Here is a 111,680-nt window from a genome sequence, read left to right on the forward strand (position 1 = left end):
CGACGACAAGCCAACGACACAGGGCGTTCCTGGCCATCCTTGTCCCGGCGCGCCAGGATGGCTCGCACGCCGTACGGCGACGCATCTGTGATAAGGACGACACGCTTGGTGGGATCGAGTGCACCAGCACTGCAGCCTTGGTGATTAGCTCCTCTCTACGCTGGAAGGTCCGGTCCTGTTACGTCTTCCAGACCCCTTGCTGACCATCTCGAAGCAGAAGATCGAGCGAGTTATATCATATTTCTAATCAGTACGCTATTCATCTCCATGATCGTTCACATAAGAAGGGTGGCGGCGTGTTGACGGCCATCAGTAAGACTATACCTTCTTTCCTTGTTGACACTGACACTGCTCTTGAGGTAATTTGAGTGGCTTTTCCTACATTATACGGGAAATTACTCACGGGCGCTTGTTATCGCCCACCTACTTATTACTGCCTATTCGTGTCAGATCTTCATAAAAGTATTTCTAGGCCCCTTGAACAGTTTCCTACTAACAAAATTTACCTAAGGGCGGATTTTATTTTCCCTTATAATAATTTGAGCCGCTTTCCTTCATCGAGCAATCATTCGGGTGATTTTATTCAGCTGTGTTTAGATTTCCATCTCACGCAGATTGTTTTGATCCCGCTTGCGGCACTAATATATTAGACCTTATTCTCACAACAGAGCCACATAGCATCAGTTCTGACGTGCTGCTTCGCGGCATTAGTGTTCATAACCTACTGCAGTTCTCAATAATATTCCACTGAAATTGGCTGGTGCTGAAAGTAAGGTTATCAGAGATAATAACTAGGCATATTACGAACAAATGAACAATGAACTTGAGGTGTTTTCCCAGAAGACGCTTCATCCGTCATTCGCAAACCATTCTGTTCAAGTAAATTCTAATTCATTTAGAAATATTATGTCACTTTTATTAGATAAATGTGTGCCACTAGTTACTATATTTATAAAAACTTAACCCATGGTTTAATGAATCGCTTACATCAGTCAGAAAAAAAATAAAATGTGATACGCTTCCGCTAAGCGGCTATCGTGTCCCTCGTCAAGCTCTAACGAGAAAGGTTGTTTAAAAATTCACTGTCTAGGAATATCTGAAGCGAAAACGAAGTATTTTTTGCCGATATGTCCTGAATTTTACACAATAACCCTAGAAGGTTTCGGAGAGCTATCTCTTCTGTTCCTAACAGTAATACTGTTACACTACATAACGCTGACAATGTTCCTGTCTCTGCATCTGATTGAGCATCAAATTTCAATTCGGTTTTATGCTCTGTGTTCATTAATGAAGACCGCTCCTCCAATCCGGGTGTCTGCAACTTTGATCATCACTTCATGTCCCCTATAAATATTAGTGTTGAAGGCATTGCGAAACGAATACGTGATGTAAATGTGTCTACATCGTGTGTATTGACAATACTATTTCTAAAATTGTAAAAAAAGCACCTCAACTATGTCAAGTCAGGTGTTTTGTATTCTTCAGCATGCTTTATCAACAGTACTTCTTCCTACTGAGTGGAAGATAGCCAAAGTTATTCCGATATTCCAAGAAGGAAACAGAGACTCACCTCGTAGCTAGCACCCCGTTTCGCTAACACGCATTTGTTGCAAGCTTCTCGAGCACATCATCGCCTCCCATATATCCAACCACCTTGACCCTAATAACCTTTTTTTCTTTCAAATTTAACATGTTTTCCGCAAAGGATTGTGTTGTGACACTAACGTATTCAAATTTACGTCAGATTTACATTAAAACATGAATTATAGCAAAATTATTCTTTACTTCTTACTCAACTATGCAAAATCCTTTGACAGAGTTGCACACTGTCGTCTAATAGCTTCATTAAATGCTTTTACGAGTGGCTCAATAACATTATCCTGGCTTCGCAATTTCTTAGTTAATCGGCAACAGTGCGTATCTGTGAATAATTTTAGCTCCTCCACATCTGTTGTAAAGACAGGTGTAACCAAGTGTGACGTATTGGGCCCTCTTCTTTTCCTAATTTTTATCAATAATTTGCCCAGCAATATTTCCTCCTGCATACAACTGATCACGGATGACTGCGTAATTTAAATATCGATTAAATGTCATGATGGCCATCTAACTTTACAAACTGACCTTCACCATGGTAATTAAATGTGCGACCACTGGCAAATGACACTTAACTCATCAAAGTGATGCCTCCTATCCTTAACTCATATGAAATCATATCCAAAGTGTCCTTGCAAAATTTGTTCGGCTGAAGTTCCTCGGGACTCTAGTTACAAATATCTTGGTGTTTATTTTTGTAATAATGTTGCCAAGAGCTCTCACATTGAGAAGATATGCGCCAAAGCTTACAGAACTTTAGGGTTCTTGCGTCCTCACCTGCACTTTCCCCATCTACCGTCCATCAACAGGCCTGCCGAACTTTTGTACGCCCTAAGCTGGAATATGTTTCATCGATCTGGCTTCCTCATCAACAATAACTAATAGATAATTTGGAATCCATCCTAAATAGTGCTGCCAACTTTATAACTTCTAATTATAGCCGTCAATCTTCTATTACCTAAATTAAAGGCGATGTTACCCTTCCTAAATTGTATTGCGGCCGCTATGTTGCCCTTCTACACATCTATCATAAATACTATATAAATCATCGTCCAGCCCTTTGTCGCTCGAAATTCCTTCTGCAATATCTACTCGACATGCCATTCGTCTCCGTTTAAGACGAATTTTCCTGCGCCCATTCATTCAACAACTCTGCATTACCGCAAGCCATCGTACTATGGTATAGCCTTCCAAATTATATTGTCTCATCAAAACATCCTGGCAAGTTTCATGAACGTTTGGAACTTCACATGTTCGCTTGACTAAGTTTTACGGCTTGTTATTGTATTCGCCTTCGTATCGTTTTTTCAACTTTGTTTTGTATTGCATTCCCTTTACTTTGTATACCTTTGTCAATATTTAGCAGTGTTCCTTTTTTGATATGTACACATTTGTTTGTTTCGCCTACTATGCGGTTTTGCCTTAATTATTGTCATTCTTTTGCAGCCCCGCTACGCTATTTTCTTTCGAGCCTGTAGGGTAAATTGAATAAATAAATAACAGTGATTCAGTCCCTTAGCCCCTTTATTGAACACTATCGAGAATGTGAAATAAAGATAAATCTCCGGCAAAAAATAATTTTTCTCCAATTACCGGAGAGAGCTGTCCACATGCCAGTTACAAGCACTCTGGTGAGGTACCCTTCGAAGCACCTCATTGCTAAAGCCCCTAGGCATTAATTCTAGCGACGCCATCAGAAGAGCGCAAGCAATGCATCGCGCTTGGCGATACAGCGCGCGTCTCCCGTGCACGCGCACACGGAAGCGCCCGATTCCCCTGTCCAATAAGAAGTCACGGCGTGGATCCTGGCCTTCGGGGTGTGAAAAGTGTGTTCGGCGTAGAGACGCGGTTCACTGCTTTGTAGGCAATGGACTGTAAGCTGATCGGTCTCTAATTATTCAAGTCCTTGGCGTCCCCTGTCTTGTGGATAAGGATTATGTTACCGTTCTTCGAAGATTCCGGTACGCTCGAAGTCATCAGGCATTGCGGATACAGGGTGGACAGGTTTTCTACAACAAACTGCGCACCATCCTTCAACAAATCTGCTTTACCTGATCCTACCCAGCTTCCTTCTTCCTTTCCATAGCTCCCAAGCCTTTTTTTACTTGTTCCGACATTTCTTGTGGGATTTCAAATTCCTCTATAGTATTCTCTATTCCATTATTGCCGTATGTGCCACTGGTATTGTACAAATCTCTATAGAACTCCTCAGCTACGTGAACGATCTCATCTATACTAGTTATGGTATTGGCGGCATTGTCCCCTAACGCATACATCTGATTCTTGCCGATAACTAGTTTATTCTTCACTGCTTTTAGGCTTCCTCCGTTCCTGAGAGCATGGTCAATTCTATCCATAGTATACTTCCTTATGTCAGATGTCTTACGCTTGTTGATTAACTTGGAAAGTTCTGCCAGTTCTATTCTAGCTGTAGGGTTAGAGGCTTTTATACATTGGTGTTTCTTGATCAGATCTTTTCTCTCCCGCATTAGTTTGTGGCATCATGTCTAATGGAATTACCACCAACTTATTCTGCACATTCCTTACTGATGCCCATAGGATTGTCGTTCATATCTTCAACACTATGGTCCTCTTCCTAAGTTAAGGCCGAATGCCTGTTCTGTAGCTTGGCCCGGAATTCCTCTATTTTCCCTCTTACCCCTCACTCTGATCGTCTTCTTATTTAGGAGTTTCTCCCATTCCCTCCTCAAGTCTAGGCAAATTCGAGTTCTTACCATCCTATGGATACTGCAACGCACCTTGCCGAGCGAGTTCACACACCTTGCCGAGCGAGTCCACAGCGCAGAGTATAAAGTCTATTTCATTTCTAGTCTCGCCATTCGGGCTCCTGCACGTCTACTTTGGGCTATCCCACTTGCAGATGAAGGTATTCACTGTCCGCATATTATTCTGTTCTGCAAACTCTACTATCTCTCCCCTGCTATTCCTAGAGCCTATGCGATATTCCCCCACTGACTTGCCTCCAGCCGGTTTCTTGCCTACCATGGTACTGAAGTCGCCCATCAGTATAGAGTATTTTGTTTTTACTTTACCCATCGGAGTTTCCACGCCTTCATAGAAGCTCTCGACTTCCTGGTCATCATGACTGGATGTGGGGGTGCATACCTGCGCAACCTTCGATTTGTACCTCTTATTAGGTTTCACAAAAAGACCGGGCACTCTCTCGTTAATGCTATAGAATTCCTGTATGTTACCGGCTATATCCTTACTATTCAGAAATGCGACCGCTAGTTATCGTCTCTCCGCTATGCCCCGGTAGCACAGGACGTACCCGCTTTTTTTCGTCCTCCTAACTTCGCTGTGCCCTATTATATCCCATTTACTGCACTCTAATTCCACCAATAGCACTGCTAGACTCGCGTCACTAGATAACGTTCTAGCTTGAAACGTTGCCAGGTCCAGATTCCAATGGCGACCTGTCCGGCCGCCATGGCCTTCTTCGATTTGACATAAGTCAGTGCTCGTGAGCTGAATGCTACCGCTCCTCGTTCTCTAGTTCGTTCGTTCACGAGAACGAAAAAACCACACCCATTAGAGTTGACATTGGCGGACACTGATGGTGGGAATTTTCGGTTGCACCTGGCTATGCATGAGCTTGACTCAACCACTTTCTTCTGATAGATAACCCTTGCGCGAGAAGTATCCCATGTCTAAACGGCATCCCTGTTTGAAAGGAATTTAATAGGCACCGTGGTGGCCGAACACTTCGGCGAAAAGTGTGCAGTATTGTTAAGGTGCCACAAGAAACGTTTCATACCTGTAACATCTTCTGGAGTTGAAGATTTGTGATAGGAGTGACCTTCACAGTGTCAAATGCGATTCCGATGGAGCTGATGACAACTACCAAGAACTTGACCGATGACGCCCGATATTAGCGTTTTACACATAGGTTGAAGGTCGCTTTTATATCGCGACGGATGCAGCGTCAATTATGTTCTTGACCTCAGCAACCTCACAAACTTTGCAGCCTGCTTCAAGGCTGCTCGCGGTGTTTCTTCTCTCTGTATCCTGAAGCTACCCGAACCCACAAGGCCGCCATTATTATGGTTTTTACGCCATGGCGGCGTCAGCATTCAAGAAGTCCGCCTGCGAGTTTCCGTTCTTCATATTTTACTCGGTTTTTGCGGCTTCGTACTGTGTAGCTTGACGAGCGTCAGTTTTGGGTTTCGACAAAGCTGGTAAAACGAGCGAGTATCATGCGAACCCGTAAAGAACTGCTCACGTATGAGAATTGGAAGTATTGCTGCTGACAATTATTTGCACTGTTTCGCTATATCTTGTAGTGGTTTGCGAAAGGCTGGCGGCGCTTCTCTGGCCATCTGCGTATGGCGCTGGACAGGTTGGACTTGTATATAGTCGACCGGATGCATGAAGTACTCCATGAGCGCCTTTTTGACTGCTTAGAAGGTGTAGCGGGCCTCGGTGTCCATTGCGAGGGAAGCTAGTATGACCCACGCTTGAGCATTCATGTAAAACGGGAGCGCGCAGACCACGGTATCTTCGTAAGCTGCGGTAAAGCCCAATCAAAACACCTTAGTCCTCCAATTGGCCTAGTCCAATTGACCTAGTCCTCTATCTTGGCCCTTTGAGAGTTATGGGCATAGGAGAGTGATATTTCTGCTTTGCGACTTAGTTAAGGTCAACTCGGTGCTCAATCCTCCGACACCATCCCACTTGTGACACAATGAATGGGCTTTGTATGCACAGGATGTGAGATCTGAGCTGGCCTGGAAAGAGCGACGGCACAACGTTATCGCTGTTAGTCGAAGTGTTTACTTTGGCTTTACTTTTCATCGCGCCGTACCTACAATCGCAGGCCGCCACCATCAGTTCATTTTCGCCATATAATTTGTGCCTTATAGAAGTATCCGATTGAAATAGGCTATCCTAATTAGCTTTGGGGAATATTCCACGTGGTTTCATTAACTGGGTCTTATAGCTGCGCAGCAAGTTTGTGCTTGTGTATTTAAGAATATTCATTTTCATTTGATTATAGCTATGTGGCAGACAGATTATGTTAAAAAGCTGCATTCGTTTGGGTACCTTGGTTCATTTAGGTACGCGTGTGCATGTCGATTGCTGCCTGGCTGTGCTACTTCGTCTGGTTCTAAATATCGAACAGTTAGAAAGCTGTGATAAATTAGAAGACCTTCCCATTACAAAAAAAAAAACCACAGAAATTGGGAGAATCGCCTGCTAAGGCGTCAGCATTCTTTGACTCGGCTGTGACTTTGTTTTTTCTTACTTTTGTTAACTTATTTTCCTCACATATGCACTTACTTTTGCTTATTTAGTTTTCCTCGCTCATTCGCTCCTACCGATGTCCTTTCAGGCGGTGGAGAATGCTTAATGTTTAGAAGAAAATCATCAGATTCCCTTGCTGCATCCGAACCCCTTCTATGCAAACATACCGATTGAGCTTGAACGTCGACTTCGAGCGCCGCGGTGGAGCAGACCGGTCGAAAGAAAACAAGAGACGCCGTGCAACGCATGAGGCGTTGCCTAAGGGGAGAGCACATTACCGCGATGCCACGTCGCCCCCTTTTTGCACTCGTAGGCTTGTGTTAAGTGCGTGTTCCTTGACCACACAAGCTCTCGAATGCTTACGAGCAAAAAAACAGTGCTAAACGACGGGGCGAGCGAAGGGACACGGACAACAGCGCTGTTGTCCGTTTCCCTCCGCTCGTCCTGTCGTTTAGCGCTGTTTTTTGCTCGTAATCACGAACCAACCAGCCCAAATGCGTACACTTTTGCAACTCTCGAAAGCGTTCGCACTCTTTCAGGCCTAATGAAACCGATTCAAGGGTGTCAACTTGCACGCATTCCCCCGAGGTGTTCACAATTCGAAGGCACTCAGCAACGCAATATTAAACATTGGACCAGGCGGCAATCTAAACTTGGCCTACAACCAAATTTCAAGTTGGCCCAACTCCAAATTCATGTAGGCTCACCCCAAATTTAAAGTTGTCCGTCAACAACATTGTGGTTTGACCATCTCCACATTTAAGCTGGTTCAATAACAAATTAAACTGGCCCTCTACAAATTTTCAACTTCCCCCAACCCCATATTAAAGTTCGCACACCCTAAATTTCAAATTGGCCCACTCCTATTATGAGCTTCATCATAAAATTTGTAAGGAGCGTTATGTATGTACATGGCTATTCTCCTTGCTTTATTGTTTTGCTTTAGAATGCTGCTCATGGCTTAAAATCTTCCAGTCGTCTACGTGTGAAGTATTAATACATTGTATTTCTGTAGCAAATAAACGCAATATCCAGGCTGATTTCTACCGCCGGCGTTACCGTGGCCGTTAGGTTCCGTATTAAATACAAGGTCAAATAAATCGTCGCAGCGCGCTATAAGTGAAAGCGTGCCATGCTGAACTTCGTACGCGTAGTGCTTTTGACATTTCGTGCACGATGATCAACACGATTGCTACTCCTGCCGTGATTCCACACTCCAGTTTTTCGACAGCGAGTTTCCGCGCTCACCGAGCGAGATATGTTTTTGTTTACCTGGGCGAGCACGACACCGCGGTTGTTAGGTTAGATAAAAAGCAATGGCGCGCTACTTGGTTTTAAATCATTTTTAATACGTGTGCGGGAGTGACCGAGGCCGTAGAAACAGACACAAGGACATCGCAGTCTCTGTGTGTCTGTTTCTTTCCACGTCTTCGTTCTGTCGCGCTCACTCTTTATATCATAGTTAGTTAGTAAGCAAATGTTTACCAGTGTATATGGCCGATACAACTACTATCTTTACTTCGTATCGCTATCTATTAATTTGCCATCACAATTAGGCCTTTCCCTTTCGCGCGAAACTGCGATGTTTATTTGCCTAGATACAAGGCCTTACAGCTTTCGCGTGCTATGGCTGGGGAGCTTGCGAAACAATGCTTGCGCATTAAGCTCTTCAAAATGCTGCCGCTAAATTGTTTGCAGAAGGAGGCGATGTACCAACACGCACAGGAATATTGTTCCTGCGTATGTCGTCCACTTAACGAGAATTTCGTTGACGTCAAGCGCATATTCTTGTTGTCTAAAGCATCTAGTGGAAATGCAGAATAGTGCATAAATGTATTTAACTTCCCTTAATACACAGCAGCAGATAACTTTTAAAAACAATATCTAGCATTAATTTCACCCTGGGAACATGTATCCTGAAAACGTCGTATTCTAATATATAGGATAAATGATTGGTGCTTTAAACTTAGTCTTGGGGAGACGCCGATCATTCTTGGATGAAGTACAGGAGCATTGGAATGTGTGAAATTCTGATGTTTTTATAGAGGAAACACAACATACAACCGTCCACAAAATATTACGGAGAACGAAATCTCACCAAAAGCATACCTCAGGAAGGTCACAACGCAGCCTGGTATTAGCATTTCGGACTTTGATTACGATATTCTTGCAACATTGTCGCATACATTGTCGCATACTGTCTTCTTGCATAGGTTGCTCGTTAATTGAAATTTTCTTTATATTCTGTGGTCTGTAATGACACATATGGAAGACGGAGGCTGTGCCTATAGAATAGGCTGTGCCTGATCAGCGAGGATCTACCAGAGAGAAAGGGTGTAGATCTCTACGGTACATAATAGGGACGCTATTTTAGTGAGCCATGTGTTCTACAACCAGGTACCTCACAGTACTGCGAAGGAAAAGGAAGGGAATCATTGTCCTTTAAGATACTCCTAGTGGCAGAGAATAGGGGACCCTGAACGCAGCTTCAACTGCGGGTGCAAGGACGAGAACACGGGTTGCTGACCTTTCGTAAAAGAAACGATGCAAAGATGCAAAGAGGCCAAGTGTGATGAACAATATTCTTGTTTTATTTATAGAAGAAGGAATTCTTTAAATTGAACCACCAGTTTGGCCAGCAAGACAGAATTCAAACTATTGATGAAGCAAAGAATTATTCAGAGGACGACAGTTGAAACCTATCCAACAGATTCAATTTTCCCCATAACCGAGAAAGGCAAATAGTACAGCCCTGAAAATTAGTGGCGCACCAATATTAGCAATGAAGTGTCTCTATTTTTTTACTACGTCTGCTATGGTTGTAATAACAAGATCGAATTTTACTTGCAATTCAGAGAACAACAAGGAAATAAAGGAATAGGTCAGAATAAAACTGAACCTCTGTCATTCTTGGGGCTGTTCGGCTTATGGCTTGATTTTTGTATATCGCAAGTAGCATCAGCTAGAACTTCACATTAGTTCTATATATTTACTGCTTGTGGATAAATATGGCAGTTGATATCTCATTCCACAAAAACCACAAATCAAGATTGTCATGAGATAGTCACAGCTCTAAACATTGTATTGGCAGTAATGAAAGCGATATTTGCTCTGTTTTAATGATTTTGTAGTTTTTCTATGTGGAACATTGTGTCTTATCAACGAATAGTGTGCTTGCTTACTTTGTCAAATAGAATAAAGAGCAGATGGTTACTCAAAATGAAATGCTATACTTTCTTGCCAATAATTTCTTCTACAAACGGCCAATGATAAGAAGCACCTGTAGCGTTAACTACTTTCTATCTTGATTTTCTAGCTTCAAATTTGCAGGCTGCACGATTCACAGCGGTAAATTGTCCCTTAGATCAGCACACTTAAAAAAAAAACAAAAAAACTTTTTTTTCTACAGAACGTGGACTTGTTGCGCGGAGCAAGATTACTTGACTACCTTGTAAACGTCGGCTTATGCCCATTACGTAAACCAAGCTGTTCTTGGTAGCTTCTCAGCCACGCTGCAAACTGCGTGTAACGCATGTGTAATTATCTGTTCTTTCATAATCATATATGTCATCCTATATCATTTTGACTTATTAACATACCATTTGAATATTCTTTCATTCAGAAGCGAATGTGGGAGCGCGTTATAAAAAGACGACAGCGCGTATGTTTTAAAACCTTCTATGGCTATCAAAATCGTAGACTTTCGCTATGCAGAATGCAATGGTATATGTTTAGTACGTTTACTAACTGCGAGCATGTGGCTCTTAGTAGATGCCCTGATGTTTGAGCCATCTCATAACCGTTGCCTTCTTCGTAGTTGGACTATATTTGCCAGTAACTATTCGAGGTACAAACAAGGAAACACGATGGTGACGCCCATAATAAATACTGCTGATTATGCAGTCGATTAGTTCAGATCTAAAAGAAAAGGTGAAATCGGACGTTTCTTTTATTTTATTCATATGGTGCTTTGAAGTCTATACATGTAGGCAATTTTTTTTCTTCCTGGAAGGTATATTTGTAGACAGTATTTGCGGCATGCCCAGTAATGCATGAGGCGTTGCATGAGGGGAGAGTGCATCACCACGATGCCACGTCAGCCCCGCTGTTGTTCGCAAAACCTGTGTCATGTGCGTGATCCCCTTGTCCACACAAGCATTCGAACGAGTTCGCACTGTGCCTTGGTAAGGCCCAATGACACCGCGTTAAGTGTGTCAACGTGCTCGCTTTCCCGCAAGGTGCTCATAACGCTAAGGACACTCAGCAACGTCAAATTAAACGCTTGGCCACCCCACATACTCAAGTTGGTCCACACTCAAATTTCATGTGGGCCCGCCTCCAAATCTTGTAGGTTCACTCTGAATATCAAGTTGGCCGATTCCCGTATTGAAGTTTGCCTAACACCACATTTAAGTTGGTCCCCTCACAAATTAAACTGGCCCCCTAAAAGAGTTCAACTTCGCCCATCCCCAAATTTAGGTTTGCGCAGAAGAAATTTCAAGTTGGCTGTCTCCTATTTAAAGGTGCGCCTTGAATTTTATAAGGAGCCTTATATATGTAAAGGAGGATTCTTTGCTTTATTTTTTGCTTCATATTGTTCCTTATGGCTTAAAATCTTCTCATCATCTATATGTACACTATCATAAGATTTTATTCCTGTATTTGGACAAACCAAGTTCACTTCTACCTGCACAGTTTCCGGCGCCGTTAGGTTCCGCATAAAGTCCAAGGGCGAATAAATCGTCACGGCGCGCTGCATGCTGTGTGTGCCGTTGAAAGCGTGCCAGGGTGAGTTTCGTATGCCCAGTGCTTTTGACATTTCATTCGCGTTGAAGCGAGAGATGCACAATGGTCAATTCGACTGCTAATCCTGCCGCGATTCCCCACTCCAGATTTCCGACAGCGAGTTTCCGCGCTCATAGTGCGAGATATGTATTTGTATACCTGAGCGCACGACACCGTGCTAATTATATTGAGATAAAAAGCATTGGCGGGCTAGTCGGTTTGAAACCATTCTCTACTACGTGCGCGCGACTGACTGAGGACGTAGAAACCGACACACAGAGACCGAGCTGTCACTGTGCGTCTCTCCCTTTCTACATCTTTCTTCAGCCGCGGTCACGTATTATGTGGCTGTTAGTTAGAAGGCAAATATTTGCCAGTGCATGTCGCCCATAAAACTACAATCCTTATTTCGTATAGCTATCAATTAATTTGCTATCACAATTAGTGCTTCGCCTATCGCGCGAAACTGCGAGGTTTATTTGCCTATATACAAGGCCTTACAACTTTCGCGTGCTAGGGCAGGGGAGCTTGTCAAAGGATGCTTACGCGATAAGCTCTTGAAAGTGCTGGTGCTGAATTCCTTGGAGTAGGAGGTGATGTACAAACATTCATCGAAATTTTGTCACTGCTGATGTCGTCCACGTGTGGTGAAATTCGTTGACATCGAGCGCACACTCTTGCTATCTAACGCATCTTCTTGAAAGGAAGAATAGTAAATAAATGTATTTGGCTGCGCTTCATAACCACCAGCAGATAACCTGCAAAAACAATATTCAATTTCACCCAGCGAGAATGTATCCTGAAAAAATATCGTAAGATAAAAGATATAATAAATGAATGATTGGGGCTTTGAACTCAGCCTTGGCGAGATGCAGAAAATTTTTCGATAAAGTACACGAGCAATGGAGTATGTCACGTACTGCCATTATTATCTAGGAAACAACATGCACCCGTCCAGAATATATTGCAGAACATGATATGTGATCGAAAGCTGAATATTTTAGCAGTGTCACAACGCAGCCTGGTATTTAGATTTCTTGCCTCTACTACAATATGTAACCGAATTTGTCGCGCACACATTTACTTGCTTCTTCCATAGGCTGCGCGTGAATTGAAAGTTTCCTGAGATCCCGTGGTGTGCAAACACCGAAATATAGCAGATCGACCACAGGAAGACATTATGTAATAATAAGGCTGTGCCAGAGCAGCGAGGATATACCAATGAGATAGGGCGTAGACCTCGACTGCGTGATTCAACGGCTTGTTATTTTATTCGCCTTTGTATCGTTTCTTCAACTTTGTTTTTTATTGCATTCCCTTTACTTTGTATACCTTTGTCAATATTTAGCAGTGTTCCTTTTTTGATATGTACACATTTGTTTGTTTGTCCTACTGTGCAGTTTTGCCTTAATTATTGTCATTCTTCTGCAGCCCCGCTACGAAATGTTCTGTGGGGCCTGCAGTGTAAATTGAATAAATAAATAACAGTGATTCATTCCTTTAGCCCCTTTATTCAACACTCTCGAGAATGGGAAATAAAGAATAAATTCTCCGACAAAAAAGATGTTTACTCCTATTGCCGCAGATAGCTATCCGCATGCCAATTACAAGCACTCCGGTGAGGTACCCTTCGAATCGGCTCATTGCTAAAGCCCCTAGGCATTACTCATAGCATCGCGATTAGAAGAGCGCAAGCAACGCCTCGCGCTTGGCGATACAGCGCGTGTCTCCCGTGCCCGCGCACACGGCAGCACCCGAGTATCCCGACCAATAAGAAGTCACGGCGTGGCTCCTGACATTCGAGGTACGTGAAAAGTGTGTTCGGCGTAGAGACGCGGTTCACTGCTACATAGGCTCCTGCTAACTCTTCTTATAATTTATGTGACTGCTTTAGTAGTGAGCTTGCGGGCACAAGTTCACCCACAATAAACCAGTTTGTTTAGTATGCTTTATACCCGCCGTGGTTGCTCAGTGGCTATGGTGTTGGGCTGCTGAGCACGAGGTCGCGGGATCGAATCCCGGCCACGGCGGCCGCATTTCGATGGGGGCGAAATGCGAAAACACCCGTGTGCTTAGATTTAGGTGCACGTTAAAGAACCCCAGGTGGTCAAAATTTCCGGAGTCCTCCACTACGGCGTGCCTCATAATCAGAAAGTGGTTTTGGCACGTAAAACCCCAAATATTATTATTAGTATGCTTTATTGAAGAGCGCTACAGTAATGAAATGACATAAGATAGAAATGATATTAATGGTAAATTTTTCGGTGCATTTTCGTTTCCGCCTTGATGCTGAAGAAACTCTTGATATTCTCATTGCGTTTCGGTATTCACCAAACTCTGTGACAACGCTGAATATTTTGCTGGCACAATGTAATCAAGGACACCTTTTATTGGCGTTCTCTGCAGGTTGTCTATCTGCAGCTCTGCTATTCATTAGTGAGCAAAAAGAAAAGAAATACGTGGACGTGCCCTCATTGCTTAGTGGCCATGGTATTCGGCTACTAAGCACGAGGTCGCGGGCTCGAATCCCCGCCACGGCGGCAGCATTTCAAAGAGTCAAAATGTGAAACAACCGAGGACTTAGATTTAGGTGGATGTTAAAGAAATTGGCCCTGGCACGTAAAACACCATAATTTATTTTTAAGAAAAACATCTCGTACAGCTATTTCATCCATGGGGGGATCCTGCATACCTTCTGTTAAGATATGTACCTATTTACCACAAACAGTGTGTATTTAGTGGGAGCAATATTACCAACAAAATATTTATTATAACGTATCCAGCAGTTTCACCAGTGTATAAAATATTTGTTTGTTTATCCTTTGTTTGGTGAGAAGATGCATTTCTACTTTCATGGCCTCAAATTTTATTTGCTGTACTATAGGCCTCACAAGAATATTTATTTGAACTGACCGGTAAAAATATTTTTAAATGAGGTTGACTTAGCGTAACGAAGCTCCACATTGAGCCTATTTTGAGCTTCTGTGAATTTCGCCTACGCTTCTGCACATCTTGACTGTAGGAATGTATTGAAAATCTTGCTCTTCCGATATACTTATATTACAGCGAAGCTGTTTACCAGACGAACATGTAATAATGAGCCGTATGCGTGGTTTCGTAGTGGGCTCGGCGCTGGCTAACGTCCGTAAAGTGAACAAAAATATAACGAAAAATCGTACGCGCGCAGAAGAATGAACAGGCACAGATTTCACGGCGTGCCGCACCTCCACAGAGCAGTAACGGCACTGTCCGTCGTTTCCGCCAGCTGCGTCGGCTGTCGTGTGTCGATAGTTGCTAATAACATGATGGGCAACCAAACAGCAAATTTACACACCCTAAACATGTCTTGAGAAGGCACGCTTGAAGATACAAACGAGAAATTCGTATTGAAAAATGCGGCTCTTTGCGGAATATGACGTAAATGGCTTGCTAGGCACAAGTGACGAGTGGTGACGCGAAAATGGCATGCGTGATTTTAAGCAGTATACAAGTCGACCCGAGACCCAAGTCTTCATGCAGCAAAGCTTAGTGCTGGAAGAAAAATCCAGGAATTTTGAAGCGGCCGTGTATAATTCAACGAAACTTCTTTACCAAAATGAGATATGTGCACGCGTTCCTGCGTTTTGTCGCATCTTGGTTTTGAAAGACGTATAGTCGATCTTATGTCCCTCCTCGTTGCCTATGGGTAACACAAGTACGAATTGCACATCAACTTCCTTTGAGCGACGGTAGCTTCTTGTTTGCCCTGCTATCCCGGCGGCTGTAGTGTCGGGTGCTGAGCTTGCGGTCGCGGATTCGTTAGCGGCCGCCCCAGTCAAGGCAATAGGCCTCGTGTGCCGTGCGTTCTGCGGCGCTATAACGTAAAACTATTCCAAACTTTTCTATTTAATTCTGCAATCAGCCAACCGCAATTGGTCAAAAACTTTTTTGGACCACCCCCACTTCCGCTGTCTGTCACGCGACGCAACGAAAACCGAGATAGCTCCCCATCTAATATCACGCGTACAAACTGATTGTGCACAATTTGACGGAACGAAACAAAATAGTTATTTCTGTTTCGACGCCTTTTTGCCATTAGCCCTCGGCTATTGGTCAAAAGTTTTCTGGCTGCATCCACTTCACCTGCCTCCCACGCGACGTCGCAAAACCGCAAGAACTTACCGCGTCAAAGTGACGTGAACGCGTTAAAAATGCATTATTATGCCGAACAAAACTGAATTTTCTTGTGAATGGCCGCAGGCTGCCCCGTTCTGAAAGGAATAGAAGATGGCAGCCGCCGATTGCTCCGGCACTGGCTACTCGCATGGGTTTATTTGCGTGTAATAAAACATTTTGCGTGGCCTTGTAACGTTTTCTAGCACTTTCGGCACGTTTACGTTCTCGTTCTACCAACGCTTCTTTATTGAGGATCCGTTGTAGTCTCATCCTGAAGCTTCCGTTACCTGCCGCCGTGATTTTCTACCAGCCACCGCAAACTAAGGGAGGGAAAGCGCACCAATTGCAGACGCCGGTACCTTTTTCATCCGGTTATTCATGATCAGTGCAGCGGCTCGGCCCTATCGAATCCCTCTTTTGTTGAGCATGCACCTTACCTCTTGTGAGCCGATTAGCTAAGACAAGTCGCTCAGTGCAGCCAATGTTATTCGTTTTTCAAGCAAACAATAGTGACCTGTTAGGAACAGGAGGAGCGTATGATTGGTTTGTTCAGACAACCCTGCAGGTGACCGCCAGATGCATGCCTCGGCGGCTACGTGAATTTGACGTCAGCAGATTGGAATAGGTTTACGGTATACGGCCCCTGCTCGCGGTAAAGAACCGATGGGAGCAAAATGAACCCGAAACCTCGCACTGCAGCGTGTTCTCATAATGAGAGCGTAATTTTCGCATACCAATATAGACATATGCCACCAGTGCGGACGTCTCGGACAAAGGGCCGATGTCTGCCCGAATCCAAACAGCAGGATATGCAGAGGCTGCGGAATGGAGAACCCGCCACAGGACCACGAGTGCGAAGTGAAGTGCCAGCTCTGCGGCAATGACCACCCTATGGCGGATCGCCGATATAATGCCAGATACAAGTTACCGTACTTGGTAAGGAGGCGCCGCTGGGAGCGAGTCAGGCGAGAGGAAGAAGAAGCGATGTACGACGAAAGGGAAGCTGAAAGACTGTACAGGGCAGGACTGGAAGACTGGAGACAGTGGTCGGAACATCGGACAAGGGACGGGTCTGCACTAGAAGATTTCCCCAAGCTCCAGGCAAGGGAAAGGGGCCGCTCGACGTCGAACAGAACCAGATCGAGATCGCGGTGCAGATCGAGATCCAGACCCAAGACCAGTCATACCGAATCTCCCAGAGCACAGGGGGGAGGAGGATCCCAAAGCCCAAAAGGAAAGAGCAACGTCAAAGGGGGAGGGGGGGCGCCGCGGGACCCTTGCAGGTGAGCTGGGCGGACGCGGCATCCGGGGCGCGTGCGGAGGCAGAGGCTGCTTTTCAAAATAGAGTTAAGACGCTAGAGAAAGAATTGGCGCAGATCAGGCAGAGCAATGTTGCGTTTATGGATGAAATTAAAACTCAGGGACGAGAACGACCGTTTGAATAGCGGAGAAGAGCCACGCAACGAGTAAACCTCGCGAGTCATAATGGAGGAAAAAGAGACAGCAAGAGGAAGACGTAGCCCTCGCCGCCATTAAACGTAAAACCGAGAACGCTCCGATTGAAACCGGAGTAATGAAACCCAAGCCAGCCACGAAGCTACAAGGAAGACAGGATGAATTTCAACAGAAAATCGAAACCAGCATCAAACAGAACGAAACCAAATTTGAAACTAAACTAGAACAACTGGAAGTGAAGCTTGAGGCAAAGATAGAGGCAAAGATGGAGGCGCTAGGAAAGGCGATGCTACAGCAAGTGCAACAAATGATGCTGACTTCGAAGTAAAACTAGCAATATGGGGACCGCAAACAAGTAGGGAGGGACCGGTTAAGACGGCCATTAAGCCGTACACTAGGCCCCCGGTGAACGTCGAGGGATTGTAGAACCTGTAACGCCGCCATGGACAGCCGAAACAGATACACGATTTGGAAATGGAATTGTAGAGGATACGATCGAAAACGATACATTTTGCAACAACACCTTAAAGACAAAGAAAACCCGGATATTATAATGATGGAGGAAACAAATGGGCTGGCAAAACTGTAGGGTTACAAGTGCTTTGGTACTGCCGAAGGGGAGACGAAGGCGCTAACGACGTTGTTAAAGCGAAATCACTCGGTCGTTCAACATGACACGGAAGTTAAGTCAATCGATCACATTATTTTAGAACTCATACCCATGCGGAAAACGAAGGACAGCCTCTTTGTATTAAATATTTTTAGCAGTCCAAAGTGCAGACACCATAAATTTCGATCGCTCTTTAAAAAACCCTAGCCATAGCAGACAACGGAGCGGTAGTGATCGGAGGCGATTTTAACGCCCAACACGCGGCATGTGGTTACAAAATCGAAGCTCAATAAGGCAGGAACCTATGGCTAGACGCGCAACAGGAAGGCTTGACCCTCGTGACCGACCCATCAGTTCCCACGAGAATAGGCACCAGTGTTTGCGCGGATACTACGCCAGATTTAACATCCACCAAGAACATACGGGACACGCAGTGGACAAATACGCAACACGGCTTTGGGAGCGATCACAGTATACTAGAAATAACGGTAAGGGCAGGACCGCGCAAGGCAAAGGGTAGACCACTTAAGATTGTCGACTGGGACAAATTCAGGAAAATAAGGGAGGAGGCCGACGACACGATACAAGGTATTGAGGAATGGACCGAAAAATTAAGGGAGATGTGGCGGCAGCTACAAAAACGGTCCCGACGGAGGCGCATTTAGAGAACGTAGACAGTAAGCTTCTACACATGTGGGAAGCTAAGGCAGGGTCGCAACAGAGATGGAAAAAACAAAAACACAACCGTACGCTTCGTAGAAATATAGCCAAATTGAACAGAGACATAGAACAATATGCCCAGCAGCTATGCAAACAACAGTGTGAGGAAAAATGCAACAACATGAACAGTCAGATAGGAATGATAAAAACGCGGAACATCCTTCGATATTTGTTAGACTTAGACAGGACAAAGTCGGCACATAGGCAAAATATAATCGGCTAATACAAACGTACCGAGCGACAGAGCAGGACTTCCTCAAGGAAATCGAGAAAAGATACATTTCTCAAGCGCTGCCCGTTATGCACCCTGACTACACAGGGCAGGTTAATGACGAATTAGACAGCAAAATCGCCGAGTCAGAGGTCAGGGCAGCCCTACAGAAACTCAATACCAAGTCGGCACCCGGACTAGACGGTGTAACGAATAAAACGCTAAGGAACTTGGACGATGAGTCTATAGCAAACTTAACCGAATATATTAACGAATGCTGAGACGCAGGGCAGATTCAGCAGCAATGGAAGATGGCACAAATCGCATTAATACCTAAACCGGGCAAGCGACTGCAAATTAAGAACTTGAGACCCATATCTCTCACTTCTTGCATGGGGAAACTAATGGAGCACGTGGTCCTAGCGAGGATAACCACCTACCTCGAAGGCTGCGACGCGCTCCCGCCCACGATGATAGGATTCAGGAGAAACCTCTCAGCGCAAGACCCTCTGTTACAACTAAAACATCAGATCATAGACGATTCGGGCAGATCGACAAAGGCAATTCTCTGGTTTGACCTAAAAAAGGCCTTCCATAACGTAACACATTCAACGATACTAGATACAGTAGGCGAACTAGGACTGGGACTGGGACGCACGATTATGTACGCAATTTTCTAACGGGCAGAAAGGCAAAGATCACGATAGCGGAACTAGATTCGGAGGAGATCGAGATAGGTCACAGATGCTAGATAGATCTAGATGATAGATCTATCTATGATAGATCACCGATGCTATTCAATCTGGCGCTAATCGGGCTGCCAGCCAAGCTACAAGAAATCGAGGGTCTAAATCATACCTTATACGTTGACGATATCACCCTATGGGTGAGAAACGTAAGTGACGGGCAGATAGAACAAATGCTTCAAACAGCGGTCGATACAATCGAAAAATATCTAGAGGGGACAGGGTTAACGTGCTCGGCAGAGAAATCGGAGTTGTTGTTGTACAGACCGACTCGTAGAGGTCGCAAACCAGGCAACTACAAGGAAGATCTCACCCATAGAGAGGAGATACAGTTAAAGACGGCCGATGGGAAACGCATACCCAAGGTCGATAGGATCAGGGTATTGGGGCTCCTCATTGAAGCCAAGGGCAACAACGGATAAACCCTCGGAAAACTGAAGAGAACTGTAGCGCAAATCATGAGGCTAATCAGAAGGATAACAAATAAACATAACGCGATGAAAGAGAAAAATACGATCAGGTTAATACAGGCCTCCGTAATAAGTAGAATAGTATACGTAGCGCCGTACTTAAAATGCCAGGTCGCGGAAAAGATCAAACTAGAAAGCCTCATTCGGAAAATATACAAACTAGCCATAGGGCTACCGATCAGCACCAGCACGGACAAGTTGCTGCAATTAGGCCTACACAACACGATAGACGAGCTCATTGAAGCGCAAAGTACGGCACAATATGATCGCCTCTCTAAGACTAGAGCAGGCAGACACATCCAAGAGAGAATAAACATAGGTTACCACACACAGCACGGTGTCAAGGTGGACATACCGAGAGAGACGAAGGAAAGATTGGTAATACCTCCCATACCAAAGAACATGCTCCCAGAACACAATAAGGACAGAAGAGAGAACAGAGCGAAGCAAATACAGAAGAAATTCGGCAGCGACAAGGACACAGTGTTCGTAGACGCGGCTCGATACAGTTGCAGACGGGGGCTTACGGCAGCTGTAATCGATAGGGAGAAACGGTAACTTCGAGCGCGACGATACGCACCACTAGTAACGAAATAGCTGAAGAAGTAGACATAGCGCTCGAAGTAGCTCAGACTAACGCAACCGTGACAGTTAGCGACTCTCAGACGGCAATAAGAAACTTTGCCAACGGCCGAATCTCCCCGGAGGCACTACGCATTCTTCTTGCAGGAGGCCAAAATTACAAAAGAAAGATACATCACTTGGACACCCGCTCACACCCTCGCGGAGGACGGCAACAACGAGGGGGCACGCGACGCAGCTTGAGAGCTTACGGACTGAGCCGCAGTCGCAAATGACACCCCGACGCCTTCCGGACGTGACGGTGCGGTAAACGAGTGGGAGTGGGAGGACAGAACGCCAACATACAATGACATTACGAAACCTCATAGGTTACAGAGGCGCATATTCCCGCGACCTCACGCAAAATTGACAAAAATGCAGTCTGTCGCATGGCGGCAGTTACAAACTAGGACGTATCTGAATCCTGCGCTCTTGCACATCATATATCCGGATGTATATCCTAAGGTCAAATGCAAAACATGTGAATCCAAAGCCACTTTGGAGCATATATTATGGTAATGCCGAGGGATAAATAACAATAAAGAAAGCGCGGCCTCTAGCAGCTGCCTTCGCACGTGCTGGGAAGCCGCGCTGCTCAGCCCTGCCCTCGAGGATCAACTATGGGCCGTCCAGCGCGCCGAGGATGCCGCCAGGGCCCAAGAAATCCTGGCTGTCACCTAGGCGGGACCTTTGGCCCTCCCCACCAACTCGAAGGGCATACAATAAAGTTCTTTCCTCCTCCTCCTCCTCGGCACATTGGGCTTGTTCTAAATAATGTTCCAGATCCTAAAATTTGTCTCCTATTGAAACCTATTGAAACAAGTAACATTGCCATGTGCATCGAACTCGGCGTATATACGCTAGATATTTTTTCCATACTGCATCTCTATTCCTAGAAAGCGAGAATTTCCTGTTCGCGCAGTCACAGAAAAGTGGAAAACCGAGTATTAGTGGAGAATTTTACCTCACATTAAGACAATCTGTACGCCTTTAGTCTAACACGATAGGAGACAAAAAATACGTATTCCAAATTTAAAGCCTGTCTAAGAATTGCGCATGCTAATATTGACGTGTTCGTTAGGAATAAACCTACGGTAAATTTGTGAATATGCGCATGAATGACGTCCCTTGGTTTGATGGTAGGAGAAAAGCTCGAGCACATACGTTTGTTAACCTTTTGCGAACTGTCGCAAAGTCAAAACAAGTGAAAAAGAGCAGTGGCCTTGTCAAAGTTCTAGGATTGATTTTGGAAACCTATGTCAATTGTTGGTGAAAGCAAAAATGAACAACAAATACAGCGAGAAATGATGACGCAGATGGGTTCCACGGCGTTTTAAATGTTTTTTTCGATTTATTATGAATATTAATGCTCTTGCAGTGACTGAGGAACAGGACTATAAATACGCTCTGTAAAGCTAGGAAAACCACACAGTTAGGTTGTAGAGTTCAGCCATGGCTCACAGTGTCAACACTTTTGCTTTCGCGCTGAGCCTCATTGGTCTGTCTATGGGAGGCGGTAATCATCGTAAGCCGCCACAGCTGCCAACGGTAAGTCCATCATGATCATAAGGACTCTCCGATGTTTGCGAGGGATCAGCAAGAAACTTCAAATCGTTGCCTCTTTTATTATACTAAAGACCATAGTTCATGCTTTGGTAGCCAGGATAGTTACTACTGGACTCACAAAGACAGGTTACCACGTAGCTCCTATTTAGTTTGTCAAGACATGGCTAATATTTGGGGCATTATTTTTCTGACCACGCATGTTATATATCAAATAGGTTTATCTTCATTGTACACTAGATCCTGATTGGTTTCAGCAGTAATTATTGCACGATTACTTTCATGACTTTGGCAGGTACTGAAAAAGCTCATTCCAGCATTCCGATCACTATTTCACTGTTCTACTACAAACCCCTGAATTATATTCCTGACAACTTATAGGTAATCTGTGGCTCTTAAGAATGAAAGCACTGATGTATATATGGAAACAAATTTACGGGATGACTAAATAGTGGTGATATGTCTTCAGAAAATCACGGTTATATCTATTCACATTAAAAAATCGCGCTTTACTGTAACAACCCTCAAGTGCGTTACTGGCTTTCGGTGAATCAGTATATAAGCGTGTCGATGTGATCACACACAACGAAGCGTAATGCACACGGACAAAGAATACTCTTATTTTACGTCTTAATCAACGCAGATAGCTTTCCCAAGAATTAGTATACATCTAACTAGGATTCCTGCTCCAGAGGTGCACAACCGTAGCATAACGTATTCGGTGAGGATAAACCAGGAAATGGTCACAGTGCGCAGAAGAATGTAACATGCAAAAGCAATCTTTGTTTTTGTGTCGACGAATTATTCCTAGGTACTACCTACGTGCAATAAACGTACACAATAATAATAATAATAATAATAATAATAATAATAATAATAATAATAATAATAATAATAATAATAATACTTGTAATACTTTAAATAGACTATTGGACGCCAAATTTTGTTTACTGCGCGAGTAGCCAAATAGTTAATAAGAATATATTGTTACTTATGTGGCTTTCGTATGGAGGCTTACTTTTGTACAGATGCTAAATTGTGCAGTGAATGTCTTCAATACGTCTGTTTATTATTTTAAAATTCATTAGACATTCCGAAACGTACAGACATGACATATGTGTACGTTTCGGCATGTCTAATGAATACATATGACACATTGTGTCATATGTAGTAGACGATCTGTGCATTTATTAAGGCGAAGGACATCTCAGTGTATTTTAAGTAATAAATTTTATCGGCCACTCATTTATGCAAATGTTTATTTTGCCCAGCTGCAAGCACGTTAATATAAAACGAACTCCACTATTGTGGGCTTATGGGCGTTGTCATCATAGTCAGACTCGCGTAATTGAGACGTGCTAATGCTTGTTGTGTCGGTACCAGTTGCGTCTGATGTCGGTGGCACAAAGAAAACACCGACGCAGTTTCTGCTCTTAAGGTACATCACCGCAGAGACTAAAAAAGTGAATGAGCTGATGCGAGGAAACCTCTGAGAAAATTACGTTTCTAGCTGTGAGCATAAAATTATGGAACGTTCGGGACAGTAAATTCGCGTAGAATATGTCATGTTTTGTAGTATATGTATGCACATCGAGAAATTGCATTACCTTCTTCTGAAGAAACCTTTGGTATTGCCGGAGCGTAAAACCTCGAGGTAAAAAAAAGTTGAATCGAGTTGTTGAAGCTCTCTGTATTTTCCGAAGTCTGTCCACTCCAACGAGCAAGTCAACACGATCAAAAAGTTGTACTTTGTTTCGGAGAATCCCGATGCAAGTGTGCAACCAAATCCGCATTATGGCAGATTCTCCAGTAATAATGGAATTTCCTGCGACAACAGTATATTTGTTTATTCCAATGTTATTGCTACCTGAATACAAATCGAAAGAGCTGGTGAAAGCTTCTGCAAGCTATTGCACTGCTTGCAGGGATAAAGGCTTCATGAATCATTAGGGAGTGACAGCCCCTGCAAATTGTTACCTGTAGACCAGAAGGCAATGCTTGCCGTGACTTCACCTCGAAAAAGTATCGCGCTAGCTGGGGTACGTTTATAACCAAAGGGTTGTTTCGCTGATATAGAATTTGTGGTAGTTGGACAATCAAGTGTGATGGCCCAGGCTAAAACACTATATTCGACAAAGAATTCCTATAATCCGTTAAAATCTTAGGGTACTGTACGCACATTCCAGGAGCCAAGTATCTATATGTCTTCGTATGTTGGTGTCTGTCTTCTCGTTCAACTGGGTCACTGGGTTTCTGGTTTAACTTATAGTGCACGAGGTTGCTGTGCTGAGGGAAGAAGATTTCAAACCAATCGTTCACCATGTACAATTTGAAACAATTCTGGAAAATGTGTACATGATTGTCGCTCTTCCACGAAGCTCTTTCACGCCGACATTAGTGACCGTTGATGCGCGACTCGATAGAATCCGCTTTTTGAAGCAACTCTATGAAGCCTACTTGGAGGACTGGTTACTTGCCACCGCCCTGTCTATGGCGGTCTTCAAGGAACCACTTTGATGCCAACTTAGGTCACCCATTATGCTCCAGAGTGTCCGTGCAACTGTCTATGATTGTCTTGATGCCAACTTGGGTAGTTAGGTATATGCCGCTTGGAATTTGGCGCGCTACAGCGGCGAAATTTTGTTTTTCTCTAATTTTCCGCTGATGATAGACTCAAACCCACGTAACTAGGGCACCCTAAGCAAAGTAAGACGGCGCTTCAGCAGGCTGTGCCAGATATGCACTGGGTATTTGCCGCATCTCAAGGCACGTCTTTCCCGTCAACGCTTTTGTGAGTAGCGCCATGAATGCACTGTGTGTTCCTGTTCAATGAGCATCTCGCCAACTCGGCTCACGGAGCATGTGTCGCACAGTGTGCGGCAAATAAGGGCATAATGCTCAGCGTTTGCAAACGCCCACCCAGGCGCGTCTCGATGCGGAGATGCGCGAGTTTCCCGGCAGCGCAACTAGATAGCTCTGCATATCCAAACAGAAGTGCGATAAAGGACCCCGGTTGCCACACGACGCGTTTCTCAGCGTTCGCATGCACCGAGGTGCCACACATTTCGGAGCCCACGTGGATGCATCGCGGCGACAGTCCTAGATGACTGCGATAGCTTTGATGGAAGCTCGAAAGCAGAATGCTGCTGCAGTGCACGCCTTGTAAGATGGATTGTTTCGATTGCCGCAATTGGTTGTCTGGCTATATTGAGAAAATGCTCATGAAATTGGTTCTTCCGAATTTTTTTTATTGCCCACAATATATGTGACATCATTAAGTTTTTCTTCTGAAGCTAGATACACAAAGGTAGAGTTGGATTATGATTTTTAGCGGTAAATTGGGCAATTTAGGCAAGAATGAAGTAATAAAACCACATCCTATTGTCCTTCCTTCCCTGATCTCTTCTGGTGTCCTGAATAGAATAGCGGCGGTAGCGTCGTTTAGCGTTGAATACGTGATTTCAACTCAAGAAGTTTTGTTCGTAAGCCCCCTTCTGCGTTATAGAGCAAGTGCAGTTCAAGTTCACGTAGGCAAATTTATGTATAGAAAGATAACGTGCTTTTTGTGACCTACCAGGTCATGTTACATGAATATCTAAAAGACGTCTCGATGATCGCGATTATAATAGCACCTCCACCCACCCAGCACATGCACCAGAATGTTACGTGTAGAAAGACACAGGCGGAAGAGGTTATTTACAGGCTATTTACATTGGACTGGAGCCAGAGCACCAGGCCGACATTCGCGCTCGCGCTAAGGGCACAGACCCACTTCGACGTCGTTCTCGCCGCGGTTCTACTCTTGGGTATCTCCCGATAATATCGTAATAATATCTTTTACAATTCAGCGCGCTATATGCGAGGGACATATTAGAATTAGGTCGCGTGTATGGCCACTCAACAGATAAATGACGGGTAGAAAAAAAAAGAAAAACAATAGACTGAATGCGTTCAATGAACTTTGATTTTTTCCTGTTAACTTCTCAATGGACTCATTCCAATAGCCCTTTCGGTTGGTGTTGGCGTCAGTAGCCCCCTCCGCAGCCGGTATCCAATGTCGGTAGCAGCTCTAGCCAGGAATGCCATAAAATATATGCAGTACCCTCCGACATCGAACCTGGGCCCTCTGCCTGTGAGTCAGCCTAGCCACGGTGCCACGCCAGCGCTTTCTAGGAACAATGCGAAAAAAAAAACGCGTCCTAGCGCGCGAGGAGACACGCGGTGGGACATGCCCACCATGTAGCGTCGAGGTGTGCAAAGTTTGCATTGCATTTGGAAGTCATTGCATCAGGAAGAACACCATGGAGCAGTTGCGCAGATAGCTGTAAAATGCAGTTAAAGAAGAAAGAAAAAAACTTTTAGCGAGATGTATGCAAAAATACTGCCCTGTGATGTGAGATGCGCGCTGCCTAATACGTGCGCTCATTACATTGCAGTTGCATGTTATTACAGATTGTAGAAGGCCATGTAGCAATCGCATAGGCAGTAGTACAATACAGATGGAGATGTCCGGAGGAAAAAAATAAGATTGTAGAGATGTATCAATATTGACGTAATAAAATTTCCAGGATGCTTAGGCTTCACATTTAGGAGTAAAACGCGAGAACATTCAACGATCTTTGACTTTCTCACACTTCCCGGTAACTGCAGTTTATGTAACCATCATGTTTATCGGAAAACGCTGGGGCGGAGGCTATGCGCAAAGGCGAGTTTTCTCTTGGAAATGCGGCCTCTTTAATGTCTGAACAGGTAGGTTGGGCACAGCCGCGCCAGAAAAAGCTAGATAACTTTCATTCTCCGGTTATTGTCTCAAAATTGTAATATTTATCTCCGAGAAGATTCAACGTATAAGTTATGTGCTGTCAGTGTTTTCTTTTTCGTCACATTTCTTGTGGGCTGTCATTCTCGAAGTCCCGTTGAAGAACTTTGCCTACAATATAAAACACGGTATGTCCTACTATAATGATAGAATGGTGGGGCAATATAGCCTGGAGATCAGATACCAACGCTTTCAATATACGTATAGCTAAACACTTAGGGAAATTCTCGCTCAAGGACAAATTCGTCGAGGCCGACACCGACACCAGATCTGGTGCACTGGGTCCCTAATGCTACCTCGTTAAAACGTGAAAGGCATGCTATATCATTCAAGCAGGCTAGGTGACTCTTTGTCACCAACCCGTTTCAAAGGGAATGTCGTTAAAAACCTGCCGCGCAGCGTCAATGTTTACAAGCATTGCATTGGAGGTCAGTTATAATCCACCAGATGTCACGACGCGTAGCAGTTGCGTACATCAGTGACAGGACCCATTTAACTGGACCTGTTTACCTGAAGGAGACGAGGTGACTATTTGTCACCAACCCCTTTCGAAAGAGATGCCAACAACTGTCAGTACCATCATAATCCTCAACAGCAGCCTACCGTGCCACGGGACCAGGAAAGTTACATCTAGGTTACGTGTTCTGTATAACATTGCTTAGCCTTCATTAAGAGGTACGACGCTTTCCCTCATGGTAAGAACCGCTCCGGAAGAAATTAATCGTAGAGAAATTATTCGTGGCTACAGCAGCAGCTACACACGCTGCTGTTGCCAGGCGACATCGAGCTCAGCAGACCGCTGTGCAGAGAGCAGCATAAGCCCCAGCATGAGCCGCAGCAAGCCGTCGACGTCGGGCGGACAGTTCAAATTGTTCTCTTGAATATGACGCCAAGAGACTTCGCCGCGAAGACCCTCAAGTGCGTGGTGCCGAAAAGGGAACCCCGATGCAGCCGCTCCTCCGGCTTACGCTGTGGCTGTGTTGCCTGTGCCGCGAAGACTTGTGATGATTATTCTAGTATCAAGCGCAAATAACTACATCAGGCACCCATTATGATGTCCTGTTCAGAAAACTGTTAATGTTACATGCTTTTATACCGCAGTTTCACACGCAGCAATAACCAAGAGCTTTTCATTTTTAACCAACTTCTGAGTATACCATAATCAAGAAATTTTCGCTTACCCACCGTGGTTGCTCAGTCGCTATGGTGTTGGGCTGCTGAGCACGAGGTCGCGGGATCGAATCCCGGCCACGGCGGCCGCATTTCGATGGGGGCGAAATGCGAAAATACCCGTGTGCTTAGATTTAGGGGTGCACGTTAAAGAACCCCAGGTAGTCAGAATTTTCGGAGTCCTCCAATACGGCGTGCCTCATAACCAGAAAGTGGTTTTGGCACGTAAAACCCCAAATATTATTATTAAATTTTCGCTTTTTTGTGCACTGGTTTTGTCGGGTTTCTTTTCGTTCCATATTTGTTCCTGTGCACTTTGCCTTTGACGGAGGTAATATTGGCACAAAGCATAGGCAAACAGGAGAAAAATACATGGGTCATAGAAACTGGTGCGTCGAGAACCCTGCGGAACATTCTGGCACCTTTATGAATGTCGTCGGAAATCACAATCTTTATTTTGCGCAGACATTGTGTACATTGTTGTGCAAATGACTACATTCACATGATGACATTTCGCTAAGAAAGTAAACAAAATTGGGCAAAAGGATGCTGCGCACGCAAGCATAGCCATAACGCGAGTCTAGAATTACAGTCAACATTGTGACGAGAGGACGCACGTTTCTATCAAGACGTCCTTGCTTTAGGAGCGTTCAATATACCTTACAGTAACGGAAGCGGTGACGAGACGCAAGAGTGAACATTTTATGGTGGTAGAGTATCGCATGATACAATCAGCTTTTTAATGCAGATCGAATTGCAAAAATAAAAAAAGCAAGTCAGAAACAACTTGAGTGCGTTGCTGCAATCACATATTCGGCTGCTTTTCCAATTGAGGATTTAGCACCCTTGGTAAAAAGGGACACGCTCAATATGTGACAGTACAATCAACTAAATGAACATTGAAATGACCCCAGTTGCTTCTCTTTTATTAGAGACAGAGTCAGCTAAGATAAACAAGTAAGATCCACATTCTAATTGTAATTTTCTGGCACTCGCACAAAATAAAGAAAACACTTGCTGAACCGTCAGCTATCGTGTTAAATAAATACGCATTCCAAAATTGTTTCAACGCTGTATTGCAGAAGGCACCTATACGTAAAATATGTTTAAGGAGCAAGGCGCAAAGATAAAGACAGAAGAAGAACACATACGACAGGATGGGCGTATGTGTTCTTCTTCATTACTAATCTTTGCGCCCTGCTCTTTACACATTCAAGCACGAACCGACTAGCCCAAGCAAGTTTTACTTGAGTAAAATCTGTAGCGGTCATTGGGAATGAGAGGGAGATAGAGACATAAACATATCTTTTGAAATCAGTGGTACAATCAGTGGAGGCCCTCAGTCCAAAGCATCCTTGGTATTATTCTTCAACGAAGCGTTGACGAGCTCTGCGAGGTACACTTGAGCCGGTAATAAATAGCGTGTGTCGGTCACGTAGGCGGTTGTGTTAGCCACGTAATTAGTGATTCTGAGATTGTTGTTGTTTTGGCTGTACGCGATTTATACTGTCCCCGCGATCGACCCACTTTGGTGTAACATCAGCTCTCAAGGGGTGGTCACGGCCGTCAGAAATGGTCACCACTGTATAACGACATCGCTGTGGCAGCCATGGAATGCCGAGCAAAGAATGACTTCCATTTAATGAGGAAGGCACTACGACAACGATAGTTCTCCGACTTTGAGGCTAATGAAGACGGTGTTGCTCTCGAAGACTTCCAATGTGCCTCCTGCAGTGTGAATCCTAGAAATAATTGCAACGCCATCGCGTTACTGCCTGAAAACGAGGTTCACCTTGTCAGTCCCTCCATCTATTCTCTTACGGGTGATATGAGTGTTGTCCTCCACGACGTCATTATTTTGTCATTTGCGGGTTCGTCATTGCCATAGCACAAGTAAAACTCCATCCATAATGGCCAGTACTGGCACACATACCAATGTCAAAGCATACAAAGCAAATCTGAAAGCGTAATTCATAGAGTATCTGGACACAAACGGTAAACCAATGTAAACGATATATGTGCCCAAAACGTGCATCCAGTGAGGCCCAACTTCCGGCATAAACTGTTTTTCCACAAATAGAGACAGAGAGAGAGAGAGAAAATGATCAATGAAAGGTAGGGAGGTTAACCAGGACTGAGCCCGGTTGGCTACCCTACACTGGGAAAAGGGAAAGGGGGACGGAAATATTAAAAGAAGAGAAAGTCCACTGGAGATATCAGTCGGCCACTGAGTCCGGATCACAGACGCTGACTCAATCCGGTCGTTTTCAAATATCGCAGCAGCGCTTTTGTGGCCTTTTGCAGCTTCGATATGCGAGGCCATGGTCCCAAGATCTTGTTCAAGGTGAACGGCCTTCCATCTAGCTGATTGAGAGCTGTGCAGCGGTCTTGCCTTTCATATTGAACTTTCACTATCACTATCTTTCTTTCACTATCACTACCTTTCACTATCAGCCATTCCAATCAGAAATGCATAAACGTTGGTGAATACGACGCCCAAACGTCAGCGGCACAGCACTGTTTCCTCATTTCGCGGAACACCTGGTAACAGCCGCCGTTGCATAGAGGGATCGAGGGAATGCAAGCGATGTTGAGTGAATTCAGGTGTGTGCCACTTCTCCAATGTCAAAGAGTGTGCTAGCTCGCCAAGGTGTTGGGCTGCGTCGGTCTGCGATAAAGGTATTGAAACAAGGGTTGCTCCTTCGTGTGCTTTTCTAGCAGCTTCGTCAGCGAGGTCGTTGCCGGAGATACCGCAATGACCAGGTAGACACTGAAACACGACGTCGTGTCCTTTCGCCATTATGTGATGGTGCATTTCTCGTATCAGCCGACACGAGTTGTTCACATGACCCGCGACGAAGAGATGCCAGAACACATTGTAAGGCCGCCTTCGAATCGCAGAATAAAGCCCACCGATTAGCCGGTTGGTTATCAATATAATCAACGGCACCTCGGAGGGCAACTAGCTCCGAACCGGTCCATGTTGTCAAGTGAGAAATCTTGTATTGGATGCTTAGTGATCGTGATGGTATAACCACTGCGCTGGTGGAGCTGGTCTGAGTGGAAGAGCCATCCGTATATATGTGGACTCGATCAAAGTAGAGAGTGTGCAAAAAATCCAGAGCTGCTTGCTTCAAGGCCAAGGTAGGCAGATCGGTCTTCTTTCTTATCCTATGAACCGTAAGACGCACTTGAGGTTGTTTTAAACACCACAAAGCTGAGGTTGCGCGTGCTGAGGGTGTGAAACCCGATGGTAAGAAGGCACGATCGATGCTGACCTTGTTGGAGAAGGACACCTGTGTTCTTCGTTCTGGTAGGCACGCAAGAGAGCTTGACTGCATCCGTGAAACATGACGAACATGGGCTCTAAGCGTTTCGGTGCTAATGTAAGTTGTGATCGGGTGGTCCTGAGCAATTATAATTGCTCCAGCTGTTGAGGCGCTGCGCGGAAGGCCTAGGCAAACACGTAGTGCATGCGCCTGCACGCTCTGAAGTTCTCGAATTGACTCGCATGTTTTAGCAAGCACAGGGGAGCTATAGTATAGGAATCCGATGAACAGTGCTCGATATAACTGTAGCCTGGAGCCCACTGACGATCCCCATGTTTTGCCGGCGATGAAGTTGAGAACTTGAACAATAGATGTGAGCTTCTTTAAGTGGGCAACATGAGGGCTCCAAGTGAGGTCCCGGTCTACAATGACGCCAAAAACCGGTGATTTCTCTTGTAGGAAATAGGTTGACCATTGATGCATACTGGATAAGGAGTCATCGCTTTTCGCGTAAAAGCGACTAACGCACATTTTTCTGTTGAGATGGTAAGGCCTTGTCTGTAAAGGTAGTCAGATGCCTGTGTTGCTGCTTTCTGTAGCCATGCGCGAACCTGCAGGCGAGTGACCGCTGATGTCCAGAGGCAGATGTTGTCGGCGTAGATTGAAACACTCACTGTTTCCGGTAGGGATTCGGCCAGGCCAAGAAGCGCGAGGTTGAAAAGAATAGGGCTTAGAACACCGCCTTGGGGAACGCCTCGGCATGTGTAGTGGTCGGTAGTCGGACCATCTTCCGTACGTACGAACAAGTACCTTTGTGTCAAGTAGTTACTGACCCATCGATATACTCGCCCTCCTAGTTCAATTGTCTAAAGTGCTTCTAGAATGGTTTGATGGGGAACGTTGTCGTAAGCGCCTGTCACGTCAAGAAAGAGTGCTACTGATAATCGCTTCCGAGATTTCTGTTGTTCCACAGATGATACTAGATCGACGACACTGTCAATCGATGAACGACCGCGTCGAAATCCCGCCATAGAGTCAGGGTAAATTTTGTGGTGTTCAAGGTACCATTCGAGACGCATGAGGATCATACGTTCCATGAGCTTCCCGACGCAGCTGGCAAGAGCTATAGGCCTATACGATGCTAGTTCGATCGGTGACTTTCCTGCTTTTAAAAGCGGTACCAGGATAAGAAAAGAGCAGATTGGGTGAGGGAACAAACGCGAGTTAATGACATCTTAGTTGAAATCAAGAAAAAGAAATGGGCATGGGCAGGACATGTAATGAGGAGGGAAGATAACCGATGGTCATTAAGGGTTACGGACTGGATCCCAAAGGAAGGGAAGCGTAGCAGGGGGCGGCAGAAAGATAGGTGGGCGGATGAGATTAAGAAGTTTGCAGGGACGGCATGACCACAATTAGTACATGACCGGGGTGGTTGGAGAAGTATGGAAGAGGCCTTTGCCCTGCAGTGGGCGTAACCAGGCTGCTGCTGCTGCTGCTGCTGATGATTATGATTATGATTATTATTATTATTATTATTATTATGATTATTATTATTATTATTATTATTATTATTATTATTATTATTATTATTATTATTATTATTATTATTATTATTATTATTATTATTATGACCAGGCGGCTGCGTTTCCATTCCTGTGGGACGACACCATCTTACCATGAACTATTAAAAAGGCTGAGGAGTTCTCTTCGCGCTTCTCTGCCCAGGTGGCGCAAAGCAGTATATGTTATGCCATCTGGCCCTGGTAAAGACGAACACCTGCGCACCGCGATAGCTGCTTCTAACTCTTACATAGAGAATGGAGCGTCCATACTTGCATCTCGTGAACCGGGGATGTTGCCTAGAGCCATGTCAGGGACTAAAACTGTGCCGCCTGCAACGTTCGCACAAAATTCCTCTGCGACGTCTATCTCACGTCGGTTTTGATAGAGAGCGAGGGCGTTGAATGGGTGTCGTTGCTGGGGACTTGAGCAAAGGCCCCGTAGGGTGCGCCACACACGCAACAATGGCTTGCGGGGGTCTAGTGAGTCGCAAAAACATTTCCATCGTTGATCCGCTAGCTTACCCATTCGGCGTTTGATCTTCTTTTGCATGCGCCGAGCTTCTCTGAGCTCCAGAATTGACTTTGTGCGCCTGTACCTCCTTTCAGCTTGGCGACGTAGTGCACGAAGCCTTTCCAATTTAATGTCATTCTCTGTACGCTTTCATGGATGTGTGAAGCATCGTGTACAATCTTGCATAGCGTCTGCAATTATGTCTTCTAATCTGCGTGCAATATGTGTCTTGCATGTGTCGTTTAGGCGATCTTGAAAGACTGACCAGTTGATTTGGCGAGAGACAACCGTTGATGCGGCGTCTAGTCCATCGATTCTCACATAGGTCGGAATATGATCACTTCCATGGGTTTCAATATCAGTGAACCACTGCACGCTCAAATTCAGGCAACGTGACACCAAAGTCAAGTCAAGGCAACTGCTGTACGTAGTTCCTCGCAGAAATGTCGGGCAACCGTCATTTAGAAGACACAGGTTGTGGCCTGATGCAAAGGATATTAGTGACCTGCCCCTAGAGTTTATCCTGGAGCTTCCCATATATGGTGGTGAGCGTTGAAGTCCCCTGTTATTATCCAAGGACCGGGAGTAGCAGCCATAATATCTTCCAGTCTATTTCTATCAAACTGACTTGTTGGGGAAAAGTAGACGCCAATAAGAGTAAAAGACAGCTTCTTCTTTTTCACAGTAACACAGACCTATTGGTTACCGTCGTGTGGCGCTACGTGCGGGGAAAAATACGTAAGGTCCTTGCGAATGTAAACCAGAACCAGAACCAGGGGGGGGGGGTTCTCGGCATGGTGATCAATGTCTTTAGACTTCCAGAGACTGCTAGACAGACACACTACAACCAACTCGTTATAGAGAGGAAAGCAACTGCTTCTACATAATAAAAATGTAATGGAGTATGGCATCTTATCTATAATTTTACTCTTCCATCGTTGGAGAATGAGCAAAATATGTAGTACTTGAGGGTCTATAATGAAGTAATGTAAGACAACACTGGACACCTGCTGCAAGGAGCTGTGCTCCACAGAATGTGAGAGCGGTGGCTTTCTTGCACGTATGTCGGAGACCAGAACAGGCAAATATTGTAGCGGGCTAGGCTGACATGAGGAGCATTACACAAGGATTGCATTTCACACGATGGATGTATTTTGGCATGCGATTCTTTCTTGTCATGCTCCTGAAGTGAGCATTGGTGCAACAATAGAAGCATTCATGAGAATGATTATGGGTAGGTTCAAAAATAGAGGATACTCCAAAAGTCAGGTGCTTTGTGTAAGAAAATATCAACATCCTCATCAGCGTCCATTCCAATAACAAGGTCGCAAATATCAAGGTTAGGTTTTTTTTCACATAAAATCTAAAATAATTCGTAGACATCTAATGCCGATATAGCGCTAGCATTGATTGGTCTCAGAGTTAATTCATCCCCAAACGCGGTCTGCCAAACAGCTGATGAAATCTGATAAGAGGACTGCGATAGTGCTGGTGCCTAATGAACGGTGGCTTACGTAATTATTTCCTAATCACGGTGCGATAAAATGATGTAAGAAAACCCTGTATTCGAAGTTGAAGGTAATTTGCTTCCAGACAGTGGAAACAAATTACCGCTTTGGCAGACAAGTTTCAGATAATTACTCCATCGAATTAAGGGCAACATCATCAAAATAGCACAATAACGAAACAAAAGTATACATGATGGACTGATATGATCAAAATCTTGTGTACATGATTCTTGAACTGTTGAAACAAGAAAATACGCAAGCCTTTTGGTAAACACATACAAATTGAAGGCACCACGAAGGTGTACAGTTACGGAAAGCATGACATTAGTAAAGTCTGCAAGCATATGCACTGCGTCTTAAGCAAACTGCTATGCGAAGCTGTAAAGAAAATTATTGACATTGCAAAGAGGGTGACGCCCTGAGTACATCCACCTGAACATGCAAGTATACTTACTTAAAAAATGAAGGCAATCTAAGTATCTAGAAAAGAATTTTGTTTTCCAATGTAACACGAGTTCTGATACTGGGCCAGTACTATAATTATTGCACAAAGTTTCTTGACATTATTACTTTACTGTATCATTTTACGGTCAAAAGCACACTAACCAACCGGGCTACACCCCTCAGCCTTTGGCCATTGCATCATAGTGGGTGAGCGCAAGTACTTGAGAAAAAGAAAGCAGTCACACGAAATTACGCTCTGGCCTTCACTGACCAGAGCGTAATGCAGGCATTGCAGATATCATAGAGAATAAGTTAAAATATCGCCCCCCACCCATTACCGCCTCGAACAAAAAAGCACTGAACTTCGGTTTTATTTCGAAAATTAACTTTATCAGCTAAAGCATTCTAAACGAATTGTGGCATGATGGTACATATGAAACTTGGCTCACGTGCAGGATTGCAGGTGACAAGGACATGAGTGTAAGCGATGGTAACTTTTGCTGCCTAACATGAAAACAGAAGGAGCTCGTTGACATGCTCAAACATTTTATCGACACCCGCACTGGGACCCCGGAGAATAAAACAAACAAAATCAGAAAAGTAGCAAAATAGGCGATTCAGATATTTCCAGAACTGCAGTCACAATCATTCTGTTGTTGTATATAATAAGCTCTTAGTGCACCATGAATGGCACAAGAAACTACGAACCAATTGCGTCCTCCTGAATGGCTGCATCATCAGTAAAATTAATTACTACAGCATACACGACTTCAGTAATTAGGAGCGCAAAATTATCACCATGTCTCTGATTGCAGATACAGACGTTCTTAGTAGAATCAGGCCTTTCCGTCGCGAGCCAGTCAGGACATGTGATCAGCATCTGTACGATTGAAAAGCTCCTAGGTCTGAATTCATTGCAAGAGCGCAGTTCAGCCAATCAATAAGCTGAATATATGAATAGCAAAAGGGCGCGTCATTGAAACAATACTTGTAAATCATTGAGAAATTCACAGTCAGATACACGAATTTTTTTTTTAAATTGCTTCACTAGCCTCAATTCACATGCTGCCCGAGCAGGCATGCTTGCATTTCCTGTAGAAACAACCATCCACGTTCTCTGTAAAAACTTTTGCACCAAGTTCTGTTCTGCGCTCGAGTGCCCGCGTCAGAGGCTTTAAAAGGCGGCATCCATGTGCACGACGATCCCACTACGCATATAGCACAGCAGCTGCTTTTTACTATACAACACCCTGCTGTCATTGTCCTAACAACACTATGTCTAGAAGCGTACGGTGATGGGCTAGTTGGTATGACATTATGAGAACAGAGAAAAACTGCGCAAAAAAGAACAAGACAGAGAAAGAACCACACGAACCACCTTGTTCTTTTTTGCGCAGTTTTTCTTTGTTCTCATAACAGCACTATGTGTTGTAAAAATAAGGTGTAGATGACAATTTTGATCATGAGCATCAATCAATGCACATAGACAGTAAAATCGGAAAGCTCTCTTAGCTTGCTCGTCCAGGCTGTCATCGTGTCCGCCTTTCCTGTGATTAGGCGCGTTAATATTCAAGAAGGTTTTCGGCTTTGGAACATTGACGTAGTTTTGCCTATGCTTGGTCTCGTCACTCTCTCGCATCCCTGCAGTCTTTCTTCCTGCTGAATATCCGTAGTTTACGTCAATGCTCACCGCTGAAAGGATTCCTTATACCATTCTCTGTCGGAAAAAAGTTAGGCAGACTCAAGTGCAAACGTTTTAAAATGTGATACGATGGAGATAGGAGTAGTATCACAGAGGAGTCGTGCACTGTAGTTTGCAACAAAGCTATCGTTGAATCCGGAGTCTCTCCAAAGACTGTTGGGTGCATGAAAGTTTTCAGAAAAGCTTCGCGAAATATTTTTATGCGGCAACAATTTTTCCGCCATGGTCTACTCACTCGATTTGTAACAGCACATGGAAGTATTCCATCGAGGTTCACATAGTGATATAGGTGGAGAGTTTTCATATTTTGGGCGGGGGGGCAAATTGCCAAAATTTTTGCCGACTGGCAAAGAAACCTCCCAAAGTGTGCAAAATACCACGTGAGTGCGCTCCAACCCGCATCGTGAAGCAGTGGCGTCAAATAAGCTGATTGAAAGCAACTGCATTGCTTGTCACAAGCCCGAAGAGACAGCGCATCACCTTAGTAATGGCACGGAATGAGCACCAGCAGCAGATTTCACGGCTTTGCAGCTATTTCTTCCTCTAATTTCTGTGTCAAACTTATTAAGCGACTCTTAAGGCTGACTGATCACATTCATAATGAAAGCCACTTGATAACGCGGCGAAAGTGCCGCTCTGACCACGCACGAAATGCGAAAATCAATGTAACAGGCATGGAATGTTTCTACATCCCGCCTTTGCTCGCACTGTATCGAAAGAGTGCGCGCGAAGCTACATTTTGTGCCAGGAACTTGTTTCGGACGGAAGCCAAACTAATGTGAACGCTTTATTTCTCATGAAAGTATATACGCGCTGCCAAGACGGGTTCGTGTCAAAAATAAAAGCGAAATAAACAGACTGGGAGGCGACCAACGTGTAGGAAAAATGCAAAACTGAAGCGTTCAAGAAAGTAAATATACTTCTGAACGAGCCGAATTGGCAATCACGATGTCTGCACATAAAAAGATTTCAGTGTGTCCATATTATGTATGAATTCATAAGCTTCCTTGTACACCAGCTTCTGACCTGAGGACATGCTTGAATAGGCCTCCTTTTGCAGCTACGTTGTACTGTGTCTGTTTTATGACATCTTCTGTGGCTTTCTTGATGACCAACGCCGTAATGCTACGGCAGACATCCGTTTTCCTTGCCTCGAACTGATCTGACGTCCGTCTCAATCATGTAAGCACGATCTTTTACATAACCTTAATGAAAGAAATCGAGTGGAGAGAGGTGAGGTGGCCGAGCCGGCCAATTTACGAGACCGTGCCTGCCAATCTTTTGTGCATGAAACGTAGCACCCAGCCAGCTTCATGCTCGGCTGTTGCTGTGTGCAGGTGCCCCATGTAGCTGATAGCGCAGGAGTGGAAAACGTGACGGTGGGACTTCGCTTAGAAACTCATCCACCACTCCTTCAAAGATTCCGTTAGCGTAATGCTGTCCAGTCAGTGTATGATCGAAGAAGATTGGACCGATTATAGCACCGGTATATATTCCTAACCACACATTGAGCGGTGAGTGGTACTGGTGCCGATTGCGCTTTACGCAGAGCGGAGTCGAGTCCCTCAAATAGCGTGTGTTATGCAAATTCACCTAGGCGTTTCTGCGAAAATTAGCCGCATCTGTGCGAATGATGTTGCTCAAAAGTCTGGTGACTCATCAGATTTTGTAAGGACCCAGTTGGAGATATCTAGACGATTCTACAGTTCCCTAACTTCCAAGCATTGGTGCTGATTAAGTTGGTACGGGTGAAAGGCGGTCGTTTAGAATCCTCGAAATTGATGCATTCGAAATTGGTACCTGTGTGGTGTGTGGCCACGTGCCGCGCAGTAGCATGATAGATTGAAACTGTTTCTTGAAGCTGCCGGTTTTCACATGTTCGCATATAGTCTGCACCGCCACAGTTCCATGACTCCTCTATATATATATATATATATATATATATATATATATATATATATATATATATATATATATATATATATATATATATATATATATATATATATATATATATATATATGTATATACATATAAATATACATATATATGCGCCCTTTCTCTTGTTGCCAAGTGCTGCTCCCATGCCAAAGACAATGTTTTCCTTCTGCTCATAGCAAAAGAGATGGCGACTGGGACGAAACAAAAGGCACCGTGAAATGTTTGCACGCACGTTATGAATTCGGTATTGTGCTGATATTTCTCGTGGCTAAAAAAGACAATATCTGCACTTTATCTACGCTAAGAGAACAGCTATCACAGTTTCTTTCCTTCTAACACCCAACGCGGCGGGTTACTTCGGCTAGGGCGCAGCAGATAAGGCAATAGCTCGATCACGATGTCTTTCGGTATTTCCTTTATTTCTTCCTGGCTAACTAAGAGGGAGCATGCTCTAGGGGGCTGCTTTATGACGCGGGTGGGAGCGAAGTCACATGGAATTCTCCATATTTTGCAGGGTTTATTACTCAATCGTAAAAAATAGTACGCAATTAGTACTTCGCTGAAAATATCCTGGCTGTGCCTTCAAATTCCTCATTGGCACTCTGATGAATCATATAGTATGTCTCGAGTTAAATAATTAACTACAATTGCCTAACTAACTCTTAGTAAGGAAAGAAATACTGGCAGCTACTCCACTGTACTGTAAACAATAATCACTAGGTTTTCTTCGAGTAACACATTGCTCTTTTTTTATCTTGTTGCATGATAGAACACCCTGCATATATTTATTACCTTTGCATGCAAGCGACGATGTTCTCATGCCTTATAAATCTTATAATTTGTTAGAACTTTTTTTTTCAACATATTATGCGATATTGAAGAAGCGCACTTACAACTGACACGTACAGGTACACACAGAAAGGAGATACACATCGCATGTCTATGTCCTTCCTATCGGTATGCGTACAATGTCGAATGAAGTGAGCTGCTTCAATATCATGGGTCCCCAACTAGCGCATCAGTGCCTCTTCTTCATGAGTCATTAGCATTGCTTCCTGGAAAGAGAAGCAACACTGAGAAGCACAGCATTCACGTGCGTTGCACACGGCATTGATAAACGACTCTGCCGAAGACGTAACTCAAGTCTGTAGATTTTTTTCATGTTCAGAAAAGCACGGGAAGCAATTTGAACCTTGGCGAACATGCAGCAACGTATTCATTTTCTAGGCATAGGCGATCCCTACCTTTAGAAATCATTTTTAATTGCTTACCTCGATCTCTTTCAAACACTTAACCATTGTCCTGTGTCTATACCTAAACATATCGTGTATGGGTAACATGTTCACAGTGGAAATTTAAAACAATGTTGAAGTGAGAAAATACAGATGAGGCAGGTGGCGCTAGTGCTTCAGATGCGCGTGTCTTCCTATTGTCAGGATTTGCAGAAATAAAGTGAAAGTAAGAATTAAAAGCCGTGCGCATTCACGCCAACAATGATGGAGTAAGATATTAGTCACTGTAACATTTGAAGTTGAAAGGTCGAGAAAAGTCAAAAGAAACCTCAACTAATGTTGGCGACAACGCTCTGGCAGTAACATTTTAGGTGTCTGCCTGTTGGGGGGGGGGGGACCGGAGGGAGTTGGGGCCCTGTAGCCCCCTGCCCCTTCCAGCCCCCGCAGTCGGCGCCTATGCCTAGTGGTGTGCGGGTTGGCTGAAACTCCAGTTTCTTCATCACGCATATCCCAGTCCGGCAGACCAGAACTTCAGCAGTGGACTAATTGGACATGTCTATTGGGTGGACACTCACAGAATATCCGCTCATATAATAAACTTCTCTTTCACGCAGTACCAGCTAATGATAAAATCACAAGGATCACGATTGGCAAGTTACTTGTGCTAGTGCACTGTAGCATTCACGAAGTGATGCATCTGCTTTTAGAAAACAAGAATACGCAATGCAAATGCGTATTCTTCTATGCGCATTCTAGTATAAATAAGCGAAGGAGGGGAAAAGCAATTTCTTTAACAAGATCAGCATAACAAGCATACCTTATCGAAAGTTACGCAGTAGAAGGAAATAACAATATATTTAACTTTACGTTAGCCAGTCATGAAACCGCACGCGGTCTTCTTTTAATTTCCTTTATTAGCATAAAACCTATACTAAACCAGCGGAAATGTAGACGGAAGGCATTAATTTGCTTTGTCATTCTTCGATGATAATGTGAAAACAAGCTACATTTGAGAAATTATTCAATTTATCGGATACTTGCGAAACCTAGCCAGAAGAAAACGCAATTCTATGCTAACGGAGAAGCAGTTAGTCGCGACATCTTATTTGGGGAATATAAAACACTTAAATGGGAGAAGATAAATTTTTAACTTGAAGTTGAAGTTGAATTTAAGTTACCACATAAGTACACTGGTGTCTACAAGCGTTGGGGCTGGACGTATAAAAGCTGTATAACTGCAGCTTGGCTGGTCCCACCTGCCCACGAACAGGCACCAACATAACAATATATATATATATAATAATATATATAACAACATATATATATATATATATATATATATATATATATATATATATATATATATATATATACAGTGACAAACAAATAACTAACATGCACAGAAAGTTTTGCAGCGATGTGTTCTCGCATATATGACGCACGCTTACATAACCTAGAGTGTATTTGTTAAGCGTTGAGGGGAGACAGTAGAGAGTGCTTGAAGGCCATAATTAGTGCGTGGGCGTGGAACTGCCCAGTGTTCAACGTATCAATTCAGGCGAAAAGCTGGATTCTGCAGCAAGTTCGCAACGTTTATGATATCATTAGTACCATAATTCATGTCACATTTAAAAGAACAAATAAGTTGATACTCGTAATGGTGGTCTATTCGTGAAATTTTAAACTTCCGGAATACATCACGCGTATGTGCAGTGTAGGGCAAGTCTGAAATAGCAGGGAAGTCATTCTTTTGAATGAAATTAAATTACCTAGCGATCGCTTAGTACTATTTGACCAAACGATGTTACTATTGCGCAATGAGAAGCAAATAGTGCGTTATAAACCTTAAGTTTCTGGGGTACTGGAAGTAACTTCTGGCATCTGCGCAGCATACGTAACGCTTTACTAAGTTTATTTCGTAAGTAATTGGCGTGATCGATCATGAAAGATAAAACCGAATGTTTTTGCTGTAGCGGAAAGTTCTGTTCTCGTGTCACCATGTGTGAGGCACTGAGTGAGATCACAAGGTGTTGACTTCGCTCTAAAGAGGACCGCTTTTGTCTGGGAGCAATTTACCTATAGAGAGTTCTTCACCGAGCAGTTATCTATTTTGACAAGTATTTCATTTGCCAAATTAATGAGTTCACCCTCCTTTGTTCTTGAGAAAAATAAACCAGTGTCATGTGCGTAGAAAGTATGGTTAACTGAAACATTATTATTAGCAATGTCCATTTATATAAATAATAAATAGAATTGGTCCCAATTTGGTACCTTGACGCACACCCAGCCTGTTAGGTCAAACGGAGATAATTTTCTTTCTGTTGATACGCATTGCTTTCGGTTAGTTAGGTAACTTCTTGTTAAATCTAAAACTACTCTTCGTGTACCACAACAATTCAATTTTTCTAATAGTGTTCGGTGGTTGATTCTGTCGAAAGCTTTTGAGGAACCAATGAATACTCCCAATGTTAGTTTCTTTGTCTCTATATTTTTCAAAATTAGTCTTTTTCTTTAAGAAGAGCAATTTCAGTCGGGTAGCCTGACCTGAAATCATATTGAAATGGTGTTGGTGAGAGAATATGTTATAATAAATGTGGTCATCCTGAGGAGAATAATGCTCTCTAAACCTCTTGGAAACACTGGATAATTTGAGATTGGTCTCTAGTTGAATGAATGAATGAATATTTGATGTTTAATGGCGCCAGGGCCAGATGTGGCCAAAGAGCGCCATGCTAATGATTAATGAGTTCGCAGTGCCTGATGGGTTTATGGTCTTAATGCGCTGTGGCAGTAAAGGGGCCTAAAAGAGTTGATGTAAATTCCATAAAATGTACGAGTAATAAAGTTATGGGAATGACTATTGGCGAGTACTGTGAACATTAAAATGGATTGAGAAAGGATGATGCAATATATAAAATATGTGATTGTCTAGATGTATAATATTGTCTAGAGCACTAGTGCCTCACCGGGACCCTTGAAACGCAAGGGCCTAGAGGCATGTGCTATACAGAGAATCTATCCTAGCGATATCCTCTGGAAAGAGAATGCGCTAGGAAATGAATGGGCTTGTAACATGTAGTACAGCATCTTTCAAGAAAGCAAGGACTGCTTTGGTACCAAAAAGCGCTTCTACCCCAAGGAACATGGCCGGATGCAGAGGGACGTGATGGCTGTATGCAAAAGGAAAATGTTTTCTCCTGTCTTTTTCGGCTTCCCGGCACTCCAGGAAGACATGGAGGACGGTCAGCCGGTCGCCACATCTACCACAGGTTGCAGGCTCGTTACCAGTCAAAAGAAAATTATGAGTGCCAAATGTGTGTCCTATTCCCAGTCTAGTGAAAAGGACGTCTGTTCTTCGTGTTTTCGTTGTTGGCTGCCATAAACCTAACTTAGGCTTAATTACGTGAAGCTTATTGCTCGTTTCTGCGTCCCACAAGCGTTGCCAGTGGCTTCGCAGTTTGTTTCTGAGGAAAGGCTTCATGTCTGTGACAGGGACTGCAGCAGAACGGCTACCCTGCGATGCCACTGATTTGGCCATCTCGTCAGCAAGCACATTTCCCTCGATTCCTCTATGGCCAGGAACCCAGCATATTACAACATGTCTGTGTAATGAGTAGATGTTACATAAGTGTGTGTAGAGTTCATTGAAGACAGGATTTGTATGCTTTTGTAAAGAAATTAGTGCTTTTACAAGACTTAACGAGTCTGTGAATATTATTGCTCTGTCAAGTTTCAGTGTCTTTATGTGTTTTACTGCAGACAGTACTGCATAGGCTTCTGCAGTGAAGATACTTGTTAGGGGGTTCAACATGTCAGATTCAGAAAGAGAGTGGCCAACAGCAGCGTAGGATACACCAGCATGGGATTTGGACGCGTCTGTGTAAAACTCGTAGCAGGAGTACTTCGATTGAAGCTCTCGGAAATGCATAGCAATTTCAAGCTCAGGAGCGTGCTTCGAGACCTCTACAAAGGATGTGTCACATTCTATCATCTGCCACTCCCAGGGCGGTAATAGATTAGCAGGAGCCATTAGGCGATGTTCGAATATTGGGACATCAATTTCTTCACTAAGTTCTCTTACACGCAGCGACAAAGGAAGTCTCATGGAGGGTCTGTTACGGAAGAGTGTTTCACACGTTAAGTCGTTTACTATCGTGAAACACGGATGTTCCTTATTAGAGCGCACTTTAAGAAAGTAGGTGAAGCTAATGTATGTTCTCTGAATATGTAGTGACCACTCGTCTGACTCTGCATATAGACTTTCGACGGGGCTTGTTCTAAATGCGCCAGTGGCGAGGCGGATGCCCAGATGATGAACGGGGTCTAACATTTTTAGCGCACTCGGTGCAGCAGAGTGATATACTACGGCACCATAATCTAGCCGTGATCTAACTAGGCTCCTGTAAAGATTCAACAGGCACCTCCTGTCGCTACCCCATGTAGTGTGGGATAGAACTTTAAGTAAGTTCATGGTTTTTAGACATTTTGCTTTCAGACTTCTTATGTGTGAAATGAAGGTAAGCCTGGAGTCAAGGATAACACCTAGAAATTTGTGTTCTTTGTTAACAGGAATTTGTTGTCCACCCAGTTCTACACAGGGATCAGGTACCAGGCCTCTCTTTCTTGTGAAGAGAACACAAGAACTTTTGTGCGGGTTAATTTTAAATCCATTTTGGTCTGCCCACTTGGACACCTTGTTTAAGCCCTGCTGTACCTGTCTTTCACATACTGTAAGGTTGCAGGATTTGAAGCCTATCTGTATATCGTCTACGTATACGGAATAAAAAATGGCTGGGGGCAATGAAGAACGAAGTGTATTCATCTTAACGATAAAGAGAGTGCAGCTAAGTACGCCTCCCTGGGGTACACCAGTTTCCTGCGTAAATGGACGTGACAGCGCATTACCGACTTTTACACGGAAGGTACGATTTGACAGATAGCTTTCGATTATGTTCAGCATATTTCCACGGATGTCCATTTCCGACAGGTCTCGCAAAATCCCGTAACGCCATGCCGTGTCATAAGCTTTTTCCATGTCAAGGAATATCGATAGGAAATACTGTTTACGTATAAATGCATCGCGGATATTTCCTTCAATGCGCACAAGGTGATCGGTTGTTGACCGCCCTTGTCTGAAGCCACACTGATAGAGATCGAGTATATTGTTGAGTTCAAGGAAATGTACGAGTCTGCGATTAATCATTTTTTCAAAGAGCTTACACAGACAATTGGTAAGAGCTATCGGACGATAACTTGCTGCCAAGGAGGGGTCTTTTCCCTGCTTCAGGACAGGAACCACAATCGCCTCTTTCCATGTAGATGGGAGGTATCCCGCAGCCCACAGAGTGTTGAAAAGTGTAAGTAGTGTAAATTGCGTGTCAGTAAGTAAGTTTCTGATCATGTCATACATGACTCTGTCAGGTCCCGGTGCAGTGCTTTGGCATGTATTCAAGGCAGCTCTCAACTCGACAATACTGAAAGGCCGGTTATAGGGTTCATTCTGTCTTGATTTTCTAATTATTGGCTTACATTCTTCGGTTTGTTTATATTTGAGAAAGGACTGAGAATAATGGGTTGAGCTCGAGATGCTCTCAAAGTGCTCCCCAAGTGAGTCTGCCTGATCTTGGAGGGTATCACCTTGTGTGTTTACCAGAGGGAGTGATTGTGCTTGTCGCCCTATTATCCTAATAACCCTGCTCCAGACTGGCCTCATCTGTGTACGAGTTGATGCCCGATAAAAACTTCTGCCAGCTTTCTCTTCTGGCCTGTCGGCGGGTTCGCCTGCCTTCGGATTTTACTTTTTTAAAGTTGATAAGATTTTCTGCAGTGGGAGAAGCGCGTAGCAAACCCCACGCTTTGTTCTGTTTTTTACGTGCGATCCTACAATCGTCGGTCCACCACGGGACACGCCGTTTGCACGACAGGCCATTTACTTGTAATATGCATTTAGATGCGGCATCTATTATAAAGGCTGTAAAATACTCCACAGCAGCATCAATTTCTAACGAGGAGATGTCATGCCATGAGATACCAGTAAGAGTTCGAAATTTGTCCCAATCAGCTGTCTCCATCTTCCACCGAGGTGCCTGTGGTGGATATTCGTTTTCTTGAAGTGTTCGTAGTAGTATGGGGAAGTGATCGCTTCCGTATGGGTTCTTTGTAACTTCCCATTCAAGTTCAGGCAGAATAGAAGGAGAAACTATGCTCAGATCAATTGAAGAAAAGGTATGGTTTGCAAGACAGCAATAAGTGGGTTCCTTCTTATTCAGCAGAGACGCATCGGACGAAAAAAGAAATTGTTCAACGAGACGACCTCGCGCATCGATACGAGAGTCTCCCCACAAGCTGCTGTGTGCATTGAAATCACCCAGAACAACATAAGGTTCTGGCAATTGATCTATAAAGGATTGGAATTCATGTTTCGTTAATTTGTGATGTGGGGGGATGTAAACAGAGCTAATAGTGATAAGTTTGTTTAGAAGAACAGCTCGAACCGCCACTGCTTCAAGAGGCGTTTGTAGCTCTAAAGGTTGACACGCAATGCTTTTATGGATGACAATGGCAACGGCGCCTGATGATGAGACACCATCATCGCGATCTTTGCGAAAAGTTAAATACTGTCGGAGAAAGTTTGTGTGTTTTGATTTTAGGTGTGTTTCCTGTAAACACAGCACTTTTGGATTGTGTTGGTGGATGAGTTCTTGTACATCATCAAGGTTTCTCAGAAGACCTCTGACATTCCATTGTATGACTTGTGTATCCATGTTTAAAGGGAATTGGTGCTGTGTTTACGGAAACGGAAGTGATGCCTTAGATTACAGAGCTCTTGCGAGGCCCTGTAACCGGGGTTCTGCCTTTTTTGGAGCGTTCGAGGGAGCCTCGCCGCTCCTTAGGCGCTTGGAGCGCCGTGGGGATAGGTGTTGTGTCCATTGCCTCTTTTGAGGCGCCGGACACGCGCTCTTGAGAGCGAGAAGTTTTTCGAGAGAGTCTCACCTCGGAAGGCGAGACCCCTGCGCCCACCAGCCCGGAGGTCGATGGGGCTCCCTGAGCGATTTGGCTGCGCCGGCTGTTGCCAGCGCTGGAGGGGGCCGGGGAGGTTGAGGCAGCCTCGGCTGCGCCCATCTTCGGGGTCGGTGGTCCCCTCTCCTCGGTTGACGGAGCAGCGCTAGCTGCAACCGCCGCGGGGGCAGATGGCTTAGCTGCCGACTCACTGATTGAGGGTCGGACAGCCGCCGGAGGCCGTTGTGACGCTGCCCCCTGACGCGCCACTTCGGCAAAGGTTTTCTTTGGCAGGTATGCCACCCGCCTTCGTGCCTCTTTGAACGATATATTCTCTTTCACTTTGATCGTTACTATTTCTTTTTCCTTCTTCCAGGAGGGGCACGACCGCGAGTACGCGGCGTGCTCCCCATCACAGTTTACACAGTGGGGAGCGTTCTCACACGTTTCAGTGGTGTGTTCTTGGGCACTACATTTAGCACAAGTTTGGCGGCCTCGGCAACTCTGCGAACTGTGGCCGAAGCGCTGGCACTTGAAACAGCGGAGTGGGTTGGGCACGTACGGCCTAACGCGGAGCTTGATGTACCCAGCCTCGATTGACTCGGGCAGGACACTTGAACCAAAGGTGATTATTAAGTGCTTCGTTTGAATCTCTTTACCATCTCGCCTTATCTTTATTCTTCTAACATTGATAACATTTTGCTCACTGAAGCCCTCCAGGAGCTCCGCCTCAGTCAGCTCAAGCAGATCATCATCGGAAACAACACCGCGGGTGGTGTTCATTGTACGGTGTGGCGTTACTGTTATGTGGGTCTCCCAGAATGACGCTAGTTTCTGTAGTTGCTCATATTGCTTCTGGTCGCGGAGCTCCAAGAGGAGGTCACCACTTGCCATCCTGGACACCTTGTAACCTGGTCCAAAAACATCAGTCAAGGACTTTGAGACAAGGAATGGTGATATGTTTCGCACTGCTTTGTTTGGCTTTTCAGAGTGAATGACGTGGAACCGGGGAAAATTCTGGATTTGGTGTCCGAAAAACTGAAAAACATCTTCGGTGCGCCCTCGTTTCGGAGGGCGATCAGGAAGTTTGGGGAAGGGAGTTTCCATGAGAATATATAAGATTCGGCAACAGCGCCGACCAGCCACCACGGAGCCCAACGAGGGGACGCGGCAGAGCTTCTGTACAAGCCTGCACGACGCCAGCCGTATGCCATCACTATAACCCAATATCGTGTACCCAAGGTAGGATATCCACACAAGTTTAACCCTTGCCGCCGTGGAGAAAGGAAGTAAATGGAAGAGAGAAGAAGACAGGAAAGATGTAAAGTGAGAGATAAAGACGAAGGTTTGAGAAGAGAGAGACAGGAAAAGGCGACTACCGATTTCCCCCGGGTGGGTCAGTCCGGGGGTGCCGTCTACGTGAAGCAGAGGCCAAAGAGGCGTGTTGCCTCCGCCGGGGGGCCTTAAAGGTCCGAACACCCGGCATCGGCTCAACCCCCAGGATCCCCCTTTCCCCGGACACGGCTAAGCCACGCACGGCTACACGCGGGAGGGTCCAACCCTCGTGTGCTCGGGTCCGTGGTGTCGCAACACACCAAACGCCTGCTTGCGCAGACGCCCCTGCGGGGATTGGTCTCTAGTTACTTAAATCATCTCCTTCAATGCAATTTCTCTGAATATGATCAAATCGCATTTCCTTGCAACCAAGTACGGAGAGGTGACAAGTTACTTTGTGAAATTAGTGCTTCTATTGCAACTTTGAATAATTTACTTAAGATTCACCTGAATAAGATATCACAAAACCTATGGGAATTTTTACAGATAACGTACCACTCCCATTTCCGCAATTTAGAAAGAGTGTTTATTGGACAATACAAAGAAATGCGGAACCTCAATTTAAATGAAGCGATACTAATACGTATGAGCTGGCGGGGGAGAAGTGATGTGCTCGATAGTATGTGTTGTAGATGCGAAAACATTAAAACAAGCAGCAGTACAGTAATTTCGATGTTCTCTCTATTTCGAACCATCAAAAAAGATTATGACGAGGGATTAAAGTGGCGTCACCGAATTACGCGTATATATGCTTTTGTAAAGTGTCAAACGTCTTCGCCAAGCGGCAGTGTAAGTTTGGCGGACTTGGGTTCTGGGAGTAGACATCGAGTCAAACCCTAGTCCTATGACAAATGTTCGGGGGAAAAGCTTGAGCTTCTTTACGACGTTGTTTTAGGACTTGAGGCGAACCACGTGATCATTCTAGAAAGTGCCAATAGGATCCTCACTATTCATATAGACTTGCGAAAAGAAATAGAATATGTGGCTAAATGTGTGCAGAAACTTGAGCTTAAAAAAACAGACAAATGCAGACCTGCAATCTGAAATGAAATCTCGGGTGAAACGTATGAAAGCTCTTAAGCTAAAGAAAGAATCTTTGTACACTTCAAGGGCTTCCTCGAGTTGTACCCATGGCAAGTCTAACATCCAAGCTAAACTTGATGATCTTGAAAACCGTTGCTGCCGTAGCAATGTAGTCTTTTTTGACGTTACTGAGATCAATGAGGCAGAGCCCTGCGATGACTCCGACCCTCTTGTCAAGGAATTTTGTTCACAAAAACTCGGTCTTTCTCTGTCATGGTATGCACGGGCTCACCGCATAGGCAGCTTCTCTGCTGCCAAATAGCGGCCTATTGTTGCTAAACTGTTTAACGAAAAAGAAGTGGATACCGTGATGAGCATGGTCCTTAAACTCAAAAATACGGCTTTCAGTACTTCACGTGATTACTCTGAAATCGTTCGCGATAAATGCCGCCGACTGCTAAAGTATGCAAAATCGGTAAAAAATTGAGGTGACTAAGTGCGCTTGGTGTTTAATAAGTTGCTTATAAATGGTGTGTCTTATATCAGGGATACTATAGCAAGTCGTGCCGTACATGTGGCCCACGAGTGACGCGTATCCTCCAGCCCTCGCAATTTGACAGGCAAACCACGCTCGCAGTCACACACTTAATACTACCTTCCTGTACACTAACCTAGCAAGCGGCCTTCCTAAAAACGTAGCTCTTTCTTCACTGATTGATTCGTGCTCTTCATCCACCGTCGCGGGTACCGGAACTTGGTTAAATGACACGATTCCTGACATATCGTTTTCGTCTGAGACTCCAACTTTAAGATTTTTCGTACTGAGCGCATGGGCTGTAGGGGTGGGTGTGTACTTCTGGCTCTTAAGGAAGCGATCGCTGCTATGTGTGTTTAAGTCACGTGGTCCTTCGAGTGAGTGTGGGTTCATTTCAAATGTGTCTCTACGACTCTCATTGTTGGTGCAATTTACCGCCCTCCTGACATAAACACGTTATTCTAAAGCGAATTCTGTAGAATGTTACAAGAACTTGCTGCCCGATTTCCGAATTCAAGCTTACTAATAACTGATTTCAATTTCCCGGCAAATAATTGGTCATCATTAACTTCTACTGCTAGCGATCCTGAAGCTCGGCTCTTCTTCCAGTGTTGCCTCGATTTCTCAATGCAACAACTTATTTCTGAGCCGTTACGTCATTCCGCAAATTCTTCCAATATTCTTGATTTTATCCCAACCAATTACCCTTACATTTGTTCCAATATTGAGCACTTAAAAGGCCTTTCTGATCCTTCTCTAATCACCGGAAAGGTAAAGATCTTAAGTAATGAAAAAACCTTATCGCAACGAACAACTCAGGTGCTACAACCGTGCTAACTTCGGCAAATTGAACGCTGAATTCACAGTTGTTCCTGAGACCTTTTTTCTCAATTTCTCAACACGTTCAGTAGAGATCAACTGAAACCTATTCAGAGACAAACTTACTGCACTAATTGATAGAGTCATATCCATTATCATGAAGCCGTGCACTAAAACCGCGCCTTGGTTTAATAGGCATCTCCGTCGCCTTCACAACAAAAAGGCGCCGTTACAGACAGGCCAAATCAAAAAACAGGCAATCAGACCCCTGGCAGCGCTACAAAGCGTCTGATAGGGAATCTAAGTCGGCGCTGATATCTACTCCTCACCATTTCTTCACCCAGAACGTGGCAACAATGTTAACGAACAACCCAAAGTAATTCTGAGAGACAATAAGCCCTTCAAATAATCTTGACGTTAGTTTAACAAACGCTGAAGGAGGCAGTGCTCTGGTTGCTCAATGTGCCCGAATTCTCAATAACGCATTCACAGCAGTTTTCCCCTCAGAAGAGCGCTCTTCAGCTCCCATTGCTATTAAATATGCTCACACTGCAATGTCCGAAACAATCATTATAGATAACGGTACCTTTACTACGGAAAGTTAAACCCTCATCAGCACCTGATCACCTTGGTTTTAATAACAAAATACTGAAGAATTCATCTGAAGGCATTCATCGTATTTTTTTTTGCTATCTTTTCACCGTGTCTTTAATCTGGTTGAATTCCACGCGACTGACGGTTGGCCAAGGTTGTACCAATATTCAGATCTGGGTATCGTTGATCGCCACTAAATTATCGACCCATTTCACTAACAAGCCCAGTTTGTAAACTCCTTGAACCCGTGGTTCATTCGCAAATCATTACCTGTTTAGAAGAACACAGCATCATCTCTAAATACTAATATAGCTTCCGCAAAGCCTAATCGTGCGAAAGGCAACTTGATAGATTCGTCCCCAATCTGCATTCATCTGTTGATGCTGGTATTCAAGTTGACTCCATATTGTTCGATCTTACCACAGCCTAAATAGGGTGCCTCACAATCTGTTATTAAGAAAATTAACACTGCTAAATATTCACCGTCTTGTTATTGCGTAGGATAAAGATTTTCTCTGGACCAGGTATCAGTTCACCACTCCTAACAACCATAATTCATCCTTCGGCCAAGTACACTCCGGCGTTCCACAGGCAGCGTGCTTAGCTGTTTGCTTTTTCCGATATTAATTAAGAATTTACCTAACTCCATTCGTTCGCAAATCCGACTTTTCGCTGACGATTGTGTAATTTACCACCAAACTCATTCTAACGGTGCCATACCTGGCCCTTGCGCCACAAAACACCACACATCATCATCATCATTCTAACGGTGATCGTTTAGCCCTACAATCTCACCTCGATTCAGTAACGGCACATGGTGCTCTGCGTGGCTCATGCAACTTAATCTACAGAAAAAAATTCGTCCTTTACGAACCGTCAGTTTTGAACCAAAACCACGCATTCCTTAAATAATGCTACAGTCGAATTGGTAGCTAGATATAAGTACCTGGGTTTCACGTTCATTCAGCCCTAACATAGAAGCACCATATTAACTCGATTCTTGCATCCATGAATTGGTCGTTAAGTTCTTTAAAACGTAACTTGAATCATGCTCCTTCTTACCTCCGATTACGGGCCTTCTGCACACTAATTATACCTAAAATTAATATGCTACGCCTATTTAGGACCTTCATCTAGCATATTTAATTAGTAACATTGAATTATTGTAGAACCGCGCAAATGGTTTTATATATTCTATTTACTGACGTCATACCAGCAACACAGCATTAAAGGCAAGCGCTGGACTGCAAGAATTATGTCACCGCCGAAAAGCTGCGCAGTTATCACTTCTTCGAAGCTGTATAATCATTCAACACTTCATAAAGACTTTTTTTCGTTTGCATTCTTCCATCTTTCATCGACGTGTCCATCCCTTTAAGGTTCAGCGCTTAACATGACATGCATTTAACTGCGCACACTCTTTCATACCATGTACTGTAACTGACTGGAACGCACTACCTTCACGTGATGCTACAGCAACTGATCCGGATAAGTTTTGCAATCTGTTGTCTGCCTTAACATGATGCACATTTTATCTCATATTTGAACTGTTTATTTTTACTTTGTATTTCTTATAATGTAGATGCTGTTGTTTCATTTCATGTTGCTTGGGGGAAGTATAACTGGTATAATTTTGACTACTGCCTTGTTCATGTTATTGCTTCTTTGTTCTTTATTTGTGCTTGTCGGAATTAGCTGTATTTGTTTCTTATAGTCTGATGCCACATGATGTGTGCGTAATTTCCTTTTCAATGAATTTGTGGTGCATTGTTCTTTTTCATCAGTGGCCTATACTCCTCCACCTCCATGTAATGCCCTTAGCCATGAGGGATTTTAGGGGTGTTTTGTTTACATAAAACAAAAATAAAAACGATGTCATGTAAGAAGAAATTGCAGCGCACTGAATGTTTCGGGGAAATATAGACACCGAATATGATGGAAAAAGGTTGGAGGCGAAGTTTTCATTTTTCCTATCTTGTCATTTATCTTTTGTTGTCTCCAGAGAGGACCGGATCCACCGATGCCTGATATCACGCTGGTAAGTCGATTCAAGCTACACATTTGGGAGCTATCAGATTATATCGATTTACATGGAGTAGGTAATGCATTGGTACATTCGCTCCCTAATGGCGGAATGATAGTCAAGCAAATAATGCACAAACTACCCATAATGCCATACAACTGATTTTATTTGCTTAAGCGGTCGAATATGGCGTTTTTGGCGTTCTTTCCTAATACCGCCTGTCACGCCCACATTGTAATTAACGTTGCCGTCATTGATTTGGAAGTGAGCTGATTACGGGCACACCTCAAGTGCCATTACGTGCTGCCACAACTACACATGGGCTATTTGTAAACTCATGGTAATATTCCTTCGTTTCATCCGAAGATACTGAAGGACAACTAAAAATTTGGCTCCACAGAACTGCAGCCTAATGTAGTGCTTCAATTCCTTGAAAGCGTCTTTTGATGATTATTTTAAACTGTGGATCACCAAAGCTGTCCTCATATGATGATGAAAATTTCAGTTAGTTTCAGGTTAATGAGCCGTTTTCTTGGTGCGCGCGGGTTTTCCAAGATTTTACCTGCAGCCATGGTGAAAGTACTATCGCGGTGCTAAAAACCCTCGTATCTCAGTGTATAGCTTTCATAAGTTAGACTTGCTTTCTTAACACGGTGTAAATACAGCGAGAAGGAATTTGGCATTTGCTGCTCCAAATATTAGGAAGATGTTACAACACAGTTTATTTATTTATTTATTTATTTACTTGTTTATTTAATCAATACTGCTAGCCTGGAAAAGTTGTGAGCAGGAGTGAAGTACAACAAGCATAAATACATAATACAGACATTACATACAATTTTCGCATCAAATAAATGAAGTTTGTTTTTTGCAAACGCGCTCACTCAATGCGCAGATGCATAAAATTATCAAGAAACAAATTGGGCTGAGAAATTTAGCGTTGAATTGTGTTAAACAGATTCCGGTATGCAGCCTATGACGCATATATCCTACAGCGAAATATAGAGGACTAAACGGGCAGTGAGTTTTATTGCATCCGTTGGGTCAACGTATCTTCGATGCTTTCATTTGTTCACAGATGTACAAGACCGGAGAAGAACTAATTACCTACGCAACTACCTCTACCAATACGCTTGCGGAAGGTGTCACTCCGATAGAGGAAAGGTGTTTTCCTGATGTGGCTATTACGGCCACAGGTGATAGTTGTCAGTTTTGGAGAGGGTAAGGCTTTAGCATATGGTTATATTCTGCTTTCTTTATGAACAAACCAGATTTCTTTTTCTTTTAGATTTCATGGGATGAATTGCACTGCAAACTTTACAAAAGATGGAGGAAGCGAAAAATACAACGCAATGAATGCCTCCTGCAGATGTAAGTAAATCGCCGGTTGCAAATATTTTTGCGGCATGGTAACAAGCGCTGTATAACAAAAGGTGAGAAAACAGATGTGTTATGTAGATAACCTGCTTAAGAAGAAAGTACGCAAGGAGTCACAAAAGTTGTAAAATGAGGTTGCGAGTTACAATTTATGTAGTCAGTATGAGAAACATGTATTACACGCTGCATGTTTTGATAGCATTGTATTCAGAATACATCAATTTTATATTTGCGGCAGTGAAAGATCTGCTCGAAATATTCTATGCAAATTACAGTTTAAGAAGACGGTGACGTAAAACTAAAGCGAATAAATTTGGAGCGCGTACATTTGTATGCGTAATGGCTTAAGACAAGCAACGGCCGCGATAAATTTCAACTAACGTGTTTACCATTTTTATGACCTGGTCCTAAAGAAGATGTTTAGTGCGATCTCTAGGTAGTCTATATAGACTCATAATTGTCTTTATGCGTTATGCACAATGTATACGAACTCACGCTTACCTATGCTTGCGTTTGCAGTTTGTTACACGCTTAGCTTAAGCGTGATACTTCTCCACGCTTACCGATAACGCTTTCAAGGAGTGATCACCAAACCCACTTCGCGCTTAGCAGAAGTGACAGAGCGTCCTGTTCGCAAGCTTATTATGGCGTGATCATTGTCCACTCTTAGGGACGGCGCCTGGGGAACAGCGACTGTAGGGGGGAAGGGGGATTGCGTCGGCATCACGCCCCATCTCACCTCCAGTACATGCCTGGGAGGCTACAAAGAAGCAGCGGTATTTGTCGACTTGAGTTCCGTCTCCGAAGCGAGCTTTGCTCGCCAAGCTCTTCGCAGTCCTCTTCTTTCACTTCTGCTTCGCCGGCGCAGGCTGTGCCGAACCAGCGCACTATGGCAGTGGCAGCAGGCCGGTGAAGTCAAAGCTGAATATGCTGCAGAGAGATTGTGCAGGACGTTCCCGCCTGCGACACTGAAACAAGATCCAGGGTTTTGCTCAGCCCTCGAACAATTCAACGAAACCAAGCAATGCAAAACGCAAACAAGCCCCTCGGTATCTCTTTGCACAAAAGCACGAATGCCCTCTCAACAATTCCCTGCATCGCCGCGCGTTCGAAAATAGCGGGCCGTGTGCAGCCCAAGCATTCCTGGACAGCATTAGCCATCATTAAAGCCGTCATGCTATCGCACTCTTATTCCGATCGTTGGTTGAAAATACCTGATGATGCTGTTTTTCACTGGCCTGTTTTTCTAAGAAAGGCGAATATTCCAAGTACCAAAGAAATATGAGAAGAAAATTTCTTGCAGGGGTAAATATTTTGTTCATACTATCTATTCCCGGAAAATAGGAAACAACGAAACGTTCATGTTTAAAAACAAAATTAACCGATCTAAAAGATGTTCAGATCGCTTAGAAAGCCTAAGACTTTCTACAAGCTTTATTTGAATGCAGAACGCAGTGAAAAGTTCTGTAATCTGGTTTGCGCCATGATATTTCGCTGCTTGCTCCTGGCTTTATAATTCATTGCCCAAAGTCATGTAGTTGGCCGTTTTCTTTCAGATATATTATATCTCTTTTTTACAATACAGGAATAGACAGATCCCTAGTGCTTTTTCTGGGGAGGTGTCTTCGCTGACGGCAATACTTTCCTGCTCATAGTCGAAGATGAGCAGCCTTATGAGCCCCCAGACAGTACATGGTCCTATGAGGTCATTTAGCGGTAGCTGAAAAAAAAGCCTTTATAACCACAGTATAGTGCCTTAGAGGTGAAAACATCTTTTTTAGACGCAGAACGCTAACTAATGAGCCTTTGCTTTTTCAGTGCATTAGCATTTTCAGTTTGTTACTTGTAAAATACCTTACAAGGACCCTACAAGGAGCATCCAGTAAGGTGTTCATATAACCAAGTAAGCACATAAAAGTCGCAATCTCATGACACTACGAAGTTGGCCGAAAACACCAGCCAGGTGCATAGCCTAAAATTAGAAACATATTAGCGACATACATCTGCGTATAAGAACAATAAAGAAGACAACTCGATGAGTGTGTAAAAAAGTGCAAGAGAAAAAATAAGAAAAATAAAACAAAAAAGTGAGTCTGATAGCATGGGTAACAAAGGTTAAGCAAGCTGAATACATGCCTGAACTTTACGCGGTTAGTGTCCGCAACTATGTTACTGGCGGGGGAAAGGGGGGAAGGGCCGTTCCGGAGACGAATGGCATGTAGCATTGCATACGCGTTAAATGCTTCAGTTTTACCGTGCATAAGCGTGATGCTAAGATGATCGTGTAATCTCTTCACGGAGACATGTCGGACGTAATTCCGACATGTCTGCAACTGGCCTGTCTTAAATGTTGCACTTTGGAAGTTTTTAAGAAGTAGGCAATATAGGAAAGAGGTTCGACAATAACGAGAGCATTCTTCCAAAGCCAGCGTCGCAGGTTCGCTTTTAAAGCTACGTTCAGAAAGGGCATAACATTGAGTATTTTTGATAGGAACAGGATAAACTCTTTCAATTTTCGTTCATTTTCATCAATGCGATAAGGTTTACTTTAAACCTGAGCTTGCTTTCAAATTTGACCTTAAGAACAATGGAACAGTGTGCAAAACGCACGTAGGTCAGACACGCAGCTGCACCTTTTTTATATTCATTAGGCTCTCGACGAAAAAGAAGTTTAAAAATTGAACAAAACTGGCACAGCATTCGAAGAAACCGTTTTGCCCTCTAAGCAAAAGTGTGCTAAGAATACATAGTTACGCCTAATTTCCAGGGCAATCGCGATGCAAATTTCGACAAGAATGAAATTCTTTGTGAACTTTTCTCTACGGTCTCAAGAAAGAAAAAAAAACGATTGCATTTACTTCTTGTAATGTACATTTTACGAAAGTAACCGTAAACCTGAGAAATATTTACTGCAGGTTGTTCAACGAAAACGATCTGTATATGAATTTCGAATATGAGTTCTTTAAAATCATTTTCGATCCCAAGCACGTATTGTCAAATACACCTGTATCCTCGTTTTGCTGTCGCCAGCTATGAAGGCTATCACCAAATGGGTTTTGGGGGCCTCAAAGCAATTAAATGCCCTCCTTACCAGTTATATCTTTAGTAAATATGTGGGAATTCTGTGCAGTGCATCTTTACGTAGCAGTAATAAAGGTGCCTTCATCAGCTTATTAATATCTCCGCTCGCGAAGCAACTTCTCCTGCTATGGTCTGCAAAAAAGAAAAAGAAAGAAAAAGGAGCGTTTCTGACTGAGATGTGCAATAATATACGTCACTATCACTGGCTATAAATCCCAGAAAAGAATTGTTTTTCTTTTTCGGCTTGTATAACAGATTTGCAGGTAAATAACGTTACACGAGATGTAACGCGATGTGGGACTATTGGGCTACCGGAAAGAGAAAACAGTATACTATGATGTTCACACGAACCCCTTTCACAGACAAACAGCAAAGCACGCTTAAGTGCGGATGCTCGCAGTGCTTTATTCTTCGTTACTGCGAACTCATGTCGCAAAATGAAGTGAACGCACGAGAGCTGACGCGTTTATCAGTGTCGGCGAGAACGGCGTCATCCTCCGCGACCCACACCAAGCTTATTGCACCAACGTGATTAAGAAGTGCACGCGATACAACGAAACACGGCAAAGCCTTTCCCGTCACGTATGGTGGTGTATCGCGTGACCTCGAAGATCGCTCGCTTTACGTACCTGCCCAACAGAAGTCATTTCGCTCAAGGCTGCAATTAATACACCGCGATCACATGGATGCGCCACTAATAGCGTTGAATATCATCAGAAAAAACACGGTACAAAAGGCAGAGGGACAACTCCGAGCTCCTCTCCCTCGTCAGATGCGAAGGCGCAGCGGACACAGAGAACAGTCGTCACTTACAGCGCATACATAGACGAGGGACAAAAGATGTATGTAGGTATGTATGCGTCTACGTATGTGCTGTAAGTGACGATTCATACCATGGAATACCAACTAACCCGTACCCTAAGGTTGCTACAGAGAACAGTGTGGGCATGTGAATGTGGATTTAAAAAAATAAAGAAGCCAGAAGCACATAATATTTGCGTCGTGAACCAGACTTTATTGCGAGGCGCGTTGCAACTTGAGAAATTTATAAATAACCTCGCATTTTGATTGTGGGAATGTGGCATACTTCACGAAAATAAACAGAACAATTCACAGGAATTCAACAGTCCAGTGATAAAGCTTATTGGAAGAGCACGAGGCTTGCTACTGTTACCTGGAATCGAAGCTGCTGCCCGCGATGAAGGTCCTCGTTTTCCATTAAAATGCATAATTAAGGCAAACTTTACATCACGCGTGATACAAGCAGACCAGGCAATTTAAGGCACATAAACAGTTAACCGCCAATAAATAGGAGGGAACCACGAGGAATGGTCTTATCCATATATTTTAATCGTCTCCAAACGGCAGGTGAGAGGTCACATTATATGCACCGTCCATATGGAAATGCTGTTCGTGAGGCGCCAGCCGCCGGTGGATTTTCTTTCGTAAAGTCGGCACAGTCGCACTTTTTACAAATGCGCCACCCGCGTTGTACGGCGAAAATACCTCTAGAAGGTAGCATGGCGATGCACACCAACTATGAAAATTACATTGAAAGCTCTGTGCGGCAATGAGCGAACGTCTTGACCGTCCGCCAGAGAATCCACAAAAAAAAATTGCCCAGAGCAGTCTTCGAACCACAGCGTTCTTCAGCCTGCGCAAGATTGGTATTCTCTTCACGACCGTGAGAAGGCGCCGAGTATTGCACTGCCTCGCGAACGCTACGTGCAGATCACGTGATATATGACATGTAAAGGCGTTGATTACTCCCCATCGTTTGGGACCGACCATCAGAGCAAGGCACGCGCCCCCAGCGCGAACGCCATTCCCAGAGCAAGAACGCTGGAGAGCTTAACCCACCAGAAAGCCCTGGAGAGGATGGCCCATTGTAACATCCCTCTTCTTCACTACAAATACCTCCGGGAAAGAAAAAGGAGCCATTTGGCGAATTAACAGTTCCTTTCTATGAATGTGTCGTCCTAAGACGGTTCAACGGGTTCGGTCACGTTGTTGGCGGTGGATGCGCATTCGACGACACGGTAGGGACCATCGTACTTGAGTAGTAGTTTTGAAGAGAGACAAGGCGCAGCGGAAGGAGCCGAGAGCGACAACAAACGTTCCAGGAAGGAAGGTAGGCGCAGAAGTGGTGTCCCCGCGAGTGGTTTTCTGGCACTCTTGGTCGTTGGAAGTAATGGCCGGAGATCGCGGCATTCTTCAGCATGTCTTTCCACGACAGAAATAGGTGAGCATTGAAATGTATCCAGCCGGTAGGGTTTAATTGTGTCCATGTTGTGCGACGGGGGCAGATTGTACAGTAAGAAAAAAAGGGTTCAAATTTAGTGGTGCTCTGAGTGGCGGTGTTGTACGCGTACGTCACGAAGGGCAGAGTGTCGCCCCAATTTTTGTGGCACATGCATGGCAAGCATATCGCCGGGCGCACGATTGAAGCGTTCCGTAAGGCCATTGGTTTCAGGACGGTACGCCCTAGTTGTCCGATGAACAATGCGGTACTGTTTAAGGCTGGCTTCAAATACTTCGGATAGGAAGACACGCCCGCAATCATGGAGCACTTCCCGAAGTGGCCTGTCACGCAGGGTGAATCGAAGAAGCAGGAAGGTGGCCACCTCGCTATCGGTAGCTGCCGGTAGGGCAGCGGTTTCGGCGTATCGCGTGAAGTGGTCGACGATCACAATGGTACAGCGGTTTCTGGCCGGTGTCAGGGGAAAGGGACCATACAAATTGATGCCGACGTGCCCAAACGGTAGGATAGGGCAAAGAAAACGAGGCGAAATGGCTGGCGAGAAGCGGGGTGACTTCTGGCGCTGACAATCTGGGCTACAGCAAATGGACAGACGGTTACAGACTAGCTCAGTTAAACACCCTTTCACACGGTTCCCCTATACGTATTTTTATGTGCGTGAGGGACACTTCTCGCGCGAGCGCTCCCGGGCATGTCAAGTGCGTTATTTGCGTCTGCTACACATATGCGGCTCGCTCAGAGTCGCGCAACAACGAACCATGGCACGCAGTCTTGCCCTCACGCGTACATAAAGGAAAGTCAAGCTTACTTGCGGTTACGTGGTGCTTGAAATGTTATCCACGCCTCATATACATGCGTGTCAAGCTTGGAGTTACAGTTTAGCGTTAGATTAAGTTTGAGATCTTTTAGAATGTATCCTCATATTCCATTCAGAAATTTTACTTGCTACATAGTCCCACACAACAATCCTGAAAAATGGGGAGACAAATCACTTGCTAACGCAAGGCAGTTGCTAAGCGGGTTCTTGTATGTACGAAAGTGTAGCTACGTAATTTCCAGGTTCGTATGCTACAGTCAAGTTGTCGTCGGCGCGGCAGCTAACGCAACAGCAATCTTCACCGGCAAGCCTATGCGGGGAGCGTTAGGTGATTCCCATTGCATGTAGGCGCAGAACTACCTTGTCATCATTTATACGGTTCGGATGCTTGTTTCGAGCTTGCGCGGTATTGAAACCTAGGTTGTCATGTATTTTGTATGCGTCATCTCAAAGATGGCAAGCACAGTTCGAATAACTTCCCTGAGTTCTCATAGCCAGAAACTTGCTGGGGTATGGGCCATTGCATTTGGAATGAGTCCTTGACGATGGCAGTATTCAGTCGAGATTCCGTCACGACAAAATCCCGGAGTCCCAGCTATAGACAGATTCGCTGTAATATTGCGCACGTATTTTATGATTTTTTTCATAGTGCCTCCGAGAGGAAAGATCAGAATTAGAAGCAGCTGCTCTTTGGAGTTTACGAGCAATGCTTGTTTACTTCAGGGATGGATGTATGCCAATAATTTGGCATGTGGTAGTAGTAATTGAATTTGGCATGCATTACAAATAATAGCTACTTAATATGTACGAATCTTTTTTATTTTATTGCTTGTGTAGCGCTACTATGTCACTTCGCCCAGGCTTTGCGGAAAGGTTGACCTTATGTGGATACAAAATTAAAATGCACTCGTGGCTAAGCAACAACAATAATCAAATATTTATTACTCACTTTACTGTACATTTTGCTATCTAGACTTAAGCCACGCAATCATAAAGCTTTCTCTGCTTGACCGAAATACTAACACTAGTACAGCTGTCGCGATAACCAACTACAAAACCTTCAATAAAGTAGTTCGATGTTTCCGAAAATTTTTAAATCGTAATTTTCCAAACCTGAGAATCAAGGCATTGTTAGCATATGTTAGGAATATATGCCTAAAAATTGGTGCTTGTCTGGCTTGTTTCTTCATAATAAGTCGTCACACAATGCAACATAATGAACTTGCAATAGCAATATGTTCCAAATGAGAATTTAATGAATCCTTTGAAAATTATTCACGGAATATTCATCATTTTGCGCTTTGTTAATTTTTTCTGTGCAGGCTACCTCCAGCTTCCCACAAACATCGCATAAATATAGTGATTTGTGCTATCTGGTTGGGGTAATAAAATCGTATTTTGAAAATAAAAAAGTCATTGCATTCCACTCTGTTAAGGTTGGATGACCAGCGAAGCTTAGTATGGGGGCCCCTCAATGACAAACTGTCCATTGCCATGTCTCAAACGCCGCATTCACATAAATGTAAGGCGAGGCAGGTCTCGTCGCTTGTCCATGATGTTGAGACTGGGAACATGATGATGCACTGGGGTGTCAACATTGTCATGTGTTGTTGAAAAACGCGGCACGCTACCTTTCAATAAGGAATCCCGGTACGTGGTAAAGACACGGACGTTACCGCACTGCGAGGGCACAAAGCAATGCGATAGTGCGTTGGTCAACATCCCGTGGTGGAATAATGGTTATAAGGACACTCGAAAACTACAAGCGGTCACACACAATACAGGCCACACAAAACTGGTTTCCCAAAACCTCTCTCAATATCCTGGCCGTTGCTTCGGCGAAAGTTTTCTTGTTTGCGGGATTGGCGCCACATAGACGGTTTGCGTTTGCTTTCCTTTCGCGATATTGGCAGGCAGCCCGCTTACGGCACCGCCACCACGGGAGAACGGAATAAAAGGTAACGTGATACGCTACGAGAGCACGGTGGGAACGTAGATACGGCCGATACGGGTCATAGCGTAGCAGCTGTTCTTATCAGCCCACACCTGATACGGGTTGTGCTTGGACCTAAGGTATTACACTTATTTTTGCTTGTTGGCACAGTGCTTAAAGCCTGCTTCACCTCAGTCGCGGCTGGGCCCGTTATTGCAGTGTCTTCGAGATCGGCCCTCACAGCTCGATAAATGCATGCAATTTTTTTCCAGAACCTTGCCTTAAACAGATTCGCTAAAAATTGAAACACTTGATTAAAGAACGATTGCGTTGACTTTCAAATCAAGACATTTATGTCGTGTGAAAATTGGCCCTGAAGAAAATTTATTAGAAGCAATAAACTTGCCTAACATACTTTTGGCTGAAAACAAAAGCTTGAAAACTTTATTCTGCTGCTCTCACCGCATCACTTGCCGTCTCAAACATGTATTAATTAAGACGATGCAAACGCGAACAGTGGTCCTCTTTCAAATCCTACTGGGGCACACTTTTTGGTGCTTCCTTTTCATGCTACGCTCCTGGACGATGGAGAAAAATTTATCGTGCTGGCGTAAAAATTTCCTCGCACTAAATACCAGGACAAAGAAGCCCATATTATCAAGAATTATCACCAAAAATGCTGTTCTTATCCCATAAGGTATATTGCTGCACCTTTTCAACACGCGTGTGAGTTGTGAATAGCCACACTTTGCACAATCAACAGCCAGATTACTGCCAGTCCTAATCTTGACACAGTGCGCATGCTCACGCAGACGATCAGTGATACAAGGTCCTGTTTGCCCCATGTAAGTGCAGCCGGAAGAGGTGGGATTGGAATACACTACATTGGCACTGCAATCCACAGGCTTTGCGACAAGTTTCTTATTGCACAGCCCAGGTGTTCTCCGGCTTTCGTTGACTTTTTGACACAACCTTCCCACTTTGTTAGGCGCGGTAAACACCACCTTTTCACCGGCCCGCCTGCTGCTCTCTTGATGGGATGGGACACACCATGTGTATAGGGGATCGCAACAGCCTTGATTAAATCATCAACAGCTTTGCCCAGTTTCTTGGGGGAACGAACCTCTTGCAATAAAACATCCGTCAAGGATGTCAGCAGTTTTAAGGATAGCCACTTGCTTTAAGGCGCTGGACTTGATTGGAGGAGCTGCAGGATACGAGTGCGGTTAAGGGCGAGCGACCGCATTTCTAAGGGCATCTAGGACGATGGAGCGCTTCCCTACTTTTGATTGGTTGGATGCGAAGCGGAGAAGGTGTTTTTTGGAACGGGGGGCATACATCTAACACGTGTGCCCCTCCTGGAGGTGTAGTTCAAGGTCAAGGAAGCGGATCTGGCCTTTTTCGGGGAATTCTCGTGTGAACGTCAAACCTCGAGAGATGCTCCTGAATTTTTTAAACACTTAGTCGAACAGGGTTGTGGCTTCGTTAGGGTGAGCAGAAAGGATCACCAGGAAATCGTCAACTTAGCAAAACACTTTTACAGGAATTGCTGTGCTGAGTTGCTGCGGGAGGAGACTATCATAGTACACAAACAATAAATTGCTCATTGTGGGCGCAATGCGAGAGCCTATGCATATCCCGATCTTTTGCACATAGAACTCTTCATTATGCAGGCCGATGGTGGATCTTAGGTAAACATGCAGTAGGTCCAGGAAATTGGCGACGTTGGTGGAAACTGCGTTCAGGAACTTGACTTCACCCATCAGTTCTACGCCTTCCTGCACAACGGCGAAGAGGTCATCGTGAGGTAGGGAATAATGTAGGTCCTTCATGTATACCGAGAAAGCCTGTGCTCATTTCATGCTTGGCTCATTTAGGAACTTGTCTACATCTGTCGAGTTGCGTACCTAAAGCGGGTCATATATGGGAAGCTGCCTGAGATGTTGCAGAAGGTCTCAGGCAGCTCTTCTTGTTCGGCTCTTCTTGGGCACGTCTTCCGCAACGCCCACCTTTTTACGTTCGCCATCAAACGCGCATTCGTGCCTCCGCAAGTAGCCTTGTTGCTAGGCAGTTCCCTGCTTGCTGAGGACCAAGCGCTCAGGTTGTGCCTCCTCTTGAGGTCGGAGACCTGGAGGCAGATTCGGTTCCTTAAGGACGTACTTCTACTAGGGTGTTGAAGGAATTATTCCCCGAGCAGGCTCGCTCAGGACTTCCACGGACAGTTGAAGGTGGTGTCTCTTCTCACAGAAGCTCTTTGGTGTGCCATTCGCCCAGAGTCACTGGTAAGCCTCGCGGGCCTCCGCCTGGCCAGCCAGTTGCCAAACTGGGAGAAGTAGTTATTCCGCACCAAGTGGAAAAAGTTTTCAGGCCGGGACCTAAGTTCTGCGTTACGCCTAAGGTTGAGAATATCAAGGCGCTGTCCCTCGTTAGAACCTTGTCGTGCTGAGCCGCTTCCCCCAACAGTGAAAGGGCGGTTCGGAGTGTGTTGATGCACTTTTCTTGGGAACCTCCGGTCTCTTTCGACCTAAGGTGTCAAGCATCGTCGTAACGCTGAGGAGTAGCGACCTCAAGCACCCAGTGCCAGATAAAAAAGGCGGCTTTGTAGTATGCCGCTCCCTGCAATATCACCTTTCCGCAGAATCGGCCCTCAAAGAAAATTTCAAAGTTTCCGATGTGTTCAACCCTTCCAAGACCAAGAAGTTCGCCGAAGGCAGATTGGATGAAGCCGGTCAACAAAAGTTGTCTAGTGCGATGAAGCGCTCCAAGGAATTGTGCTTTCCGCCTTTTTCACTATTGAAACTCACAAGATAGGCCACCCCTTCAGCGTCATTGTTTCAGAAGTGGGCACGTGGAAGAAGTGCCTCGGGTCCAACCTTTTCGAAGGTCTCAGGCAGCTTCCCATAAATGACCCGTTTTTAGAACGCAACTAGACCGGGGTAGCCAGTTCCTAAAGGAGTCAAGCTTAAAAAGGGCTCAGGCTTTCTCGGTGCACATCAACGACCCATATTATTCCCTACTTCAACATGACCTGTTCGCCGTCGTGCAGGAAGCCATAGAAATGGTGGGTGAATTTCGGTTCCAGAACTCAGTTCGCACCAACGTCACCATTTTCCAGGGCCTGCTGCACGTTTACCTAAGATCCACCGTCATCTTGCAAAATGAAAAGTTCTATGTGCAAAAGAACGGGATATGCATAGGCTCACGCATTGCGCCCAAAATGAGTGAGTTATTGTTTGTGCATCTTCTCCACGAGCAAGTCAGCACCACTATTCCCCTGAAGGTGTTTCGCTACGTTGACGATTTCCTGGTGATCCTTTTTGTCCACCCTATTGAAGCAACAACTCTTCTCGACCATGTGTTTGAAAAATTCGGGAGCATCAATCAAGGTTTGACGCTCACAACAGAATTGCCTGAATATGGAGACATCCGCTTCGTTGACCTCGAACTACACCCCTAGGAGGGGCACACGTGTTGGACGTATGCCCCGCATTTCAGAAAACACCTTCTCCCCTAAACATCCGACCATTCAAGATTAGTGAAGCGCCCCATCGCCCTAGGTGCGCTTAGAAATGCGGGCGCTCGCTCTTGCACCACTCGATGTCCTGCACCTTCTCCTACCCAGTCCAGTGGCTTAAAGCAAGTGGCTACCCTGCACAACTGCTGTCATCCGTGACGAAAGTATCATTGCAACAGGGTCGTTCCCGTAAGAAACAGCGCAAAGCGGTTGATGGCTAAATCGAGGCTGTTGCGATCCCGTATATACATGGTGTGTCCCATCGCATCAAATAAATCAACGATGTTAATCAAATGGCTTCACAGATACCAACAGCCACGTGAAGTTGAGTTATACTAAAAAGATGAAACATTAAAGCGAGAAATCATTTCTTGCAAAAGTTTACAACCTATAAAGTGAACATTCTTACACCACAATTTCCTACAGAACCCTATTAGGGGAATGAAAGTCGAATATGATAAGGAAGTTTTTTTGTGGCTGTGCGCGCGGTCTCGGAGCCTTCTACGGTACACAATCAATTATCTGACGTGTCATGTAAAAAATACCAGTTATTGGCTCAGATTGCATGTTACGTATCACCGGAGGCATAATAAAATGCGGGACTGGGAAACATTTCAGGTTTATGTTAGTTATAATTGTACGTAAATTTTAGTAAGAGTGCAGCGAGACCACTCGTGCGCTATGCAGAAATTTTCGATTCTCCTCCTCTTCTCTGCAAAAACTTTAAACATGAAAAGCTTTTAGCTCCTATTGTCGGTGACCTTCAAGTGACCATGGGCCAATAGTCCAGACCATTATCGAGGCACTCAAATGCGGACATTCAGGCTACCAGTCAAAACTTACGAAAATGTAGTCGATGGCCTCCAACCCTATGTTTTGGCCCCCATTCGATACTCTGGTTGTTGTCCACACAAGTAAAACAAAATATTGCTTCCTAGTTCTTTCTAATGTTTGTTCCCAATGAACCTAAAGCTGTCTCTTTAGGTTCACTGAAGTTGCACTTGTAATTTCTGATGGCTCCGTTCAGAAGGCAGATACAGGGCCCCTATACACTTCATTGTTACCTTTTTGTACTGCGACCTGAAGGCCTCCAGTCCGTGAGTTCCGCGGCGCGGGTTTCGTGTCGCCTCAAGAGATGGCGACACGCTACGTGGCGTCTCCTTCAGGAACTTCTGCGTGCTGCGTTACCTTAGCGGATATTGTGTTGCGCTGCTAAGCATGATGTCACGGGGTCAAATGCAGACCGCGGCGGCCGCATTTCGATGGAGGCGTAATGTAAAACGGCCGTGTCTGGTGCGTTCAGGGCACAATAAACATCCCCTGGGGATTAAAGTTTGTCTGCAGTGTCCGAGAAAGGTGTGCCCTATATTCAGATTGTGGGTTGGCACGTAAAACCCCAGAAGTCAATTCATTGTTCTTCTAGTGGGGCAGTACGCTCTTTCTCCCTGGCATCTTTTGCTGTTTGTCGTGTGGCATTCAGCTGGTTCTGTTCTTCTGGATCGGCTATCACGGACCAGTGCACAGTATGACGTGGTGCGGTGTACTGTGGTAGGGTGTGCCATTGCGAACATGCACTACTCCCAATTTAATATATTGCGGCTGGTATCATCTCCAACCAATCTGCATTGCGGTTGCCATTTTATGCTTACATCTACTTTTATTGGTGGGAAAGCCAGCTATCAATTTCCTTGCCAATTTACGTTCCCCCAAGAGACATAAGCTCTTGGAATTAACACGTAAATTGTAGGCATTATAAACACTATGTTAACTTAGATAATGTAAAAGAACAACTGTTGCTTGGTTTAGGAAATAGTTTTGTTGTCTGTATTGTCCATTCATAGATGCGATGCATTGTTGACGCTGCCATCTGGTGGAAGCGGGACGAGATAGCTACCCGTGACGGCGCGTGGTCGTTTAAATGGTAACACGTGATTTTCATCTTCAGGTAGAGCAGACTGGATAGGCACTATTGAAACGTGGAGCTTAGTGAATCCATGTGTGGCCGTCTAGCTATTTCCTGCTTGCTGCGACATGTTCTCAAAAGAGCGCATGCTATCAGCGGATTTGAGCTCCTAGTCGACAACCATGCGAAGTACCACGTCAGCAAAGGAACAACGATAACCTGCTGCTTATATAAGCATTTCACTGTTCAAGCAGCGCGACCCCTAATATTCGAAGACATGGCGTCGTTCATCCTTCAAGTGGCGCACGAGTTCAACTTTCCGTCGCCGCACGAAACTTCGTCGTAATTTTTTGTCGTCGGCTGAAGTGAAAACAGCGGTTTGAACGCTGTGAGCAAGGCTGCAGGTGTATCAAATGGATGCGCTACTCTACATAATGGGCGAGCAAGCCGCAGACACTTACGCCACCTTTGCTCCATCCTAAGAGTTCTCTAAGAGGCGTTTGTCCAGCAGTGGCATAAAAATAGGCTGCTGATAATGACGATGGTGACGTTACTGTTGGCGGTGCCTTTAAAGCTTCCTAACTTTCAGTGTAAAAGCCACCCCCTCACTTCTGATGCGCTACGCGGTGTCGCGGCAGGAAATATGAGTTTTACGAACTTCTTTGCCTGGACAAATACTGCTTCAATTTGTAGTCCCACGGATCGTGCCTTAGATACTTTTTTTAAGAATACGCTAGAACTGCTCGGATGTGAGCCAACACCTTTCTGCAATATCTGACAACAGTACTGCGCTGTGTGCGATGGACGTAAAATCGGCAAAGTTTTGTTCTAGTACCAGATACACGCTCAATTACTCGAAAGCTAATATAACCGCCATGAGTGCAGCCTTGCCGGCATGCTTTGTTGTTTTCATGAGCCTTGTCTAAATGTATGTTGCCACAAACCTTAATTCAACATCAGGATTATACAATTTCCATGACTGCTTTGTGGCAACTTCGGTTATAAATAAACGACATGATAATAGTAAACACTAGTTAACTAAACGCCTAAACAGTATATAAATCGCTCCGGCATATTCCGTTTGCAAGAGACCGAAGGACGTGATAACAAATGACCAACATTTCAATCGCATAAGCGGACCCGTGATATTCAAATAGAATGCACAGTCCTATAATTAATTACTCAGTGAAATGCTCGTGTTACATTAAACGTAAGAAGAATGACTACATGTTATCCCTGCTCTCATCGGCGGAGGCGAAATTGTGGTGATGCTCGACCTGAAGCAGAAGAAAGGGGGTTAACCTAGATCATATCGCAAGAAGCCAACAAAGACTGACACCAAGGACAACATAGGGGAAATTATTTGTGTTAGTAAAATAAAAAAGAAATGATAAAATTATTAAAATGAAAGTGCAAGAAAAAACAAGTTGCCGCAGGTGGAGAACCATGCCACGACATTCGCGATTCACGTGCGATGCTCTACAAATTGAGCTACCGCGGCACTTTTTCCCGTCCACTTTCTTGGTTATTTATGTTTCCTGCTAGAATCCTGGGACTGTTAGTGAGCGCCGACAATCACAGACCTTGGCGGCGGGTATAGAACATCCTTTCTGCCAACGGCGTCACGAGAACATGATGTTTTTGCGTGAAGGCAACCGCTCAATAAACCCACACATGCTACCTGAAGGAATCAATATTGCCGGCTTCGAGACCCTCATTATGTAATAAACGAGAACAAAGGGGTTAAACCAGGCGCGCAATTTTTATTAGTCATATGATAAGAAGGCAACAAACACTGACACCAAGGACAATATAGGGGAAATTACTTGTGCCTATTAAATGAAATAAAGAAAGGATGCGATGCTCTACCAATTGAACTACCGCGTCACCGTTACCCCATCCACTTAAAGCAGAGCATTTAACCTCGTATTAAAGCGAATCTTTCTTCACCTCTTCCTCCGACATTCCCGCTACCGCTGCTGCTGCTGCTGTGGGCAACTGTGGCTGCTGCTTCCGGCGCAAAGTTCGTCGAGGGATGCGTGTATATAGATGACAAGTGCGAGTAAGAGACGAAAGGAGAAGGGAGAAACTTGTTTTCACCCCACAGCGTGGTATGCGCGCAATACCGTCAGGAGCTGCCTGGCGGTCACCACATTAGCCGCATGACAGCTATAATTATCATTGACTCTCCTCAGAAGCATTACAGAAACTGCAGTGCTTCGCTTTCTACTAACGTGCGAGGCCAGACAACGCCACCTACTCTATCTCAAGGCCAGGAGGCTGGCTCCGTGACGTAAGCCGGACAGGGCGGGCTGTGACGTAAGCGTAGGAACGCGTCAGCACAATGCCGAATAGTAGTTGCGAGCTTGGCTGACTTTTTTTTCGGCTACGCGTGTTGTGCTCTGAAGAAATGAAGCAAAAAACGAGTCAAGTAACACAAAGGTCAAGAGGAGAGGTTCACACCACAACTCTGAATAAAGTTAGGCAGAAAGAGAAAATAGGGAGACGGATGTTTACTACACGCACCGGCGTTCTATTCATTTATTTGTTAGTGTTTGCAGCTTCCATTATTTAGCCTAGTTCTCCGGGTCAGACACCTTGTCATTCAATTGCCGGCAGAAAATTTGGACGTTAATGTTTGTGCTCCACCACAGCACATACTTCCGCACCACCTCACTCGTGTGTTCATTTTCACAGACGTGAAACACACGCGTACATTTGTCTTACAGACAAATCATATTGCGAGCCGGCCAGTCACCGGTAGCATCCAAAGCGGACTTCTTGAAGGTCGGTCAGGACCTTCCCAAGAAGCACAAAGGACATCTTGAGCTCCTCAAAGCAGTATCTGACAATTTCAAAGAATGCTGGAGTCCTCTGGATCAGAGCGCCATGTGTCTCATCAGCCAACTTAGAGGCATCCGCCCTCCTTTCCTTCCATGCTTCCAACCAGTCCTAGAAATCCCTCAAAAAGAAGACCCTGTATTCTAATCGAGAAGGGTAGACGGGTTTTTGAAAGGGGTCTCTTAGCTTGAGTCTTCACATTGATGAATTTCCACCGCCTTACTCTCATCTCTAGGAAACTGGTGGTTTCTTCTTGGTATTTTAGGTTGTGCTGGGCTCCAATCACCCGAAGTGCATCCGGTCCGCACGCCCTGAATATCTGCAAAGCAGGTTTAATCTTCTGTTTCTCAATGTCTTTAGGAAAAACAGCATTCCCGGAAAAAGTATAGCCCTGCCGCAGTAACTGCTCGTTCTCTAATTTATATGCGTGTTTGATTCTCTTAAAACGCGTATAATGCATGCACCGCTCGCCCATTGAGCTTGCCTCAAACTCAAGGGACCAGACACACTAGTCGTCATTTTCCTTTAACCAGTTGTTGCGCACGCATTGCAGTAAGTGCACGGGATCTATTACAAAGAACAATAACCTGTGGAGATCTGATGCATGCGGAAACACGAAATCATTTGCCAATAATTTTGTCGGTGTGGCTTGGAGGTGTCTTGGTCAGAGCGTACTTGAAAGGCGTCATCGCGCTTCGATGTACAGCGTTTTCGTCAGTCACGACGCACACGACTTTCCATCCAATATTTTCTAAGCCGCGAATGACGTCTCCCAAAAGCTTGTGCTGAAATTACCCATTAGCCTTATGCACAGGTACAAGGTGTGCTACCTACTTAAACTTGCACATGAGGCTGTGCACCGTAAATACAAATGCACTGTTTGCTGCTTCTGTATTGTTCTATGCGATACGAGTGACGTTGCCTCCTTTGTTGTCAAAAAAGGGCTTTAGATGAATTTCATTCACCGTCAGAGTCACGAAGCTTTGCTGCTCGTTCAACTCGGATATCTTCTGGGCCATTTAGATGAGGAATGTACTGTATTGATGCTCGAACTGCGCGTTCATCCCGAATGACGAACACATTCAACGAAAGGTCCTTGGGTGGGGCACGATTATGCTGCCGTGACTGCACATGTACTGGTATGCATGGTGCGATATTGTAGAAAGTATACAGCCGTACACCATGAAGTCAACGGGATAGCGGAGTTGTGCTTTATTTTTTGTTGACATCAACTGCACTTGCTCGGTGAGCAGTCGAATGGTCGGGAAGTTATCGTCTGCTTGTGTTGCACATACTTTCCTCAGAACAGAAACTTATCTCGCCGATGTCCATATCCAACTTTTGAAAACTTGAACTCACAGCACTGTAGAACGCCTCGACTCACTGAAGCAACTCCAGCAACCGCAGTTTGCTGTCGACCGATGACAGAACTAGCAATAACCTGCACAGAAAATAGCAAACATTCAAAATTGCTTACCCTGCAGTTAGCTGACACGACTAGGTTTCCACGTGGAATGGCACGTATCTACGCTTTTCTTACTTCGTCGGTTTCAGGGAACGAGAAGACGTGCACCTTGGGGCCGGTCTTGCAATTTCCATTGCACCGCGGCACACAACACTTCCCAGACATTTCGCAGTTTCTTCTAATTCTGCACAACCGTGATCGGCACACATAACACGCGATAAACACCGATGTCAGTCGCCATTGCCGATTCACGCACATAAATGAAGATTCAAGCTAACAACCACGTTTTGCAACGATCACGTGCGTTTGCCGGAACGCGGACGCGCGTTCAAGCAAGCGCCTGCTGCCGCCGCTGCCGCGCCGGGGACCAAGGCCCTATGTGGAAGACGCATGATCACGTGGCGACAGGAGCAGCCCGCCCTGGAAGAATGTACTCTAACTGGCGTTGGACCAGAGGGGGCGCAGATAGAAGAGATAGGATGAGAAGTAGAGAGGAAAAGAGGAGGAGAAGGAGAGGGAGAAGAATAAGCACTTCACATACAAGAGTGGGCGAGGTGACGTGAAACGGCAAGGAAACCCCATCACTATACGACAGTGGTTGCGGGGACACAGGATATGCTGAAGTTCAAGGTGCGGTACAGTTATTGCTGCTATTTCTGAAAAATATACGCCATGGCAATATGTAAAGGGGGCAACTCATGCAGGGCACGCAGTAGCAGAGCCTAATAAATAAGGCGTACCGCAGGGTCGCGAAGGCACTACGAAAGTGCTCGACCATGAAATGAATACTTCTGTGCCCGCCGCGCCAGCTTTGCGGCTATGGCATTACTAGAGGTCGTGTATTGGATTCCGAAACCGGCAGCCCCTTTTCAACCGGGGTGAAATGGAAAACGCGCGTGCACTTAGGTTTTGGGACAGGTTAAAAGACGTCACGGTGTCAAAATTATTCCGGGGTCCGCAACTGCGGCGTGCCTCATAATCCGTGTCTGGTTTTGACACGTACAGCCCCATAATCCCCAATTCAAGTTTAACACTTCTGCCACAATGCGATGTGCCATGTGAGGGGATAACAATGCTCAACCCTTTCAGAGGTTGTAAAATATTGCGCACAACGGCGCATCTAGCAAACAGCTCTCCCTGTGTGTTCTGTGTACTAAGCAGACAAACAGCAGTGGGGCACGCAAGGTAATTGTAGCATCAAATCACCACTCTAGTGTTAGATTAAACGCTCAAGAAGCTTACGTCGACTCCCACAGTACGTGGGATCTGCATACCATTTCGAGCAATGCGTTTTCTTTGCCTATTGACGCTTTAAAGCACTTTGAATAGGGAAAGTATGGACTGTTATTCATGAGTACCATAATCTTTGATGAATGTAGCGTATAAATTTTGCTGAACGTTTCAGTATTCAATTTTTGCGTGAGGTATTGTTTAAATATTGCTCGTTTAACGTGTTGCACTACATAAAAATATCTTCGAACATGCACTATATCATAAAGTTGTTCCAACTCACTGTAAGATAGCACATGTTGTTCCAGTTCTCAAATCAGGCGAATGAAACACTCCGGTAATTTATCGTCCAATGTTCCCAATGTCACTGGTTTGCAAAATTCTGAAACATATATAATACAAATAGGTTGGTACACATATACATAACTTCATATTTACTCTGCTTCAACCTGCACTCAAAAAGCTGGTCTCCTGTGTGACGTAGTGAAACTAATTTTTGCGTGAATTGACTGATGCTCTGGATTATCGTAATTCCGCTATTTCCTTTCCCTGTGCTTGCATAAGAAATTCGATTCAGTTACCGCGCCGCCTTTTGCACAAGTTTCAACGTTTTATTAACAACGACCCGGTCACTTTATGGATTGATGATTACCTACGCGAACGAAAACGATCCATACAGCTGGATGAACAGCAATTCGTAGATTCGAATTGCGCGTGAAGAGTTCCAAAGCGGCGTTTGTTGGGATCATTACTTTTCGTGCTAAATATGAATTACTTGAAATGGCACTTTTAACCGTGTATGAGAAACTTAGCAGACAACAGGTTTACCTAAACCAAACTCATTTTTAGTAGTGAAGGACGGAGACATTCCCCGATAATATGTACGTAGTGTTTAAATTGCCAAATAATGTTAAGCGGAAGTACTGTTTGTATGATAACGTTAAACAAAAAGGGGCTGCGTATGTTCGAGTACAAATGTTAGCATTACTATTATCGAGAAAACCTTTAATTAACTCATCTAAGCGTTGTTCTTAGTCCCCTTCTTATCGCCTCATTGGTACTTCGTGCCATTAGTAGCAACAGTTTCTAAAACGTGATGCTTCGTTACACATAATACGCGTGCGTTACTACAAGTTACAAAAGCCCTGCTATAAAAATCCCCGGTTAGGTCTAATTTACGTTAGGCCTTGGCGATATGGGACCCCTTCTCCACTGTCAATAAAGATAAAATTGAAAACGTGAAATAGATGGCAGTACGACATGTTCTATATATTCCGAAATATAACGTCAAGTTCCTCTCAAGACGGGCCAGAACAAGGGTACATTTCGAAACATTGAAGCTGCGCATAACGATGTTTTGATTAATGGCATTTATTGCATATACAGTTCGCTAAGTCCTATCACCAGTGACAACTACATGTTTTCGTTCTGTTACTTATCAATACGTATCGATCACGAGCATGAATTCAAGGAAGAAGCTTGCGGCACTTGCAAATTGAACCACAATCCATGTGTTTTATTTCTAAAATAATCCGGTCTCACCTACACCTGTAGTCTCTATTTCTCCTATTCTACTGTTTCTCAGAATCTGTAGCCTGCGGGAAAAATTACATGGCGTAAAAAATTTTGACCCTTCAGACTGAATGAACGTTCAGAAGCTTAATTGGGTACCTCTGCGATCATTTATTGCAACTACATGACGAATAAATGCGACACACATTATTCGTGAACGGGACTGCAAACAAGGCCTCGTTCAACACGAAATGTGATATAAGCCGTTGCTAGCTCTTTTTTAATCTGAAAGCGCCGGCGAGGAATTTCACTTCGTTGTAAACATTTCTCTGGGTTCTTGTTTGCATTCCTTCTTTTTGAAGGTTGCGAAATGTTCAACACTGCAGGTCCAATTGCGATTTCTATGAGGTATTAATATTTTCTCGGGTTTCTGTGCATGTAATGGGATGTACGCTCTTAACGATCGGGTGTCATTTCTTTTTTCGAAAGTGCAGAATTGTTTGTTTTTGTAGTTTCAGTTGGTACTACATGTTAGGTAGTGATTTGTACTTGCTGGAATCTACGTATTTAATGGCGCTTAATTCTGTGTTCGATATATACCCACTGCGTTTTACTGTTTTATAGTTGTGCGAACACAGCCCGTTGGTATTTGTAATGGTGGTGTGGTCATGTAATAAGAAATACGTGTATATTTCAAAATACTTCCATCTTTCACGAGCTCGGACCACAAGGCACATCGTAGTGGGAGACTACGGATTATTGTAACCACCAACGCAAATAAATAAATCAACATCCCCGTCAAATTTTGTCTACACTGTGACAACGACGGTTCCTGTCCACACGGCTTCCTTTAGTGTTAATCATTATCTGACATTGCCTTATTTATTCCTTCGTCTCCTGACTACTCGTGAATGTTTATTATTTTTCCGATTAGACTACTTTCTTGATGAAGCTTATGAACCTATGAGAACACACGAGCACATCCTTGCTCAAGCGGTCATAGGATATACTGGGAGCAACGGATGGGTTCCTCATGGATACTGCGCTGTATTCAATGTGACTTACTTAGGAGGTAAGTGTACTGCATCATTCAGACTGCATATTCGAAGCACCTTTATTGCTGGCATGTGACAACCCATTTTCGCGCCTCAGCATTTTGCTAGTGCATCGAGCGATTCAGCATGGTGATGCTGATGACAGCTTAACGCAGCTTCGCGCCATGTTCTCCATCTCATGGGCACGACAAGCGGTGACGGACAAGCAGTGAAAATGCAGGATTCGTGCATGGTTCAGCCACAAAGCTGCGGCTAGGCGACCAGGGACCATGCGGGCGACTTCCACCGCTTCTAGGTTACGGGAATTGATATTGCTGACCAGTTTTTGCGAAACGATAGAGTTGTGTTAAAGTACATGGTGTGATGTTTACGTGTGAAATAGTTCGAGTATTTCGCGTTGATATTGTGGTTGACATTACTTCCAAAGCATTCCAATAGTACTTTTAGGCGACTGTGTGCAAGACGAGCAACATCGGAATTCGTAAGCTCAGATAATGCTACTACATTTAGGAAAGCAGCACGTGAGCTAGTTTCCAGGCTCAGTAGCTTAAGAACAACGGAGTGAACCAGTATTGAATTGAATAAAATTTTAACGACATAGTACAATTTGTGCAAATTAAATTGCACTAATACATCTTCATCATTACCCTGAGGCTACTGGGAATTAATTTTTCTACAAATATGAAGGAAGAGCGTGTCACATAACAACACAAATGGGATAGAAACAAAAGTATTTTTGTTGACATTCTAAAATTGGAAAAGTAATTACACCAGGTCTATTACGATTCAATACGATTTCATACGTTTCCTGCATTTACACAGTTAAGTTTCGCAACATTAGCACACACATTGCTACAGTTGTACTCGTAATAGATGTACATAACGTACAACACGACTATGCATGGCACCCGCCCTGGTTGCTTAGTTGTTATGGTGTTTAGCAGCTAAGCACAAGGTCGCGGGATCGAATCCCGGCCATGATGACCGCATTTCCATTATGGCGAAACGAGAGAACAACTGTGTTCTCATATCTTGTGGCACGTTAAAGAGCACCCAGGTGGCCCTAATTTCCTGAGCGGTGACCAACAGCCTTCTCTGGCAGCTCCAGTGCGAACAAACGGCGCGTGGATGCATCGGATGGAGCCCCGCCCTTTCTCGGGAAAATTCAGCGAAGACGTGGAGGAATGGCTCACCCACGCCTAGCGTGTGAGCAAGTGCAACGGCTGGAACTCCACGGCTCAGCTCAACAATGTGGTTCTGTTCCTCACACACACTGCGCTAGTGTCGTTCAAGAGCCATCAAGATATCTGCACAACGTGGGACAGCTTCGTTATTCACGTTACACAGTGCTTCGGCGATTCCACCAAGAAACGGAAGCGGGCGGAGCAGACGTTGCTTCAGCGCACTCAAGTGCCAGGTGAGACCTGTACTACGTACATAGAGGCAATCCTGAAGCGTTGCAGAATGGTCAATCCTCGAATGTCCGAAGAGGATAAGGTTGGACACCTTCTCAAAGGCATAGCCGAGGATGTGTACAATTATCTAATCGGAAAGGAGAGTCTCATCTCGGGCGCCGACCTCATCAAGCATTGCCACATATATGAGGCCTTGAAGCTGCGCCGTATCACGCCAAAGTTCGGCAGGTTAGCAAATGTCACAACGTTGGCAAGCGTTGAAGAAAATGACAACTACAGTTTTCAATTTGACCTTGCGGCAACTATAAGGCAAATTGTTCGCGAAGAACTTGAAAGACACAACAAAGGGGTGGATGTCGAACAGCTTGGCTGCGCTCCCAACCAACCTCAATAACATGCATCTGCTGTGTCCGCGTTGCCTGCCATGCCAGGCGTTGCAGAGTGTCGAGTCGGTCAGCTGCGACAGCACCGATGTACCTTTCCCGACGACATGACGCACGATCAACGAACTCGTCGAGCTCCCACCATGAATCGGAATTCGGAAGATCGCGTTCATTATTCGCAGCTTCCCAGGGTTGACCCAGAGGTTTACAACGTCGGTCGCGCATCGCCTGTGTGTTAGAGCTGTGGCGCCTCAGGACACATTGCTCGTTTTTGTCGCCGGCGCTGACAGACAACAATATATGGCCCACCACAAACTGGGCCTAATTTTGAACGTGACAGTTATGACGACCGTTGGCCGACAGACCCTGATAGTGCAAACACCCCAGGCGCGCCACCCCGTCCGTCAATATAGTAGAAGGGGTGGCTCGCCAGCTTCAGACATCAGCCTGTTGCCCCCAACCAGTCGGCAACGCCGTTCACCGTCACCATGGCGAAGTGCTGCGTCACCACCGCCGTCGGGAAACTAGCCGGCGCGCCCGATGGAGGTAAGGTCGCCGGACAGTCTGCGTCTCTGCGAACTACTCCTTTGCCTATTATGATGGTGAAGAACAAAGTGCGTGTGTTAATGATAGTATACCTGCAAGAACATTAGTGGACACTGGTGCTACCGTTGCCCTCATGAGTGTGACTTTCAAACAGAGGCTGGGTCGGAAAGTTATGTTCCCGTGGAATGGTGATGTGACGTTTAGTGGTGTCAGTGGATAGTACCTAGTTCTCCTTGGTATTTGTGTTGCAAGTGTTTTGTTCGGAGGAGAAGATCTTAAAACAGAATTTCTCGTACTACCGCGGTGCACTCATGATGTGATTCTCGGGATTGACTTTCTTCAGGATTGTGGTGCATCCGTTAACTGTGGCACAGGCGCAATTACTTTGAATAGCGCGCTTCTCGCCACCCTACCGACACATCCTTACCAGTGAAAAACTATTATGTGGTTTCGAACGATTTGCTGCTACCGCCTTGGTCGCTGTCACTTATCCTTGTCAACTTCGCTGCTGACGACCTTACATCGTTTGACGCGCAAGTCGTTCAGCCACTTACGTGGGCTTTCAATTGTTCTTGCGTCCCTGCTGTTCTTCAGCGTGATATGAAGCTCGCTGAATTTAACGAGATTACTTACAGCTCCATTACAATTCTAAGCGAGGAGGAGCAGTCTCATACTAGCGATCCTCACCAAAGCATTTCTGAAGAGCAGATCCTACGGAAGATCAACAAGGCGCTGCCCTCACATGAGCGCCATGCTCTCGCACAAGTTTTGTGGGCACATCTTTCTGTATTCGATTTCACACAGGGCGACAAGGAGGTTTCACTCCCGTGTTCTCGTGCTCGCCACAGAATTGACACCAGATCTGCGCACCCCATTCGGCAAAAGCCTTACCGCGTTTCTTCAACAGAGAGGACAGTTATTGCTGAACAGGTGAAAGACATGCTGCGGAAGAGTGTTGTTCAAGAGTCCTCTAGTCCGTGGGCAGCACCAGGTATTTTAGTAAAGAAGGATGGATCGTGGCGGTTTTGCGTTGATTACAGGAAACTGAATGCAGTCACCAAAAAGGATATGTATCCACTTCCTAGAATTGATGATGTCATCGATTGTTTACATTCCGCTGCCTACTTTTCATCACTCGATTTACGATCAAGGTATTGACAGATACCCATGCACCTAGACGATAAGGAGAAAACGGCATTCGTGACACCAGATGGTCTTTATGAATTTAACGTTATGCCGTTCGGCCTTTGTAACGCACCAGCAAAATTCAAACGCTTCATGGATACTATCCTCTGAGGACTTAAATGGGAAATTTGTTCGTGCTACCTCGATGATGTGGTGATTTTTGGCAGCACACTGAGTGAGCATAACAGCCGTCTGAGTCTTGTTCTGGATTGTGTCAAACAAGCTGGCTTGATCATAAATTCCAAGAAATGTCGTTTCGGGGAAACCGAGACGTTAGTACTTGGGCATCTGGTCGACAAAAACGGTATGAGGCCACATCCACGGAAGATAGAGGCAGTCAGCTCCTCCGAAGCACCGAAGTCAGTGCGGGAGTTGAGGAGTTTCATGGGCTTGTGCTCGTATTTTCGTCGCTTCGTCCTAAGATTCGCTGACGTGGTGCACCCCCTAACATGTCTTCTCCAAAAAGCCGTCCCTTTCAACTGGACATCGGCTTGCGACGACGCGCTCCACCAACTAAAATTTCTGGTAACGTCAGGGCCCATATTGCGTCACTTCGATGCAAGCGCACCTACGGAAGTGCACGCTGATGCCAGTGGCATCGGCATCGGTGCCGTACTAGTGCAACGTCATCACGGAGCTGAACACTTTGTGGCTTATGCTAGTCGCTTTGACTAAGGCGGAACGCAATTACACTGTGACCGAGCAAGAATGCTTGGCAGCTGTTTTCGCTGTCCACAATTTTCGGCCCTATATCTACGGACTCCCGTTCACTATCGTTACTGACCACCACGCGTTATGCTGGTTGGTGAATCTCCGCGACCCGAGTGGACGACTGGCACGTTGGCCTCTTCGACTGCAGGAGAACGACTTCGTTATTTCCTACAAGTCCGGGAGTCGCCACGCAGATGCGGACTGTCTCTCCCGCCTTCTTCTGACGACGATGGAGTGTGAACAAGATAATTTTAATGACTGCTTTGCTCCCATTTCTTCTGCATTCCCAGACTCGACGACTTTCAAAGCAGAGCAGGAAAATGATATTAGTTTGGAACCTGTATTTATAGCCGCATCGCGTCCAGGAGCCACCAGGCGATTTTGTGTCCGCAATGGCATGCTTTACAAGACCAATTAATCAGCTAAAGGCGCACGCTTCCTTCTGGTGGTGCCGCAGAGTCTGCGAACGGACATACTGAGAGCCATGCACGACGATGTGACCTCTGGCCATCTAGGATTCATCAGAACTTTGAACCGGACACAGGAGCGTTTTTACTGGCCCAAAATGCGGGACACAGTCAAGCACTACGTCGCCAGTTGCGAACAATGTGAACGCTACAAGCGCCCTACGACCGCTCCGCCAGGTCTTCTCCAGCCTCTATGGCCGCCTCCCATGCCATCTGAACAAGTGGGTATCGATCTTTTGGGCCCATTGCCCCGATCATCTAACGACAACCGATGGGTGATCGTATGTTTCGACCATCTAACCCGTTACGCGGAAACGGCAGCCGTACCATCTTCAACAGCTACGTCCGTTGCGACGTTTTTGCTTCGATTCATTATTCTTCTACATGGTCCCCCCTCCCGTGTCATCATTAGCGATCGCGGTCGTCAGTTCGGTGCGGACGCCGTAGAAGACCTGCTTTGTCTCTGCACTTCGCAGTTCCGTCATTCAACGCCTTATCACCCTCAGACAAATGGGCTTGTAGAACGTACGAACAGAACTCTAACTAACATGCTGGCCATGTACGTATCTTATGATCACAAGGACTGGGATGACGTACTCCCCTTGATCACGTATGCTTATAATTCTGCAAAGCATGAGACGACCGATTACAGTCCTTTTTATCTCATTTACGCACGTTCACCGCTAAGCTGCACTGACACTATACTACCGTTTCACTTTCACAGCGAGTACTCTGTTGCCAAGACGCTTTGTCTTGCCGAAGAAGCCGGGCGTATCGCTCGTCTTCGTACTGTGGCATCGCAACACCGATCGAAAGAGCGCCATGACAGCCGACACCAGTCTGTCTCGTACGCTAAAGGACACTTTGGGTGGTTGTTGACTCTGGAACGTAAACGTGGCTTATGCGAAAAGTTTTACCCCTGTACACGGGCCCATTCGTCATTGTAGATCGCTTGACTGACTTGACGTACGTGGTGGCACAATTGACGTCCGCTTGTCGTCGGTCTAGCCGGACCCAGTAAGTACATGTTGCCCGTCTTAAGCGGTTTCGCCCTACGCTTTCCGAGTGTTTTCAACTTGCCCAGCGGGCTTCGTCTGGCAACCGGGAATTGCTACGGCATGAGCCAGGCGAGCAGAAGAGGAAAAAGACGTTAGCGTGTACAGACTCGGGACGCCATCTTGACTTCACCATCAATCTCGTCCCTTAAACAAAGCCGGTTTAACATTAACTGTAACAATATATTAGGTAGCTTTATATAACTTAAGGAAGGTATTTTTATTCCTACGGAGAAATTGGTACGATTTCTAGTTCTAATCGAAGGTTGTTGCATAAGGCGACGGCATTAAGTTGACCTTTCTCTTACATTATAACCTTTTTTTTGCTTAGGGAGGCAGTTACCTTTTACTTTGTTACGACTTTGGTAGCGGAAGCATACAAAATTGATGACGAGACTGGATAGTTGGTGTTAATTGTAGAATGAACCATTAGTGCAGTTTTCTTAATCAGAGTGGTGAAAGGCATGTCATTTAGGCTTCGGAAGAGTGTTACAGTATGTGCCGTATAGTATGAATTTGTCATAAAGCGTATTGCTCTTTTCTCGAGCAGTATAACTGTTTATATATAGCCGCTCTATGTGCGACCCAAGGTCGCACATAGACATCGGTCGGCACATTGAAATGCCGACCCAAGTGACGGCATTTCAAATACGTTCGGCATTTGTGCAAGAGAAAACAAGCTCTACTAGGTTCCTCGCACACTTCGTCAATACGAGATTTCCAGTTCAAAGTTTTGTCAAGTAGAACAACAAGCCATTTTGTAAAATTCGCTCGTTCTAGTGCTAATTTACTCACTGTAACTGTACAGGAGTGTGCACCCATAATTTTGCATGGTGAAATTAAAACAACCTACTTGGTTTCTATCTGTTTAACCTTAGTTCGCTTGAAGACAACCACTTGTGGATATCATCAAGCTCTGAATTCGCACAAAAAAATTATCGTTCGGAGAGTCGTGTTCTGATGAGAGCCGTCTCGTGAACACAAATAAATATGGAAAACTTCTTTCCGACGTAAAGAAGGTCCTTAATATATTGTGAGAAATGTATTTGTCCACGAACTGAGATTTGAGGTATACCTACTGCTTAAAAAACATGGATTGAGTGACAGTTATTGGCAGTGTCTGTTTACGGTTTTCTAGATAATTTTGAAAGAATTCTAAGCGTATTCCAGAAAGACCACCGCATTCGAGTTTATTCAATATTTTGCTGTGGTTGACAATGTCACAGGCTTTTTTTATGAGAAAAATATGCCAACAACTCTTCTATCTTCATTTAAGTGGTAGTCAAGTTCAGATAAGGAAAAGATGTGTGTGTCAGTTGTCCTGACCTTTCTATACCCATGCTGCCAGGGTGTAAGGTTACCTTGGTGCTCTAGGAAATACATTATTTGTTGTACTAATCTATTTCTAACAGATATTTATTATACCTACGATGGAGATAAAACTGTAGTTTTTATCACCAGTCTTGTGAACCTGGATTATATATGATTATTTAAGGTCTCGATACGTAGATGTGTAAACCGATAACTCGTTATATTTTTTCCAAAGGTTACATCAGATTTGCGGGTGACTGGAATCTCCCCGAAAACGGTACGTTGTCAGAACCTATTGCACATTTCACTGGCATAGTGCTATCTACATTTAGAACTTCACGACCTGTTATATGTTCAAATTTAAATATATTAGGATTGCGAGGAGTATGTGTAATATATTGTTCGTTGAGAGCCCTAGCCATTTGCCGAGGACCGACTGTGCAAAAAGAGGTGTTAAACGACAGAACGAGCGTGTCTAATGATCTGGTATGGTGTAAAAGTTGTCAGGGGGCTTAAGAAATGAGATTATAATAAATCACGTTGTTCAACAGTTACCCAAATTTTATGTAATAAGCTGTTCCATTTTTCTTTCTCCTTACTCGAATGAACGCTGTTACTTTATCACAAGCTAGTCTGAATTGCTGTGCATTTTTGCTTTTTGTGCATTTTTACTTTTGAATTTCGAAATTCTTTCTTCCTTATTTGTGCTAAAAAGTGCGTTTATTAATTCCTCGAGCCACTGCATCATTTGGAAATTTTTTTGACGAGACATCTTCGTGGTGATGTGGCATTTGGGAGCGGTTCTTAAGATTGTGAATTTTGTGAATGAAGATTGTGTACTTCTAAACAGCCAGACATTCTATCACCGTCTTCATTTTATCGCTTTGTCGTCTCCTGTCAACAAGAAAAGCTATATATGAAGAGCAGAAATATACTGACATTCCCAATTTTTAGGTCCAGAGGCAGCTCATAGCGAAACTATCGTCTAAGCAATGGCTTCGTGAAAATCTCCTCACACTTGGAAGCGTTCACTCAAGAGAACCATAAAAAAAACTTTGAGGAAGCGAAGGAGACGTTGTGATTATTCAAGAATATAACGCTTCCAAAACATAATGCAAAATTGGTGTGGTGAGCAAGCGAATAAATTGTACAGATCTCATCGTACGTGCATGTGAACTCGAATCCCCAGTACCTTAGAGCTAGCTCCGGCGTTTGCAGAAACAGTACCCTTTAAGACTTTCCTCCTCTGGCCCCGGGGAGTGTGTTAAATAACAGATGAGGAACACAACGACGGGCATGTGGCGTGGATCTGGCCTTGCGAGTCTCTCATGAATGAAGGTGGCATTAGGTGATCATTACATTGCAGCTGAAGCATCGCTTCCCCAAAAGAATCTGTAGGCAGCTGTCTGAAAGCAACCTTACACGTCGTTATTTGATCCTCTCGCTACAGAAGTGATGGTGCGCGTGTTTTGCCGCAGTACACTTATAGGGGAGGAGGCGTTTATCATTCTTATTGGGGACAATTTCGAGGTGATTTCCTCCAGAAGAGTATCACTATTCTCCAACAGAAGTAAATGGAAATGCCACATCCCCAAGTGCGAAGTATGTATTCGCCTTCTTATACGGAATCATCCATCCAGGATTTGATGGTCACTAAGTGATCCAATTAAAGGTAATGATGTATCTACAGTCGAACGCAAAATTCTAAAGGCCACGGAAGCGGCGACTGCACTGCATCGCTGCGCCTTCTGACGTCTGCGCGCCTAAGTTCGAGATCGCGTACTGCGCACGCACGTTCTATTTTACTTACCAGCCTGCTCGGTCGATTTCTTCAACCGCACGTCCACCGCAAAGCGGGAGCGAGTGCAAGGTGCAACTTCTGCAGTCGCCATGGTAGCTCCCTAGCGATGACGTTGTGACGATTATACTTCACCTGTACTTGCAGGGCTCTCAGCGTGCTGCTCTCTAGGCTTTCTTTCTAGACCATTAGCAGAGCCGAAAACTTGTTTTGCGTCACTTTCACTGAAATCAAATTGTGTGATACATCGCGAAGCTTACGCATGATAGTTATTTGTGATACTGGGTCCAAATATAATTTGCCCAGACACATGCAGGAAAACACCGAATATCCAGTAGCTGGATTGAAGATCCAGTAAAGAGAACTCACAACAAACGCAGTTTATATTTTTCACGGAAACAGAAAAAAAATACGTGACCAAGATGTATGACGGGTCAGATCTTTCAATACTTGATTGCATAGCCATCTGTTGCAATCACTGCAACATACCTAGGAGCATCGGTTCGTACAGTGCGTTTCCGATCTCTGCGTGAAGAAAGCGCTTCCCACTCCTCACACACGGCTGGTCAGAGATTGCATTTTTTTCACACTTCATAGTTTTCGAGACGCAAGTCGGCTTGTGGCAAAATCCCATACATTTTCGATACAAAAAATATAATAATAATAAGGTATGCGCCGAGAGGTGGCCGCTCCGGCGTGAGAACAGCCTGGTCATCAAGCTGGGAATTTAAACTGCGATCGGGATGAATAGGGCTCCTGTTACGTTGAAACAGCCAACATACATCGTTGAGCGGGCCATTAAGAAGGTATAGAAGCAATTCCTGCTCTATAATGCAACAGCATGCCGACGCCATGACGTTCCCGTCGATGAGGTTCAGTGGACCGAGTTCTCAGTTCATGGCGACCCGCACAACGACATGCGTCCTCCGCTGGCACTGATCCTCTGCATGATCAGCGGTGAAAACCTGACGAGGAAGAAATTGACAAAACGATCAAGGACAGCTTTTATAATGGAAGCGGTTCAAACGAATTCCGGTTCACTTGAAGCTCCGTAGAGTGATGTTTGGGTGAGCCGAGGTCTCCACGGACGACGTGAAAAGTTTTAAAACTCTAAAATGCGTCTTCGATTCAACTTATAACAAACCTACCCAAATCAATTGTTATTCCTGCTGAATAAGTGGGGCTATATACGAGAATAACATGGACACAGAGGTTTCAACGCTTAAATTTTGACCGGGGGCATAAGGAAGTGCAGTTAATGCATGTTCTATAGCATATTAAATTAATAAACGCTGGTATTCGACCGGCCCAAACACGATATGATAATGAGTCAAACCTGAGCCAACTTTTGACAACGTTGGGTTTATTACCGCGCACGTAAATCTAACTACACGTTTAAGAGCGTAAATTGCGATAGAATCGCCCTCTACAAAAAGAAACAAACCGGAAATTATTTCACCTATTGTTAATTTGAACACCAAACTTGCCGTTTTTGGTGCCAGTGCCTAGAGCATGTAGAGTCATCGGTGAACGTGACTATTTCCCATTCAGCTCAGGTTCATGTTTTCACAGCGCGCGATAAATATAGTCTCATGGTCCTCTTTCTATGTTGTGTTGTCACATCTGGTTTTCGACGCAGTTCATAAGCCCTGCTGCAAGCAGTCTTCTGAAAATTCTCAAACAAATATGTTCAGCTGCAGGGCGACTCGTGCATTTTTCTGATATACATGCATCAGCTACTACAGTGCGAATAATTTATCTGTCTCCCTTGCCTTCCGTACACGTAGGCCTTCCGCTACGTTATCTCCGATTCACCCTTTTTTTTTTCGACGGGCTTGGAAACAACGGCTCACCGCTTTTCTTGACCTTTCTAGCATCCAGCAGATGATGCTTTGCGAAACGCCTTGGATGCTTAAATCAACTATGAGTCTCGTTTCGTTGAATAGAATGCATGGGAACATTCTGAAAGGAGATGAAACGGTTTTTTGAGGGACTTATTCTTCTACCGTTTCGTCAAACAAAATCACCCAATGGCTATAGCTAGCCTGTGCAGGTGATAAGCTCTGCCAAGGCAACATCTGTGCAGAGCTTTCGTTTATCATACCTGCGTACAAAACACAACACTGGCGGAAATCAGTGCGTACAAATCAGTGGCGGAAATCCATTTCTGCTGCGCCTGCCTTAAAAGCAGACGGGCTTGAACCGAATGTCCGATCTACCTGGTTGACTTCAATGCGATGCATCATTTATTTCTAAGAATTAAGAGCCACCGTACGACTCAGCTAACGCGCTGAACAACGCCAAACATGCTCGTTGCCACAACACGGAAGGCCGCAGTGTATTGAGTCGAAAGAATGAGTCCTAAAATTTAATTTGTTTCTTCAGATAGAATTTCAAATTATTCAAGCATTTTTAATGTAAATGTGCTGATAGAGAATTCGCTAGACTATATTACATGACAAGGAAAGCGAAAAGCACGGTAATAATATGAAAGGTCTCTTGGTGGCAACTTTTGCTGCTCAGTGCGGCAAGTAATTACGGTAAATGGAAGCCTGATCAAGCATTCTAAACTTTTAGCCGTCTCTGATTATGGTGATGGTTTTTTTTTTTTCATTCCACAAGTTCCACCCGATCAACCGTTCTCTTCCCTGGCTCTGCACTGCAGCTACCCCATATCCGGCGGTTCCGCGTATTTGTTTGGGAGCATGACATTGTCCTGAGTACTACATATAATTCCATCCTGCGCCAGTTCTCCGCAGGGTCACATAATTCTGTTTGAAAGAAAGAGACGCGAAGCACGTCTTATGCACCGCGGACCGTCTACAAGCAAGGCGTCGAATGCAGCGATCTCAGAGACATGCCATTGCACATTAATTGTTCTCGTTCCAATATCATCGCTCGGGCGCTTCCACGGCCACTGCAGAAGCGGCACCTTGCACTCTCTCCCGCGTGCCGGTGCGCGCGCCGTTGAAGCGAGCGGACAAGAAGGCTGGGAGGTAAAATAGGGCGTGCGTCGGCAGTGCGCGCTTTTGAACGTGGGCGTGCCGCCATCAGAAGGCGCAGCGATATAGTTTAGTCGCCACTCCCGTGGTCTCTAGAATTTTGCACTCGACTGTGCACTGGAACCGAAGACGCAAGTTATGCTATCACAGATGCGTCGAGCCTTGTTGCTTTCTCGCACGTTTTTACGATGAGTAGAGGGAGAAGGGTCTGTACGCGTATTTTTGCAGTGATATATTGAATCCATCATTTCTTTGAGAAAAAAAGAACAGCATTGCGTTAGCAACGCGTCAGAGCGATCTTACTTCGGTTCTATACGTGACTAATGCGCAAACATCAATGTAATTGCCCGATTTAAGGGCAACATAGAAGCCACACTACATGAAAAAAGACAGATCGGTATTTCTCACACTGTAGGCATCGAGGAATGTACAGGTATTACTTACAATCTATGCATGCAACCGGATAAGGCTAACAAAATTACGGAATGAAATTGTCAGTTTGTTTTCCTAACGTAGCACAATGTGAACGTGTGAGGAGGCTATGGCACGCACACTCGAAATCGAATTGAGTCCGATCATCGCATTCCATCGAGTGAACCAAATGAATGAGAGAAATACTGCAACGCAAGCACCTCACCACGGTATTCCTCCCGCAATTAACGCCCAAAGAGGCGAGATCATTAAGTAAATCCAAGGTTGCACACGAATGAAAGAAAGACTCGAACTTGAATTGATCTGAATATTGGTCTTCGCACATTTGCTGGGAATCAGGGAGTCAAATTATGCGAAGGAGTGGCGCAAGTGGAGGACAATATAAATTAAAAAAATAATAGATCATGCATATTCAACCCCGTGTTTTATTTTTCTACCGGGTCCAGTACAGCCACTTTTAAACAATTTTCTTGAAGTAAACGAAGCTGCTGCCTTGTATTCACGAAAGTTGTACACGCAAGACATTTGACAATAAAAAAATGCGTGTATGAAAATTGGTCACGCAGTTTTTTTCCTACACTACATTCAGACAATGCAACAGCCATCAAACAGTACTTTGTAGGAAATCATTCGTCGCATAAAGTTTACTAGGCGTATATTCGCATTTCATAATAAAACAATAAGTCGTTCCACAATGTCATAATAATTCTAAATTCAACACTCGGCTCTTTGAGATCTCAAAGCCCCCCCTTTTCTTTTATATTAGGAACTATAGGCTTTTGCCGTTGTTTTATGCAAACTGCACAAACACATGAAGATATCAACAAAAGGCTCACGCGTTAGAAATTTCTGAACTGGCAGTGCTTTGCAAATGGGCAGACAATGCAATGACTGGCAAAAATTGAACAGACAATTTTTACCCATTAGAAGCCGCCAATTGATGACCAGCCTATGACTTTTCTAGTTCCCTTGCAACGGCTTCTGCTACATTATCACGCAAAATAAAACCTGTGAAAAACACTCCAAACCGGAGATGCCAGTTTCCTTCATGTATTTCAGGTTTGGACACTCTTTGGCCTAGTGCAATATCTATGAACACCTGAGCACTAAGTAACTAACTTGCTGTAAATATTAGTTGTAGAAATACAATAAATCACTGATAAAATTCTTCGCGTTTTTTTTTCAAGCAATATGAAATTTGGCTTGAGACATGTTCACCTTGAATATTTCAATGTTTTCTACATCTTATACAAATCATCATACTATTTAAATAAAAATATATTGCCAGTGCCAACTGATAGGATTGAGAGACGTTTCTTTAATTGTTACTGTGCGTAATTTTCGCTGCGTTTTACTTTATTTGCAGAGCAATTTGGAAAGAAACCATACTATGCGCTGCGGGCGACGTCGGGCTGGTACAAGCCGGAGTCTGTTTGCTGGCAGAAATTGCTGAATATAAGCAAAGAAACGGGACAGAATATAACAATTTGTTCTTGGAAAGATGACGAACCGTACTCTTATACATATGGCAAATGAAAATTTACCTGAAATGAAATTATGTTGCAGTCTCTTATCTCTGCAAAAAATGTTTTCGTGCTTCTCCTTGACCTCTTTGTCAATTATTGTAAACTGCTTACACAAGATTCATGACTCCATACGAAAAATGCAAATATTTTAATAACACTGTACTAGACGAAAATAAACTTGAACAGTATTCAGCAACCAAAAAAGTTATAATGTTCTCTTATTAAAATGTCAGCCAAAAAACCTTTTGGCAACACACGTTGCACAAATAGTATAGTTTGCGCATAGCAAAAAACATTACACAAGCCATCAATATTAATTAAATACTCGATTGTGATTTGAAATCATCTACAGATAACCTTCTATTATATCTTTGGATTCTTGATGATCATTCAAATACGTAAACCGGCGACTTTCAAACACAAATAGTACCTTTTATGCATCCTACTGCCCTTGCAAATGGCACCCAGTGGGATTGAAGTCGTTGCTGCTTGTAACTTGTAAAATTCCATTCATTGGTAGAATCTAATCAATTACGGTAGTGGGATGTATTATCCTCCTCTCCCTAAATTGTTTTCTTTTCCAGTTAACACAGAACGTTGGACTGAGAATTCCGCACCATGCGTAGAGCTTTTAACTAGAGTGCTTCCGTTGCTTTTGCAGATGTTTCTTCATATAAGGACTAATGCAGTAAACCCACTCTACGAAGGTAGTAAACTATGGTATTCCTTCGGGCTTTGTCGTAGGTCATATTAAAGATTTTAGAAATAGCGTGCACAGAACAGGGCGAAGCAGCGTATGTGTTGATGCGTGTGTCCCGATGTGTTCCCCTTTTATCCAGTGTAGGTTAGCAAAGCACAAATCTTAGCAGTAGAAGTTATGAAACAATAAAAATAGAAAATATTTTTGTGAGGTACTGCAAACACACACATATCATTATATGCATCGCCTTCGATTTGTTGATCAAACATTTCATTCCCGCGATAACTTATTTTTTTCAGAGAACACAATGATGACGGCACAGTTACTTCCATCATATTGAAGAAATATTGACGATACCACGCGCTGTCCTGTCTGGGTTAAAGCGCATTTTGGAGACAATGATAGCCCGCACCTTTATATATATATATATATATATATATATATATATATATATATATATATATATATATATATATATATACGTGTGTGTGTGTGTAGTGATATCATCAGAACTCAACAAACACAGATACACCGGGCACATTGGGAAAATTGTTTGTACATATTGTGCTAAAGAAATGATAAATTACTGAAAGCGGCAGTTGATCAAGAAACAACTGGCCGCATGTGGGATACGAACGGACGTCTTTGGACTACGAGTATGATGCTCTACGGGACAGAAACCTAGAGGCTTACGAAAAGGATTCAACTTATATTGAGGACGCCGCAACGAGCTATGAAAAGAAGAATGATGGGTGTAACATTGAGGGATAAGAAAAGAGCAGATTGTATGAGGGAACAAACGCGAGCTAATGACATCTTAGTTGAAATAAAGAAAAACAGAAGGGAATGGGCAGGACTTGTAATGAGGAGGGAAGATAACAGATGGTCATTAAGGGTTACGGACTGGATTCCAAGGGAAGAGAAGCCTAGCAGGGGGTGGCAGAAAGTTAGGTTGGCGGATGAGATTAAGAAGTGTGCAGGGACGACATGGCCACAATTAGTACATATCCGGGGTTGTTGGAGAAGTATGGGAGAGGCCTTCGCCCTGCAGTGGACGTAACCAGGCTGATATTGATAACGATAATGATGATTATGCTCTTACTAATTGAGCTACCGCGGAACCGTTGACGATCCGTTTTGTGCTGTATTTGTTTCAATACAAGAAATAACCCCGTAATTGTTAGCCAGCGACACCAATTACCATGCCTTGGTGCCGGGTATGGAACCTCCTTTCGCCGCACCAGTCACGTGTGCATGAACTTCTTGGATGAAGGCAGCTGGTCAATCAAGCCAAAACTGCTACCTGAAGTCATCAATGCTGCCGTATTCGAGACCATCAGTACGTACTGAATGAGAAGATGGGAAACCGACGGGCCGTACTTTTGTTAGCCATATTCATGAGGCGCCAATAAACAAATACGCCAAGAAGAGCAGCAGGACAATAACTGCACTTATTTGAACTAAGGATATATATATATATATATATATATATATATATATATATATATATATATATATATATATATATATATATATAGGCAAAGAGGGATTCTTCAGGCTACCTTTCAAACGTAAAGAACTCGAGTGGTGCTACAAGGTAAACAGAACAAGTATTTAATTTCGACAGTTTCGATCGGTGGACCGATCTTCATCAGGGTTTACAAAAAAACGGCAGTTCGGCCGTGGTAGGGAAGACACCAGACCGGGTACCCGGTCGTTCTTACATACATCAAACCGAGAGGAACAGTTGTGACAGTGATTGATTTTCGGCGCCTTGGCAGATTTACAGCGGCCTTTGGCAGCTATGCAGGGCAAGAGGAAGGCGGAGTCACATGTATGTAGAGCAAGGAGGTCAGTGAGGAAAAAAAGGAAAAAGAAAGAAAAAGGAAAGGAAAAGAAAAAAAGCACACAGGAGGAGGGAGACGTAAGTCGGAGAGTGAGGGGGGTGGGAAGTAGCGGCAGCTAGGTTCCCCTGCACCCGAGGCAAGGAGGGAGAAAGCGGTCGCTCCGCAGCACCAGTGCGTGGGCTGCCGTTGTAGCGGCAGCGGGTAGCGGGGGGCACAATAGAGAAGAGGCCCAGAAGGAAGACAGAAGAGCGGCCACTTGTAGAAAGAAACACAGTGTCACAGTACAAATATACAAGGCACGGCCCGTTCCGGCAGCTTTGTGGTCCAGCTACGGTGCGAAAAAAAGAAAAATATAGTTCCAAAAAAGACTATATGCATGGGATTCGCAAAGCAAGTGCGCCCATGGGCTTAGATTTAGGGAGTCGAGTTAAATAGCCTCCTTATGGTCCAGTTTTTGAACGTTTAACAGACAACTGACATCAAGTCAGCACGTGCGTATTTCAGGAAGGGCAATAGGTCCCTCAGAATGACCACTTCAGTGGCAGGGTCCAGGAAACTGAATTTATTGGTTTTCCGGTCGCTCCCTTGAGGCACATGCGGAGGGGTGAGCAAGCAGTGAATAGCCAGCGTCTCAATTTTAGAGTACATAGCATGTGTTCGCGTTTCCCATGCACTTTCACGGCATATCCCGGAGGCACGTCATCCGCCCCGGACTCTCATTAATTCCTTTAGTGTACGTTCCAAATTTATGGATGAAAAAAGATTCTCTCTGCTCGCGTGCACGGGTGTGTTGGAAACCAGATTGCAAGAGCACAACGCTCACGCGTTCAAAGGAGTGACCTGGCAGCCGAACGTGCTTGGAGAAGGGTAAATTGGGGAGACTTTTCACATGCGCGCGGTGATTGTTAAACCGCAGGCGGAAAGGGGTCTCTGTTTGGCCGATATATTCCTGCTTACACACCTCGCATCGAATTTTGTACACGACGTTACTGGAATCATAGTGAAGATTTTCGGTAATTTTATATACGAAGGGTGAGTTCGATGCTTCAGCCGTGTCTGCTGTTGTCATGTGACGGCATACCTTGCAACGAGGTTCCCACACGGTCGACAGCCCTTGGGCGTGTTTGACTTCTGTGTCCTCGCCCTGACTAACAAATCCCTTAAATTTTTGTTTCTTCTATACACAACCCGAGGCGGCTGCTTGAATATAGTAGCGAGTCGGATGCTCTGTTTCATGATATTAAAATGGCGGGTGAGAATGGCATTGACCCGCGGAGCACCGGTGGTGTATGTGAGGACCAAGTTTGGATCTGATTGTGTATTGGTATTGCTAACCTTTTCTCCCATTTTCTGTGCTCGATCTAAGCTGCGGGCGCGTTCAATGGCATCGTCTACTATTTTTGGAGGATATTTTTGGCGTATGAGAGCAGATTTCAGTTCCTCCGCGTGTCGCTCAAATTGCGCAGATTCGGAACAGACTCTTCTGTATCTGTGGGCCTGGGAGTAGGGAATGCCTGTTTTGCAGTGATGGGGGTGGCTACTATAAAAATGCAGATATTGCTGACGATCTGTCGGCTTTTTGTATAGGGACGTGGAAATGCGACCGCCACTCAGTGACAGAGTGACGTCGACGAAGTGAATACTATTTTGGGAGAAGTCGTGCGTAAAGCAGATTGACGGGTGCAGAGAATTGAAATTGGAAATGAAGTGTAAGAGACTTTGTTCATTGTCGGCCCACACAAAGAAAATGTCATGCAGGAATCGCTTATAAAGTATTGGTTTTACGGCCGAGTTTGCGAGGAAGGGTATTTCTAAAGATCCCAATAAGATATTTGCATAATTTGGCGCCATCTTCGTTCCCATGGCGGTTCCACTGATTTGCAAATAATGCTTGTCCTCGAACTCAAAGTGATTATATTTCAGTACTAGATTTAAAAGAGTCTCAACTGTGTCTTTATCTAATTGCCTAGGTTGGCTGGAGCCAACGTAAGCTGAAACTGCGGAAGCTATGCCCTCGGCGTGAGGAATGTTGGTATACAAAGTTGCCTGTAGTCCGCCTTCCTCTTGCCCTGCATAGCTGCCAAAGGCCGCTGTAAATCTGCCAAGGCGCCGAAAATCAATCACTGTCACAACTGTTCCTCTCGGTTTGATGTATGTAAGAACGACCGGGTACCCGGTCTGGTGTCTTCCCTACCACGGCCGAACTGCCATTTTTTTGTAAACCCTGATGAAGATTGGTCCACCGATCGAAACTGTCGAAATTAAATACTTGTTCTGTATACCTTGTAGCACCACTCAAGTTCTATATATATATATATATATATATATATATATATATATATATATATATATATATATATATATATATATAGAGAGAGAGAGAGAGAGAGAGAGAGAGAGAGAGAGAGTACGCGTTTACCGTTAGATGCGCTCGTCGTTTTATATGAATGCATAGAAACGTGCAGCGGCGAAGCGGAGCGCGCGGGAGAACCAGGAACAACAACCGTCTACACCATCTTCTGCTGGCGCCCCTATTTATCACTACAATCACTTCCTCTCCGTAAGAAGGAGCCATCCTGGCGGCCAATCGAACAGGGAGCTCTGGTGGGTCGTAGTACGGTTTCAGTGGGTCGACATGAAGAGATTCGCGTCCACTACGCCACTGGTCCGTAGATGGCTCAATAGGCTCAATGATGTACTTGACCCGGGACGTCTGACGGTGAACCCGGTAAGGTTCGTCATATCTTGCGCTGAACTGCGTAGAAAGTCCAGGAATACCGGAGAGAACGCGGAGCCATACGAGTATTCCAGGTGAATATGATGCAAAAGACAAGCTTGTGTCACGACAGTGTTTCTGGCTGACTTGCTGTTGAGCGGTAAGAATGCGTGCGATCTGAGGACATTCTCATAGGTGGCGGCTTCGGATAGAGTCGTAGGTTGCGAAGCGGTGCGGCGAAGAAAAGGATCGCGTCCATAAAAGGGCGAAAATTGACGACCATAAATAACAAAGGGAGAGAATGCCGTGGTGGTCTGATTGGCGCTATTGTAAGTGTACGTAAAATACGAAGGAGGTCGTCCGAATTAGTGGGGTCAGCCGAAACATACATGGCGAGCATGTCGCCGAGAGTACTATTAAAGCGTTCAGTCACGCCACAATTTTGCGTATGATAGGCGCTCGCAGTTCTATTGACAGTGTTGCATTCGGGAAGTTCGGCTTCTACAGATTCAGAGAGGAATGAACGACCATGGTGACTCAGTAGCTCGCGAGGCTCAACGTGTCGAATAACGAAGTTGCGCAGGGTGAACAAACCAAGTTCACGTGCTGTGGCCACCTGGAGCGCTAAAATTTTGGAGTAGCACGTGAGGTGGTCCACACCAACGATTACCCAGCGGTTGCCATCTGGAATGTAGGGTAGAGGGCCGTACGAATCAATACCCGTACTGTCCAAAGGCCAGAAGGGACAGGGCGACGGTTAAAGCGGCTTCGTTGCCTTATCAGGTGGGCTCTTATGGCGTTGGCACTTGTGGCATGAGTAGATGTAGTGTCGAACGAAGTGTTACATTCCTCGCCAGTAGTATCAAAGCCGGCATGGGCGCGTTGCGGTTCCGCATGAAAAGCGACACAAATGTCGGAACGTAGATGGCGAGGAATCACTAGCAACCATTTACGACCACCACGTTGGGAGTAGCAGCGGTACAGGAGCCATTCACGGCTGGAAAAATGACAAGCAGTGCACCGAAGCAAAAGGTCGGGACATGGTGATGGTTGAGATAAATACTCTAGTAGAGAGGCTTTGCGAGGAACCCGGTGCTGCTCTGCTGTCCAGTAAAGAGGAGGGATGATAACCGGTGGTCATTAAGGGTTACGGACTGGATTCCAAGGAAAGGGAAGCATATCAGGGGGTGGAAAAAAGTTAGGTGGGTGGATGAGATTAAGAAGTTTGCAGGGAAAACATGGCCACAATTATCGCATGACCTGGACAGGTTTAGAAGTATGGCAGAGGCCTTTGCCCTGCAGTGGGCATAGCCAGGCTGCTGCTGCTGCTGCTGCTGATGATGATGATGAAACAAAGTGCTCGGCAGAGGCACTGTTGAGCCCTCGTCAAATCGCTGGGCGTCGCCGTTCGTGCTAGTCAAAGACGAAGGTGACACGTGGCGTTTCTGTGTTCATTACCACCACGAAAACCTAATTACTAAAAAGGACCTTTACCCTTTACTACGAATCGACGATGCTCTTCACTGTCTTCACGGTACCAAATACTTTTCGTCCATCGATCTTCGATCTGGTTATTGGCATATTTCCGTCGACGAGCAAGACCAAGAATAGACCGCTTTCTTCACTAGAGATGGCCTCTACCAATTCAATGTTATGCCCTTCGGTTGATGCAAAGCCGCCCCGCCACGTTCGAACGGATGATCGACTCTCTGCTTCAAGTTTTCAAATGGTCCACTTGCCTTTATTTCCTCGACGACGTCCTTTTGCTCTGTCCTACATTGGAGACGCACCTTGAAGGCGTCCCAGCTATACTTGACATGTTCCGCAAGGCTGGGCATCAATTAAACTCATCGAAGTACCACTTCAGGCGCAGACAGATTACAGTACTAGTCCATCTCGTCGATGTTTCCGGAGTACAACCCGACCCGGAGAAGTCTCGAGCTGTAACGGCTTTTCCTGTACCGCAGTCTGTCAAAGACGTCTGGTGTTTTGTGGGGCTCTCCTATTTCCAACGGTTCGTGAATGATTTCGCAGCAATTGCTCGACCACTCACTGAAGTTCTGAACAAAGACCTGCCTCTTGCGAGGGGTTCCCCTCAGGCTGCCATATTTTCACGCCTTATCACGATTCTCACCGATCCAGCTGTCTTGGCCGACTATGACCCGTCCGCACGTACAGTGGTCTGAACCGATGCAAGTTGTTATGGGATCGGCGCCGTCTTATCGTAACGCCAACATGGACACGACCGCTTTATAGCCTACGCTAGCCGGCTCCTGACAACTGCGGAGTGCAACTATTCGATTACCGAGCGCGAATGTCTTGCTCTCGTCTGTGCTGTTTCAAAGTTCCGCCCATATTTATATTGCAAGCCCTTCTCCGCAATCACACACCATCATGCGCTCTTTTGGCTTTCAACGCTAAAGAAGCCTACTGGCCCGCTCGTTCGTTAGGTCCTCCGACTACGAGAATATCCCTACGCATTGACTTACAAGTCGGGACGCCAACACCAAGACACAGATTGCCTCTCTCGTTACCCTGTCGCAGACGCGAGCACTACGTCTGATACTGACATCGACGCCTGTGTTCTCTTTTTTTTCCGTTGCTCCATGTCGCCGACGAGCAGCGCCGTGACCAGTCTTTGCCTATTATCATCGACCGCCTGGAATCGTCACTTGCCGACCGTTCCTTTTGCTTATTCACACTTCAATATGGCGTACTCTACAGCCACAACGTTAACCCCGACGGCCTTGCATTACTCCTTGTGATCCCTAAACGCCTTTTCTCGGCTGTACTTCACGAACTCACAACCTTCCCACTGCCGGTCACCTGGCTGTGTCACGTACCTACGACCTGATCCGCCGACGCTTCTTTGGCCAGGGCATGCTCGCTCCGTTCGAAGGTGCGTAGCTGCGTGCGAGAAATGCCAAGGACGCAAGACACCATCGACGCTCCCTGCTCGGTACTTTCAACCACTCGACATCCCAGCGGAACTATTCTTTCGGGTTGTTTTGGGCTTACTTGGCTGTTTTCCTCTTTCTACCTCTGGGTACAGGTGGATCGCTGCGGCCACAGATTGCGCCACGCGCTACGCCATCACCCGAGCGCTTCCTACATGCTGTGCCACAGATTTTATTAATTTAATTACATGGAGCTCCGCGGCATCTTCTCCCAGACCGTCGCGGGCATTCCTATCGAAAGTTATCGTGGACATCCTGCAGTCCTGTGCCACGAGGCACAAGTTATCCACCTCATATCATCGGCAAACAAATAGCCTCCCGGAGCGTCTCGATCGCACTCTCACAGACATATATATGCTCGCGCAATATGTCTCTAAGGACCACACTGACTCAGACCTCGCTCTACCGTTTGTCATGTTTGCTTATATTTCCTCGCGTCACGACACCGCCGGTTATTCCCCATTTGTCCTTCTGTTCGGCCGAGAACCAGCACTGCCCCTCGACACAATCCCCCCTGTTCACGCGGGACCGATCGGTAAATATGCACTTGACACCACGCGCGTTTTCCCACTCAAGGGATATTGCCAGTGACCGTCTTCTGAAATCCCAAGGGAGTCAAAGGCGTTCGTACGACCGGCGCCACCGAGACATGCACATCCCGCCTGGTTCTTTGGTGCTTCGATGGTCTCCGTCGCGCCAGGTCGGTTTGTCAGAAAAACTGCTGCCTCGTTACACAGGCCCATACCGAGTGCTTCGTGCCGAGATTCCTGTCACGTACGAGATCACTCCTGAAGCCCCACCTGCTCCCCAGTCCAGTGATATCGTGCACGTTACATGACTGAAGCAGTATCAACCTCCAAGTAATGACAGTTAGACGCTCCGGGACGTCGCTTCTGCCGCCGGGGAATTATGCTACACACGTGTGGTAATTGATTGTTTGAACGACCCGCGTGGGCTTTATCACTCGAAAAAAGAGGAGGAAGAACGCTCTCTCGCACTCGAGCTGTCGGCTGAACTGGCCAGCGCTGCATTATCCCTTGTATATATATATTGTAAATAGTCTGCAGTTTTAATCGTTTATTTCTGTAACAATATATATATATATATATATATATATATATATATATATATATATATATACATATATATACCGGGGTTGTACGAGAAGTATCGGAGAGGTCTTTGCCCTGCAGTGGGCGTAACCAGGCTGATGATGATGATGATGATCTTACTCAAGAAGCGTCTTTTTAATCCTAAGGCGAAATTCGCACGCTTTCTAGTTCTAGTGGATGGTTGTTCCATACGGTGACGACATTAGCCTAAGCTTTCTCTACCATAGATATTTTTTTTACCGAGTGAAGTGACTACGACTTTCGTAGCGGAAGCATAGGAATGTGATAATTAGACTGGAGAGTTGATGCTAATACTAGGATGGACCATTAGTGCACTTTTATAATTATTTATTGTGGTGAATGGCATGCTATTTAGACTTCGGAAGAGTGGTAGCGTACACGCAGTATAGTTTGAATTGGTCATAGAACCTATTGCACTTTTTTCGAGTGTTATTACTCGTCGGAGATGTGTGCAGTATGTGTGACCCGAGGTAACTAAACAGTAATTTAAGTTGCTGTGAAATCTGCTCAAATGAACTCTTCGTAATGCAGATTTACGAAATATGTCACGGCATTTCTACAGGTAAAAACGAGCTTTACTAAGTTGCTTCCAAAATTCGCCAATATGAGATTTCCAGTAAAAAGATTCGTAAAGAAGAACACCAAGGTATTTTATAAAATTCACTCGTTATATTGCTGAATTATCTAACGTAAGTTTACATGAGTGTTAATCTTTAACTTTGCGTGGTGATTTAAAATCAACATACTTGCGCTCTGTCGGTTTAGCGTTAGTTTGCTTGAATGCCACTTGTGGATAACATGAAGCTCTGAATTGGCACAAATAAAGGTGTAGTCCGGAGAATCTTGGGCACATATGAGAACTTTATCATCAGCATACATAAATATTGACAAGTTTTTGACAACGCAAAGAAGGGCCTTAATATATCTTAGAAAAAATACTGGTCCAAGAACTCAGCCTTGAGGTGTACGTACAGTTGTTTCAAGAAACTCGGACAGGGTGCGAGCTATTCGCACCGTCTGTTTAGTGGTTTCAAGATTCTTACCCACCACGTTTCCGCAACCCATCTGAATGGCGCACTGCTGATGACAAGCGCATTTGTTCCCACTGCCATCGAATCGGGCACATTTCTCGGCACTGTCGCAGTCGCTGGAGTTCCCCGACCCGGTCTACTTATGCTGCCTACTCTCGCCCCCCAGGTGGCCAATTTCGTCCCTATGCCGCACGCTCCGATAACGCCGCCGCTGATTCTCCTGCACCGAACCGCTCCTATTCTCGTTCGCCTTCGCCCCAACGACGACAATCTCGCTCTCCCCAGCCCCGTCGCTCCTATTCGCCGACTCCCTTCGGACGCCGCTCCCAGCTGGAAAACTAGACGATGCAGCGCCTCGAGGGGACGCTGCATTGCTACCTACACCGCCAAATCCTCTACTGACGTTGCGCACTCATCTGAACCTTCTTGACGTGCAAGTCGACGGTGTTTCTGTGTCTGCACTCATAGACATTGGGGCGCATTTGTCCGAAATGAGCGCTGACCTTCGAAACCGGCTCAAGAAAATAACACGCCCGCCATGACGCCTGTTGTCCGTGTCGCCGATGGCGGAACAGCCCCCGTAATTGGTATGTGTACCGCCCCCGTCTCCTTCGCCGATCGCTCAGTAATCGTGCTGTTCACAGTCATCGCCCACTGTCCCCACGACATCATCCTCGGCTTAGACTTCCTCTCCGCACATTCTGCTCTCATCGATCGCTCCGCCAGTACTCTCCGCCTTGACCTGCCTGTTCTGGATCCTGCTGAACCACACCCCAGTCGCCTCAGCTCCGTCGGCTTCGTTCGCTTGCCACCTTCGGCACTGACCTACGTTTACCTAGTGTCATCCCCACCAGTCCCCGACGGTCACTACATCGCGGCTCCTATGCAAGACGTCCTCCTTACACACGGGATCACAGTACCTCATACAGTTTTATCTATTACGGCGAATTGCGTTTGCCCGTCAGTGGTCAACTTTGGCTTGACGACACAAGTGCTGCCACGCGGGATGTCTCTGGCCCAGCTTTGCTCATTCGAGGATCACTCAGTAGCATCCATTGGAGTAGACGACACTTCATCCGATACTCCTCTACCATCGCAGTCGGCAAATTGTACCATCGCTGACTTACAGAAAATGATTGCGCCCGATGTGCCGTCCGAGCACGCTCGTGAACTCTACCGCGTTCTATTTTCCGACCACGATATTTTTTACTTTAACGATCGTCCTTTGGCCCAAACTACAGCTGTCAAACATCGCATCAATACCGGCGATGCCCCTCCTATTCATTGCCGCCCGTATCGAGTGTCACCAGCTGAGCGTCAAGTTATTCACGCAGAAGTTCGCAAAATGCTTGCCAAGAACATTATTGAACCACCATATAGTCCATGGGCGTCACCTGTTGTACTGGTGAAAAAGAAGGATGGCTCATGGCGCTTTTGCGTGGACTATCGGCACCTTAACAGGGTTACCAAAAGGACGTGTATCCCCTACCTCGGATTGATGACGCCCTTGACTGCCTCCCTGGTGCTCGCTATTTCTCCTCTATATACCTTCGCTCCGGCTACTGGCCGTGCACAATCTAGACCGCGAGAAGACAGCTTTTGTAACACCCGACGGTCTTTATCAATTCAAAGTGATGCCGTTCGGTCTATGTAACGCCCCTGCCACTTTTGCACGCATAATGGACTCCCTTCTTCACGGTTTCAAATGGTCCACGTGTCTGTGCTACTTGGACGACGTTATCGCATTGTCCCCTACGTTCGCTACGCACCTCGAGCGCCTCTCAGCAGTCCTGGACGTTTTTCGTCGAGCCGGTCTGCAACTCAACGCATCGAAGTGTCAATTCGGCCGTCGCCAGATTACCGTCCTTGGACATCTCTTTGACGCGAACGGAGTGCAACCGGACCCAGGCAAGATCCATGCTGTTGCGTACTTCCCTGTTCCGAAGTGTGTCAAGGATGTGCGCAGCTTCATCGGCCTTTGTTCGTATCCGCTGTTTCGTGAGAAATTTTGCCGCCATAGCACGACCACTAACCGAGCTTTTGAAAAAAGACGCCCCTTTCCAGTAGGACGATAACGAGGCCTCTGCATTCTCACATCTAATCGACATTCTCACAACGCCTCCCATTCTGGCCCCTTTCGATCCTTCTGCGCCTACCGAAGTCCGTACTGATGCCAGCGGTCACGGAATTGGCGCAGTACTGGCACAACGCCAGCGTGGCCACGACCGTTTTATCGCTTACGCATGCAGGCTCCTCTCACCCGCGGAGCGCAACTATTCCGTCACTGAGCGTGAGTGTCTGGCCCTAGTTTGGGCGGTTGCGAAATTCCGCCCATACTTATATGGCCGACACTTTTCCGTTGTCACAGACCATCACGCGCTTTGCTGGTTATGCTCACTGAAAGATCCTACAGGAAGACTTGGTCGCTGGGCCTTACGCCTCCAAGAATATTCGTATACTGCCACCTATAAATCTGGCCAACTACACAAGGACGCTGACTGCCTGTCTCGCTACCCGGTCGACGAGCCTGACGACGCCGACAGTAGTAGCGCCAACGGCATTTTCTCTGTGTCTGCTTTCGCTAACATCGCCGATGAGCAGTACCGAGACGTATCGATGCGAGCACTTATCGAGCGTCTGCGCTCTACACCTACCGACGCATCCGTTCGCCGATATGTCCTCCAGGGCGGCATTCTGTATCGAAGGAACTTCCTCCCTGACGGCTCTGATCTTCTTCTTGTCGTGCCAAAACAGCTACTACAGACTGTGCTTTTTGAGATGCATCACGCACCCACTGCAGGACATCTTGGGGTAACCCGCACGTACGACCGCGTCCGCCGCCGCTTCTATTGGCCTGGTCTCGCTCGCTCCGTTCGACGCTATGTTGCTGCTTGTGATCCTTGCCAGCGTCGGAAAACACCTCAGGTGCTACCTGCCGGCCATCTCCAGCTGATCACCATCCCTGTGGAACCGTTCTTTCGTGTTGGATTAGACCTGCTCGGTCCCTTTCCCACGTCATCCTCTGGGAACAAATGGGTAGCCGTCGCTACTGATTACGCCACCCGATACGTTATTGCTCGGGCTCTCCCTACCAGTTGTGCCACTGACGTCGCGGACTTTCTTTTGCGTGACATTATCTTGCTTCATGGCGCCCTGCGACAGCTGCTTACTGACCGTGGTCGAAACTTCCTCTCGAAAGGGTGTCTTAAACCAGCAGCAGTTGATCCCTTTTCTTACTGAAAGTGGCGAGCTAGTATACTGAAGGCAAACCTGCCATTACGTCTTCTTCTTAAAAGCTGAAAATTCTAAAACCATCCTGCTTTTGTCAGCTGATTGTTTGAAGTCTACAACTGAGGCATCATATTAAAAGACCAGAAAAGATACTGAGCTTCACAGTTTTTGTGTCCAAAGACAGCTTATAACGGAACTAAGGTGGGGGGGAGCGATGGCTTCGTGAGTATCTCCTGACAGATTGAAGTGCTCACTCACAAGAAGCATAAAAAATCTCGGAAGAAGGAAAAGCAACGTTGTGATTATTCAAAAAGATAATGGTACCAAATATAATAAACTGGTGTTGTCAGCAACCGCATAAATTGTACACATGTCATCGTACGTACATGTAAAGTTAGAAACCCAGTGGCTTACAGGTCCAAAACCAAGAAAGGGGCTGACAGATGGAGTAGCACACTGTGGTATAAAGTTTTGTAAACAGGGATAAGGTGCCTCAGAAAGGCTGGCCAACGTTTTGATAGGAGGACCTATCTTCGTCAAAGGCGGCGTCGTCATCCTCGGCATGTTAGTTTTATACGGTTAGTGCAGTGACGTCACGTGCCTTGAGCACTAACCGTATAGCCGTATGCACTATCCGCCCTAACATAACCTGCACTTGCACATAACCTGCACTAACCGCATAAAACTAACATGCCGAGGACGACGAGGCCGCCTTTGACGAAGATAGGTCCTCCTATCGAAACGTTGGTCAGCCTTTCTGGTGCACCTTAACCGTGTTTACAAACTTTATACCACAGTGGCTTACAGGCAGTTCACCTTTTGCAGAAACTGTACCCTTTAGAACTGTCCTCCTCTGTTACCAGAGCGTGTTAAAACAAAGATGAAGAAGACAGCAACAGGGACTATGCTCTGGGCACAAGCAGCCCACTCGTGTCACTAGACTAGTGACTAGTTCCAACGCACAGTATGCACGGTTGGCTATTCTTTGCGCAACAAATCCCGTTTTTGCCCTTCTAACGCGAATCTGCATGAGGCTGCACAGACATCAAAGCTAAAGCAGATTGGGTCAGACGGAAAAATTAGGACATCCCGCGTCCATTTAAGTGACCCACACTGCCCTTCCGAGTACCTCGTCAATGAAGGTGGCGTTAATTGATCATTCAATTGCAGCTACAGCATCACTTCGAGAAAACCAGTCATAGCCAGCAGTCGGAAAACGACCTTACACGTTGTCCTGTCATTCTCTCTCTACACAGCTGATGATGCGTATGTTTTACCGCAGTACGCGTATGGCGGAGGAGGAGATCTGATGTTGACACTCTCGAGGCGTTTTACTCTTGAAGAGCAGCGCTATTCTCCCACGCAAGTAAATGGGGATGCCACAGGCGCAAGCTCGTATTATGTGTTCGGCTTCTTCCGCGGTATACTGCATCTTGCATTTGATGGTCACTAAGTTATCCCGGCAAGGGTGATGAAGTATCTAGGGTCGAATGCAAAATTCTAGAGACCACGGGAGCGGTGACTGCGCTGCATCGCTGCGCCTTCTGATGGCTGCGCGCCTAATTTCGAGAGTGCGTACTGCGCACGCACGTCCTACGTGACTTACAGGCCTGCTCGTTCGATCACTTCAATCGCGTGCGCACCAGAGCTCGGCAGAGAGCGCAACGTGCCACCTCTGCAGTCGCCGTGGAAGTGCCTGAGCGACGATATTGTGACGAAAATACTTTATGTGTACTGGCATGGGCTCGGAGCAAACTGCTCTCTACACCTTGCTGCTAGACGCTTCGCGGTGCGGAAAATATGCTTTCGTGTCAATTTTTCTGAAATTTTCTAGCGTCGTTTATAGCTGTCTGCAAACGACGTTACACGTTAGCGTCTCATTTTCTCCCAGCACACCTGATAGTGCGCATATTTTTCCGCAGTACGTTTGTGTGTTGGTGGGAGGGGCTGGAGTAGAGGGTTCTACACGTAATTTTTTAAGTGATCTCTTGAGGCCGTCATTTCAGTGGAAAAAAAATAGAGCGATTTTGCTTCCACTCTTTTAGCCGAGTATGGGCAAACGTCACGCACAATTTAAATGTCCAATTCAATGGCAACACAGAAAGCATACGACATAAACGAGACACATGGGTATTTCTCACACTCTTGGCCAGCAGTAAGGTGCGGTTGTTGCTTAGAATGTAGTCGTGCTACTGGATAAGGAAAATAGTTCGGCCTAATATTGCCAAATTTCTGTTCCTTACGGAGAGCAATGTCAACTTGCGAGAGTTGAATTTCACGCATATTAAATGCCGAATTGCGTGCGATGATCGCATTCACAAAATGTGTAAATAAAAGACGTGGCTTTTTAAGATTTTAAAGCACGCCTGCCCTTTTGCGTAAGTAGTATAGGAATCGCCGTTTTTTCATACAAACTTCATAAACTCCTAAAGATATCCAACTAGTCACTTGCGCATTAGAAAATATTAACAAGCACAAAACTACAAGTATGATCGGGATTTGCAGATGAGTAGATAATGGAATGGCTGCAAAAATTGCAGTCACCGTTTATTACACCTTACGTGGTGCACTCTTATCACTAGCTTATGGCTTCTATAGTTCACTTGGACGTCTCTTGTCTCATTCGCACAGAAAATGAAGCCTATGAAAACTACTTAACTCCTACCCTGAGATGCCAATTTCCTTAATTTATCTCAGTTTCGGGCTGACGATGACTATGTGACCAATGGAACACATGAGCAATAAGAAAATGTCTGCTTGTAGCAACAACGGCTTGGATATTTTGAATGACTTATAAATATAGTTTCTCACGTGTGTTGTCAACCAATATCTAGTTCAGCCTGAAATACTTGATCACTTTATCTTGAATACTTTAAATTTTGTACATGTGGTACAAATTAATATATTGACGTAACTGAAGATAGATTGCCAGTACCAACTGATAGTAATTCCAGACAACCTTATCTTTATACTGTTAATGGGCCTAATTCTCGCTGTACTCTGTCTCTAGATAAATCTGGAGCTTCCGCAGATTATGTGCTCCGGATGTGGATTGATGGTGATCACAAACGTACAGCTGGTTGGAAGGTAATGGAAGAGAAAAGCAAGCAAGCAGGAAAGAATATAACAGTGTATCCCCTCACTGGTAGTTGTCGAGGAAAGAAATCATCAACAAAAACTATAACGATTTCAAATAAAGTAGTCTCCAATGACAATTCTGCTATAGTCTCTAATTTGCGCAAAACATTTTACCGTGCTTGTCGTGGTCTTCTTTTTCTATATATTGAATACTTCTCACTCAGTATTCATGACTCCGTAGGAAATACGAAAGTACTTTCGTAAGATTGTACTAAAGAAAAATGATCTCGAACAACATTAAGTAAGCAAAAAAGTCATCATGTTCTCGTGTTTAAATGCCAAGTTTTTGAAAAGTTAGGCAAGAAACCATTTGCTTACGCACGTTGCACAAATCGTATCGTTTAGTCAGAAAAAATTATATATTCGACAACCTACCTAGATGAATGAAATACATGATGGAGATTCTAACTCATTTACAATCTTCTAACATATCCTTAAGATTCTAGGCCATCATTAAAGTTTTAATAGATGTGTCTTTCAAACACGAAATGTACCTATAATGCATCGAACTGTCCTTGTAACTGAAACCTAGACTGATTGCAGTCATGGCTGATTGTTGCTTGTAACATCATAGTCACTGGCGGAAGAGGTCGCGCTGAAATGTAATCAATAACGTTCGTCGCATGTTTTATCCTCCTCTACATTCAATATTTTTTGCTCTTTCCCAGTTACCTTAAAATATCGGAGAGGGAGCTCTTCTTGAGGCGTGGAACGCTTAACTATAGAGTTCTTCGGTTGTCTATCCAAATACCTTTTGGAATTTTATCGGTCAAAACAGTAACGCCGCTCCACGAACGGACTAAACTATGGTATTACTGAAGGCCTTTCTGTCCGTTGTATTAAAGTCTTTAGAAGCAGCAGGCGCAGAATAGGGCGAAACAGCTCGCGTGCTTACGTATGTTTCTGCGTTTGTCGCTATGTCTCCGTTTTATCAAGTGTTGGTTACGCTACGCCATTAGTAGTGCGCTTTTAGTATAAGAAATTATGAAACAACAAAAAAGCAAAATGAAATTTTCTCTTCAAGTACACACGCACAAAAAATATCATTTGCATCCCCTTCGATTCGTTGTTCAAAGTTTAATTTAGCCGATGCCTGATTTTTTACAGAATCTTTCAACACTCTGACGACTGCAGAGTTACTTCCATCGTGTTCACGAAAAATTTACGATAACGCCCGATATTTTTGCTCAGAGAACAACATTTTGAAGAGCATGATAGCCGGCACCTAAACTCTACAGTACATTGTTTTTGAATGTGATATTGTTTAAGGTGATCTGGTTAGCCTCTATACTTTCTTTCTTTAATTGCACATCACATATATATATATATATATATATATATATATATATATATATATATATATATATATATACACAGAGGGACAGCGAGTCTTTCAGCTAACTTGGACCAAATACTAAAAGAACATAGGCGTTACGCGTGTCGAATTGCTGCCGTATTCTTCTGAGCCATATGGAGCAGGATATGCTGTATTTTTCAAAAAGCCAAGCTGCGTAATTAGCAAGGCTGGCTTATTTACCTTCTAAAATAGTAACTGTATTGAAAGATCTTGAATAGAAAATCTGCAACGCTTCTTCTGAAAAATCTGATAATTTTATCTATGCCCAGGTAAGTGGCCTGCTTAATTTTTTCTAGACTTTATTTAATGTGTGCGCCAAATAAAAGAAAAAAATATGCCACGTGACTGTCCGCTAACGCGCCGCGCTTTTAGTGCCCTCAAATGTAAGTTGAACGAATTAGAAAAGTCTGGTGCGCGCACGGAGGTCGATTGAACAGGCTGCAGGAATAGGCTGCGATAGACCGTGATTGACATGAGGCAGCATTGTTTTTATCTCCGTCCTGCATCACACTGTCAGCCTCGCCCCCTCCATGGCGTTTCTTCATTGGCCCGAAAAATGAAAGAAAAAAATGGCTGCGCTGCATGAAATGCTGCCTACAGTAAAAATCGCATTCACACTTGGCGGCCGCTTTTTCGTTGAAGAATTTCATACTGAAAACGGTACGCCCCTTTTGTGACTTCACGTCCATCGCCGTCGTGAAGAGCCTGTTCAATCTCTGTGCGCTGAGCAGCCTTTGCTAAATCGTTCACCTTACATTTGAGGGCACTAAAACCACGGCGCGTTCATTTCGCATTAATTACTATTTCGCGCGCTTTAGGTAAGAGCTGGAAAAAATGAAACAGGGCAGGCAGTTATCTTGGCATATTTGAAACAATTGGATGACCCACAACAAAGGCTACAGAGGAAGCACGAATTCACAGTTATCTTTGGTAAACCAAACGAAGATAACCGTCAAGCCGAGCTTCACGTCGTGTATATCTATATCTATATATATATATATATATATATATATATATATATATATATATATATTTATATATATATATATATATATACGGGCTCCCAGCTAACTTGGACCAACATTTTAAAAAAAAGCCTAGGCGTTCTCCAGAACAGAGAGAACGCCTAGGCTTTCGCGTGGATGTTAGCGTTTATCTAAACTTACTGTACCATTCTTTAGCTCGTATGTTTTTAGTAATTCGCCGACGTAAATTACCTTGTTTTTAAATATAGCTTGACGCGTGCAGGCGTCAACAGGAAAGTTGTGGAGCTTCACAAATATTGCCCAACCCAGTTACTTCCAACGAGATAGACTTAGCGTGGCCGATTGGATTCGGGGAAAACGAAAGCTCACGTTGTTCAAAAATGCAACGTGATAGCGCGCTCTGTGCGCCCGAATGCGCCGCGATTACAGCGCTCACATGAGTGATTTGTAAAAACATCTCCAGCGCCCCGCCTTCCCTTCATTTACGTGAAAGGGCTTCAACCTTTGCTCCGCTCTGACATTACCGGCAGCGGCTGGCGACGGTGCTCCGAAAAAGCGCTTCGTCAGCAGCGGTTCGCGCCTGTCACCAAAGAACGCGCCGTCATCAGCCGTTTATTCCGATATGACGAGAAGATCAATTTTTTTTCAGCGTTCAAGTGGATGCGGAATAGAAAAAGAAACACACAAAACATGCATCACACATCTGGAACCTGTGCGAGAGAGAGCATCATTTGTTACAACGCCACTTTTCTTCCAAGCTAATTAAATTATGGGGTTTTACGTGCCAAAACCACTTTCTGATTATGGAGCACGCCGTAGTTGAGGACTCCGGAAACTTCGACCACCTGGGGTTCTTTAACGTGCACCTAATTCTAAGTACACAGGTGCTTTCGCCCCCAACGAAATGCGGCCGCCGCGGCCGGGATTCCATCCCGCGACCTCGCGCTCAGCAGCCCAACACCATAACCACTGAGCAACCACGGCGGGTACTCTTCCAAGCTGCGCAAACGGCTAGATGCATGTGAGCTCGACTGTCTATTACTGCCGTGGCAAGCAACCGTTTCGAAGAATTTATTTGCAGTGCCTAAAGCATGCCGTAGTGAAGCGAGCAGAAGGCGAACATGGTCTTAGCCTTGAAAGCGCCATGGGGCGACAAGAGGAAAGCTGACAAGGTATACCAATATATGCAGTGTGAGGGAAGGCCTAGGGCGAACAGAAATGAGGACTTAAAAAATTTAATTATGAGGTTTAACCTGCCAAAACCACTTTCTGATTATGAGGCACGCCGTAGTGGAGGACTCCGGAAATGTAGACCTCCTGTGATTCTTTACTGGGCATCGATGTGTAAGTACGCAGGTGTTTTTGTATTCGATCCCGCGACCTCGTGCACAGCAGCTCAGCACTTTAACCACTGAGGAACCACGGCGGGTAAATATGGGGACTTACTTGACGCTGAAATAAACAGGTAGCTTCAAGAAGACCCGGCACAGAAAGGGGACCATCAGTGGAGAGGCTGAAGGAGACATTTTGGCTTTCATGTCTGCAAACCTTCATTCCAGCGTGCGTGATGTGAATGGTGAGGTGGGCATTGCAAAGTGTTCGGTGTCAAGCGTTCTGAGGAAGGCTAAAATGCATTCGTATCACCTCCAACTGCAGGAAAAGCTGCAAGAGACTTTCAATTGCGCTTTCATTTCTCAAATTAGATCCTTGTGAACAGTGACGAAAGGCCGGATTTTGTTGACAAAGTGCTCTGGACAGATGAGGCAACCTTCTCCAGCAATTCTCAACATCCATATTGCGCATTACTGGAGCGATACGAACTCGCTTTGGGTGGCGCACACCAGAAACCAGTACCACTGGTCATTGAGTGTGTGGTACGGTATGTTTTACGGAAGAATAATTTCCTCATATTTTTTGACCGCATGCTCACTGCTCAGCGGTACGTGAACCACATCTTGGAAGGCCCCGTGGAAATTTTTGCTGGGATCTTCCTCTTGCGTTTTTAAAGTTAACTTGGCATCAGCACTGCGGTGCACCAGCTCATAGCAGCAGTCTTGCCCGAGACTGTCTTCACGATGCCTT

General features: G+C 44.9%; 1 protein-coding gene and 1 pseudogene across 1 annotated transcript; both read left to right on the forward strand.

Moving 5' to 3' along the window:
* The first annotated feature begins 13,390 nt into the window (after nt 1-13,390).
* On the forward strand, nt 13,391-95,039 carry LOC142588789 (uncharacterized). Its single transcript, XM_075700608.1, has 7 exons — nt 13,391-13,447; nt 53,663-53,698; nt 54,762-54,904; nt 54,972-55,054; nt 76,551-76,688; nt 83,980-84,021; nt 95,020-95,039. Exons 2-7 carry the CDS (start codon nt 53,681-53,683, stop codon nt 95,037-95,039), a joined length of 444 nt encoding a protein of 147 aa, XP_075556723.1. The 5' UTR covers nt 13,391-13,447; nt 53,663-53,680.
* On the forward strand, nt 63,215-63,394 carry LOC142589123 (U2 spliceosomal RNA; annotated as a pseudogene).
* Nucleotides 95,040-111,680: the final 16,641 nt, after the last annotated feature.

The sequence above is a fragment of the Dermacentor variabilis genome, chromosome 7 (genome assembly GCF_050947875.1).
Source record: "Dermacentor variabilis isolate Ectoservices chromosome 7, ASM5094787v1, whole genome shotgun sequence".
In the NCBI taxonomy this organism is placed as follows: domain Eukaryota; kingdom Metazoa; phylum Arthropoda; class Arachnida; order Ixodida; family Ixodidae; genus Dermacentor; species Dermacentor variabilis.

Excerpts from the sequence above, each read along its gene's own strand:
- LOC142588789 (XM_075700608.1), top strand. Across the intron at positions 54,905-54,971 it reads AGTTGTCAGTTTTGGAGAGG|ATTTCATGGGATGAATTGCA; the intron begins GTAAGGCTTTAG and ends TTTTTCTTTTAG. Across the intron at positions 84,022-95,019 it reads CTGGAATCTCCCCGAAAACG|GTTGGCTGGAGCCAACGTAA; the intron begins GTACGTTGTCAG and ends CTAATTGCCTAG.